Here is a 143,770-nt window from a genome sequence, read left to right as displayed (position 1 = left end):
ACTCCCTATAACTCTAGAGTATTCAAGTGGATTTACTCCACTTCCTTTATTCTTACATAATCTTATACTAGAATCATATGGGGTAGCCACAGGTTTACAATCAAATTGATTAAACCTTCTAAGAATTTTTTCTACATAATGAGACTGAGATAGAATTATTTCTTCTCGGTTTCTTTTAATTTTGATACCCAAGATTACATCTGCCTTTCCCAGATCTTTCATATCAAAATTATTCGATAAAAAATTTTTAGTGCCTTTAATTACACTAATGTTTGTTCCGATGATTAACATATCATCTACATACAGACAAACAATAACACCACTATCCCCACTAAATTTGTTGTATACACATTTATCTGATTCATTTATTATGAATCCATTTGATAGCATCACACTATCAAACTTCTCATGCCATTGTTTTGGGGCTTGTTTCAAACCATATAGAGATTTTATAAGTTTACACACCTTTTGCTCTTGGCCTTGGATTACAAAGCCTTCAGGTTGATCCATATAGATCTCCTCATCTAATTCACCATTCAAAAATGCAGTTTTGACATCCATTTGATGGATTTTCAGGTTATAGATTGCAGCTATGGCAATTAAAATTCTTATTGTAGTTATTCTGGTTACAGGTGAATAGGTGTTAAAGAAGTCCATTCCTTCTTTTTGCTTGAACCATTTAGCTACTAATCTAGCTTTATATTTATCTATAGTTCCGTCAGTTTTTAATTTCTTCCTAAAGATCCACTTGCAACCAATAGGTTTGCAACTAGGAGGCAGATCTGTCAAGATCCATGTCCCATTACTCAAAATGGAGTCTATTTCACTCTTGACAGCTTCTTTCCAGAATGAAGAATCTGGAAGGGAGATTGCCTCTTTATGTCTTTGGATCTCCTTCTAGAAGATAGGCAATGAACTCTGGACCAAAGTTTTTCTCTACTCTTGCCCTTTTACTTCTTCTAGGCTCTATTGATTCTTCAGACACTAGATGGTCTTTATTTATAGATTCAATGGGTCTTTTAAGTGTGTTCTCATTTAGACTAGTCTTATAAGGGAATAAGGTTTCAAAGAATTCAGCATCTCTGGATTCTATGATACTGTTAGGTTGCATATTAACATGATCTGACCTATAAATCAAGAACCTATATGCACTACTGTTTTGTGCATATCCAATGAATGCACAATCAACAGTCTTAGGACCTAACTTAGTACTTTTAGGATCTGGAATCCTAACTTTAGCTAAGCACCCCCACACTTTAAGGTATTTATAATGTGGTTTTCTATTCTTCCATAACTCGTAAGGAGTTTTGTCAGAATCTTTAAAAGTTATCTTGTTCAGAATATAACAAGCAGAGAGAAGAGCCTCTCCCCATAAATTTTGAGGTAATCCTGAACTTCCTAACATAGAATTTACCATGTTCATTAGAGTTCTGTTTTTACGTTCAGCAACTCCATTTTGCTGTGGAGAGTATGGTGCAGTAACTTGATGTATTATGCCTTGTTTTTCACAAAATTCACTAAAAGCATTAGAAGTGTATTCACCACCTCTGTCAGATCTTAAAATTTTGATCTTCTTTTCTAACTGATTTTCTACTTCAGTTTTATATGTAATGAATTTATCAAAAGATTCATCTTTATTTCTAATAAGATAAACAGTACAATATCTAGAGAAATCATCTATAAATGTAATAAAATACCTTTTACCTCCTCTAGTTAAAACATTGTTTAAGTCACATACATCACTGTGAATTAAATTTAATAGTTCTGTTTTTCTTTCTTCTACTTTGTGAAAAGGCTTCTTAGAGTACTTTGATTGCACACATACTTCACATTTCTCTACTACTTGATCACTTTTAGGAATTAAACCTATTGTCATCATTTTCTTTAAAGATGCATAGTTAACATAACCTAGTCTACCATGCCATAAACAAGAAAAATCAGTAATATAAGCAGAAGAAGATGAAGCTTTATTCATAATGTTCTCAGTTACATTCAGTTTGAATAAGCCCTCACTAGAGTAACCCTTTCCTACAAATTCACCACTTTTAGTGATTACAAATTTATCAGCCTCAAAAACCAGTTTAAAACCTTTCTTGATCAGAAGTGACCCAGACACCAGATTCTTTCTTATATCTGGTACATGAAGGACATCACAGAGCTTCAGAACTTTTCCAGATGTAAGCTTCAACAGCATTGTTCCTTTACCCACAACAGATGAGGACGAGTTTCCCATGAAAAGCTGCTCTCCATCCCCTACAAGCTCGTAGGAAGAAAATACACTTCTGTCACTACAGATGTGTCTGGTGGCACCAGTGTCCACCCACCAGTCCTTCACGTTACTAACCAGGTTCACTTCAGATACTACGGCCGACAGATATTGATCTTCAGCCACATTAGCCTGAGGCGCAATGTTTCCTTGAGGGTTTTTCTTCTTATCATTTTTCCGACAGTTTTTAGCATAGTGACCTGCTTTCCCACACACAAAGCAGTTACCCTTCTTTTTCTTGAAATCCTTATTATTTTTCTTGAAATGACCTTTTCCTGATCCAGATGCAGGTTTAGAAAAAGTTTTCTTTCCAGATGAAGATTCAGTGAGATTTGCCTTAGAGTTAAACTCATAGGCCTTAGATTTCAGTTTTCTGAAACGATTTTCATCTTCAGTTCTAAGATAAACAAACAAGTCTTGAAGAGAAAAATCATTTCTGTCATGCAATAATGTGTCTTGAAATTTCTCCCATGAAGGTGGTAGTTTTTCAATAATTGCACCAATTTGGATCTGTTCTTCTATTTTGATCCCTCTAGCAAGAATGTCAGAAACAATCAATTGGATCTCATTCACTTGATCCATAATGGATTTTCCATCTATCATCTGATGTCGAAAATATTTTCCAATTAGATGTTTCTTAGAACCCGCTGCTTCGACTAGGTATTTCTTCTCTAGAGTTTCCCACAACACTTTTGCAGACTCAATTCTAAAAAATACATCAAATAATTGATTACTGAGACAACTCAGTATATGACCTTTACAGAGATAGTTATCTCTTTTTCTTTTCTCAGTGAGATGAGTTCTTGCAGGTTCTTCCTCATCAGGTAATGAGTCAGGATCCTTCAAGATATAGTCTAGGTTTAGAAAAGTCAGAAAGAATCGCATATTTTCCTGCCATCTACCGAAATCCGATCCGTCAAATTTCTCCGGTCTTTCGGTTTGGGAAGCCATGATGAGTAATTCCTACTAATCGAAATCCCAAAAAATTACAGATCACAGATCGAAGATTTGCCTTAAGAATGTTAGAAAAAATTGATGTGCAAATCTGTAATTTAGGATTCGAAAAATACCTTATAAGAAATTAATCTCACAACTTGAAGACAGAGATTACTAATACTATTTTCTGCAATAATAATCTGTGAAGGAAAAAGAAATCGTTAGATCACTTATCGAGTTGAGGCACGAAGAATCTTCGCTGTCCTTAAGGCAAATCTCGCCCCCACTATGACGAATCAACGGTGCAGATGGGCGTCTCGGCGTATGCCTCCAGGATACAACAACTCTCGCTCCAGGGGTGTGCACTCACGCAGCCCGGATGCCTAAGAACTCGCTTATATTTGCCAAAAGCCTTGAGCAGAAAACCAGAGAGAAAGCCAGAGAAGAGAAAGAGCAGAAGAAGAATCCGTCAAGGATCATCTTCTGTTTTCTCTAAAACCGATTTATATAGAAAGGTAATCGATCCGTTATGATGAAACGTCTCACTCTTTTAGTGCGTGAGAGACGTTTTCCAAACGGTCACTAAACCACGATTAAGGAATCTCAAACGGTAAAAAAAGAATTAAAACAAAATAAATAAATTCTTGACCGTTAAAAGGAAAAATAAATAATAGAAAAAGAAAAGCCTTAGGTCCACGCGCCGGGCGGCGCGCGTGTGTGGTAAGATCAAAAGCCCACCGGACCCAAGTGGGCAATCCGTGCGCGTAGGATCCCCATAACCTCTTGCTCATTTACAAGGTTAAGAGAGTGAAAGTATATATATGGCCACTCTCATCCTCTCACACTTCCCATCTAGGACTAAAGTTTTCTCATGACTTTAGTCTTTTTGGAGGGAAACCCAAAAGCATACATAAAATTACTAAAAACACCCCATTGTAAGTTTGAATTACAAAAAGACTTCTTTTCACATAAAGAGTCAACAGCCCTCACAACAAATAGGAAGAGATATGAATTGTGTTTCAACTGTGTATATTCAAAGGGAGGTTGGGCCTGTAGCTCAATGGTTGAGGCCTGGTTTCTCAACCTTGAGGTCGCAGGTTTGATCCCTGATTACCAACCAAAACAAGGGCATATATTCAAAAGTTCAGATTTTACTAGCTTTCAATGTATGTATTAACAGGTGACTTGGTCAATTTTTCTAGCTAAAGGCCAAATCAAAACGTGGAGACTGCTAAGTAGTTGCTATCAACCCATATATACTATATCCCATTTATAGCCGTTCTAGCTTTATCCAGAAAAAAAGCTTGATTAAAGATGGTTGAACCAGTGATCTGTAGAAAATTGATCGGAAGTCTATGATCATCTGATTAGATATGATTTTGAAATAGGTGTGATATTTCTGTTTTGAGCAAAGAACTAGAGAAGGAAACACATACGTACGCTAGAGGTAAAACGTAAGGACTAGTATATATACGTACCTAACCAAAGAAAACTACGAAAAATATTTCGGGTTCTGTCTTCACTCATCGATTTTTCCCATTTTAATTACACCCAGCCTTAAGAAGTAAAACGTAAGCACTAATATTGTTGTTTTGGTTTTAAGGAATGTCTTAGGCGTTCCAATGTTTGTTTTCGGAAGAAAAAGAAGAGGCCATTGTGAATGGACTTTATGCATAGATAGAACACACATGTGTGGTATATATATAGACATGATCTCCCCTCCATATCTCAAAACAACTCATTGAGAAATCATTTTTCAGGAGAATTTGAAGTTGAACAAGCATGGCCTCTTTGTCCCTTGCAAGCTCACCCTTGTTCCTAATCCTTTCCTTATCAGTGTTACTCCTTCATTCATGCCATGCAGCAGACCCTGATCCTCTGCAGGACTTCTGTGTTGGACTCCCAAACGCCACAAATGTATATCTGAATGGATTCCCCTGCAAGAAGTCATCAGGAGTAATATCGAACGACTTCTACTACAGCGGCCTACAACAAGCAGGCACCCCAAACATATTTGGGGTTAGTTTTTCTATTGGCGTTGCCCAAACTTTCCCAGGGCTCAACACACTTGGGGTATCAATTAACCGAATCACCTATCTTCGCGGCGGAACCAATACCCCTCACGTGCATCCTCGTGCGACTGAGCTCTTATATGTAGTAAGGGGAAGAGTGAATGCTGCGTTTGTGACCACTAATAATGTCCTCTACTCAAAGGACTTGAAGGCTGGAGATCTTTTTGTGTTTCCTAGGGGGCTGGTACACTACAATTACAATATCGGGAAGGCAGGAGCAGAAACACTTGCATTTTTTAACAGCCAGTTTGCAGGAACATCAGTCATTTCCCTTAACCTCTTTGCTTCAATGCCTTCTATTCCTGATGAAGTTTTGGAAAAGTCTTTCCTAGTAAATGAACAAACGGTGGAAGCAATCAAAGCCAACTTGGCTTCCTAAGCTACTAATGCTCTCTATGCTTCTCTATATAGAATATCTTTTATAGTTTGGTATTTTCCCTATCTTCTCTGCTTAAGGATGGGGAATCTAAGTCACTGCCCTCTTAGTCGCTTGTAATTCCTCACTTGAGGAACTTTTTATTTTCGTCAAGAATAATGTGTCATGGTGTATTATGATGGGACCCATCATCACTAATGACAACTTGTTGTTCCATATTATTGGAGACAATATTTAATAAAAGAATAAGAAGAGTTGTGGGGGTTAGACTTTCAATGCCCACAAATTCCCTATCCTTCCTCTTTTCTACCTAGCTCCTCTCTTCCAAGTCCTGATTATTTTTCTCTCAGTATTTCTTCTTGCTTTTTCAATAACAACTTTGAGATTGTTTCACATCTGTCTTGACAAATGCATCGCTCAGAAATCAGTCTTTCACTTTTTTGTGAAGGGTTGAAATTAAAAAACTTGTTTTTTGTGAGATTAACACTCCTCCATAAGAAAGTGAAAGGCTGATTTCTGGGTGACACAGGTGAAACAACATTTTAAACTTGCAAATAAGAAAGATATTTCATGCCTAATTCAACAAATGTCAGCGATATCTCAAACATGAGGAAATGAACAAGTATATGCCACGGTTGTTGACACTGACAGGAGCTAATTATTTATCATTGTTAAACTATAAAAGAATAAATAATGCCATCTCCAACAGCTTAAGCTTTTGGTGTAATTTGTTGTTTCACATGGTATCAGAGCAATTGTGAAAATCTTTGATAGTAAAAATCCACATGTAATGGCCAATACAAAATAGCAGCCACATGTGCCATGTGTAGGCTAGCCCTAAAATTTAAAAAGAGGGGTCACACGTGAGGGGGAGTGTTAAACTATAAAAGATTAAATAATGCCATCTCCAACAGCTTAAGCTTTTGGAGTAATTGGTTGTTTCACAATCAATAATGGTGATATTGCACTCCAATCTCTCTCTCTCTCTCTCTCTCTCTCTCTCTCTCTCTCTCTCTCTCTCTCTCTCTCTCTCTCTCTCTCTCTTTATATATATATATATATATATATATATATATATATATATTTTTTTTTTTTTATTTATTTATTTATTTATTTATTTATTGCCTTGTTAGAATATGAATATGAATATGAATTTGTGAAGCAGCCTAGGATGGTAAACCGTAGGCCTATGTTGATTGTTGTCTCTCTTTTCATTTATTTCAATATGTTTCCTTGAATAGATCGTAAGATTGAGAAAATGTGCTTCGGTCAGGCGGTGGATTGAGCGAACTCTTGAGGAATGAACACTCTACCATGGCACTAAATATTTGAATTGATGTCATTTCATTGATTCATGTTTCATTGATTCCTGTGAAGATTTCATTTAAATTAGAGTTTGTTTATTCACCGTGTACAATGGTTTCTGTTAAGCATCCATGGATGAATGATCAAAGCGCTCATAAATGGCAAAATCATAGGTTCAATTCCTGTTGGATTCAATGAAAAATGATTGGAGAAGAGTGCTCTATACTCGAAGTTGAATTTTCTCCTACTTGAGGAGTATTATGCAGGCCAGGAGAGGCAATCAAGATCAAACCAGGAGGAGGTCTATTAAATGGAGTCCATGTTTTGTATCTTGGAATTTGATTCATCAATTGATAACCCGAACCATCGATCAAAGATGGCCTGACATAACAGCAACTGACCTAGACCTAGCCAAAATTTAATCCCTTTACAATCATATAACATTTCTTGATGGGAACTCCTATTTGAAAATAAAGACAAAAGTGAAAGGCTACTGATATCTGCACTGCCATGTTTTGATAATGACACCAGCTCACCTTGTCCTTTCGTTTTTAAGTGACTGCTGAGAGTTTTTGGGAATTGTAATAGCTTTTGGCAGCTGATTAAATAAGAAAATGTAAAATCTTTCGACAGCTGATTAAATAATAAAATACAAGGTGAGTTTGGTCATTTTCAAAACATGGCAAATGCAAATATCAGTAGCCAAGTGAAAATGGCTGACTATTTGGCATTTCAAAGAAAAAGAAAAAGAAATGTATGCTACTTCAGTTTTGGTGACCGAGGATCATACACAAGAAAATATCATTCAAAAAATCACAGGGTAACACCAACCTTTTTGTGTATTTTGGTGAGTAAACTGTCAACCTTATTGTGTATTTTGGTGAGTAAACTATCAACCTTATTGTGTATTTTGCACTGATTGGAAGATTGGAAACTGATCTCAAATAGTTGGTGGGGGGCAGGAAATCAAAATAAAGTGTCATACATAAAGATAACTGGAGTATGTATGGAGAAACAAATTAAAATCAAGGATTCGAAGCTTACAGAATGCAAAACAAATTATAAACAGCTCTAAATTGTCACGCCCCGACCACACTGTGTAAATATTGTCCAACCCTTGGTTTTCCCACCCTCCTCGATTTGTTTTCCAGCAACACTAACCATACCCGACCCACTCTGCGGGGCCCAACTCTTGGAGATTCTGAAAATGCTTTTACACAAGGAGAAGGAGAGTTCACATATATTGCCCAGGAACTTTCTCTCCTTTTCCGGTATGGGATCTTACAATCCACCCGTTAGAGCTTAGCGTCCTCACTGGCACACCGTACTGCGGGAGGTACGGCTCTAATACCACTTTAACTGTCACACCCCGACTTGGGATCCGCCGTCCGGAGCATGCAACAGCCACGAACATGCAAGGCATCTACTCCACTCATTGCATACATAGAAACAAGGCTCCTAATAAATTGCAGAAATAAAACTAAATCAAAGATTAAACCAGTAATAATATGAGGGTTCTACTCATCCCTCTACCACCACACTTAACATTATTACATTCACCTCGAAATAAGAAGTCCAAGTAAATGAAGCTACAAATAAAGCTGGAATATAAACTTTTCGTGAATGGCCACCCCTTCAATGGGATCCCCCAAGCCAACGATTTACTGCTCCCAAGTATATGAAAATGTTTATCCACCTAATGAGCTAACAGCCCAGCCAGTTTACCCAATCCAAGTTATTAATCCTAAGCTTGATAACGACACTTCGACATGATAAGGACACCCATACATACATACATACATACATACATAATATTTTTACATGCGTCCGGGTAATGCATGAATAACTTTGATAAGTTGGATAGGAAGGATAGTTGTATTGGACTCATAGCAACACGGCCAAAAGCATCACACCAATGGGTTTCAAGGGCATCACACTAAAGTAGATCAATGCATCATGCTAAGAATTGTAGATATCACATCCACGAAAATTGCAAGGTTGTAAAACTTTAATTTTTTTTAATTATATTATTGTAGTAGATGGCCATGAGGCATGAGGCATGAGGCATGAGGCTTACAATATATAGAGAGATCTGGGGGACTCCTAAAGCAACTTAGCAAGTTGAATCCTCTTCAAGCACTAGTAATGATCGACAATGGTTTTTTTTTCTCTTCTTAAAATTCAACTGTTAAATAAGGGTATATATTTTGTCATTTGGGCATCATTTTGTTCACCCAAATGGAGTTCCGTTTTAGAAATATTTTCTATAAGGCTCCTATTCCTCGGAGTTTGTTTCTTTCGACCTAAAATGGGTTTAAAACAAATTCTACGCCCATTTTCGACGTAAAAATGGCTGTAAAATTTATTTTATGCTCATTTTACATTGACAGAATCAATGTGAAATGGGCGTGAAATAAATTTTGCGCCCATTATTTTTTTAAATATGGGCATGAAATTTGTTTTAGGGTCCATTTTAAGTAGAAAGATGCAAAACTAAAGATAAAAACAAATAGAAAAGGATATGAATTGTGTTTCAACAGTAAATATTCAGTCAAAGGTTCTGGTAGAACAAACCGCGTCATTTGACTAGCTTTCAAAGTATGTATTGACAACTGACTTGTGCAATTTTTCTAGCTAAAGACCAAATCAAAGCATGGAGACTGCTAACTTGCTAAGCAGTTGCTTTCTGTTGGGGTTTCACGCAAAAGCAAATAGTCCCATATTGGATGAGTGAAATGGATGGGGATGGGTTATAAGCAAGGTTTTAAATTTCGGTCCTCACCGAAACCGAAATTTTAGCTGAAATCCCGTAATTTCGGCCGAAATTTGGTAGAAGTTCTCGAAATGTCATTTTTTTCTGCCCAAATTTCGGTAATTCATGTTGAAATTTGGTAAAGGAATTATAAAAAAAATTATTTTATCAATAATTTGCCAAAATTTCCGAAATTTCGCTTGTTTCGGTTTCGGAACGTTTTGGTGCCAGCCCCAACCGAAACCCAAAATTTCAATCCGAAATTTCAGATTTCGATTGAAATTTAAAACCATGGTTATAAGGGAATGGGCACCCTCCCTCTAACAGCTAGCCTTTAAGGGTGAGTTCTAACCGGTTAAATCCCTTACAAATGGTATTAGAGCTCAGGGCGTGGTAACCCATATTTACCTTTGAGAGCGGAAATGTCTCTCAGGGAAGATCTCGGAAACCCCGGTGTAGTATCTCGTATTTCACGCAAAAGCAAATAGCCCCACATCGGATGAGTGAAATGGATGGGGATGGGTTATCTGGGAATGGGCCTCCCTCTAACAGCTAGCTTTTAGGGGTGAGTTCTACCCGGTTAAATTTCCTACACTTTCTACCAAACCCATGTGGATTGTATCTCTGTTGTATTCGAAACTTAAAGAAAGAGTAATTTATAAGGCCATTTAAAATTTTTATAGAAAAAAGATTCTTCTATTGAATGAATATGGTCGAACCATGGGCCAAAAATTGCATTGATTGGGCGAATCCCGCTTGAAATAGGTGTCATGTAGAAAAGGAAACAGAGATGCTAGAGGTAAAGCGTGAGGACTAGTGTACGTAACCGAAGAAAATTAATTCGGGTTCTGTCTTCACACTCATCATGTTTTTCCAATTTTAATTACACCCAACCTTAAGAGGTAAAAAATATTTTAATTAGACCCAATCTTAAGAGGTAAAGCGTAAGGACTGATTTTGTCTGGCTTTTTCCTACTCTTTCGTAAAAACCAACGAGGAGACATCTGACCATTTTCTTTTCCTTTTCCTGTTGCCACGTCATTCCGTCAAAATTTAATCTATTTATTGGGATTTGTTAGGCAATTTCTGGCAAAGCCACATACCCTCTCTTTTTAGCAGATTTTGTCTTATTCATTTAATTCATCTGAGATGGCTGTTGTCTCCTGCAAAAATGACGTGCGAAATTGCGTAGCAAAACCCTTATTTATAATTTCATATAGGGATTTGCTACGGGTCCATCGCAAAAGGCCTTTCTCAGATGGTCTGTCACATGTCAGAGCATCCACCTCATGAATGAAGACAAAATCTGCTGAAAATTGAGCCTGTGTGGCTGCTCTGACATGCGACTGACCATCTGAGCAATGCCTTTTGTGATGGACATGGACGCTAGCAAATCTCTTTCTTATAATATTTATTGATTATTATGGTAATAATATAACTGGGTCTACAAATTGTGCATGGACTTTGTGCCTAGATAGACACATACATGTGGTATATATATAGACATGATCTCCCCTCCATAATTTCAAAACAAAAAGCATGGCCTCTTTGTCCCTTGCAAGTTCGCCCTTGTTCCTAATCCTCTCCTTATTAGTGTTACTCCTTCATTCATGTCATGCAGCAGACTCTGATCCTCTGCAGGACTTCTGTGTTGCAGACTTGAAAGCTCAAAAAATATCTGTTAATGGATTCCCCTGCAAGCCCCCATCTAAAGTAAAATCGAACGATTTCTTCTTCGATGGCCTAGCCAAAGAAGGAAATACAACAAACATCTTTGGGTTTGGTCTGACTAGTGGCAGTGTCCTAGAATACCCAGGGCTCAACACACTTGGGGTATCAATGAACCGCATTGACTTGGCCCCCGGTGGGAGTGTTCCCCCTAACTTACATCCTCGTGCAAATCAGATGGTGTTTGTACTAGAGGGAATAGTGAGATTTGGGTTTGTGACTACTGCTAATGTTCTGTACACAAAGGTCTTGAAAGTTGGAGAGATTATTGTGGTCCCTAGGGGACTGATACGCTTCGCTTACAATGCGGGGAAGGGGAAGGCAGTTTATCTCGCAATTTTTAATAGCCAGTTGCCAGGGGTAGTGTTCATTCCCCTTGCCCTCTTTGCTTCAAATCCTTCTATTCCTAATCAAGTTTTGGCCAAGGCTTTCCAAGTAGATGAACACATTGTGAAAGAAATGAAATCCAAACTAGGTTCATAAGCTATTATAGGTCCTTTTACGTCTCCATGTACTATATCTTCTTGTTTGGTTTTTCTGCTTAATTTTCACCTTGAGGAGAATGTAAGTTACTAACCTCTTCGTCACTTGTAAGTCCTCACTTGAGGAACCCCTTTTTTTGTTAAGAATAATGTGTTATGGTGTATTATGATGGGATCTATCATCACAAATGACAACCTGTACTTTAATATTGTTGGAGACAATACCTAATAAAATAAAGGGAGTTGAGGGTTAGACTTTCATCCCCCACAAATTTCCTACACTCCCTTCCCTTCTTCCTCTGTTTCTCCCCTCCCACTGTCTTGATTGTTTGCATCAGTAATTCTTCTTTCTTTTTCATTAACAACTTTGAGATTGTTTCACCTGTCATGACTAAGTGCATCGCTCAGAAATCAGTGTTTCACTTTTTTTTTAACTGAAAAGATCAAAATGATCATTAGCTTAAGCTTTTCATTTGTTGCAGGGAATCAAAAGCAAGAATTGTGAGTGTTGAATACATGATTGTGATAATTGTGAACTGGGCCATTGATTTCATGGCCTGAATTAGCTTGGACAAGTTGCGCGTCTACAAATCCTTCGTCTGAAAGAGAAGAGAGATGACCTGAAAATCCTGTAAGGGGAGAGGGATGGATGCCAAAAGACAGAGACTATTTTTCATGATTATCGTACATAAGAAAGGTATGCTAGCTACTTCAGGATCTAGGATCTAGCCCCTCTTAGAAAACCTTCTAGGACAAGATCCTCATGATGAACCACAACCGTCAGATGTGGATTATAGATCAATGTGCCCTTTGTGCGAGAGATGATGAGACATAAATCACTTGTTTGTTCATTGTCTCTTCTTCTTCTTCTTTTCTTTGATAGGTAAGCTGGGGTTTGGCAGGGACCCCTACCGGTTTATTAAAATTAGAAAGATGAAACAATTAGCACACAAACTCTAACCCTATTCCAAGAATAGGGATACAAACCAAAAGAAGTAAAACAACAAGACCTATCCTTAAAAGCAGAGACTAAGGAAAGGTGAACAAAAGAACCTAACTCCTAATAAACAAGAGCCTCTATCATCTTCTGACTGAACTTCCTAGCTCTCTGGCTCTTCTGCAAATCCTAATGATTCCAGGCAGAACTGCCTATCATGAGCAGAGGAATGGTCATTGTCTCTTCGCTAGGGAGGTTTGGTTTCATTTAAAATTTTGGGATGTCTTGGATTTTTCCTCATCGATTGGCTGATTTTTTTGGAAAGTTGGTTTCTAGTGCCCTAGCCTTCTAAAGGAAGGATTCTATGGAGAGTGGAGATGCTACCCACCATCTGGATCCTTTGGAAGGAGAGGAATGCTAGGCTCTTCAAAAATCTATCTAAGGGCCCCTTATACACTTTCACAGGTCCTTTCCATCACAAGATCATGGGTGAGGATCCTCCCTCCTTTCAAATTCTATACAAGCCTATTCACTTAATAGTTGTTGGAAGGAGATATGCTTTGGATCAGACAGGGTGGAGCCCGCTTCTCCTAGATGGACTTCGCCTTATCCTGGTTGGCTAAAGTTAGATTTTAATAGCTCAAGTTTTGGCAATCCCAGGCCTGCAGGGGTTGGATGATTGCTTAAAGTCGAGGACGGAGATTTTTCAGGCCCCTTTGGTTCATTGATTCTAATGAGGTAGAGGCGACATCGGTTATTCTGGGCATCGAGAATACTGATAATAGTCTCTTGGACAGGCTAATTGGGGAGGTAGATTCCTTAAACACCATTAGATGGTTGGACGGTAGCAAGTCTCAACCATGGTGATTCACGGAGTTGGTTGATGAGATCCTAGATCGGGTGCAGTGGCATTTTTTCCGATTTCAGCATGTTGTCGCTCGACCAATAGTGTAGTGAGGCAGACCAGATTGTGAGAGCTAGGGTGAACGGAGGAAGCTTGGGAAAATTTTGATTATCTTCCCCGTGAAGATTGGTTTCATATTTGTTGTTGTACTTCTTTTTTTTACTTTGTTTTTGTTGACCTCCTCTGTCTTAGGGTTTTCCCCTCCTTAATAATAATATTATCCTCATTTCAAAAAAGAAGTAATGTTTGCTACTTCACTTTTGGTGATCGAGAATCATAAGGAAAAACCAACCTTATTGCGTATTTTGGTGAATAAACCATGAAGCATGTGGATACAGATTGTTTGTCCTCTAATTTTGTAGTTCCAAACTAAAGACACTGATGTAGTATGATATGAAAGGGATTTTATAATTGGAGAATTCTAGTATAAGAACCTTTGAGAAAACCGGTCGTGTGCAATATTTTGAGCAGTAAACTAAGTTCAATTCTAATAGGGGTGCAAGAATGATTCAACCTTGATTAGTTTGGTTTAGTAAGATCCCTTTTAGAACTTTAGAGGCACCCATGGATGACAGTTCTAAAATCTAAAATTTTCAAAACAGTATCAAGGCTTGCATGGGATTATCAGTATGAAAGAGAAAAGAAAACATAGTTTTTGAAGTAATCGAAAGGTTGGAAACTGATCTCAAATAGTTCGTGGGGCTGTAAATGAAAATAAAGTGTCATAGGTAAGCAGTTGCTATGGACCAAACCGATGTAGAATATATCTATGTTGTATTCAAAAATTAAAGAAAGAGTCATTTATAGCCATTTTAGCTTTCTCAAGAAAAAAACGTCTTCTCTTGATTAAAGATGGTTGAACCATGGGCCAAAAAATGCACTGATAAAACAAATCTACCATATTGTCATTAGGCTTTGGCCTTGTTAGTGTTAACCAGTCATATCTAGACAATTGATCGGATGGCTCAGATCACCTGATAGATGAGTTCTTGGATAACATGTGGTTGCAAGTTGCAACAACAAGCGACCCAACCCTCTTTAAATAGGTGTTGTATAGAAAAGGAAACAGAGCCGCTAGAGGTAAAGCGTAAGGACTTGTATACGTAACCTAAGAAACTGAAGAAAAGTATTCAGGGTTATGTCTTTACACTAATCAAATTTTTCCATTTTAATTACACCCATTCATAAGGGGTAAAACGTAAGAACTGATATTGTTGTTTTTGTTTTAAGGAATATCATAGACGGGTCCTTGTCTGGCTTTTACCTCCTCTTTACACATACCAGAATCGGAAAATAAATAGGGAGACATCTTACCCTTTTCTTTGCCTAGTCTAAATTTAATCATGACTTATAGGGATTTGCTAGGCAATTTCTGCCAAAGCCAAATCATGGCTTACTATTGCAGGAGACAATAGCCACGCAGGCTCACCTTTCAGCAAATTTTGTCTTATTCATTTAATGCATCCGAAGTGGCTATTCTCTCAAGCAAAAGTCAGCCAGCAAATGCCTTTCCGCAAAATTCCCTAGCATATACCTGTTGATTATTATGGTAACAATATAATTTGGTCTACAAATTGATGGTGCATGGACTTTATGCATATATAGACACATGTGTTGTATATATATAGACATGATCTCCCCTCCATATCTCAAACAACTCATTGAGAAATCATTTTACAGGAGAATTTAAAGTAGACCAAGCATGGCCTCTCTGTCCCTTGGAAGTTCACCCTTGTTCCTAATCCTCTCCTTATCTGTGTTACTCCTTCATTCATGCAATGCAGCAGACCCTGATCCTCTGCAGGACATCTGTGTTGGACAACCAAACGCCACAAATATATTTCTGAATGGATTCCCCTGCAAGAATCTGTCTACAGTAACGTCGGACGACTTCTTCTCCGAACTCGTAGCCGAAGAAGCCAACACAACAAATATCTTTGGGGTTGGTTTAACTCCTGCCGATGCCACGACTTACCCAGGGCTCAACACTCAAGGGTGTTCAATCCTCCGTATCGACTATAATCGCGGAGGGATCGTTCCCCCTCACATGCATCCTCGCGCGACTGAGCTCTTATATATATTAAGGGGAAGAGTGAATGCTGCGTTTGTGACCACTGATAATGTTCTCTACTCAAAGGACTTGAAGACTGGAGATCTTTTTGTGTTTCCTAGGGGGCTGATACACTACAATTACAATCTGGGGAAGGGGAAAGCAGTAGCACTTGCATTTTTTAATAGCCAGTTGCCAGGAGCACAGTTCATTCCCCTCTCCCTCTTTGCTTCAAATCCTACTATTCCTGATGAAGTTTTGGAAAAGTCTTTCCTAGTAGCCAAACAAACTGTGGAAGCCATCAAAGCCAAATTTACTTCCTAAGCTACTAATACTCCTTATGCTTCTCCGTATAGAATATCTTTCAGGGAGGAGAATATATGTCACTACTATCTTTGTCGCTTGTAATTCCTCACTAGAGGAGCTTTTTTTTTTTTTTTTTGTTAAGAATAATGTGTTATGGTGTATTATGATGGGACCCATCATCACAAATGTAAGGGCATGTTTGGATAAATTTGAGTTATTAGGGAGATTATGAGGGATCCGGGTACCACTAGTCAACTAGCCCTCAAAAGCTAGCCATTAAGGAGAGGGTGCCAAATCCTTATAAGCCCATCCACATGTTTCAACCTTTTCGATGTGGGATCTTTTGGTTTCTCGTGGTACCCCAACAATCACCCCCTCCACGTGGTAGGAACATGGGAACTACAAGATCTTCCCCGAGGGATTTTTCCATCCTCAGAAGCATACCGGGGTTATCGAGATTCTTCCCCAAGGGATTATTCCGTCCTCGGACGTACACCGGGGTTACCACGCCCCGGTTCTGATAGCACTTAAGGGATTCGGGTAGAACTCACCCTTAAAAGCTAGCCGTTAATGGGAGGGTGGCCAAATCCTTATAAGCCCATCCACATCTTTCAACCTTTCCGATGTGGGATCTTTTGGTTTCACGTGGAACCCCCAACATATTATGATGTTATGTAGATTTTAGGCTTTGCCTAGGCGAGTTCATACTCTATTTTGAGTGAAAATTAAGTTCATCTTCATAATTTTGCCTATTCTTCTTATCGATGTATCTTGAAAGCTTGAATTTTAATCCTCCAAATTGGTAAATTTTGCTTCTGCACTACATCAAGAAATCACACTAATTAGATGATTCTTACAAAAATTGGCAACATGTTTTTTTGAATGGCAATGAATTAAAAGAAAAAGAAACAACAGGAAGACCGCGACGATAGAGAAGATCAAGACAAAACAAACCACAAGAAAAAAAAACACAAAAGAACCAACAACATATTAAGAGGGGAGGATCAAAAACTGCAACTCCGCCCTAGACGCACCCTCCCTTGCTAGCCTGTCGGCCTCACTATTAGCCAATTTCCTCACGTGATGAAATGAGAATGAAGATCCCCACCAAATCTGAGATCTTATCAATCCATCTTGCAAACCTCCAAGGGCGAGACATGCTTCCCTTCAACCATCTTATGGCGTTTAAGGAATCACCTTCCATTATCACCTTATCTCACAAATATTGTGATCCATCATCAACCTTAATCCTTGAAGCACCGCTCTAATCTCCGATTCGTTGGAGTCCGCGATCCCAATCGGTCCCGAGCACACCTCTAACCATCCTTGCCATAGATTGTGCGCTGAAGCAAAATGGAAGCTAGGCAATGCTCAGACCCAAGCAATGGTTAGAGCTAGAATCTTGATGTATAGGAAATGAGGAGATTTCACTTGTCCTCTAAACACCCTGCAGTTTCACTCCTTACACAATACCCATAATGTGGTTAATAGAACTATATGCCATAAGGTTTTACCTTCTCTACAAAAATTGGCAACATTATCATAGTTAGGATGACATCCGATGGACCGTTATTGAGACCAGCTTGGCAACTATAATTTATAGCAAACTTTGAAAGAAAAACATTAGACAAGTAAATAAGAAGTGGAGAGTTGAGTATCATTATCAAAACAAGAGTGCTCATATCAATTCCATTAGAAAAGTGTAAAGTGCAGAGGGTTCCTTTTGCTGATTGAAGAGGAAGATGTTCAAAAGCAAAAATAATATTTCCTCCCCTCTGACGGATAAAATCACTCCCCCAACTCCCCCCCCCCCCCCCACCCCCCCCCCAACGTTATTCTTTAAGTTTTAAAGGCAAATAAAAACGTCGAAGGGGGTGAATTTATCCTCCGGCAGTGAACCATTCTCACAGAAATTGTTAGGGGGGAGGGTGTAAATATCATTCCCCAAATTGTTATTTTCTTATTAATAAAATTTAAAAGGCTGCCCCTCTTAAATTTGAGCTCACTTCCTTGTGTTCTTGTGCATGGGTCACAAAATAGGGTTTCCTCTTTATTTTCCAAGCGACATCGCTTTTTGCTAGCAGCCCTCACAACAAATAGGAAGAGATATGAATTGTGTTTCAACTGTGTATATTCAAAGGGAGGTTGGGCCTGTAGCTCAATGGTTGAGGCTTGGTTTCTCAACCTTGAGGTCGCAGGTTTGATCCCTGATTACCAACCAAAACAAGGGCATATATTCAAAAGTTCAGGTTTTACTAGCTTTCAATGTATGTATTAACAGGTGACTTGGTCAATTTTTCTAGCTAAAGGCCAAATCAAAACATGGAGACTGCTAAGTAGTTGCTATCTACCAACCCATATATACTATATCCCATTTATAGCCGTTCTAGCTTTATCCAGAAAAAAGCTTGTTATCTTGATTAAAGATGGTTGAACCAGTGATCTGTAGAAAATTGATCGGAAGTCTATGATCATCTGATTAGATGTGATTTTGAAATAGGTGTGATATTTCTGTTTTGAGCAAAGAACTAGAGAAGGAAACACATACGCTAGAGGTAAAACGTAAGGACTAGTATATATACGTACGTAACCAAAGAAAACTACGAAAAGTATTTCGGGTTCTGTCTTCACTCATCGATTTTCCCATTTTAATTACACCCAGCCTTAAGAGGTAAAACGTAAGCACTAATATTGTTTTTTTTTTTTTTTTTTTAAACCCGGAAAGGAATGCGACCCTGGGGCGGGCCTCTGCATATTATTTATTGAAGGCACAATACAAGAGGAGGGCAAACAACCAGCCCTCTAGACCGTGACAAACAAAGGGGTACCAAAGACCCTACACAACACCACCTCCTTCGATCATTTGCTTGGGCGAATATTTGGAAAACCTTTAGTGTCGCATCTTGCAGCCCCCCGGGCTATGCGAGGCATTTCTGACCATCCATGGAAAATTTGATGAGATCTAGATTTGCAAGCTTCATTTGCAAGAGCATCTGCCACTTGGTTACCTTCTCTAAACTGGTGCTGATGATGAGGGCCCATGAAGTCCATGAGGTCTATAATTTCGGGCCACAAGAAAGAGATGGACCAGGGGTGGCTTCCTTTCTTAGAGATGAAATCCATGAGAACTTTGCTGTCTGACTCTACTACGAAATTCTTGAACCCAAAGGCTTTGCATAGCCTAAGGCCGTCCAATAGAGCTCTCGCTTCAGCCACCATGTTGGTAGATGTCCCGTAGAAGAACGCAAAAGCAAAAATAACTTTTGCTTTGGCATCTCGCATAACTCCACCGCCTCCCGACACTCCTAGGTTTCCCTTGGCTGTTCCATCAATGTTCAATTTGAGCGAACCAATCATCGGACGTTCCCACCAAATCCAATTATCCCTGCTGATCTTTTGCCTCTGCGGTTCAATCTGGATTTGCTCCAAAGCTAAACACTCCACCATATTGTTTTCTTTGGTGAATTTTTTGCTAGAGCTCACAGTTTTTAACTTATTCAATATTTGCTGAATCACCCAATTTGTACTTCTCTCTTTACCTTCCATTCTTCTATTACAACGTTCCTTCCAGATTTCCCAAGGGATAATCAAAGCTGACATGCCAAGGAGAAATCCAGCTTGCGTGCTCCTTTTCCTGCCATATGATATCCAAGCAAGCATCCTGCTCCTTACTGGTTGCAATGGAAGAAGTTTCATGGCCCAGAGGTCTGCGAAGAACTCCCAGATTCCCCTTGCTAGGCCACTGTTACCTAACAGATGATCAACTGATTCTTCTTTACTGTGCTTACAACATTCACATTTGGATGCCATCTGGATTTTGAGATCTTTGATTCTGCTGTCCACTGGAATGGCATTGAGGAAAAGTTTCCAAGAGAAACAACCCATCTTAGGTGGGATGGAATCCCAAATACCTTGCGCCCAACTCACTTTAGGGCCACTCCTTCTACATACTTCCCAAGCCGATTTAGAGCTGAAATTACCTGACGATGTTTTTGCCCAAATGAGCTTGTCAGGCGATCGGTTGATGACGATCTTAACCTTGTCCATAATTGCATCCCAACCACCAGGAAGAAAAGGCAATATATGACTCTTCTTCCACTCTCCATTCTCATTGATCATGTCTTTGATTTTTCCCTTAAGATCGTTTCCTTGGAATCCTGTTGCATATTCCACCAATGGCTTATTCCCTATCCAAATATCTGTCCAGAAAAACACCTCTCCTTTTCCAACAGTCCACCTCGCATTTTCTTGCCACAAGGGTTTTGTAGCAATAATATTTTTCCATTGTTTTGATGAGACTGCATTTGGCTCCACTAAATTTAAGTGTTTACCCCTGCTGTAGGTAGATTTCAAGAATGAGGCCCATAGCCCATGGGATTGGTGAAGCCTATGAAGAGCCTTCATTCGGAATGCAATACATAGGTCCTCCATAGCTTTTATGCCTAATCCCCCTTCGTCTGTTGGCTTGCAAATTTTCTTCCAAGCAACCCAATGGTTTCTAGCCCCAAAGTCTGAAATCCCCCACCAAAAGTTGGCCATTATACTGTCAATGCGCCGGAGAACCTTTTTTGGAGGGGTTAATGTTGACAGGATGAAGATGGGAAGGCTTGATAGAACATGGTTGATTAATATAAGTTTTCCTCTAGAGGATAACATTTTCCCTTTCCATCCTTCAATCTTTTTCCGAACTTTATCTATTAGCCCATCAAAGAAACACGCTTTAAGACGACCCGTGAATAGGGGAGCTCCTAGATACATTATAGGGGACTTCTTTTGCATGTACCCTGTACTTTTGCCAATAGCTCTTTGCCTACTGAGCGTCATCTTGTCTGATGTGGTAAAGCTGCTTTTGTTAGCGTTAACTAGCTGGCCTGACATAGCTTCATACCGCTTTAGGAATCTCATAATCTGGTTCAAGCTTGCTTTCCCTCCATTTGAAAAGATCACGGTGTTATCTGCAAACAGACAATGAGATATTGGGGTGCTATCTTTACTTCTCAAGAAATACTTAGCCTTACCCTCACGGAACAGTTTAGATATTCCTCTGCTTAGAACTTCTTCGGCAATAATAAAGAGACAAGGAGACAAAGGATCGCCTTGTCTGAGACCCCTCGAAGATTTAAAAAATCCATTTGGTTCCCCATTCAAAACCACTGAGAACCAGCACTTCTGGGTTGCTTCTTCGATGAGCTTTCGCCAAGACTCCGAGAATCCAAATCGCGCCAACACTTTTTGCATGAAATCCCAATTTAATCTATCATACACCTTGGCCATATCAATTTTGAGCATTACATTACCTCCTCGCACTTTCCTACCTACTCCCACCATCATTTCCTGGGCAATTGATATATTGTCTGAAATGCATCTTCCTTTAACAAATGCTCCCTGTTCTGGAGAAATCAGGTTAGGCAAAACTTTGGCAAGTCTTGTTACAATAATCTTGGCAAAGATTTTATAACAGAAGTTACACAAACTGATTGGTCTATATTCAGAAAAGTCCTTTGGGTCTTCCACTTTCGGAATTAACGTAATTAGAGTGGAGGTATAGTGTTGTTTTGGTTTTAAGGAATATCTTAGGCGTTCCAATGTTTGTTTTCGGAAGAAAAAGAAGAGGCCATTGTGAATGGACTTTATGCATAGATAGAAGACACATGTGTGGTATATATATAGACATGATCTCCCCTCCATATCTCAAAACAACTCATTGAGAAATCATTTTCCAGGAGAATTTGAAGTTGAACAAGCATGGCCTCTTTGTCCCTTGCAAGCTCACCCTTGTTCCTAATCCTTTCCTTATCAGTGTTACTCCTTCATTCATGCCATGCAGCAGACCCTGATCCTCTGCAGGACTTCTGTGTTGGACTCCCAAACGACACAAATGTATACATGAATGGATTCCCCTGCAAGAAGCCATCAAGAGTAATATCGAACGACTTCTACTACAGCGGCCTACAACAAGCAGGCACCCCAACAATATTTGGGATTAGTTTTTCTATTGGCGATGCCCAAACTTACCCAGGGCTCAACTCACTTGGGGTATCACTTAACCGAATCACCTATCTTCGCGGCGGAACCAATCCCCCTCACGTGCATCCTCGTGCGAGTGAGCTCTTATATGTAGTAAGGGGAAGAGTGAATGCTGCGTTTGTGACCACTAATAATGTTCTCTACTCAAAGGACTTGAAGGCTGGAGATCTTTTTGTGTTTCCTAGGGGGCTGGTACACTACAATTACAATATCGGGAAGGGAGGAGCAGAAACACTTGCATTTTTTAATAGCCAGTTGCCAGGAACATCAGCCATTTCCCTTAACCTCTTTGCTTCAATGCCTTCTATTCCTGATGAAGTTTTGGAAAAGTCTTTCCTAGTAAATGAACAAACGGTGGAAGCAATCAAAGCCAACTTGGCTTCCTAAGCTACTAATGCTCTCTATGCTTCTCTATATAGAATATCTTTTATAGTTTGGTATTTTTCCTACCTTCTCTGCTTGAGGGTGGGGAATCTAAGTCACTGCCCTCTTAGTCGCTTGTAATTCCTCACATGAGGAACTTTTTATTTTCGTCAAGAATAATGTGTCATGGTGTATTATGATGGGACCCATCATCACTAATGACAACTTGTTGTTCCATATTATTGGAGACAATATTTAATAAAAGAATAAGAAGAGTTGTGGGGGTTAGACTTTCAATGCCCACAAATTCCCTATCCTTCCTCTTTTCTTCCTCGCTCCTCTCTTCGAAGTCCTGATTATTCTTCTCTCAGTATTTCTTCTTGCTTTTTCAATAACAACTTTGAGATTGTTTCACATCTGTCTTGACAAATGCATCGCTCAGAAATCAGTCTTTCACTTTTTTGTGAAGGGTTGAAACTAAAAAACTTGTTTTTTGTGAGATTAATCTCACTCCTCCATAAGAAAGTGAAAGGCTGATTTCTGGGTGACACAGGTGAAACAACATTTTAAACTTGCAAATAAGAAAGATATTTCATGCCTAATTCAACAAATGTCAGCTATATCTCAAACATGAGGAAATGAACAAGTATATGCCATGTTTGTTGACACTGACAGGAGCTAATTATTTATCAATGTTAAACTATAAAAGAATAAATAATGCCATCTCCAACAGCTTAAGCTTTTGGTGTAATTTGTAGTTTCACATGGTATCAGAGCAATTGTGAAAATCTTTGATAGTAAAAATCCACATGTAATGGCCAACACAAAAGAGCAGCCACATGTGCCATGTGTAGGCCAGCCCTAAAATTAAAAAAGAGGGGCCACACGTGAGGGGGAGTGTTAAACTATAAAAGATTAAATAATGCCATCTCCAACAGCTTAAGCTTTTGGAGTAATCAATAATGGTGATATTGCACTCCAATCTCAATGGTCCTCAATCTCTCTCTCTCTCTCTCTCTCTCTCTCTCTCTCTCTCTCTCTCTCTCTCTCTCTCCATATATATATATATATATATATATATATTTATTTATTTATTTATTTATTTATTTATTTATTACCTTGTTAGAATTTGAATATGAATTTGTGAAGCAGCCTAGGATGGTAAACCGTAGGCCTATGTTGATTGTTGTCTCTCTTTTCATTTATTTCAATATGTTTCCTTTGATTAGAGCGTAAGATTGAGAAAATGTGCTTAGGTCAGGCGGTGGATTGAGCAAACTCTTGAGGAATGAACACTCTACCATGGCACTAAATATTTGAATTGATGTCATTTCATTGATTCATGTTTCATTGATTCCTGTGAAGATTTCATTTAAATTGGAGTTTGTTTATTCACCGTGTACAATGGTTTCTGTTAAGCATCCATGGATGAATGATCAAAGCGCTCATAAATGGCAAAATCGTAGGTTCAATTCCTGTTGGATTCAATGAAAAATGATTGGAGAAGAGTGCTCTATACTCGAAGTTGAATTTTCTCCTACTTGAGGAGTATTATGCAGGCCAGGAGAGGCAATCAAGATCAAACCAGGAGGAGGTCTATTAAATGGAGTCCATGTTTTGTATCTTGGAATTTGATTCATCAATTGATAACCCGAACCATCGATCAAAGATGGCCTGACGTAACAGCAACTGACCTAGACCTAGCCAAAATTTAATCCCTTTACAATCATATAACATTTCTTGATGGGAACTCCTATTTGAAAATAAAGACAAAAGTGAAAGGCTACTGATATCTGCACTGCCTTGATAATGACACAAGCTCACCTTGTGTAACACCAACCTTTTTGTGTATTTTGGTGAGTAAACTGTCAACCTTATTGTGTATTTTGGTGAGTAAACTATCAACCTTATTGTGTATTTTGCACTGATTGGAAGATTGGAAACTGATCTCAAATAGTTGGTGGGGGGCAGGAAATCAAAATAAAGTGTCATACATAAAGATAACTGGAGTATGTATGGAGAAACAAATTAAAATCAAGGATTCGAAGCTTACAGAATGCAAAACAAATTATAAACAGCTCTAAATTGTCACGCCCCGACCACACTGTGTAAATATTGTCCAACCCTTGGTTTTTCCACCCTCCTCGATTTGTTTTCCCGCATCACTAACCATACCCGACCCACTCTGCGGGGCCCAACTCTTGGAGATTCTGAAAATGCTTCTACACAAGGAGAAGGAGAGTTCAGATATATTGCCCAGGAACTTTCTCTCCTTTTCCGGTATGGGATCTTACAATCCACCTGTTAGAGCTTAGCGTTCTCACTGGCACACCGTACTGCGGGAGGTACGGCTCTGATACCACTTTAACTGTCACACCCCGACTTGGGATCCGCCGTCCGGAGCGTGCAACAGCCACGAACATGCAAGGCATCTACTCCACTCATTGCATACATAGAAACAAGGCTCCTAATAAATTGCAGAAATAAAACTAAATCAAAGATTAAACCAGTAATAATATGAGGGTTCTACTCATCCCTCTACCACCACACTTAACATTATTACATTCACCTCGAAATAAGAAGTCCAAGTAAATGAAGCTACAAATAAAGCTGGAATATAAACTTTTCACAAATGGCCACCCCTTCAATGGGATCCCCCAAGCCAACGATTTACTGCTCCCGAGTATATGAAAATGTTAATCCACATAATGAGCTAATAGCCCAGCCAGTTTACCCAATCCAAGTTATTAATCCTAAGCTTGATAACGACACTTTAACATGATAAGGACACCCATACATACATACATACATACATACATAATTTTTTTACATGAGTCCGGGTATTGCATGAATAACTTTGATAAGTTGGATAGGAAGGATAGTTTTATTGGAGTCATAGCAACAAGACCAAAAGCATCACACCAATAGGTTTTAAGGGCATCACACTAAAGTAGATCAATGCATCATGCTAAGAATTGTAGATATCACATCCACGAAAATTGCAAGGTTGTAAAACTTCAATTTTTTTAATTAAATTATTGTAGTAGATGGCCATGAGGCATGAGGCTTACAATATATAGATAGATGTGGGCGACTCCTAAAGCAACTTAGCAAGTTGAATCCTATTCAAACTCTAGTAATGACAATGGTTTTTTTTTCTTCTTAAAATTCAACTGTTAAATAAGGGTATTTTGTCATTTGGGCATCATTTTGTTCACCCAAATGGAGTTCCGTTCTAGAGATATTTTCTATTAGGCTCCTATTCCCCGGAGTTTGTTTCTTTCAACCTAAAATGGGCGTAAAACAAATTCTAGGCCCATTTTCGACGTAAAAATGGCTGTAAAATTTATTTTATGCCCATTTTACATTGACAGAATCAATGTGAAATGGGCGTGAAATAAATTTTGCGCCCATTATTTACTTAAAAATGGGCATGAAATTTGTTTTAGGGTCCATTTTAAGTAGAAAGATGCAAAACTAAAGATAAAAACAAATAGAAATGGATATGAATTGTGTTTCAACAGGAAATATTCAGTCCAAGGTTCTGGTAGAACAAATCGCGTCATTTGACTAGCTTTCAAAGTATGTATTGACAACTGACTTGTGCAATTTTTCTAGCTAAAGACCAAATCAAAGCATGGAGACTGCTAACTTGCCAAGCAGTTGCTTTCGGTTGGGGTTTCACGCAAAAGCAAATAGTCCCACATCGGATGAGTGAAATGGATAGGGATGGGTTATAAGCAAGGTTTTAAATTTCGGTCCTCATCGAAACCGAAATTTTAGCCGAAATCCCAAAATTTCGGCTGAAATTTGGTAGAAGTTCTTGAAATGTCATTTTTTCAGCCCAAATTTCGGTAATTCGGGTTGAAATTTGGTAAAGGAATTAAAAAAATATTATTTTATCAATAATTTTGCCAAAATTTATGAAATTTCAGCCAAATTTGGTAGATTTCGCTTGTTTCGGTTTCGAAAAGTTTCAGTGTCAGTCCCGACCGAAACCCAAAATTTCGGTCCGAAATTTCAGATTTCGGTTGAAATTTAAAACCATGGTTATAAGGGAATGGGCACCCTCGCACTAACAGCTAGCTTTTAAGGGTGAGTTCTACCCGGTTAAATCCCTTACAAATGGTATTAGAGCTCACGGCATGGTAGCCCATATTTACCTCTGAGAGCGGAAATGTCTCTCAGGGAAGATCTCGGAAACACCGGTGTAGTATCTCGTATTTCCCACTTTGCCGCCACGTGGAGGGGTGAGATTGTCCACATTGCTTCCACAAGGAGGGGAGATTGCTTGGGTTTCACGCAAAAACAAATAGCCTCACATCGGATGAGTGAAATGGATGGGGATGGGTTATAAGGGAATGGGCACCCTCCCTCTAACCGCTATCTTTTAGGGGTGAGTTCTACCGGTTAAATTTCCTACACTTTCTACCAGACCCTTGTGGATTGTATATCTGTTGTAATCGAAACTTAAAGAAAGAGTCATTTATAGGCCATTTAATTTTATTATAGAAAACAGATTCTTCTATTGAATGAATATGGTTGAACCATGGGCCAAAAATTGCATTGATTGGGCGAATACAGCTTGAAATAGGTGTCATGTAGAAAAGGAAACAGAGATGCTAGAGGTAAAGCGTGAGGACTAGTGTACGTAACCGAAGAAAATTAATTCAGGTTTTGTCTTCACACTCATCATGTTTTTCCAATTTTAATTACACCCAACCTTAAGAGGTAAAACATATTTTAATTAGACCCAATCTTAAGAGGTAAAACGTAAGGACTGATATTGTTGTTTTGGAAGAAAAAAATAAGAAGATTAACGGTCGTTGTCTGGCTTTTTCCTACTCTTTCGTAAAAACCAACGGGGAGACATCTGTCCATTTTCTTTTCCTTTTCCTGTTGCCACATCATTCCGTCAAAATTTAATCTATTTATTGGGATTTGTTAGGCAATTTCTGGCAAAGCCACATACCCTCTCTTTTTAGCAGATTTTGTCTTATTCATTTAATTCATCTGAGATGGCTGTTGTCTCCTGCGAAATTGCGTAGCAAATCCCTTATTTATAATTTCATATAGGGATTTGCTACGGGTCCATCGCAAAAGGCATTTCTCAGATCTTCTGTCGCATGTCAGAGCATCCACCTCATGAATGAAGACAAAATCTGCTGAAAATTGAGCCTGTGTGGCTGCTCTGACATGCGACTGACCATCTGAGCAATGCCTTTTATGATGGACATGGACGCTAGCAAATCTCTTTCTTATAATATTTATTGATTATTATGGTAAGAATATAACTGGGTCTACAAATTGTGCATGGACTTTGTATAGACATGATCTCCCCTCCATAATTTCAAAACAAAAAGCATGGCCACTTTGTCCCTTGCAAGTTCACCCTTGTTCCTAATCCTCTCCTTATTAGTGTTACTCCTTCATTCATGTCATGCAGCAGACTCTGATCCTCTGCAGGACTTCTGTGTTGCAGACTTGAAAGCTCAAAAATATCTGTTAATGGATTCGCCTGCAAGCCCCCATCTAAAGTAAAATCGAACGATTTCTTCTTCGATGGCCTAGCCAAAGAAGGAAACACAACAAACATCTTTGGGTTCGGTCTGACTAGTGGCAGTGTCCTAGAATACCCAGGGCTCAACACACTAGGGGTATCAATGAACCGCATTGACTTGGCCCCCGGTGGGAGTGTTCCCCCTAACTTACATCCTCGTGCAAATCAGATGGTGTTTGTACTAGAGGGAATAGTGAGATTTGGGTTTGTGACTACTGCTAATGTTCTGTACACAAAGGTCTTGAAAGTTGGAGAGATTATTGTGGTCCCTAGGGGACTGATACGCTTCGCTTACAATGCGGGGAAGGGGAAGGCAGTTTATCTCGCAATTTTTAATAGCCAGTTGCCAGGGGTAGTGTTCATTCCCCTTGCCCTCTTTGCTTCAAATCCTTCTATTCCTAATCAAGTTTTGGCCAAGGCTTTCCAAGTAGATGAACACATTGTGAAAGAAATGAAATCCAAACTAGGTTCATAAGCTATTATAAGTCCTTTTACTTCTCCATGTACTATATCTTCTTGTTTGGTTTTTCTGCTTAATTTTCACCTTGAGGAGAATGTGAGTTACTACCCTCTTCGTCACTTGTAAGTCCTCACTTGAGGAACCCCTTTTTTTGTTAAGAATAATGTGTTATGGTGTATTATGATGGGATCTATCATCACAAATGACAACCTGTACTTTAATATTGTTGGAGACAATACCTAATAAAATAAAGGGAGTTGAGGGTTAGACTTTCATCCCCCACAGATTCCCTACACTCCCTTCCCTTCTTCCTCTGTTTCTCCCCTCCCACTGTCTTGATTGTTTGCATCAGTAATTCTTCTTTCTTTTTCATTAACAACTTTGAGATTGTTTCACCTGTCATGACTAAGTGCATCGCTCAGAAATCAGTGTTTCACTTTTTTTTTAACTGAAAAGATCAAAATGATCATTAGCTTAAGCTTTTCATTTGTTGCAGGGAATCAAAAGCAAGAATTGTGAGTGTTGCATACATGATTGTGATAATTGTGAACTGGGCCATTGATTTCATGGCCTGAATTAGCTTGGACAAGTTGTGCGTCTACAAATCCTTCGTCTGAAAGAGAAGAGAGGTGACCTGAAAATCCTGTAAGGGGAGAGGGATGGATGCCAAAAGACAGAGACTATTTTTCATGAGTATCGTACATAAGAAAGGTATGCTAGCTACTTCAGGATCTAGGATCTAGCCCCTCTTAGAAAACCTTCTAGGACAAGATCCTCATGATGAACCACAACCGTCAGATGTGGATTATTGATCAATGTGCCCTTTGTGCGGGAGATGGTGAGACATAAATCACTTGTTTGTTCATTGTTTCTTCTTCTTCTTCTTCTTTTGATAGGTAAGCTGGGGATTGGCAGGGACCCCTACCGGTTTATTAAAATTAGAAAGATGAAACAATTAGCTCACAAACTCTAACCCTATTCCAAGAATTGGGATACAAACCAAAAGAAGTAAAACAACAAGACCTATCCTTAAAAGCAGAGACTAAGGAAAGGTGAACAAAAGAACCTAACTCCTAATAAACAAGAGCCTCTATCATCTTCTCACTGAACTTCCTAGCTCTCTGGCTCTTCTGCAAATCCTAATGATTCCAAGCAGAACTGCCTATCATGAGCAGAGGAATGGTCATTGTCTCTTCGTTAGGGAGGTTTGGTTTCATTTAAAATTTTGGGATGTCTTGGGTTTTTCCTCATCGATTGGCTGATTTTTTTGGAAAGTTGGTTTCTAGTGCCCTAGCCTTATAAAGGAAGTGTTATGCCTAAAATCGGTAACAGATACGGCAGTGACGTAAGAGCTGAGCTAGAGGACCCGAAGAGCCGAAGTGAAGGAGCTGAGTCATGCACAAGAGCACACGAGGTCAGAAGACCAACCCGGAGTCGTTACTCCGGACATGCCCTTCGACACTCAAGTCAGTACAAGCAGGAGTGCAGAGCGAGTTTTTAAGAATGGTAGTTCAGAAGTTATTACCCTTTACTCTGAGCCTTGAGAGGCTTTTTATAGTGGGAGACCTGGGGTGGTTGGATTACCTACCCCAGGACAGGTGTCGGGCCATCTGGGGCCACGTGTCGACATCTAATTAGCTGCTGTTTTTCGTACCCTATCAAGAAGGATTCTATGGAGAGTGGAGATGCTACCCACCATTTGGATCCTTTGGAAGGAGAGGAATGCTAGGCTCTTCAAAAATCTATCTAAGGGCCCCTTATTCACTTTCACAGGTCCTTTCCATCACAAGATCATGGGTGAGGATCCTCCCTCCCTTCAAATTCTATTCAAGCTCTAATCTTAATAGCTGTTGGAAGGAGATATGCTTTTGATCAGACAGGGTGGAGCCCGCTTCTCTTAGATGGACTTCGCCTTATCCTGGTTGGCTAAACTTAGATTTTGATAGCTCAAGTTTTGGCAATCCTAGGCCAGCAGGGGTTGGATGATCGATTGCTTAAGGTCGAGGACAGAGATTTTTCATGCCCCTTTGGTTCATTGATTCTAATGAGGTAGAGGCGACATTGGTTATTCTGGGCATCGAGAATACTGATAATAGTCTCTTGGGCAGGCTAATTGGGGAGGTAGATTCCTTAAACACCATTAGATGGTTGAACGGTAGCAAGTCTCAACCATAGTGATTCACGGAGTTGGTTGATGAGATCCTAGATCAAGTGCAGTGGCATTTGGTCCGATTTCAGCATGTTGTCGCTCGACCAATAGTGCAGTGAGGCAGACCGGATTGTGAGAGCTAGGGTGAATCGAGTAAGCTTAATTGGGAAAATTTTGATTATCTTCCCCTTAAATATTGGCTTCATATTTGTTGTTGTACTTTTTTTTTTACTTTGTTTTTGTTGACCTCCTCGGTCTTAGGGTTTCCCCCTCCTTAATAATAATATGTGCCTCATTTCAAAAAAGAAGTAATGTTTGCTACTTCACTTTTGGTGATCGAGAATCCTACATAAAAAATAATACCATTAACAAATCATAAGGAAACACCAACCTTATTGCGTATTTTGGTGAATAAACCATGAAGCATGTGGACACTAGGTTCCAAACTAAAGACACTGATGTAAAATGATATGAGAGGGATTTTTTAATTGGAGAATTGTAGTATAAGAACCTTTGAGAAAACCGGTCGTGTGCAATATTTTGAGCAGTAAACTAGGTTCAATTCTAATAGGGGTGCAAGAATGATTCAACCTTGATTAGTTTGGTTTAGTAAGATCCCTTTTAGAACTTTAAGGAACCCATGGATGACAGTTCTAAGATCTTAAATTTTCAAAACAGTATCACGGCTTGCATGGGATTATCAATATGAAAGAGAAAAGAAAACATAGTTTTTGAAGTAATCGGAAGGTTGGAAACTGATCTCAAATAGTTCGTGGGGCTGGTAATGAAAATAAAGTGTCATAGGTAAAGAAAGATGAAAACCAAAACTGTAATTGGAGTATGTACTGAGAAACAAATTAAAATTAAGGATTGGAATCTCAAGGAATGCAAAAACTAATTATAAACAGCTCTAAATAATTAGGTGAATGGGATATAAAGGTTAGTTGTGTTGGACTCAATAACAAGACCAAAAGCATCACTCCAATGGGTTCTAAAGGCAATAACATGTCTTCTTAATCATGCCGATGACTCTGAAGTGTATTTGAACTCTGAAGCCTTTGTACATGAACTCTGAAATCTCCGACTTTGATCCGAACTTAGACTTTGAATTGCATTATTGCACCTTTGATTCAGAACCTTATTTGACATACACTACACTACTTTGTGCTTACTGTTCAGTAGTGAATTCAATTTTGGCTCTGTTACTTGACCCCATTGAATCTTGTCTTGTTAGACTGTGCTTAGAGTAGTGCGTAATTATGTACTGAGCTTTTCAGCTGACTGTGGTTATATATCGTTTTTAAGTTTTGATCCTCGTGAGGTTAACGGTGAGCAGGATGCTTATTTCTGGAATTTGACTTTGACTCGGAAATTAGTTTATTTGTTTCCGTTCATTAGGAAGTGAGTACTTTGAATAAAATGTAAAGACTTTATTATTTATTTGTTTGACTCTTGGGGAGAGATGAGATTTGACTTGACTCTGATGGGTCCGCTTAGATTGAATTTGATGTACATTTTAATTATGAATGCCAGGTTATTTTTGTTATCTGCTTTGTAGCCTTGTACATTTGTGGGACTTGTCTCGCAGGTGTATGGCGATGTCATGTCCTACGCCCAGGGTGGGGTTTGGGGCGTGACACATTGATTTTTATCTTTCACTTTCTTTTGTTTATTTTTTTCATTGTTTCTAGAGAGAAAAAAATATCCCTCTTTATGCATTATCTATTGTGCACATTGGAACAACGAAAATTAATTCAAGGATAAACCAAAGGAGGGTGATCTAATTAAGCTGTAATGTTTTACCTCTTAGAAATCCGCATGTTGTGAAATAGAAATTCATCATCTAGTTGCAAAGTTTTAAACTTCGTCCGAAATCCGAAATTGGCGAAACGTACCAAATTTTTTTCGGCCGAAATTTTGAAAATTTCGTCAATTTCGGCGAAATTTGAAAAAAAAATATTAATTTTTTATTCCTTTCCCACAAAAAAAATCCACGTTTTGTGCGTCTTTACCAAATTTCGGTTTCGGCTGTCTCCAAAATTACCCCCGAAACCGAAATTTAAAACCTTGTCGAGTTGTCTAAATTATGTTGGCTTGAGTCAATGGCTCAGGTAATCCATTTATAATTTCATACAATATTTATTGATGGAAAATTCAACTCCTTTTTTAAAATAAAGACTAAAGTAAAAATGACTGATAATTTGGTCATTTTCAATATTTTTGGCATTTGGTGGGAATTTGAGCTCTCTTCTTCCTTTTTTGCCACGTGTCACGGTATAAGATTTCTTTTCTCGGTACAGAACAGGTTTCCATTTTGCTAGTACTCTTGATGGAAAACACTTTCCAAAACAGAACTCCGGTTTGAAAATAAAGTCTAAAGTGAAAATGACCAACGATTTGGCCATTTTCACATTGTTTTGGGCACTTGGTTAAGGGTGTCAATGGACTTAGATGGTCGACGGACCATCTGGATCCAACTTAAATGGACAGTATCTAAACACGATTTATGGACATATTTGATCCGAAATTATTTCTGATCGGACCCAATCAACTAACAAACACCCATTGGAAATCCTAAATCCCAATTTATTTTATTAGTCCATTTTTTTTTATAACTTTGAGTATTATTTCAAGGGTATTTTCATAAAAATAATCCATACGAATCTTATTTTAAGTATTTTTGTCATTCATCTCTCTCAAGTCTCTAGTAATCCTCCTCTTCCTTCTCTAACCATTGACCCCAAGTCCTTAACCCACCGTGCCCCGGTGCACCCTCACCCTCGTCTGAGAATTCTATTCAATTAACGCTGGATGCACGCCAATGGGAACAGCCTCCTACCTTGAATATGTCCTTGAGTCCAAAAAATCAAATGCTATTAAACAATGAAAAGTGATGGAAGAAAACACCTTCACGTACAGTATAGTCAATACATGTAGAGTTTTCATCTTCCCTTTCTGTCTGACTTTTTAACCAACTCAAAACTCCACTTCCTACCTACTCCTTCTAAGGCTAAACTACTAAACACTAATTGTAATTCCTTCTAAGACTTATAACTCCTTACACCTCCCACTAACAAACTTCTAATTCAACTAGGACTCTAACTTACATAACTTAAGGAAATAAGATTCTAGATTTCTTTGACTAGCTCAGACCCTACTAACTAAGAAGTCATCCTACATCTAATAAGGACATCAATTTATCTCCAACGATCAGTAATTCTGAGTTTTAAAAGCATCAAAATGGGTGTGCATACATGATTGTGATGTTTGTGATTTTGTGTTCTACTGATTTCATGGCCTGAATTATCTTGGACTGGTATTGCGTCTTCAAGGACTATTTTTTAATTTACGGAAATTTACTATATTAAAAGCAAAAAGAGATTACAAATCCTTACATTTGATCCCTAAATAAGCTCATACCATACTGTAGTGAAGAGCACGAACCTCCGCTTGAAGTTGAGTCCATCATTCCAACCAGCCTAGATAGAAGACGCATTGGTCCATGGACCAATGCGTCTGCAAAGACAAAGGAGATATATACTAGAAGAGAAGAGAGGGGGCCTGAAATAAAATCCTAGAGGGGGAGAGGTAAGGATGCCAAAGGCCACATGCTACGGTTTACATTTTCATGAGTATCATACATAAGAAAACTTTTGGTGGATATTATTTTGTCTAGCATCACTGGACAGGTGAGCTGACATAAAGCCAACTGATCGAGACCTTGTCAAATTTTAATCCAAATAGATTTTCATATAATATTTATTGATGGAAAATTGATCTCCTTTTTTGAAAATAAGGAAGAAATTGAAAATTACAAACGATTTGGTCATTTTCACAAAGTTTGGTGGGGATTCAAGGTCTCTTATTTATGTTTTTTTGTTGCACGTATCATGATATATATGAGATTCCCCTTTTTTTACACAAAACGGATTTCCATTTTGCCAGCAGTCCTCTTGATGGCAAACACTTCCAAAAAGAGAACTGTTATTTGAAAATAAAGGTAGAGTCGAAAATGACCGATGATTTGGTCATTTAACAGTATTTTTTTTATGGGTAAGCTAGGGTTTTGCAGGGACCCCTACCGATTTATTTCAAAATAGAGAAGATACAAAGAAAGCACAAAGCATACCCTAACTTGGAAAATGCAAGGAAGGGATGAACCAAGGCTCAACACACATATGAGTGAGCAGACACTAAGCCTAAGAGATCAAGATGCTCATTACTTCTGACTTACATAATCGGCTAATTTGGATGGGATATGTTAGGCTCTTTGAGAGCGTTTTGGCTAACTTTTCTTACGAACTTCTTGCCATGTTTCATTTGGTTCAACTTCTAGGATCACTTGGGCGGCCTCTTTATCTTTTTTCTCAATGGAAAATTTTTCCTTTTCAGGATTTGAAGTTATCCCCTTGGCAGGACGTGCTTTCGTCGTGAGTAGCTCTTGCTAACTCCTCCTCGACTCCTCGTAAAATGCTTACGTATGAGTGAGCATTTTTCAGTAATTTGGAGAAGCCCTTGTGTCCGGTTTCTCTAAGGGCTCCTGTGAGTTTAGCATCCATTTTACGTGTAAAGAAACATGCCAATGTAAAACCAATTTTGTGCCCATATTTTAACTTATTAAAAATGCATGTAAAATTTATTTTAGAACCCATTTTAAGTAGAAAGAAGCAAAACAAACGATGATAAGGAATGGAAAACACTTACAAAAACAAAGCATGAAGACTGCTAAGCAGTTGCTATGGACCAAACCGATGTAGAATATATCTATGTTATATCGATCAAAAATTAAAGAAAGAGTCATTTATAGCCATTTTAGCTTTCTCAAGAAAAAACGTCTTCTCTTGATTAAAGATGGTTGAACCATGGGCCAAAAAATGCACTGATAAGACAAATCTACCATATTGTCATTAGGCTTTTTCCTTTTTAGTATTAACCAGTCGTCTCTAGACAATTGATCGGATGGCTCAGATCACCTGATAGATGAGTTCTTGGATAACATGTTGTTGCAACACCAAGCGACCCAACCCTCTTTAAATAGGTGTTGTATAGAAAAGGAAACAGAGACGCTAGAGGTAAAGCGTAAGGACTTGTATACGTAACCTAAGAAACTGAAGAAAAGTATTCAGGGTTATGTCTTTACACTAATCAAAATTTTCCATTTTAATTACACCCATTCTTATGGGGTAAAACGTAAGAACTGATATTGTTGTTTTTGTTTTAAGGAATATCATAGACGGTCCTTGTCTGGCTTTTACCTCCTCTTTACACATACCAGAATCGGAAAATAAATAGGGAGACATCTTACCCTTTTCTTTGCCTAGTCTAAATTTAATCATGACTTATAGGGATTTGCTAGGCAATTTCTGCCAAAGCCAAATCATGGCTTACTATTGCAGGAGACAATAGCCACGCAGGCTCACCTTTCAGCAAATTTTGTCTTATTAATTTAATGCATCCGAAGTGGCTATTCTCTCAAGCAAAAGTCAGCCAGCAAATGCCTTTCTGCAAAATTCCCTAGCATATCCCTATTGATTATTATGGTAACAATATAATTGGGTCTACAAATTGATGGTGCATGGACTTTATGCATATATAGACACATGTATTGTATATATATAGACATGATCTCCCCTCCAAATCTCCAAACAAGTCATTGAGAAATCATTTTTCAGAAGAAATTAAAGTAGAACAAGCATGGCCTCTTTGTCCCTTGGAAGTTCACCCTTGTTCCTAATCCTCTCCTTATCAGTGTTACTCCTTCATTCATGCTATGCAGCAGACCCTGATCCTCTGCAGGACATCTGTGTTGGACAACCAAACGCCACAAATATATTTCTGAATGGATTCCCCTGCAAGAATCCGTCTACAGTAATGTCGGACGACTTCTTCTCTGAACTCATAGCCAAAGAAGCCAGCACAACAGACATCTTTGGGGTTGGTTTAACTCCTGCCGATGCCACGACTTACCCTGGGCTCAACACTCAAGGGTGTTCAATCCTCCGTATCGACTATAATCGAGGAGGGATCGTTCCCCCTCACACGCATCCTCGAGCGACTGAGCTCTTTTATATATTAAGTGGAAGAGTGAATGCTGCGTTTGTGACCACTGATAATGTTCTCTACTCAAAGGACATGAAGGCTGGAGATCTTTTTGTGTTTCCTAGGGGGCTGATACACTTCAATTACAATCTGGGGAAGGGGAAAGCAGTAGCACTTGCATTTTTTAATAGCCAGTTGCCAGGAGGACAGTTCATTCCACTCTCCCTCTTTGCTTCAAATCCTACTATTCCTGATGAAGTTTTGGAAAAGTCTTTCCTAGTAGCCAAACAAACTGTGGAAGCCATCAAAGCCAACTTTACTTCCTAAGCTACTAATACTCCTTATGCTTTCAAGGAGGAGAATATAAGTCACTACTATCTTTGTCGCTTGTAATTCCTCACTAGAGGAGCATTTTTTTTTTTTTTTTTTTGTTAAGAATAATGTGTTATGGTGTATTATGATGGGACTCATCATCACCAATGACATCTTGTCATTCCATATTTATAGGAGACAATATCTAATAAAAGAACAATGAGAGTTGTGGGGTTAGACATTCGGCCCCCACAAATTCCCTATATATCCTCCTTTGTTTTCTTCCTCTCTCTTCTCTCTGTTAGAGAATAAAATCAAATTGTAGATTGATTGGGGTGGATTTTAGATTGATTTGATTAGATGGTAGATTGGGGAAGAAAACTAGATTAAGTAACAAGATTAGATTAGGATTATCTCTCCAAATCATGTCATATCTCTTTCTATGTTTATCTTCTTGAGTGTTCTCTATATAAACACTCATTGGGCTTGATTGTAATGCATCCAAGAATAATAGAAAATCTTCTCTTCAAAATTTAACATGGTATCAGAGCCAACGACCTTGGCTTGACCTCTCCACAAGTGCTTCCGTTCTCAGGTGGACGGCCGATCGTCCGTCCGTCCGTCCTGACCAACATTGATCCCCTTAGCCTATGAGTATCGGTACTTGCCGACCTATGATGTCTTGCCCATCGAGGCCCATTCTTGCCCATCGAGGCATCCTTTTGCCTATCGAGGCATTGGTCCATTGTGACCCATTTTCAGAAGGTTCGGTATTCAAAACCGACCTAAAGACTCGCCCATTCCGGCTCGAGTCCAATTCAGTTCTTTGAGACTCTGTGCGCCTCATCTTTCATGCGACACATTCTTCAACAACATGCGGCAATTCATATTCAGCAATACCAACAACAGGCGGACATCAATCGTAACAGTGTGCATAAAAAAAATTTACATTTCTTTTTGGGGATATCTATTGTAATCAAACGTATATCGATTTCCAATCCATATACGTTTGAGGGGGCATATTAGAGAATAGAATCAAATCGTAGATTGATTGGGGTGGAGTTTAGATTGATTTGATTAGGTGGTAGATTAAGGAAGTAGGCTAGATTAAGTAACAAGATTAGATTAGGATTATCTCCCCAAATCATGTCATATCTCTTTCTATGTTTATCTTCTTGAGTGTTCTCTATACAAACACTCATTGGGCTTGATTGTAATGCATCCAAGAATAATAGAAAAAATTTTCTTCAAAATTTAACACTCTCTTCGACGTCTTGATTGTTTGCTGTCAATATTTCTTGCTTTTTCATTAACAACTTTTAGATTGTTTCACATCCGCCAATCGCCATGACAAATGCATCACACGGAAATCAGTCCTTCACTTTTTTGTGTAAGGGTTGAAATTATAAAACATGACACACTTAGGCATGAAAGAGGTGAAACAACCTCAACGGCTTTTAACCTCGCAAATAAGAAAGATCTTTCATGCTCAATTCAACAAATGTCAGCTATATCTCAAATATTAGAAAATGAACAAGTATATTCCATGGACAAACAGCGAGGAGATAATTATATATATCAATAATGGTGATATTTCACTCCAATCTCAATGGTCCTCAATCTATATTGCCTTGTTAGAGCAGTTTATTCCCTGTCTGATTTTCAACATGCTTCCTTGAATCCAGCGTAAGATTGAGGAAAATGTGTTTAGGTTAGGCAGCACATTGGATTGAGCATACCCTTAAGGAGTGAATACTCAACCATGGCACTGCACATTTGAATTGATGTCGTTTCATTGATTCACGTTTCATTGATTCACCTAAAGATTTAATTTAAAATTGGAGTCTGGTTATTCACGGTATTCAATGATTTCTGTTAAGCATACATGACCGAATGATCAAAGCGTCCAACTCATAAATGGCAAATTCATAGGTTCAATTCCTGCAGGATTCAATGAAAAAAAAATTGGAGAAGAGTGCTTTATACTCAAAGTTGAATTTCCTCCTTGAGGAGTATGATGCAGGCCTGGAGAGGAATAAAGAGCAAGCCTTGAGGAGGCCTATTAAGAGGAGCCCATGTTTTATCAAATCTTGGAACTTGATTCATCGATTGATAAGATGGACCATCGATCGAAGGACCGGTTCATTGATTGAAAGGTCTACTCATCAATCGAAAGATCTTACCACCAATTGATGGGGGGTACGAAATAGCAAATGAATTTATTTTTTAGAATATTTTCTTTGTATTTTTCATTTTTTGGATAAATTTGTATTTGTATAGGGTTTTGCTTAAAAATATCTAAGTGCTTCTACTTTAAAAGCAAGCACAAGTTGAGTTATTAGGGAGATCATGAGGGATCCGGGTAATACTAGTCAACTAGCCCTTAAAAGCTAGCCGTTAAGGGGAGGATGCCAAATCCTTATAAGCACATCCACATGTTTCAACCTTTCCGATGTCGAATCTTTTGCTTTCACGTCGAACCCCAACAATCTTCCCCTCCACCTGGTAGGAACATGGGAATTACGAGATCTTCCCTGAGGGATTTTTCCATCCTCATAGGCATACCGGGGTTATCGAGATTCTTCCCCGAGGGATTATTCCGTCCTCGGAGGTACACCAGGGTTACCACGCCCCGGTTCTAATAGCACTTGGGGGATTCGGGTAGAACTCACCCTTAAAAGCTAGCCGTTAAGGGGAGGGTGGCCAAATCCTTATAAGCCCATCCACATCTTTCAACCTTTCCGATGTGGGATCTTTTGGTTTCACGTGGAACCCCCAACAGATTATGATGTTCTGTTGATTTTAGGCTTTGCCTAGGCGAGTTCATACTCTATTTTGAGTGAAAATAGTGGTTCCAATGTATAAATAGTGGTTCCAGAGTAGAAATATTGCTTCACACAATCTAATAGTACTTCATTGGGTGTCAATGTTTCAATGAATTTATGAACAATGGGTTAAATAGTTTTCTAAACACTCGGACGTTATGGTGGTTCATAGTTTAGATGGCCTAATACTTGTGAGAATGACTGTATTTATAGGGTTTTAAACACTCATAAGCACTCATTATACTTAGGAACCACTAATTATACGTAAGAACCACTAATTATACCTAGGAACCATTATTTACCATTATGTAGTGGTTCCAAGTTATAAATAGTGGTTCTAAGGTATAAATAGTGGTTCCAGAGTAGAAATATTGCTTCACACAATCTAATAGTACTTCATTGGGTGTCAATGTTGCAATGAATTTATGAATAATGGGTTAAATGGTTATCTAAACACTCAGATCTTATGGTGGTTCATAGTTTAGATGGCCTAATACTTGTTTAGAGAGTTTAAATTGTGATTACAAAAAGTTATGCACTCAAAAACACTATAAAAAGTGAGAATGACTTTATTTATAGGGTTTTAAACTCTCGGAACCACTAATTATACCTAGGAACCATTATTGACCAATATGTAGTGGTTCCAAGGTGTAAATAGTGGTTCCAAGGTAGGGTTTTGTGGAGGGTGGAGAGTGGAAGGATTTAGGAGGGTTTTAGAAGGGTTTTAGGGTTTTAGATGTAATTGATCTTAAGGTTATGGTGGAGGGAGGGGAGTGGAGGGATTTAGGGTTTGGGGAGGAAACGCACAGTTGTAATGGGGGGACGTGTGTTAGAGGTCTTTATGGGGAGTGGTTTCTGCAAACGACGTTTGGTTTTTTAAAAAAATCGCAAAAAAACTGGTCGACCTTTTCATATGTTTTTAACCTATCTGACGGGATGGTGGAAAGGTCGACCTGCAGGTTGACCCATAAATGCTTTTCCTACCTGTTTGGTCATATGGTGAAAAGGTCGACCTGCAGATCAACCCATTAAGGCAAATTCACACATGTTTGTGAATAAGGTAAAAAGGTGGACTTTCAGGTCGACCCATTAAGGCAAATTCGCACCTGTTTTTTGAAGAAGGTAAAAAGATCGAATTAAGCCTTTGGTAAAACTCCATTGTATAGCCCCCTTCTAAAATGAATTCAGCCCATTTTTTTCAAAAAAGACTATACAGCCCATACCATAGGATGATCCAAACCGCCCAATTGATGAGCCACAACGTACATAGGTTGTGCCCCAAAAATCATTTTCATAGGATGATTCTAACTATCCGATCTAAAAAGGGACTTAGATCATGGAAACTTCTATAGATTGGACGATTGGGATCATACATGGAAAAATAATTTGGGGCAGAACCTATTTATGTTGTGGCTAGGGTTGGCAACGGGGCGGGGCGGGGTCGGATGTTGCATTCCCCGTCCCCGTCCCCGCCCCCAGGGGCAAATCTAATCCCCATCCCCGCCAAGGAAAAAATCCCCATACAATTCCCGCCCAATGAAATAAGAAATGTGAGAACTACTTACATATAGAATATAAGACAAACTTAAATCATATGCATATTTTTATGGAAAATGCATATTTATATATTTCTTCATTAATTTGCTCGTGAAAGCCTTTGGGAAATGAAATGATCATTTGATAGATCTTCAAATTTTAAATAAGTTTTTTTTTTTATGACGCAAGGTACTAGTAATGAATCGGGGCGGGGCTAAGGTCCTCCCCGTCCCCGCACCGGGGAATTTTTAAAATCCCCGTCCCCGCTCAGGAAATCCCCGCCCCGAACGGAACGAGGCGGATCCTCGGATTTCCAGGTTAAATTGCCAGCCCTAGTTGTGGCCCATAAATTGGGCGGTTTGGATCATCCTATGGTGTGTGGGCTGTACAGTCCATTTTGAAAAATATGAGGTGAATTTATCCATTTTGAAGTTTCCATAATCTAAACCCGTCTTTAGATCGGATGGTTAGAACCATCCTATGGAAATGAATTTTGGGGCATAACCTACTTATGTTGTGGCCCATCAATTGGGCAGTTTGGATCATCCTATGGTATGGGATGTATAGTCCATTTTGAAAAAAATGGGCTGAATTCATTCTAGAAGGGAGCTCTACAATGGGGTTTTACCAAAGGCAATGAACTTTCAACACTTGGCGTTGAAAAGAAGAAGCTAAAAAAGTTAAAGAATAGTGTTTGTGAAATGCATTGGGATCCGTTTCTCAAAAAGGTGGGGGGAAAAGCAACTCAAGGGCATTCTTGTCTTAAAACATGCCTTGGGATGTGTTTCACTCCTTTCTAAGAATTTAGCCAACTCAACCCTTTTTTTTGAGATTTTCAATTAAAAATCCCTTTTTTTGAGAATTTTCCCATGGAAAATTGAACTCCTTTTTTGAAAATAAGAATGAAATTGAAAATTGCAGACGATTTGGTCATTTTCACAGAGTTTAGTGGGGATTCGAGCTTTCTTTTCCTTTTTCATGCACATCATCATGATATGAGATTCCCCTTTTTTTAACAAAACGGATTTCCATTTTGCCAGCAGTCCTCTTGATGGCAAACACTTCCAAAAGCAGAACTGTTATTTGAAAATAGAGGCAAAATCGAAAATGACCGATGATTTGGTCATTTTACAGTAATTTGGTGGGGAGTCGAGCTCTCTTTCTTGTTTTTTGCCCTTGTGTCACGATATAAGATGCCCCTTTTTTTTTCTTTTCTTTTTTTCAAAACAGGTTTCCATTTTGCTAGCAGTCCTCTTGATGGAAAACACTTCTAAAACAGAACTCCTTTTTGAAAATAAAGAGGAAAGCGAAAATGGCAGACGGATTTCATCATTTTCAAAGTGTTTTTGCTATTTGGTAAAGGGTATGAATGGATCCAGACGGTCTGATTGACATCTAAAGTACCAGTGGACGGTCAGATTTGTAATGGATCATGACCAAGACAACCCTCTTGATAAAAAACAATTCCAAAACAGATTCGGTCATTTTCATACTATTTTTGGAGTTTGGCGGGGATTCGAGCTTTCTTCCTTGCTTTTTTTTCCCACATGTCACCATATAAGCTCCTGTTTTAAATATATGCATATATAGATTGTGCATGGACTTCATGCAGTCCTCTACATTGATTATTATGGTGATAATACAAATTGTGCATGGACTTCATGCATAGATAGAGGCGTATATGCATATATGTGGTACATATATATAGACATGATCTCCCCTTCATATCTCAAAACAACTCCTTAGGAAGTCATTTTTTATAGGAAGTAGAACAAGCATGGCCTCTGTCTCTTGCAATTTCACCCTTCTTCCTATTCCTCTCCTTAGCAGTGTTTCTCCTCTAATGTTGTAGCTCCAAACTAAAGACAGGAGGGAGTTTTTAATTGCAAAATTGCAGTAAAAGAGCCTAATGGAAAACTGGTCGTGTGCAATATTTTGAGCAGTAAACTAGGTTCAATTCTATTAGGGGTCAAGAACGGTTCAACCTGGCTTAGTTTGGTTTAGTAAGATCACTTTAAAACTTTGGATACATCCAGGAATGGACAACAAATCTAACATTCCAGATTTGATCTAAAATTTTCAGAACAGTACCAAGTCATACCAAGGCTTGCACAGAGTTATCATTAAGAAATAAAACAGAAAACTCAGGTTTTGAACTGATCGTAAGGTTGGAAACTGATGTCAAACAGTTTGTGGGGTTTGAATTGAAAATAAAGTGGCATGTGTGAAGAAAACATGAAAATTAAAACTCTAATTGAGCACGATAGAGAAGAAAGGTAAAACCAAGGATTGGAAGCACACATAATGCAGAAACAAAGTATCAACAGCTCTAAATAACTTAGATAAATAGTATAGAAGGGATAGTTGTGTTGAACTCACACCAACAAGACAAAAAGCATCACATCAATGGATTCTTAGGGCATCACATTGAAGGAGATCCGAGGCATGACCAAGGACATCACACCCACAAAAATTTTAAGGTTGTAATATTGTATTTTTTCCATCGAGTCATTATATTCTATGGCCATGAGGCTTACAGTATATAGAGAGATGCCCAGTACTTCTAAAGCAACTTAGAAACTTGAATCCTATTCAAACTCAGTAAAATCCAAATGTTATATAAGAGTCTTAATTAACAAAATCTTTTAAAAGGGCAAAAAGTAGAAACTATCTCAGCATGCATACAGATCAGCCCATAGAGAGATCCAAGCTCTCCTAGACTCACTAATCGTGGATGAAATTCACTCAATGTGATCCATCAGGTTAGAGATATGACATCTCTTATCCCCAGAGAGGCTAGGTAGGACTATTGAGAAGATTTTGGACACGGATGAAAAGCACACCAATGTTTTTTTGGGCATATGTATAGGTCAACCGATAGTGAAACGGATCATCTTTGCTTGCTTCGGAGTTTCGATATTTGTCTTTGGAGATGTTTGATCATCTACCTCCTTGAGGGTGTTGTTTCTTTTGTTTGGTTGTCTTTATCCTTATTTCTTGTTTTGTTTCCCTTTTCTCCCTTCTTTTGTTTGTTGTTTTTTTTACTATCTAGGTCTTGGGAGTTTTCATCCTTTCTTAATATATGATCATCATTCAAAAAATAAATAAAGACATCTTGACAAAAAAGCAAAATGCAATAGACCCAAAACAGAAACAAACACTTAGAAACTAATAAACTTACCTAAATATTCAGATCAAATGCTGTTAAAGCGTTTTCAGCCCAAATCTACAGAAATTATAATACAAATGAATGCACATTTTTGGGTCAGTTGGATCGTAAAGATTTAATGCAACATTAATAACAGCATCGATAAAAATGAGTAGAAATAAAGTGAAGAACAAAATAAAGTGAGACCAGAAGGATATGGCACAGATAACTTTACACAATCAGGGGTTAATGTAAAAAATGTACATGTTTTAACTCAGTTTTTTTCTGGGTGTTCTCTGTCGCGACCTCATACTGGCTCTACGAGCTACATCCCATGCTCTCTGTAGGGTTAAAACACCTGCCTGTGATGCAAAAAATGACTCGTAACCTGGCGAGTCAAAAGCAAATCCGGTGTGCTTTGATGTTTCTCTTGGAAGCTGAGCAATCGCGTAGCTTCTTTCCTCGTCTGGTGTGAGCTGGTTCTCAATCTCCAGCAGTTCCGGCCTGCTGCTCACGTCAGGATCGTGTCTGTGAATTTCCTGAATAATCTGATAGTTGTAGGGGAAATATCGTCTTTGAATCAGGAGACCAGACAAAAAAAAATTAAAAACATTAAGTGCATGAGAATCATCTACTTGTATTACCATTCAAAAAATATCTACTTGTATTAGGATAATGGAAAACAGATGGAGGGAGTTAATTTCAGTATGGATTCCGTGATCATAACAAACTGAATGACATGCAATGGATATGATTTCAGTATAGTTTTCTAAACATTAAAGGACTGTTGTAAATTATTGGTTACAAATTGTAAGGGTTACATCAATGGTTTTAAATTTCCACTAAAACCAACACGAAACGACCGAAATGTTTCCATTTCCATCCTCACCAAAAACGAAACCGAAATAACCAAAATGCGTAAACCAAAATTGTAAGTGTAATAGTGGTATACGATATCAGTATGTATTACATAATTATATTTATATGAATTGCATGTGAAATGTGGTGCATGTACGATATTCTAGCATTTCCTAAAGTTTCATCTTTAGATTCCATCATTTGCATAACTTTCCATATGTTTCCGTGATTTTACAGGATTTCCAACCGAAACCAAAAAAATTCCGTTTCCGTGGCAATCAAAACCGAAAGAAGCTGAAATTTAAAACCTTGGTTACATCTGTACGGTTGATGCAAATTCCACGATAGATCATTATTATTGATACAAATCTTCTGTATAAGAACTAAATGAGGATACAGATACAGACATAGACATAGGAACAAAGATATGAATTTGCATTTTCCAAATGTAGGGGACAGATAGAATTACGCTACTAATATCCGCACGACCGTGGTTTGATAATGGGGTGAGCTCCCATTTGTTTTACATTTTTTAACAAGCTGTCAAAGGCTATCACAATTCCCAAAAAGGAAATTACATAGACAGAATAGTAGGAATTCCCAATACATTACACCTTAAAGCACCCTTGCAGGGCTATGGAGATCTTTCCATTCCCAAAAGACTTGTATTACATTTCATATCAAAAGTGAAATTAGCAAGCTCCCTTTGCAAATATGCGACACTGAAGCTAAGTCTATGATAGTCAGTTCGCAATTTCTTTTAAACGAAATAACAAAGATACATTAGAAAGAAAAAAGGGTAACTCAGAGGTATAAAATAGCCACAAAGAGAAGAAAGCAAATAAGATGAAAATCAAGGAAAAAGAAAAACTTAGACATTGATGGCCAACTTACATAAAAGAATAACGCATATTTCCTACATAGGTTGGCTTTAGTGCCAGGGTCTCTATGCACATTGATATCAAAATTTTGGTTCTCTAACAGGCCACTGTTAGTTTTGTCTCTACCATGATTGAGAACTCCCCTCCCCACAAGAGTCTGTGACCATCAGCAGCTAATATAGGAATGTCGGGGAATCCATATCAAACAATAGTTACAGTCATCACCGAAATCTAATATTATTGGTTCTCTTTTCAGAAAGAGAGATGGATATCAAAAAAAAAAAAAAATGTTTTTCTGAATGTTGCGATTGACTGGTCGGTCGAGGGGCCTCCTTACATTTTCTTTTTCATTAAAAATACACCATTAAAAAAAGCACCAAAATTAGATCTTTGATCAAAGTATTTTGTTATCATATCCAAGAAAAATACCATTGATCATAAAGTTTGAGTTCTTCAAGGGCATTCCTTTTTTTTTTCTTCAAGGGCATACCCGTAATTCTGTCATCTCACTTATTAGCTTTTCTTCCCTCTTCAGAAAACAATAGAAAATTGTATAGAAATGAAAGAGAAAAATGCAGTAGGCAGAGACTGCCTGATACATAAAGAAGGTTTATTTGCACCCTCTCTTGCACCCATAAACACTACTTCGTTAACCTGAGAAAAAAAACATTGACCCAATAATTGTTAATTTCATTAACCAGATGCAAAAGCCTACAGGGACCTAGGTGGTTTTATGCCCAAATAATCATGTTAGATGTGCATTCTTCCACCAAAAGCTTCTTATCTAATCCTTTTTACCATCAAAGTAGCATCCTTCCACAAAAAGTGCAGCCCTTGTCTCTAAAAAGAGAATGCAAAGAACCGTACAAAGAGCAAACACTTCCATGTCAATTGCATGTTTGATTCTAATGGGCACCACCAAAAACACCTTTAAAATATTCCCCTTGTCATTTATAAATACACTCTCCACCCATGCGGGCCCGGGCTCCAAAAAATTTGCAGCCATTTATTGTTTCAGATAAATATTCCCCAAAACTACTTACATTTTATAAATGATTAATCATCGAATAGTGATTGCATGCCTAGGATTTATCATTTCTATCATAGATTGTAATGATCTAAGAAAACACTTTAACAGATTGAAACATAATAGAATAAGCTCATGGAAAAATATCAGGAAAAGAAACATTACTAAATCTCACCCTTGGTATACAAAGTCCCCAAGAAGTGCAACAACTGGAACAAGCAGAAGCATGAGGTAGAAATAGTATGTCCTCATCAACACATAAATAACAAAGAATATGTTCTCCTGCAATATAATAAGCATAACAGTCAAACAAGATACTATATAATTTAGGTCAGTCAGAAAAAAATAACAAATCATGCTCAAGAGACTTACTTGTCTATCATACGGGGTCATAACTCCAGAATATACAAATATAAATATGAACCATGCTACAATGCTCCCTGCAATACTTATGTGGTGCCACCTTGTAATTGAATTGCACGCCATAAGAAGGCGCACATTGACAGTTATTACAATGCAAGTGAATGCCATGGTGCTAACATCCCAAAGCCCAAAGATCTTGCCCGATGAATTATGAGCTTTATGACTGGACGCAATTGTGAAATGGTAAAGAATTAATGACTGGTATATGGAAAAAAAAGCCCAGACTGCCACAACTCTCCATTTGAAGAACGCATTTCGTATTCCCTCCTTGTATAGCTCTGCGTATTTCTTTGAAAGAGAAGCACTGACATCCTGGCAAATAGGAACGTTGAAATAAGTGTATGCTCTCCGTTTAAACCGTTAATGTCTACAACCTAAATGAATGGTAAAGATAGTGGTAATGCTGAATCTTAAAAGATATGAGATAATGTGTAGGATTGAATAACCTTAAAAGGAAGCAATTCTTTGGATCCAGGGCATTTTACGAGAATGAATGGCTTACCTTGTCAAATAATCCAACAATGATTACAGGTAAAGCTGTAAAAATGACATTAAATAATGATTGGAACCAATCATCGTAGAATCTCTGACCAGAAAACCCAGTCTGGAAGGTGAACCAAAACTGGATCAGAGTGAAAGTAAGATTCTTGTAGAAAAAATATGTTACAACCTGCAATGCAAGAGAACAGCTGAGTGAGAAACTTGCCAAAAAAAATTAACGAGGGTCGGTAGTTCTGAAGAGAAAAATAAAAGAAGTTTAACCTTGCATATTCTGAGATATGACCACCGGCCATGCACAAGAAGTAAATTGGTAAGGAAGCGAAACTGAGCAATCGCAAAATCACTAGCCATGACGGCTTGCATTCCTTCGAGCCCACTTATACCAACACCAACATGAGCAGCTTGAATCATGCTCACATCATTGGCCCCATCACCAATACTAAGTGTGATCTTCCGAGCACCTTTCTTGACCAGGCTAGTCACCTGGCATGCACAATTTATAACTTCAGAATTAATTACCCACAAAGTTGCATGTAATGGTCCATAATTGATGTACTTCTCTCCTCAAATATATTTCTCATTATTGCATGATAAAGGAGGAGGCAATATAAATAGTATACCACCATGGAACACATAATTAATGAAAGAGAACACAATGCATTCAGATATACACTTAATAGAGCATCATGACATACACATACAGAATTTTCAGAGATATTTCGCAAAATGGAAAATTACTTTTTCTTTTGTGTAACTTCTCTACGTTATTTGTCTAGTCCATGTTATGGATTTTACCAGAGCACTTTAATAAAATTCTGATAAAAAGGAATATAACCATTGAAAACTACCATTCAAAAAAAAAAAAAAAAAACCATTGAAAACTACACCTGTGCTTTCTGTAGTGGAGAAACTCGACAGCAAACTACAGAACTACAGTTCAAGCTTAAGTTGAGCAGAATGACTCGTAGATTTGGGTCCAATGCATACGTCAAACACTTTCCATCAATTATAAGTGCCAGTTTTCGTCCAGATGAAGTATGCAGGTAGTGCTGGGCTTCCTCGAGGTATCTCTTCAGCTCTTGTTTCACTGAATCTCCGATAAAACGCTCGGTCTCCACATGGTCACCCTAATCATAAATGTAAAGAAAGCTTAGCAGAAAAAGGAAAGAAATAAACAGCATGTATAAAACAAGAGGAATTCTAAAGTCACAGGCACCCTTGCAGAAAAGGGGTGAAAGGGCACCCCAATTGGTCAATAGCCATTTATGATGGCACAAAAAATTATGATCATAACTGTTGTCATAAATGACAGTTGACCAATGGGGGCGCCCTTTCACCCCTTTCTGTGCAAGGGCGCCTATGAGTCTAGCATCCCTCATATAAAACAATTTTCCTTTCATGTAAACGTTAATAAATTTAGTTTTTGAGAAATGTATATTACCCTACTCTCAACCTCTCTAATTGCATCAGTTTCTGAACTGATGGTAAACTGTTTCATGTCATTGTTGATCAAGCTACAGGCTACATCAGAGAAACAGAAAAATGGGTTATAAAGTTGTGCAAAGATGGCTGAGAAAACAAGATTAAGTAGACTTAAAAGTTAAAAATGACTCAGCAAAATACAAATGCATTCACTTAACATTGACCTTGCCATAGGCTATATTTATTGCAGTTTCCATCTTGTCCCCTGTCAGAACCCAAATCTTTATTCCAGCTCTCGAAAGAGTCTCTATACAAGATGGCACCCCATCTTGAAGTTTGTCTTCTATGGCAGTGGATCCAATCAGAATAAGATCCTTTTCTATCAGGTCTGCCACCTGTAAAAATTTAAGAAGTCACAAAGAAGATAAAGTTAGTAAGACTTAGCACAAAAGATAGAACTAACAGTATTTTGAAAATAAAACTTATGACACATCTTCAAAAAAAAAAAATTTATGACACATGCTCAAAATTATAATTGCAAATATCTGACAAGTAAAAAAGCATCACAGTTAATTAAAAAAGAATGCAATGTTTCAAATACTATAGTTTTGACCGACAGAAGTATCTACGAAGTATTTGACCACGAGTATCGATATTGTATCATGTCAGACATGGTCCATCTGCCCAGACAAATATTAGAGTATAATAGATATGCACACATTGCATGTTAACACTCCTGCTGAATAACTAGGGACAGTGATGTTTCTGAGAACTTGAGCAGGAGACATATCTCCAGAGGAAATTCTTCCTTTGGGATCGGACCGAGATTCTACACGTACCAGTTGTGGAGTAGTTAGAGATAGAAGCAACTTTCAGGATAAGGCATCATACAGAAAGTTAAATGGACACAACACGTCAACACACTAACACACAACGCACAATGATACAAGCCCACACATTTTATTTTTTTAATGGTAAGGATTTCATTAAAAAAAAGACCGAGATGGTCAATTACAAGAGAATAAAAGACAAGTGACAATAAAGGAAGATTACAAAGGAGAAGAAGTCGCGAAACTCAAGGAGGGAGGAAATCAAACTGCTCAATATTCAACAAAATCACCCCCTCCCTAGCTAGCCTATCCACAACCCCATTCGTTGATCTCCTAATATGTTTAAAAGAGATGGAAGATGAGCCAAGAATGTCCTTGATCTCCTCAAAATACTCCGCAAATCTCCAAGGGAAGACATGGGAGCCACACAACCATCGAATAACATTAAGGGAGTCACCTTCAACCATGACTCTATTCAGATCAACACGCCCCAAAAACTTGATACCCTGATGCACAGCGCGAACCTCCGCCTCATTAGAGTCAGCCACACCAATTGGACCAGCAAAAGCCCACCTCATTGATCCTCCCTCATCTCGAAGAACCCCCCACCCCACCCCATCCCGGCTGGACCCGGGTTTCCAATACTCGATCCATCAAAATTTAACTTTATGCGGCCAGGAGGAGGCGGCTCCCAAACTTGCAAAACCGATGATCTTGATTTAGGAACAAAGCAAATCTCCCTCCATCCATTCCACAATTCGAATGCCGATACGAATCTAAATGATGGGCTAGATTTCGCCCAAAAGATGGTAAGAGCAATAGCCTTGTTCAGAAGAAAAGGAACTCTCTGGGATCGGCCTTTGAAAATCCTTGCATTCCACTCCACTCCTTCCATATAACCCATAAAACTGCCAAAAAAGAGATACAAGCCCACACATATACATACTTGAACACAATTACGGGCATAATATATACATCCAAACCATATGACATGAACCATTTGTTATGCAACACTATTTGAAAAGGTATTTCTTCAAATGCGTGCAAGATAAAGTAACATTTGCCAGAACAATCACAATGTACTAGCCATCCCTGAGTAGAACAATATTTGGCCCTTAAGAAAATTTGTACAAGTTTTTGACATTGCAGTCTGATGTCAAATGGGTGTTTGTTTAGTCAGTTCTAAAGAGTCAACCCGAAAGTCATTTCTAACTATCTAAGAATGGTGCACTAGTTTCTACTATCGATGTGGTATGGTATGTAAGAACATTCAGCATTCTACAAAGGGTGCTCTGGAAAATCGCAAGGGCGGGCTCAAAGCGTGGGTGCGATATAGAAACTTAGAGCTATGGCTTCTAACCGAGATATTTTAACAAGGGGATGATTTATGGGTGCTGTCCAGAAACTTAATGTTATTCAGTTATACATGATTAGTAAGTATAAAGTAGCAGTCCAAGTAGGCATAGTCTTTTATTTTAGGTTGAATCTGAATTTAAAATCAGTGTAGGAAAAGGGTTTTAGCAACAAGTCTATAATTAAGTGCTGCCAGTCCATTGTATGATACGAAGTATTCAAGCTATAGTTTGCTAATGGAATTTCCAGCATCAAAAATTTCAAAAGTGATGTTAATCCTAGTGTTCTGAGAAGTTCTAAATCGAAGAGCTTCAACAGTATATGAAGACTTCGAAGAAAATGATCCTGAAATTCAGGGTGTTCATGAGAAAAATTCTGAACACTGAATCTCAATTGAATAGAAGTCTCAGTCACTGTATGGCTGAGATGATGTCGTGAAAGTCCATAGAAAAGCAACACAGAAAATTGCAGGGGTTGGAATTTTAGGAACACAATTTTGCAGAACCTGGAAATTTCCTGCAAATAAAGTTCTAGCCCAATAGAATTGGCGGCTTGTATGTATCTAGAATGAAAAGTCTAGGTACTGAAATTGTATGTTCTGAATCTATGAGAAACAGTTATTGTACTGTTTCTAGAGTTTCCGAAAACATTAAAAAGGCTCAGAATTCTGAGGCTTCAAACAGAATCCTTTCCAAAAAAAATCAATGAGGATTCCAGCAAGGTGCTATAAATTTCCCTGAGTTTTATTAGCTGGTCTTTTACTGCAAACTCAATATACGGCCCTTTACTTGCATTACTATCAACCATTTGGGAGAAAACGAGAAGCACAAAAATCATTTTGAATCAATGGCTTCATACAAAATCTGGTAGAGTTGCATTGTTGAGAAAGCCCCATCAATATTTAGGCCTCTTTGATGCACAAGATTCTCCACAGCAACCTTTCACCGTATCAATACTGATGTATCCTTCTAGCTCACATCTTGAAAGACTGGAACATTGAGATATTTAATGTTTGACGCAAACACATACTTGGCATTGTCCCCCTCAAGAATAACCAGAAAAATCTAATAACATTTAATATCATTCATTCTACTCGAGGGTTGGTACTGTTCATGGGATTAAAGTTTAAAGGGTTATTCACATGAGCCACTCTCAAAGGTAATGAAGGGAATGAACAAAAATTGCTATAATATATAATCAAACTTCAGGAATGTGACATACTAATATCATGCAGATAATAAATTTTCCATAAATATTATATCATATAGGGAAATGGTAACCGCACTCCCTCATCTCAGCAATGGAATAATCTGGAGGACGGAGGTTCAATCCCATCTTACCTACCAAAAAAAAAAAACGCAATGGCACAACTCTTTTTATTTACACTTTTCTAATCAGCTGTCAAAGTCTCTTACAGTTTTCAAAAAAGTTACCCTACTAGAAAAGTGTTTACCAAAGTAAAAGTTCCATTATAAAAACAAGGGAGTCCCGATTATCACTTCCAAGTAAATAAATAAACACATGCAAAATCTATTGTAAAAATTAATTATATATCAAATAATTATCATGATACTGAAGTTTAAAAAGTAGAGGCATGTCTTAAAGTCCATCTACCTCATCCAACTTCTTCTCACGCTCTCGTAGAGAAGACTTGGCTTGGATAAATCTGTCATTCCAGCTTTCATACAATTCACTACTTAAATCCCTGTAGGCAAGGCAAAGAGTACGTAAACCAGCAGATCCAAACTCTTCCAAATTCTCCCGAGTGGATTTCTTTATGTTATGGTTTCCATCAGCCAAATCTTTCATAGATGACAGTATCAGCACCCTGTAAAAGAAATTTTCTCTTTTTGAGTGCCGTATGGCTTGCTAGAAGTAAAGCAAACCCTAAGTTTTAAACACATTTTATCACCTTGCAATACAGAACGAGCCTTCCATTTGAGTAACGACAGATGACAGACTGGTGCTTCCTTGTACTATTTGTACAAAAAAAGTTGACCATCAATGCTACTAGTATGATAGGAAAGCATAAAGTCAAGAATAAATAATAGTATTAATAATAATAATAAGCACCCACCTATTGAACTCCAAAACATTTAGAATCTCATACGAGACATCTTCAATTTTACCCATCTTTTCGACATGTGACTCACGGACCATGATCATAGTTGGTGTACACCTGAAAAAGTAAACAGATAGTGAAGGGATTTAATTAGATAAGAATTCATTGCAGTCTCAACCCAACCAAAATAACTTAGGATATTTGATTAGTGATCTTCGTATCCAATCAAGAATTTGTAGTGCAGTACATAACCTCTGCCTTAGTAAATAAATCACTTTCCACATATGATTCACCCAAACAAACAAGGGAAATTCTTACAATGACTATGCATGCCACAGTGCACCCAATGAGGCAAGGGAAATTCTCCCAAAGATCCTTTCCTTCATATGTTACACGCTTACAGGTAAACTAGGAAGCAATGACTTCCAAGAAAGGATTACAGTTCAGATGGAGGAAGTTGATATAATGTAGCTTAATCGATTGATAAAACTGTCTTATCATTACATCACAGAGGCGGGCCGATCTATGCTGTTTCACTCTGAGGCATCGCCGCATCTATTAACTAAGGCATTCCGATCACTTGTATATGTCATTAACATGCATCCATCCACCATACTAGATCAGGACTCTCCCACTCAAGTACTCACTAGGAAGACCTTGATTATTCTTCCCTTTTATCGTGGGGTACTGGGGTTGTATGTATTATGCCCATGTTCCTCCATCAAATCGCAAAAAATTCTCTCCCAACATGGTCACGTGCATTTTTTGTGGGATATAGTGATGATAATCATAAGGGTTACAGTAGAAATCCTGTGATATGAACATTATAGCTTTGTTCAGATATACAGACACCACAGGATTATCTCATACTCTATTCAAGCTACCACATATCACGTTGTAGAGCCCTAAAAAAGCACTATATTCGTTAGAAGCACAAGAAGTGTAAGTAGACTAACAAAAGTCCTCAAGCCACTAGATGAGCCATTGACATTGTGATGCAACCCTTAGTGACAAGTGCGTATAAGTCGCAAAATAAGAAACCAGGGCAAGGGTAAAACACACATCACAAAAGGCCGGGGAAAACACACCATAAATGCTGTATCAGCGCATGATGATGGGTGAAATAATGACGCACATTCTTGGAAATCTGAACTTTTCATGGTGAAGATGGCCAAAGGTCAAGATCTTGTAGGTAGTCAAAAGCTTCCGCCCTAGATGGAATTGGGATGGCCCACACCTATTACAAAGTTGTCAAGTTCTCTACAACTAAGGTTTATCTGCATGTCATTATTCTTGAATAGAATCAATATCAGAAATAATAAATAAATAAACCAACAATTTAAACATACATCTACTAAAACCAATACTAAGAATCTCCATTAAGAAACAAGAAACAATGACCTACACACTTACAGCAAAAATGTCACCCAAAAATGAAGAACTACTGCCAAAAAACTATTTCTGGAAGCCCTTGAATCTTACAATTATTTAAACCTAATCAATTGCAAACAATAAGCAGATAACTATATACCCAATTATAAAGTTACCAAGTATTTCGCTACACCATATAACTACCAAAAATTATCACAATATCTCACTTAAGAAATCAAATAAGAAAACATCAAAATTAGGAAATTCACTAAAAAAAGAGATTATTGGGGACACGCGTGAAGACATATTAATTTAAGAAAAGGTTCCAACAGCAACTCCCCACCAAAGTGCTAAAAACAAGTAACAACAGAAATACGTGTATACCTATAAAAGAAGAATCCAAAGTTCTTCGCAGCCGTAACTAAAGCAGCCTCATCTGGAGATGCAGCTTGATATGTGATCTTCTCCGGGGATTCATCACCTTCAGGAAGCACCGTATTACATATCGCTAGGCATCTGAAGAATTCCTACTCAGAGAACAAAGACTTTTACTAACAATGCCATACTGTCATAGAAACAATGTTTCCAAACTAGAATATGATGAATCAAATATAAAAATAAATGATAGGTGAGCATTTCCAGTTTAAATTTTATATGAAATACACAAAAAATGTTAGAAAATAGAAGCATCTCTATTTTTTTTCAATAGTAAAGCATCTCCATATTTGTCTCACATTGTTTTCTTCTCGTGTCTTATTTGATTGGTCTACATTTAGGACAACGGAAATGTCACTTCTTGTCACTTCAACTGTGTATAGATCAAGAATTGTTTGAGCCATCTATCTCTACAGTGTTTGTTTCTAGCATTAGATGGTCAGTTCAAACAGAATGGCTTTGACTTTTATAATTCATTTGCGCTTTGCCATAATCTTCAAAGGGTAATTAATGTAGGACAGATCCTAGTATGGATGCTTTGATACCAAATGACGTGAAAACAGCTTCTAATAACGATGCCTCAATGACTAATTAACGATGATACCTAATAACCAGCAGTATTTAAAAAAAAAAAAAAACAGAACGATTTACAACTGCAATTCCCAAATTCCTCCAAATTCAGGAATCCAAAAAACAGTCGTATTATGCGCGATTAAAATGAGATTACTGTGTTATTTAAAAAAAAAAAACAGACTGATTTACAACAGATGGATTTTGGCACTTCAATTCGATTTAGTTGACGCTCTTGGTTTTATTTCTTTGGCTATTGAGGCAAGGTGGCATGTCGTCTTGCATTTTTTCTCTAAGATCAATAAAATTTAAGGTGTTGGTCCGTGTTCCTAGATAATAAAACATGTGAAGTTAAGTAGGTACTAAAAATAGTTTTAAATTTCGGACGAAATCCAAAATCTCGCCCGAAATATTTCGGTGTCGGTTTGGACTGACACTGAAAGAGCATGGAATCAGAAAAGTACAAGATTTAGGCGGAATTTCGCTGAAATTTCTTTTACAAAATTCTACCGAATTTTGTACAAATTTCCACCAAAATCAAAAATTTCGGTGGAAAAATTTTAAAATTGAAATTTTATAGAATTTTTACATGATTTCAGCTGAAATTTCGGCCGAAACCGAAAAATTTCTGTTTCAGCCGTGGCCGAAACTGACACCATAACTGACATTTAAATCCTTGGTACTAAATGCACACATGCCAGTGCACACACCTACACCCACCACCCCACCACCACAACCATGGGACATGTTCAGGGGGAGGGAGATAGTGTTCCCTCACATCCCTAGGACTGCCAATGAACCTTGCCGACAAGCTTGGTAAGATGTGAGTGTCTAGATCTCTTATGCATGTTGAGCCTTTGTTGCCCAATGATATTCCTTGGTGATTTCCTTTTTAATTTGTACATTCAAAAAAAAAAATCTCATGCACGGACCAATTTCCTAAGACAGATTGAGTACAAACAGAATATTATCACCTTATATATAAAAATATACTTTGTTATAACAAATCCTGCAAGTCTAGACACATCTAGTAATCACCTTGCAAGAATCAGGATCACGTTCATTTCTCCAAGCACCATGCATCAACCTAGGATCATCAAAATTGAAACCTTTCTCATGCACCGTTGTATCTGGTTTCTTCACCTATAATAAACTAGATGAAATGAAGATAATATATACAGTAAAAACACGATATAATATTCTGACTGAATGAATTGTGGAAGCATACCTCATCAATTCTCAAACCATTCCGCTGAGCTCCTCCTTTTTCTATTTCGGTGATCCCAGTTCCATACACCTCTCCACCAATTGAACACTTAAAGAACTCCATTAGATTTCTTGTTAAGGTTCCGGTCTTATCAGAAAATATATACTCAACCTGTCCTAAGAAAAGAAGTGACTGTCTAAGCATAATGCCTAGAAAGATTGATACAATGTGCAAAATAGCAAATATAACCCTTAATAACAATTAACAATGGGACTGTGAGTTTGCCAATGAGGGTGCAACTGAGATTGAACTTTGGCAACTTGGCTTGAGTTTTCATCTTGAAAACGGGTTGGTTCAGGACCTTCAGGTTGAATCCAATTTATTTTTGAGCAAAATCACAACAAGATCCAACCCAAATTGCAACCCAGCTTGCCAATCTAACATAGAAACCAGATAATAGTGACAAATTGCTAAAATTAGTAAAGTTGCACCAATGAGGAAAAAAGATTATGGCATCAAGATACCTGCCCAAGCTCCTCGTTCAGATTGGATGTCCGTGCCAATGCAGGGGTGTTGCTTTCAACATGATACATATGTAAATCCTTACTAATAAACTGAGTGGACTGAATAAATTTGATCATCTAAAAAGTTACAACAAAACAAAATACCACTCAACAACGATTATATGCAAAGTTTGAATAGAGAATTAAAGGCCTCACTCAAGACAACTTCAACTAAATTGCCCACCTCGATAGAAACATAGAGAGAAATAGGGATAATTGTTGAGTACAACGTAATTAACGTAAACATGGTCAGAATAGCAACCTGTAAAAAATTAAAAAAAAACAAGAAATGAAGGGTGTTCAGAGCTGCCAATGAAATTAAACTGGGTCACAAGGATATATCTTATTGGAAAGAGAATTAGTACCACAAATCTGTTGTTAGGGTTGAACTGATCCTCCACACCTTCATCAAGACCTAAGTAGTAATACTTGCGGCTGATGAACACGCCACTGGCAAATTTCAAACAAACATGAAATAATATTTAATCCCCAAATTAAAAAAAAAAACTTTTATTTCAGAGGAACAGACAAAGAAATGACCCAAAAGATACTGTAAATCAAAATTAATTATTCGTGGAAGAAGATGTTTCAACCGTGTAAAAACACATTGTTTGTAATAAATGCAGCTCACTTGTCAATGTGTGCTATTTGTATAACCATAACTAAGGATTCCTACCAAAAAAATGAACTGATGCCAGAAGAAATCTGAAGAGGTTAGCAATTCCTCAAAGCAAATGTTTGACTGAACCTCATGTGGAAGAAACAAGTAAAGAAAATTTTGCCGTAAAAACAACTTGCAATGGAGCACTAACTGGATAGTGATTAGACCTGGCAATGGCTCCAATGAGACACATAAGGAAGAGAACACCAAAAAGAGTGAGTATAAGTTTGTCCATTTTCCTCTCCAATGTACTTCTTTTTGAAGGCACATTCATGGAATTCATCATAACCTGCAGTTTATTTAGTGAAACCCATAAAATAATGCATGGTAGTACAAATCCCAATTGCGGATGAGGCAAGGGTAGCTATTAAAGAAAAAAATAGAAGCAATTGATTATTTTGTGCCGTATGCACACTGCAGCTCAACGAGGGAAAAATAAATATAAAAAAAGCAAGTAAAAAGAAAGAAGAAACTGGAACATGTAAATAAAGTAACTGCAATTATACCATGTACAAAGGCAACACACCTTTGTTTCATGCCCGGTAAATACAACGGCCCCAACTATGTATTCTGTATTCCGGAGGCTACATCCCTACATTAAAACATAAGTCAGTAGATAGATGTGCAATAGAACTGATGCTGAAAGATGGAAGCTTCTCATATGAATGTTTAAGTTAAATATGATGGTCCTTACCTGTAACGACCCGATTCCCGTGACCGGATCGCTACAAGCAAACACCTGTCAAAATACTCACAATAATTTTTTTTTTCTTAACAAACCATCTATGAAACTTAAACGACTGTCATTCTTATTCCATAACTAAAATGTTCCTTACAATAACATCAACATTGCAATAACGTGTTCTACTAAATAAAATCCAAACTAGAAATTTCTTAAATAAAACCGAAACGTCGACGAAGGTATCGTCATTTCAATTATTTCTCCCATCGCTCTATGCTCCTAAACGTCCTCGTGCGCAAACGCACCCTCGTGGGCATCCTCTAATCCTGGGGAGAAAACAACGTCAAGCAGAGTGATAGTAACCTGGCAGGTATGATAGTTCAATCTAAACAACAGATCAAGATCCATTTTTTATTTATCAATTCAAATAAACTGAACAAATACTTTTCCAACATGATAATTTATAGAGATTTTCTAAACCAGAATAAGAGAATTCATTTTAAAGAGATATAACTACTTGCAAATTTAAATATAAGAAGATCATTTTTTTAAAGTGAACAACTTACTGAGAACTGAACGAGAATAATTAACTAACAACCAGAATAATTACAAATCCGTTACGTTCTCATTATAACGATTTAATTTAATTCCCAGGGCACTCCAGCTCCCACTAGCTTGTTGCCCTTGCCAACACGGTCGATTCCGCGGGGACTTATTACGATAGATCATACCGCCTAGGGACTCTTGGTCTCCGTAGGATTCCGACATCAACTTGGAGTTGCGCGGTTCTCCCAAGTTGTATACCTTTGTTTACGGGATAGCTCAATGGCTTCCCATCACCCTTTCCCATTTCTTCTTTGGGTATTTCTTAAGTGTACATACGGCTTCCTCATTATTTCATATGATTAAAAGAAATACAATTTAAACTGAATATTTTTATCAGAATTCAGAATCCATTTCAACATATAATATAAAAGACATAATTTCATTTATTTATAGAATAACTTAGAATCAATATAAATCAAATACTTCACCATTCTTGTTGGATAAATTGAAAGCCATACGAGCAAAGTTAGGTATCACCTGCCTTGTAAAGACCTCGGATGTATATATTGGGACGGCCTCTAAGTGAGAGAGTGAGGGGATTCAGCCTGAAGATAAAATCATATCCATGTTCTTTTAAGTCGATGTAAAGAATTGATAAGGGGTTGAAAAGTCTCAACGCACACAAGGGTTTTGAATTGATGAAATAATTTAACTTTGTGTGACGCTCCAAGATAAAACAGCCAAAGTTGGCTCCAGTCCACGTGCACTCGCTGACTGGTCCACCCAGAATCACCGTAGAACTGTGCTCAGATCAGAACGGAGGAAAGGAAGAAGACAAGCAGAAACTTTGATGTTTTCTGTAAAAACTATATCTCCAATGGTGCTGTTCTCTTCTTTTTATAGATGAGAATTTGACTGTTGGAGGATAATTAATCACCATTAAAAGAAAAAAAACGTTTCTCTCTTAATTACCATTAAAAGACAAAAACGTTTCTCTCTTAATTACCATTAAAAGACATAAACGTTTCTCTCTTAATTACCATTAAAAGACAAAAACGTTTCTCTCTTAATTACCATTAAAAGACAAAAACGTTTCTCTTTTAATCACCATTAAAAGACATAAACGTTTCTCTCTTAATTACCATTAAAAGACAAAAATGTTTCTCTCTTAATTACCATTAAAAGACATAAACGTTTCTCTCTTAATTACCATTAAAAGACAAAAACGTTTCTCTCTTAATTACCATTAAAAGACATAAACGTTTTTTGTTTTGAAAACACACCACAAGCACATTCACCAAGGTCTTGGGTTCAAGTCCCCACATATGCAAGTCTTTTGCTTTAAAACAAGAGAGGGAAACATAATTTGAATCTTCCCTCCAAAATCTTTTCAAATCTTTTTATTATTTTGTTTAAAAATTCTAACAATTCAGTCTTGAAATTTAGATCCATCGATCCAAAGCCTAAATCTTAGGGTTATTAAAGAAAAGTTAATCGCAGTCATTACATTACCAGAAAGGTAAAGTAATAGCATTGAATACTCGGCTATCATCTCCCCCCCGCCCCCCAACCAACCCACCCCCCCAAACCCCCCACGCCGCCCACCCCCAAACAAAAAACAAACATTGTATACTCAGTTGCAATCTGCATTTGTTACACGTGCAAATCAAGATGGTAAAACTCAAATTAGCTTACTGAGAAGGAAAGGAGCAAGTTTAGGATCACAGCTATGATGCAGGACTCATATCCAAAGACATTAAGACAGAAAACGATACTAAGTTCAGCTGAAAGAGCAGATTAGCATCCAACAAGTAAATAAAAGTAGGTATGTCAACAATAAAATAAAACATCAATTCTATATCAACAGAACTCAAATCTATCCATCTGAATTGCAGCAATGCCAATCCGTCGTAGCATTTATGACCTTCGTAGTTCAAAAGATGCTCACACATCTCAGATCTATTTTCCAAAGCTTCTCTCTATTATATTAGAGAAAAGTTTGATGATGCTATGTTTTTTTCTGGCACAAAAAATTCCTCTTATTTCGCCTGAAACTTCAGATGGAGATTACTCTAAAGAATGCTTGGAACCCCATAAAGGTAGAATATCCTAATTTTGAACGGTATCATCTTATTTGGTTCAACAGGTCACATTGCAAGACATGCTTTCAAGGTATCGCAAGGTATACAAGGGGCACTAATTACAAAACATGCCATCTTAGTTGGGGTACAAAAATTGATCCTTTTTGTCCTCTTTGAGATGCTTCATTAGAATCTATCAACCATTTAGTTTTTGGTTGTGGTTTTTCTTTTGGATTTAGTGATCCATCTTATAGAGATTTCATCATAGAAGGAAACTTTATAAATCCTTAGATGAAGAGAAATGGATATTATCGGCATTCCATTGAAAAAGCAAGTTGCAATGGCCTTGAAGAATGGATTAGATTCTCTTCCATATGTAGATTGAAAGAATAACCAAACTTCTGTGAAAAAGAATATGCACAAATGGTTAAGGCCTTGGTTTTCAACCTTGAGGTCGGAGGTTCGATCCCAGCTTACCTATCAAAAAATAAAGTACGCACAAATTTATGGTTCACAAAAGCATTCTTATTGGTAATCCAATGTAGACTCACACATTAGACTTCATTAACATTACAATGAGAAGAATGTAAACACTCTTTGAAACATTGGATGCACAATCAATGCCATCAAGATAGTAGAGAAGAAGTGCAGATGGACTAAGCCTCCTAGAATATTTTCATGATCAACTCTGATGCTTCATTGGATGCTTGTGGAATTATTAGAAACAAAAAGGGCAGGTGCAACTCTCTTTGGATATTGGATTTGCTTCATCCATCTTCCATGGATTGAAAGAAATAAAAAAGCTTGATTGGGTGAAGGAATAGGGCATATTCGTGGCATTATTACAAACGAAAAATGGTAACTACATCTCAGATTTCTGGTACATGACATCAATAAAGATATTGGAATACTTGAGTTGCATGTGATCTAAATGGGCCTCCAACGTGCTTCGCTCTTGACTGTAGTCGAATATGGATAGAATCCAATTCACTATTGGCTGTTACTATATTTGCTTAGCTCTTGACTTTAGAGAACTAAGTGTTCAGTTAAATGTCTCCATCCATCTTCCTGCCATCATTATCACTAAGTTGACGAACCTAAAAAAAATTATACAACTCTATCTTCCTTGCAGCAAATGCTAGCATCATCATCGGGGAGCTCAGGAATCAGAGAAAATTTTCCACCCATCTGGTCCCAATCTTCCATGCAGCTCGTGTATCGAGATTCAAGAGTTCAAGCTCAACCTAGAAATGTTCATCTAACAGGCTCCCCGTCTAATTTTTCTTCCTTTGTCAGCCAGCTGATATTCCCTATCCATCCAGCTCTATCCATTTTAGTCGCAAAAATTTAAGCTCGTCAAAATAGAACACATTGTAACCTTGATCAGTTTTCTCCAGCTCCAAAATACTTCCACCAAGCAATCCAACAAATTAGAAGAATCACTCTAGTAACCATGCCAATATGAAGCACTTCCTAGACTCACTGAAACAATATTAGTTTCTAATACAATCAAATAAAAACTTGAAAAGAAATCTTGCTTACATCAAAAACCTACCAAAAGCACCAAACTCGAGCATCTTTAACTGATACACACCAAAGGTCGAAATCCTCGAGCTGCCTTCTTCGCCACTTATAAGTACTAGAATGTGGCTAACCAATCAGATCCATCCAATACAAATGTCAAAAATTACCTCACAAATCTATAAATAACATCTGACCCAAAAAGATATGTCTACATTAGATTTGTACCCACACAGCAAAGTCCACCCACCTTCTAAAGCCTAGGAAACATGGTACAAAACCTAGATGTGGAAAGAAAGCAAAAAACAGTTTATCAAGGGGGTGAGAGAGATTATTCAATCAAATAAAAAGCATAAACATATGGGGATTATGAAAAATAATTTCACACTAATTTAAACAATGAACTATAAATCTAATGACTGACCATGTAAAGAAATCACATAGTTGATTACTTGATATGAATAACCTACACATAAAAGACACCATGTGCCAGGCAAGAGAGCTACAGTCCAACAGAGAGAACAAAACCAGAGACATAAATCTCCAACTTTTATTCTCTAGATCGCCTGACAGAGATCAGAAATAAACTCTTCCCACGGTAACAGACCTCAAGCAAAATCATAGAAGATAATTTTACTGAATTCCAACAAAATTTTGGAGTGTAAAAAGAACACAATTACATAAAAAGGAAAACAGATGGTTTTTTTATCTATGAGCTATGATTTGTGGACATGGACACGAGTGTCGCGTGTCGACATGGACACAGAGTGTTGAACACGGCGAACTCTCAAATTTAGAAACGGAGACATGGCTAAAATAGAAAGTAGATATAGTCATGATTTGTGGATACAAATTCGTGTGCCGAGTTTTGACGCGGATATGAGGTATCTGACATGGAAACCCTTAAAAATCTAGAAATAGTGGCACACTCATACACGTACATACATATAATGTTAATAACACTTACACAATACGTTTAAAAGTGTCTAAAGGAGTGTCGACACGTGTGGACACGGGTGTCATGTCGGACACGACACGACACGTGTGGACACGGGTGTCATGTCGGACACGACACGACACGTGTGTCCACAAGAATTTCAAAGTGTCAGCCAAATCATAGATAACAAGCATAACAAAAGAAAAAAAAACAAGCATACATGCATGAATTAGTAAATGATTTCAGTGTCCAGATACATTGAAATTATAGAAAATTAAAAAAAAAATATCCTTAGGACAACGAGCATACTCGCAAAAGAATTTGGTTTGGAGAAAGAGGAAGTGTCTGCTTCTGGATGATAAGATTGCCAGTGAAAGTGTACAAGGAATTGTTTGGTTGTTCACATTGTATTTCTCCAGCAAACATAACAAATATCCATAAGAAAAACAATATATGCAAAATAGGAGAGAAAAAAAGATGTTTCATGAGGATGGGCCCTAAATCAACCAATTTGAACTCTACTTCTGCAGAAGTGATATAATGTGTGGTGAAATGGGTACATGCATAGAATATGGCTCAGATAGTAAATATTAGCTTTCCAAATGAAGATTTTCCCTTATAAGAATGGTGAGATTTTGGAGTTGTCAAAAAGGTCCAACTCATCCAAATGGGAGGGAGCAGTGGCACTCAAACCATGTATTCTAGTATAAAGCTCAATGATGTCAAGTGATGCTTTCCCATGGGTGTTTCTATGAGAGAATGGCAGCGACTTTAAGTAACATAAGGGAGGCAGCGTAGATATCTTTAGTTGCATGGCTTGAATGACAAAAAGAAATAAAACAATGGCAAACGAAAGCCACTTTTACCTCTTCAATTGAAAGCAAGGGTGATCCCATAGTTAAAGGTTATGTCAAAATTGTTTAGATCCCTCCACAACCACATCATACTGGCAATTTTAGAGAGATTATTTTTTTGAAAAATTATATTCATACCATGGAATATACATGCGGACCAATAGTCCCACCAGAATTACATAGTATGAGGGTCCGGGAGCATATTCTAGGAGCAAAAAGTAAAAAGCGTAAGAGACTGTAAAAAGGCTTCCACCATCATCTAAACTTCCTCCTGCATCGACCCTTCCCAGCAACCTTCTACAATACCTTTCAAGACATCCAACGACAGAAACACCGTAGAGCCCAACAATCATCCACATAATAGAAGAAAACCAAGGAATTTATATGCCTCGAAATGCATAAAGGATCTAAGTCATTTTTTCACCCACCTTGGTAACTAAGAAAACAATCATCATGGAAAGGAATGGTTATCCAGGGGTGAAAATCTCCCCCGAGCAGTGAAGGATAGTGTCCCTCAAGAAAACAACCATCATGGGGAGGAATGGTTATCCGAGGGAGAAAATCTCCCCCGAGTAGCGAAGGACAGTGTCCGTCAAGCACGCTCAGATAGACCAAAGTAACCTCCCATAATTCTTCATAGGAAAAAACTTTTAACATGGGCTTCCAGCCCCACACAACATTCCCAGCCCTTGCAACATCCAGGGACTACCGTAGCCTACCACAAACCACCAAAAATGCCGAAAACTCCCTACCATCCCAAAAAAAAAAACATTCGACGAGCATATTTACACAAAAAGTGCCCCCCTTCATTTCCTGAGAGCTTTAAGCTCTCGGCTCCCGCGACCAAGGGTCTTACCTTTCTTCTCTTCCACATCCCTTTTCTCGATGTCAAATTTGTCTCCCCGTCAAGATTTGCAGTCTGATCCAAAGTTAAAGTCTTAATTTAAGCTAAAGCATAAACCAAGGCCTTCCATTTCATGTTAAAGCAGCAAACAAAAATGAAGGAACATTTAAAAAACGAAAATCAAGGAATCATGATCGTCCAAGGAACATGAGAATATGCGAGAAAACCTCAATGTAGCAGACACCATCTGGATTTGAACTAGCAAGGAAGAGCACATCTGCAGGAAAAAAACCATCCTGCTTTACCTGCACCAAATGCAATAATCAGAACTGCCACAGAAGCACTAAAATCATAAAGTCCAGGGTGAACATCCTCAAAATCCATTTAATCTGTAGTTGGAAACGTGAAGCTCATATGTGCGATTGTTTATTTTTCAGTTTTGATTATTTTGAGAAGGCCTCAACATTGAGGTTGTAGGTTCAATCCAGATGGCATTTTAAAGCGGTAAAAAACTATAACCTTCTACGGCTGCAAATGTGGGCTCATTATGTAACATTCAATACCAATTATAATACAAGTAAAGGCCTCTTAATTGTCTTCCATTAAGCTATGCATTCCACTTTATTAAAAATTCAAAAGCCACTTAATTGCCATCCATTAACCTATACATTCCACTTTAATAAGAATTACAAAACAAGTACCATTGAATAATATATTTTCAAAAAGTATAAACTGTAGAGAGTTGTAGCTTCATCTGTTGCAAACCATCTAGCACAATCATTACATCGAAAAAAAAAAAAAAAACAATAGAGAATCAAAAAAAAATCGTAGCATGGTCTTTATTTGATCAGTACAAAAGAATTAAATCAGAAACAAACACCATAGAATGAATTCAGCAGCCACAGATGAAAGGAGACTCCACAATCCACAGATGTTAAACCAGAAAACAATTTTTGAAGCACTCAGCACCCAAGGTTTTTGCGGGAAGGGCTCTACATATAAAAGAGAAAAGACATTTTTAAAACAAGAAATGCTACATGAGACAGAAAATCAGGCCCCAAATCTTGAGGCCCACAAGATAGGCAACCAAGTTCATAAAGCCGGTAGCAATTAAGTTTTCTTCCCCAAGAACATGAATAAACAGGATACTTCTAAACCTTTTTTCTATCAATGGGAGAAAATAATTACAAGTAGGTCTGCCTCTCATTCTATCCCATTCTCTTAAGTCAACTTGATAGATTATTATCCACAACAAATGCAATACATTATGATGGGATTTTTTTTTTATGAATGGAAAAATAAGATGGGATAAAGTTTTGATGGGGAAATCGACGAGAAAACTAAAAAATGGGAAAGTTTTCATTGGAAAGACGCTCTTTCTTCACTATGTCGTCTTCGTTTTGTACTTCTCATCTTCACTCGTGAAGATCAAACAGAGATACGAAAACAGACTGTTTTACGAATTAAAATTGGTAGCCTACGCTCCCTTCTCTTAGCCTTCAATAACCACCAATATGTAGAGCCATCATACAAACTTAAAGCACCCAAAGCAATAGGAATATGAGAAAAGGAGCTTTTAAGTAAAAACAGAAAAGAAAGAGGTGCTCATATTCTATGGGTGTAAAAGGGTCTGTCATGCCATGGCTATAGCAGTCAGAAAAAGGAATTTTTTATAATCATAGCACCAAAAATCAAAATCTGTTTATATAAACAGATAAAGGCAGAATGGCTCAGACACGCACAAATAAAGTCATCATAAACAGATATATGCAGATTAAAAAACAAAAACAATGTGCTTATCTGCTTGGTCTCTAACCAGAAAAAATTATCAGAATCAAGAAACGATTTGTCATCATAGCCAAAATCTCACAAAAAATGAAAAAAGGGGAAGAGAAAAATTGAAGAAACCAAATAAATTTAGAGGCTGGCGTAACTCAAATCTCGTTCTTTTGTTGGCAGATTAGAGCTTTAAAAGCCTCAGATTTCTGTTTGGAGCAGCGAAAACATGCATATTGAAGAATTGATAGCATAGAAATTAATTTCTACTCCAGAAAAAATAAATTAAAAGACTCAGATTTCTATTTGGAGTAGCGAAAACATGCATATCGAAGAATTGATGGCATGGAAATTAAGTTCTACTCCATAAAGAAAAATTAGATATTTGATCGTAGAAATAGAGGAAAGAAAAGTAGCCATTGAGAAATTCTTACAGAAATATAGACTTGTGTATATTTGCTACCAAATACATAAATTCTTTTTGTATTGGTGGGGTGGACTTGCTCGGTCTTCCCTGTTTTTTTTAATGAAACTTGCTACCATTCAAAAAAAAAAGACTTGTGTAAAAAAAAACTGTAGATGGCTTATGGCATAACCATCTGGAAAAAAAAAAAGATGGCTTGCAAACCGTCGATCTAAACACGTGAAAACAAGATCGCCGAACGAAACAGAGAAAATATGTCACAATGGCAGCAGAAAAGGGCTGTTAAAATATGAAGATTCAGTTCCAAGAGGGGAAGAAAAAGGAGAATACCTGAACGATGTGGATATTACCATCGATAGAGAAAAAGAGAGAGGACTTCCTCTCAAATTGACGGGAAAAATAAAGGAAGTGAAATCAGCTGCCACATCAACTAACAAGGAGTTGACAGAGCTTTCTCAAAATTTTGAAAAAGCACTTTCCATAAAAACCAGAAGCACTGTCAACAGTGTTTGATGGGAAAGAATGGTTCTTTCCATAATTCCATCTACTTTCTTGCTTTTAGTGGCATCCAAACGAAGGCTGAGGAAAGTGCCTTTTTCCTCACATTCATTCCGTCCATCCTAAGTATCCATTTCCTGCTTTAGTAACCGCATCACATGCCTAGTATACGATACTAGGCCCCGTACAGCTATCAACATCACATGCCCAGTATATGGTACTATGCCCCATACATCTATATCTATTTACCTTTTTTATCTTGTCTCAATTTTCTGAAAAATTCAAGAAATAGTATCGAAGAAAAACATTGCAACGGATTCAAGAAGATGATCAAGTTGATGAGAGAGAGAGAGAGAGAGAGAGAGAAGGCAAAGGGCGGGGTTGTAATGTGAACTAGTATCAAAGAAGAAAGAAGAAAAAGTGAAAAACACAGCAATGGATTCAAGAAGAAGGTCAAGTTGACGAGAGAGAGAGTGTGTAAACCCAAAAAGACCTGATAAAAAAGAAAACAAAATCAAAGAAAGTCCCCTTTTATCCCTCTCTCTGATATATGAAACACTAGATTTGATTCCCCCACGTTAGTAAATTGAAGTTAGGCCATATTTAGCAACGCACACAAATCAGACCTTTGTTTCTTCTTACCTTGATCATTGTTCTTATATCCCTACATCTTCAAAAGGGCGAGGTTGTAATGTGAAGTAGTATCAAAGAACGAAGAAGAAAATTGTAGCAATGGATTCAAGAAGAAGATCAAGCTGACGAGAGAGAGAAGGTGAACCCTAAAAGTCCCAATAAACAAGTGTGCTCAAAGGATTTCTAACCTTCACCATAAACAAGTCGTCTTGTTTAATATCTGTCGACGATGATGAATATTTGCTTTGGCCCTATACATTGCATACATGTCTTCAATGTTTTTACGAACTTGCTCATGCAATTCTTTCTTGTCTTCAGCCATTTTTCCCACTTACTCGACTGCATTCTCAGAATTAGGCAAAAGAATCAAGTCATAATAATAACTTGGCTGCCCTCCATAAACCTCAAATGGCCTCTTCCGGCAGTGAAACCTCTTGAATAGTTGTATACGAATTCAGCTTGTGGTAGAATTGTGTCACGTTTTGGCTTCCCATGAACAAGGCTTCTTAAAAGACTCCCTAAATTCTGGATTGCCACTTTCAATGTCGAACTGTACCATATTGAAGTCAGTTTTCAAATTGATTCCAAAAAGTCCTCCAAAAGTGTGGGAGAAGCTTTTAATCACGAACAGAAGAAATGGTTTTTGACACTCCATGTAAAAGCACGACCTCATCACTCTCTTCTCTATCACCATCTATGGTGAAATAAGTCTTGCATTCTTTAGCATTTCCACAACACGACAGACTAATGTCCTGATGTTTCCACAACAGGAACAATTAAATTGTCATCGGATGAAACTGGATGAAATCACATCACAAACAGTGATAGTGTTAGTCAACCCTTCTTAACCTCTCCCACAATTTTGTTAGTTTCACCAATGGGTTTGGGCTACACCTCCAAGATCATGTGGTGCTACATCGCCTTTCCACAACCTATGATGCTTCCTGTATCACTTGCAGAGAGTCTAGAGTTATTTAGGACGGACTATTATGCCTCGACCGTGTCCGCAAGAACCATTGCTTGAGAAACAGTCCAGAACTGATGTAATTATTGTGAATGAGAACGTGCAAACCTATGATGTAGCTGTCCAAATAGTTGGTTTTCTATCGTTTGAAGTTGAACATGAGACTTGAGACGAATCATTGGAAAAAAAAACATGGGACTTCAAGTCATTGGTGTATTCTCTAACTGCCCTACATTCTTGTTGAAGTTGTTAAAATGTTGATAAATAATACCTTCAAGGTTGGTTGGGAATAAAAACACCATCAAAGTTGGTTGGAAAGCATAAGGACGAGGATTAACTTCAGTAATCTCCTCCCATGATTTAGTCCTTATCCATTTGAACCCTAGATAATTGGACTATTTGTCAGTGTTAAGAGAAATTAAGAGAGAAGAAAATGTGAGTTAGGGCTAGCTCCCCCTCACTGATTTATTTATATACTAAGAGACAAAGTACAATGACGAGAATGCCCATACTAGGCTTCTTCTAACAGTCAGCATAAGTATACGAGTGCATAGCCGCTGAGTCAGATAACCACAAGCTTCACCATTTTGGCTTCATCTCCAAATATTCATTTATTCATTTATTTATTTGGAAATGAGGTGCGTCCACTTTAATGGGGAAGTTCTACTAACTTCCATCAGGCATGTGTTTTGGAATTGTGCTCTTCCATGCACAAAACCTGCATAATTTCCATCATAAAGCGCATCACATGGAGCATGCTGATTGATTGATGGTCTAGGGGTTCTTGGGTTATCTCAGTGACATCATTGGTGTCATTCCAGCTTGTTCCAATTATTAGCAAAGTTGCACAATAAATTGTTACAAAGCTTGAAACACCTCTCGACTTGCATAGTCTTGCAGTGTGGTGACTTATTTCCTCCTCCTGTCTTGACATGCTAAAACCGCCGACATCAAGTAATGCATAGTATCAAAGCAAAAGAAAAAAAATACAACAAATAATGGATTCAAGAAAAAAACAAGTTAAAAGGACGAAAAATGGGTGTAAACCTTAACAATCTAAATACAAAAGAAAACAATAGCAAAGAATGACAAAAACAATAGCAAAGAAAGCCGTGTTTTCTCTCTCTTCCTTTCTCTTACATATGGAAAACTAGATAATATAAGACTTCCCTAGGCTAGAAGAGGCACCACCTAAGGCCTTGAAAAATCAACAAATGGTTTCCACTTTGGCATTGAATCATATAATATACCATGAAAAGGGTTCGAGAAAACTTACTCTAACAAGATCCCCAACTTGAAGCTTCTTCCAGGGAATACTTTCCCACTGCTGATCTTGCAAAACATCAATATGACTGCTATTTATCACCATATCATTCTGCAAGCGTTTCTGCATAAAGAATTGGCAAATAACACAACCATGAACGTCAATAAAACAAAAAAGTACACACTCTGAAATGCGAAAAAAAATCCAAAAGATCCAAATAACTTTGGAATCCAAATGAAACCAAACACTTCTGCTAAGCTGTAAAAATAATAAATAGATATTTTCTCATAATCACATTCACGCGTAAAGATATCAATATATCATCGTAAAGATCATAAGCGTTGCTTAAGCACAGAGAAGAAGCTCATATTACTCACCCAATCCTCAAATGCCTCCTTAACAAGAGACACGAGAAGAACAAGACTCAATGGAACCACATTTGTTACAGGATGAACAGGGCTGCATACAAAATCAAAATAAAATAATGATTAATACAAAATGCTTCATGTTATAACAACATCCAGAACAAGTGATAAGCCACATATGCTTGGATTTCAGTGGCGTTACGAGCATCGAATTCTCTAGACTAAAAGAAGTCGCCGTTCAGACAACATAAGATAAGTAGTATTTGATAAGAAATTTAAATTTAAAAGAAGAAAAAAAACCAATTTGGTTGCGACAACTCGCCTTATTGGTGTCGTAGATAATATTGAAATCATGAGAAAGTACAAGTTTGCCACCCGCCTGAACTGTCAGTGTATGCACAATTACACTTTTCAGAAGAGTATAATGAATGAAACGAAAATCCAACGGTAACATCAAATATGTAAAATTTGAGAGAATTTCTATTAATCTTAGATGAATTACAATGGATCTCAAGGTGTGCTTATATAGGCAAGAGATAATTCTAGAAATCCTACTTACAAAGATTAGCCTAATTGCTAATTTAAGCTAGCTACCCAATCTAGGCAGGTTACCTCATTCGACCCACTTGCCTAATCTAACACCATGATAATCCAACCGTGTGAATTCAACATAATCTGACTGTGAGATCTCACATATTCCAACAAAATATTATTTATTTTTTGTTGTTCGACATGGACGGTGAAAAGCCATACATAGCCAGAGTCCCACAGTCAACGACACTGATAAGTCTTCGTTTCTCTTACCCATGACCCATGACCCAAAAATCAAACCAATGATCAACTGTAACATCAACTAATATGTATGTTTTTTTTTTTTTTTTTCAGCGTGGAAGGTCAAAAGCTATATTTCACAACCAGGTATGCCAGAATTTATATGGGGAAGGCATGCATCCCAAAAACACAGTGGGCCCACATTCTTTTGGTGATCCAAACCGTTCATTTGTCGGGCCCTTTACGCAGATAGGGTGTGCCTAGGAAATCTTCTCCATATGATGATCCTAACCGTATGATGTGTGAAGGTTTAAAATTGACGGATAGGATGATCCTGACCCTCTTATGTGTGAAGGTTTAAAATTGACAGCAGATATGGATAAGATTTCCTAGGCACGCCCTATCTACGTAAGGGCCCAACAAATGAACAGTGTGGATCACCCAAATAACGTGGGCCCTGCTGTATTTTTGGGTTGCACGTGCATGCACGACCTTTCTACCATATCATTTCTCTAACTATACAGTACGACCAATACTCAGTATTAAAAACTGTATAGATGTTAGGTTCATCATATGGTTCGTATAATGTGTTGTCCGTCTACTGATTGGAGGGTTAGAATCATCCTATGAAGATAATTTTATGGGCAACCTATTTATGTTGGGGCCCATAAATGAGCGGTTTGGAACTTTTAACAAAGCGGGATCAATGTATATATAGAGAGAGAGTATCAGGCGAGGGAAGATTTTATGGGCCCCCAGCAATAGCAGAGTACCTATATAAAAAGTGCTCTGAGAAAGAGGGGTCAATTTTAGCAAAACACCCCCTCCGACTGCGAGGCAATGGTAGCAATCTCTCTCTACAGAGGAACCTCCACAGGGTCCTGACCTCGCACGGTGATGGCTAATGCTAAACCCTCATATCACCCTCCGAGATTTTAGGCGGCTCATTGGCAAGCGAGCCAATGCACTATCTCGACTCTACACTATCACCATCCCCATCACAGAGCAAGAGGACGGCGTGGGAGATAACTCCTCCAAACCCGAAATCACCGCCGTTCAGTTGATGGGCCTCAATGTGACTACTGACTAGGCTGTGCATAAAAAATAATCTCCATTGGATGATGATCATAACCTTCCAATCAGTTATGATCATCCATTGGAAATGATTTTTCTTGGTACGACATATTTATGTTGGACCTAACAACATAACATAATGGTTTAGATCATTGAACAAGTGGGCCCTACTCCATTTTCAAAAAAAAGGTTTTTGACCTAGTTACAAACATGATATACGGGCTTCTTCAAAGATCTAAATCATTCATCTCATAAAAAGGTTCCTAGCTAGAGAGAGGTACGGGGTATGTCTTATGCAGGACAACCAATTAGGGGGGTGAATTTATTTTTGAAGGGGGCGATTTATCAGCCTCCTAATTTTACTGGAAAGGCTTATTAATGTTGTGGGCCAACAAATGAACGATTTATCAGATTCCGCAGGTGTATGTATTTTCTTCACAAAATACAGTATCGCCCATGGCCCACCTTGTTCAAAGATCTAAACCATTCAATTGTAGGGGTTCACAAAGGGTTAAGGTTCCGGGAGAGAGATCGAACGGTTTTTCAGCTTCGCAGCCGTTACAAAGGTTACAAGGGACCCAAGAGAAGCTTATATAAAAAAAGAGGTGCCAATTTTAGCGAAAACACCCCCGTCTACCTGCAATAGTGCAATGGTGGCGATTTCCCTCTACAGGGGGAACCTCCACAGGGTTCCCGACCTCCCAAGACGATGGCTAATGCCAAACCCTGGTATAACCCTTCGAGATTTTAGACGTCTCGTTGGCAAGCGAGCCAAAGCCCTATCTCTCCTTTCCACCACCATCACAAAGCAAGAAGAAGAAGGCGTGGGAGATAACGAATCCTCCAAACCCCAAATCACCTCCAATAAAGACAATGAAAATGTCCTAGAGGAGAATCTCCCTCAGAAAATAACTGAAGATGAATCGGAGGACCGGCTCAGAACCAATGATAATGATGCCCTAGAGGATCCCAAAGTGAACGATGTTTCTCCCTCGAAGCCCGCCGAACCGGATACTGGGAACGATCGGGAAGACCGAGGTGCGACCGCCACGAATGCTCAGGAGGAGAAGGTGGGGAGCACGGATGAGGCCAAATTGGTGGTGAGGATTCTTTAATTTGTTCCCAATTCCTTTCTTGTAGTTTCAATTTCTTTTTTTTTCTTTTTCTTTTTATTGTAGTTGTGAGGAGTTCTGAATTTGCTATAAAATTGTTCATCTTCACAAAACTATGTACTTCTAGAAAAATATAAAGAATGCCCTAGGATATTGCTGTTCTTGAAAATTTTCGGCAACGTAATTACCATTTTTGTAAGAGAATTAAGGAAAAGACTGGAAAACTGGCATTTTCATGGTCTCGATTGACATATGCATTGTTACGTGCCTAATTGGCCGTAACACAGATAAACAAAATAAACGATAGAAAAAGAGGGGGAGAGAGGTTGATTCTAGGCAACGCGACCTCTTAACGGTTCAATTCGAGAGGAACCATGATCTTCTGAAACATAAGTTTCTGTTTTGGTTGCAATTTCTCTACATTTTCATTATGATACAACTCTTTTACCCATAAAAAAAGATACAACTCCTTACATACAAACACAAAGATTGCCTTATCGCTACCTTGTTAACCTACTTCAGCGACACATAATCAATCACTAACACCCACAACCCTAAAACACATTCCCACAACTACATAATAACTATGTTACAACTACCCCCACAAACACCATAATTATATGCACATATTATGCATTTTTCTACTTGTAAGAATTTTGGCACTTTCTTTTAATTTCCATTTTTTCCAATATAGTTGTGAGTTCTGAATTTGGTGGGAAATTGTTCATCATCACTAGCTATTTATTTCTAGAATATGATGGTGGGAATTTAGTAATTTAATTAAGCAGAATTGAATATTTGGATTTCATGATCTTAGTGGACCGATAAGTCATGATTAATTGGTCTGATGGAGTTTTTTTTTTTTTTGGCTATGTTGTTTGGGTTTCTGTTAGTGGTTTGTTCGTGGTTTGTTATCTTGTTGTTGCTATGTCCACTGTCGTGCTCTTTGGAATATGAATTCTAGTTCTTTGACTACTTCAGAAAAAGTCTATTCAATTGTTCTTGTTGTACTACTTTATTATTCCTCCGATGGATACATGGAATTTATTCCTCCGATGAATTGACAAGTCTGTAGCTGGTAAGCCTACTCATATTATTTTTTTTTAAAGATACCAATTTTATTAATACTGTTAAACCTATTACATCAAAGGGACAAGGTGTCCCACTGTTGTAAGTTGTAACAGCCTTTACATCAACCCTAAATACAAGATTATATCCGGCAACCACGGAGAAAGACTTCGAAGCCCCTTGGTCACCCCTCAGTTCCAAAGCCTACTCATAGTTGAGACTCGGACATTGAATTAATGTGTTTCCACTACTTCAGACTTAGGGGGCGTTTGGATACACGGATTTTAGAATCTAGGTTTTAGTTTGAAAACAGTGTACAAGAGGGTTCATGATCAAGCTGTTGTACTCTGTCCTGACAGCTCACAGCGTTTCTTGGATTTTAACTGAGAAATCCAGGTTTTAGAAATCTCTCCCCCATGCTGAGATTTCTAAAACCTGGAAACATGGGATGATCTCCTGCTCTCTTGTTGTCAGAAAAAGGGCGAGAAATCAGAAAACGATGGCTGGTCTCTTTTTTCTCTCGTCTCCCATCTATAATTGTGAGGAAATCCAAGATTCTAAAATCTGCGTATCCAGACGGCCCCCCCTTAATGTTTCCATTTTACGGAACTGATATAGCTATCTTGTTATGTTTTAGGATACCAGTTCTAGATTCAGTTGAAATGTTTTCAAATTTTTTAGCCTGAATAACGTATCGGTCGTCAACTGTGCTTCTTTGTCTTTACCATATAAGGAATATGATTTGTTGTATTTTCCAGGAAAACAATAGCTTGGATGCTCTCAATGACAAAGCCAAGAGAAAAAAGGAAGTGGAGAAGAAGTTGGAGTTTCTAAATGAAAGAAAACATCAACTAGTACAAATGCTGAAGCAGGTATCTTCTTACTTTCTTTCTCTAGATTTCTGATGAAGCTGATTCGTCAATGTTAATTGCTCATTCTGCTTTTCCATGGAGTATGTTCTGTTCATTTTTCACTCCTATATCTTTGCATTCTATTTTTTTCCAAAGAATATCTTAAGCTCGGCAAGCTCCAGAACGTTTTTATTAACTAATTTGAAGATGCATATCTATTTCATTTGTGGTGCTCTTTGTAACCATAGATTTAAATTTTGGTTTTGGCCAAGGCTGAAACCGAAATTTCGGCCGAAATCTGGTACCCAAAAAAAAGCCAATATTTTTTCATTTACCAAATTTCTTCGGTAATTTCAGCTGAAATTTTTGATAAAATACTACATTTAAAAAAAAAAAAATCAATTTCACAAAATTTCGGCAGAAATTTGGTAAGTCCTAAATTTTGGATTTCAAAATTTTGTCAGAAATTTGATAAGTCATAATTTTCGGATTTCAGAAAATTTCGGTCTCGGTCCGAACTCCGAACCGAAATCCAAAATTTCGGATTTCAGACAAAATTTAAAATAATGCTTGCGACTACCTCATAACTTCACGGTGCCCAGGATGGTTCTTGCATGAGTAGTTGTACTGTTGTACATAGGGTAGACACTAAACCTCTTCTGATCTGTGGTTTGACAAAAATAGGAGTCTGAATAACCACATGCCACCTGACATTTGTTTTTTGTCTTAATGTTTAACCACGATAGCCTTCAATTAATAATGATGTACACCACTACAATATGTGTAATTATGGATTTCCTTCTTCATAGGAAATAAGATATTATATAACTTATTGTTCTGATAAGTTTGTTTGATTTCCAACAGATTTTAAATGCCGAGGAGGAAATGAAAAAACGAAATAGCATCCAGGCATCAAGTGTTCGTGGTGCTGTTCCTCTACCAGTGGAAGCAACACTTGAGACCATGGGGTCTATTACAAGGCATGCTATTCCCAAAACGAGTTCAGAGATGAATTCTGGTGGCGATCTAGGTGGAGAATCAGAAGATGTTTCTAATCATAATACACATGCACGCAGTTTGTACCTCATGCACAATACATCTCCGTCTGCTGCTTCTCCACTTAGAAGGCCTGCATTTGGTTCTATTCAACATAATACGGTAATTTCAATAAATTCACGCCCTAAAATATTCACATATTGTCATGTTGCTTTTATTATCGTAAGACTTTGGGGCATATCAACTAAACACTCCTTGCATGTCTATAGCTGTTAGTGACTGTTTATACATTTTCATCCTTCATCTATTCTTGATCTTTGGCTATTGCTGATGTCGTGGATTTGCAGCAAATTGTGTATGATTTATGTTAACTGATTAGATAATGATGATGGATAATTGGCTAAAGCTCTTAGCTGGGTAGATGATTTCTCTTACCTAGTCATCTGGAATGGTTGCTGAGAGGAAATTCAATCCCCCCTCCCCCCTTTTTTTTGAATGGTTGCAATTTTATACAAATATAAAGGAAGACTGAGGAGGTCAACCAAACAGTACAAAGGAAATTCAATCCCATTCATAGCTTAAAAGTTAACAGCATCAAGCTGGAACATCCAGGGATTATTATTATTATTATTGTTATTATTATTATTTATTATTATTTTGTTGTTGTTGTTGTTTCCTGCCAGCAGGTGACAATGACGTGTCTGGGCTCTCGCCGAACATATAAATCATTCAAAAAAAGCTATAACCAGCAGAAAATATGCAGCGATGACATAATAATGCTGTTTTCATTGTTTAGTTCTTTTATAGGTCATTTGTGATGTGGTCTAATTTGTGTATGCCTACTTCTAATCATTCTAAAAAAAGTGTATGCGTACTTATATACTTTGTTCTTTTCCAGGTCCTCCTAGAGTTATTACTTTTTGTTGGATTGTGGACTTGAAATTTTAACGGTGGAACATGTTAATCATCATAGAAGGTGCATTCCAAATTGATGCAACATGGGCTGAGCCTCATATGAATCAATGGATCACCTTCCTATCCATTGCTTATTCGCTTCCAGCTGCCGACATTTCATTGTCTCACTTTTAGGCATCTACTAGTAATTTTTTAACTGAATGCGAAGCTCCGATGTCCTGCTGGGGAATGAAATTCTTCCTAAATTTCTATGGGCTCCAATCATAAAACAAAGTGAGAGGAAGTTGGCAGGGTGGAAAAAATAATCTTTCTTTATGTTGGTGAATTATTTTGATCAAATTGGATCTTGAGAACCTTCCAACATACTAATGTCCATGTTTAAAATTCCAAGGGAAGTGGCTGGAAGAATCGAAAGATTAGTACGGAACATCCTTTTGGAATGTCAAAGGTAGGTTAAAAACATCAAACATATAGTCATTTGAGAATTGGTTTGCAAAGACAATAATGATTGTGGGCTTGGCCTTGGCAAGTTTACCCTTGGGAATAATGCGCTCTTTGGCAAATGGTGGTGGAGGTTCAATAACAAGAAAGAAGCTCTTTGGATAAAAATGATTGTGAGCAAATATGGGGATGAGAGGGGGTGGGAAGTCATGGAGCTACGTAGAGGTCGAGGCTCAAGGGCATGGAGATTGGTGTGCCAAATTAAAGATGACTTTGGCTGGGTGTCCATTTGTTGGGGGGATGTTTGGCTAGGTAGAGTCAATCTCTGTCATAGATTCTTGAGAAAAAATGTTAGGGTTTTTTAGTGTTTCGAGAGAATTGGGGAGTGTGGTGTGGCATTGAGTGTTCTTTAGGAACTTGGAGGAGGAGGAAATCAATAGTACCACTAACCTGATTTTTGTTTTGGAACAATCATATGTCTAACAAGCGGAGAAGGATAAACTCATTTGGGCCCCGGACCCTAGGGATACTTACTCGGTCAAAATCTTTCTTCAAGGTCCTTGACAATGCCACTTATTTTTTATCAAAGATTTTGCATCAATTTATGCAATGCTTTTGTGCTCCTCCTATCATTGCATTCACTTAGACTGCATGTTTTGAAATGATAAGCACTCATGATTGTCTAAAGTAGAGGAAGTTCATACTTTCTAATAGATGCCCGATGTGCCATGGTGAAGAGGAGAAAATCAACCATCTTATTTATTGCAAGGTCAGCACATGGATATGGCAAATAATAATCACTTGATTTGAAGTTAGTTGGGTCTTCCCTAGATTGTTAAAAGATTTACTTTGATGTTGGAATCTTAGAGGGTTGGGTCCTCTTGGTAAGATCACGTGGAAGTCTGCACCTTTAGCCATAATATGGTCTATCCAGATCGAGTGTAATGCCATCATTTTTAACGGGGAAAAAACTATTAAGTTCAGGCTTTTGCCGAAAATAAAACTAATGATTATCGGTTGGGCCACAGTAGAAAGGGCGTTGGGGTTTAGCGTTTTCTGAACCGATCTAAGGATTATTGGGAGGTCTTCACGGGCTTCTCATACTTATCTCATGAAAGCAAGACTGAATCACCACATAACCGTGTTGATCTTCGATGGAACTAGTTGGTTGTATATCACCCTCGTCTGATATGTAGGAAACCTGATTAGCCCAAGCAAGCTTGACAAACTTGTCCCAACGATTATTTGGATTTTGATTACTATGGACACAATGAGTACACAATGTTTAGTCATTGTTATGCTATGCTTTCCTGGACCTAGCATCCAATAGTGTGTGACTATTTGGAAAGGAAGGTGGGTGGGGAGGCGGTGTGGAATATTAAACTTAGGAGGAACCTCAAGGATATTGAGATTACTAGTATTTCATCACTCGTGGACCTTCTTGCATCCTACTACTGTTACTAGTCTTTCATCACTTGTGGGCCTTCTTGCATCCTATTACTTTTAACTTTTCTCCCTCTCACTTTGATCAGAGAGTTTGGGTCCCTATTCTATGCGCTCTTTCTTCTACAAGTTGTCTTTCAAACATTTGGTGATATTCGGCCCCTCAACGGGTGGTTGCTTTTGCATGGATGGTGGTAGAAGAAAGAATCAACACTTGTGATCACTTAAAAAGAAGGAAATTTCACCGAGCACGGTGGTGCATCTTGTGTAAAATGGAAGAGAAATCCTATGATCACATTCTTTTGCATTGTTCATTTGCGCAGAGGATATGGGGAGCCATATTAAGAAGCTTTGGATTGCTATGTGTTTTTTCACAGTTCTAATAAAAGCACCATTCTCCACTGGAATGGCTGCCATAATGGAGAAACAGGTCGCTTTTTTTGGAGACCTACTCCCTTCGTAGTCACGTGGTACTTGTGGAAAGAAAGGAACTCTAGGATCTTTGAAGACAAATTAAGGTGTGAGAGAAGGATCATATCGGATATAAGAGCTGATATTATCTTGGTCCAGGAGCAAATCCCTCGTGCCCATAATAGCACAAGAGGAATAATAGTAAGGAATTGGTGAACAGTGATCTTTGAAAAAAGATCAAAAAAGATTGTTGCTCCAAGGTGGAATCCACCCCCACTAGGATAGCACGGGAGAGTTCCAAAAGGGAATTTGGGTCATGCAGGGATTGGTTGTCTTTTTAGAGACTGAAGGTCAAATCATCCAATATTTTTCTGGACCAGTTGGGTTTTGTGGCTCTAATGAAGCGGAAGTTCGAGAGCTGTTGTGGGGATTAAAGATGGCTTGTGATGTCAATGGCTGGTCCTCTTATTATAAAAGGAGATTCCTCTAATGCTTTAGCATGGGCGATGAACAAAGCCCAGTTCTTTGGCAGCTAGCTGATGTAATATTGGAGATTCACAATTTAATAATTTATGCTCGGTCACTTGTCCCATTTTTAACCACATGAAGCGGTAGGCAAATTTTCATGCAGATAAGCTGGTGAACGAGTGGAAAAGGAGGCAATCATGGTTTCAGGCCTGATAGTGGAGTAGTGCAGTTTGTTTTGGGTGTAAGAGCGCCATTGCAGGCCTGAGGACGTTCAGTGGCTGTGTGTGTATTTGTGGGACATCTTGTCCCTGCTTATGTTTCGCTTATGCTTCAACACAGGCCCCTCAAGTTGAGGGGACACAAGTTCAGTTCAATAACAAATATGCAGCAAGAAAGAAAGACGTATATGGTATCTCTTTGTTTTCAGGCCTCTATAGCCCCTGTAGAAACAGTAGACTAGAAGAGTAATGCAAGTCCAACCCCATGAACCCTGTATCACCATGGAAACATTTACCAATACCTCACATCCACCTTCACTACCGCCATCATGTTTTACTTCAAAGTTCAATGAGGTACAGAGGGATGCTTATATTTTATATCTATTGGAAAATTGCTGCCTCTGCTTTTTTCTTTTTCTTATCCTTTGCTTTTGGTCTCAACTCTCAACACTATATAGTATATAGAAGTTGAAGCTCTTTCAGATACTTTGATGCCCATCATACTTAGTCTACCATTCAGTTTCAAGGATTGTTGAAATTAGGATGCATTATACTGCACCAATCATAGGCATATTCTAAGTTGTGCATATAGGTATGATGTACATTTGGAAGGATTAGCCTCATGCTGTGGCTTCGCTTATATTTTTAATGCCCATGTGACTGCATACCCAAAGCATATAGGAGTTCTTTTCTCAACTTTCTGTAGTTTAGAAGGTACTCAGTCATTCACATTGTGTATATGCAGGTCCCTCTCACCAGTCAAACCAGTCTAGTAGCTAGTGGACATGGCCAGATCACATCCAATATGTTGACAGGTGTTACAGCAAGCCCATCTCGCTTTGCTCCCCCTGGGCATCAAGGCCATGCTCCGAATGTGCCGTCGGTATCTGTTTCTGGAACCCCTTTTATTGCCTCCTCACCATCGCCTGCAGCCTCTGGGGGGACTTCAGTCTTTAGAGATTCCCGTCTGACTAGTCCTACGTGGAACTAGAGACTGTTCCGTTTTACTTCGTCTTCATTTCAAGGTAACTTGTAGCAGTACTTTAGGCAAATTTTATTTTTTTTTGATGACATAGAGTATCCCAACCCCATTTTAGGGCGGGACTAATGCCTATGGATGCACGCAATTGTAACCATTGAATTGCGATGCATGATGGAATTCGAGGCAATCCTGCTCAGTGTCTTTCATTGTATTCTAATCTTTTTCTTTTATTGTAGTTTAGGGCTTACGTTACATTTCTGCATTGGGACCTTGCCACAATTCAGTGACCATGTTGTACTAGGTTAGTGTATCCGTTCAAATCAAACCTGTAAATCCATTGTAAGAACTCAGAAAAGAGAGATATATACAATTCAGTCTCTACTTGGTAATTATTGGTGGAAAGCTGTTGGTGTTCTTGAATTAGAAGGCTTACGTGATCATAAATTAGAACGCAAAAACAGTGAGTCGTACTCAGCTTCATAGTTGTACATGTAGTCACAACTCACGAGTACTATCTCTGATATTTTCGAAAATATCATGATGTTTTGCACTTTTTTGATAGAACAAGAAAGGGAAGTGATAAAACGCCCCCGTGTTTTTTCTTGGGACAGCCAGCTCCAATGTATCTATAACTGCAGAGGGGCTTATGTGCTTCACATGAGAAGGATTCATTGGGCCAGATTGCGACGTACACTGGAGCTGGCTGTCCCATGCATGGTTTTAAATTTCGGTTTCGGCTAAAATTTCAGACTTATCCAAAACCAAACTTTCGGCTGAAATTTGGTACCAGCGCACGAAATGCCTTTTTTAGGGCAAAATTTCGGTAATTTTGGTCGAAATTCTGCAACGGAATAAAAAAAATAATATTTTATGACAAATTTTGATGAAATTTCCGGAAGTAACGAAATTTTGAATGAAATTAACAAAATTTTGGTTTCGGAACGTTTCGGTTTGGTCCGATTTCGGTCCAAAATTTTGGATTTTGGTTGAAATTTCAAACCATGGTCCCATGCAAAGAAAAGGGGTGAATTTAACATTTCCCAACGAAAAAATCCTGAATTTTTACTGAGATTCTGAAAATTCAGTTATCTTCATATTGTATTTTTATCACAAGAATATCCTGGTAGATTCACGGCACTATTTGTTGTTCTAATTTTGTTCTTAAATTTTATATATTTAAATATTTTACTTTCTATAAACCCAAAATATCCTGGTCTTTTTTCTTTTTAAAATTTTAAATTTCCGCTGTTAGGATCTCTAATCTGGATCATGTGGCAGTTGTCTAGATGATTTCGACTGTTCATGAACAGGCGAAGGCCCAAAGTAGGGGTGCAATTTGGGTCTGGGTCGGGTTGAGCTTTTGCTTAGAAATGAATTGGAATCAACCCCAAACCTGACCCGATCTTATTGTAAAAGCTCAACCGAAATTCTAAAAAATGCCTTTTTTGCTATTGTTTTTCTTTTCTATAATAGTTTTGCATCGATCTTGCTTAATAGCTTCCAAAGTAGACTCAATGTCTTAATTACAAATAAAATTAACTTAAAATAATTTAGGGAAATGATATCAGCACAACCATATTTTGATATTGTTACTAACCCATCTTGTCTTTTAGTATTTAAAGAGCTGTCAAAAACGGATATTACATTCCCCAAAGGGAAGTGATATATCCGCCCCTTTTAATTACTTGGGACACCCAGCAACAGTGTATCAATGACTCTAGAGGAAAGGATATTACATTCCCCAAAGGGAAGTGATATATCCGCCCCTTTTAATTACTTGGGACACCCAGCAACAATGTATCAATGACTGCAGAGGGGCTGATGTACTTCTCGTCAAAAGGATTCAATGGGGCTGATTGCCACGTACACTGCTGCTGAGTGTCCCAAGTAGGGGTGTCAATTTTGGCTCGGGCTCGGAAGCTCGCTCGAGCTCGGCTCGAATCCTTAACGAGCCGAGCCGAGCCGGCTCGTTAAGCTTAACGAGCCGAGCCCGAGCTAGGCCAGGCTCGGCTCGGCTCGGCTCGTTAAGGCTCGTGTGAAAAAATAAATACTGAAATACGTAATGATATACGATGGTACGTATCACGCAAAAATGAACGGCTGTGAAAAATCGAAAACCGTAATTGTCATAACTTTGAAATTTTTTTGGTAATTTTTTATTAATTGTCATAAATTAGTACATTTTATTCGTAATTTTCCATTTCAAACTTTATAAAACCAGCTGTTTACTTTTTGACTGTAATCATTACGTTTTTTTCTTTTATTTGGTTTTGCTAGTGAGAGGTGCGAAACTTTATAAAATCAGCTTATTTTACTTTTTATTCGTAATCATTACTTTGTTTTGAAATTTGCTTTTGCTAGTGACAGAGGCAAAACTTTATAACCGGCTCGTTAAAGCTCACGAGCGGCTCGCGAGCCTAGCCGAGCCTGACCGAGCCGAGCCGAGCCCGAGCCTGGTTCGAGCCCGAGCCGAGCCCGAGCCAAGCTTTTGAACTTAACGAGCCGAGCCGAGCCTGGCCAAGCTCGGCTCGGCTCGTTTACACCCCTAGTCCCAAGTAATCAAAAGGGGCGGATACACTACCCTTCCCAAAAAGCTCTCACAATCTAATAAAAGTAGAAAAGACAGCTGGGTTTGTGCAAATATCAAAATACGGTCGTGCTGATAACATTTCCCATAATTTATTTGTAAATAGTGACCTAGTTTTTGTGGTATCCAAAGAGGTCCCAATGTTAGAAGGAATACCAATATTTAGATTCAAAAATAGGCAAAGAACCCTAATTATAGTGGTTCGCCAATTAGTAATCTGATTTTGTTTGCTCAAACATAGTAAATTTTGAATAAAAAAATACCGAGCATTAAGGAGCCCAAGCATCTAATGGTAGAGATCTTGCTACAGCATTTGTTCTAGTCGATGTCAGAAATGCATAACTACCATCCAAGTGGGTAGGACCAAAATGCAGCATAATAGAGACCATGCCTTCAATTTCAGCTTACTAAGAGAAAAAAGTATTGACTTGACATAATGTAAAGTACATGGTTTATTAATAGGGTGGCTATCTCTAATCCACCAGTCTATGCCGTGTAACCCACTTTAAAAAGGGCCCCTCAGAAAGATCAAATAAAGGAGTAAAATGAAGAAAGAAATCTCTCCCACGCTTACTTGAGCAAATATACAAGGGAGGGTAGACTGCTTTTGAAGGTTCTTTTGGCTTTTGTTGGCTTTCAAGACAGTTTCTTCAATTTAGAGACATGGAATGTTCCTTCACTCAGCCTTCTGTACAGTAGTCTTGAACAAGAGGATATACAATTTATCCATGGAAAAGTAAACAAATCCTCCTACTGAATGTGTCACAAAAGACCCAAAACTGGTCCCTACAATACAATGCCATGCAGGGCCATACACCCCATCAAATTCCTGCACAAAGCCAAAACACATCCTATGTTCATACCTTCAAGGCTTCAACTAACAAACAAAAATAACAAACCACATCTTGTATTCAAAGTTCTACTGATAAAACACTCAATAAGGAAATCAATTTTTCTAGAGCACACATAAGATAGATAGACAAACAGATATATCATGAATTTCAGCCTGCTGTGGCGGTGGCTAGCAAACATACTATGGTGGGTCTCCATAGGCAAATCCCTTTCTATAATTGCAACACACTCATAGGTTCATTAGAAGCCAGCCTCTGCGGCAGTGCATGTCGATGTACTGGAAAACATGCTTTAATGGATCTTATTGATGTTTATGATGGCAAATGTTCGAGACTTCTTAGTCAGCAGTATGAGTTTTACTCTTGCTATAATGGCATCCAAAATCTACAATCATGGGGTGATCATCACCACAAGCACGTACGCACCATAAAGTCAAATCATAGACTTCAGCACTGATTTTGGGTAGCTGAGAAGCTGGTTCATGTGAACTAAAACCTATACATGATAATCCAATGGGACTTTATCCACGCAAGGTTTCAGGTTTCGGTTTTGGAATGCTTTTCAGCCGTGATAAAAATGGAAACATGTCGGTTTTGGATGACAAATGCATACTAAAAAAAATATCACATAAGCAAAAAAAATAAAAAAAATAAAAATTCCCATAATAGTTTAAAAATAACGAACACCTAGTGAATACTGACATTCGCTGTCTGAGAATTCAGCTACTACATTTCACATGCTATTCATTAAAATGTTTATACAATGAATCAGCTGACGCATTGGCTAAACTGGGATTGGACTTGGTGGGAATGCGAATTACAGTAAACGATTTATCTGCGGTATAAAGCTTCTTCATCAGGCGGTGGTCCTCTCGATGTGGTGTATCTCTATTTAATGGTATGGTGTATGGGGGGTACCATGAAATTACTATTTTCTGGACATATGGTCTAACGAGTACTATGTTGGTGGGACGCCTTGTCCCCCATGATGTATTTGTTTTGGGGAATTTTAATAAAGCTTCTGTTACTTTAAAAAAAAATGTTTATACATAATGCTTAACATTTCATATGTTATTCATAAAAATATTTATACATAATACATATGTCACATTTCACATCCAATTCATATAAATATAATTATGTAAAGTAAAAGACATTGATATAGCAAACTATCAACACACTTATTGTTTGGGTATGTGTTTCAGTGAGATGGAAACAAAAACAATTCAGTCGTTTCATGTTGTTTTGGTGAAAATTTTAAACTATTGATCAGTGATACCTCTTCACTATAAGGTTTGCTTTACAAAGTGATCATTTCCACCTGGCTAGTAAGGGAAATGGGAAAAAATTTAAGTGGAAAGGGAAACATTTGAAGTGGAAATCAATAACACCATGTGCAATAGACTTTAAACCTAGGCCAGTCTTTCAACTACACAGACTTCATCAACTCTGGTAGAATGAGTTATTGATGTCATTACAGAGATAATTGCAAAATCAGATGAAAAGACGAGAGAGAAGAACTTTTCTTCTAGTAAGAAAACCTGAATCAGGCTACAGTGGCAGGAGGTTATATCCACCGGATGGGGATTTTCTCTTGTTGCTATTATCTCTTTTTACAGTTACAGTTGTGAATTAAGACTTGACTTCATATGAATTAAGACTTGCTAAAATGAATTCTAAAGTCAGGACAGTGGAGTGAGGGTGATTAATAACATCATAGACTCATAATCAAACCCCCACAGTTAAAAATGCTTCAACAATGGCAATGAGAACCCATATAAGAAAATGAAGGCACTAAACACAATTTCAACACAAACTATAAAAAAGCAAGCAACCCACCTAAATACACATGAACCATGAGAAAGCCTAAATAAATATTGGATGTTGGAAATTGGAATCAGTCAAAAAAAAGAAACAGATAGATTGGAAAGGGATGTTTTACCTTCTTGAGAGTAAAAGCAAAGGTCTTAGAGCTAAATTTTTCAAGCCCATCATAAGTCTTCCTAGCACAAGTCACAGCATGGATCAGCATAAAAGGAGGCATATCCTTAGCCATAACCTTTGCACCAAGATTAGAAAAATAACAACCCACTTCAATTTCTGGCTCACAAAAAGACCTCCTCCTAACCCCACCAACATCATTCAACAAAACCAATCTCTTCTCATCTTCATCTGCCTTTTCAATAACCTTAGGACCCTTTTTCTCCATCTCTTTGTTTTTTGTGTTTGTGGGTTTGTTGGGTTGTTGATGCTTTTTAATAAGGAGGGATTTGGAAGGACCATTGTTGATGGAGATTGCCATGGCTTTAGCCTGCAAGTGGGCATCAACCCTAGGTGGATCTGCACCTTTTATGGGTAAAGGGGTCTTGTGATCTGTGTTACTTTTTGGGGTTTTGGTGCTGATTTTGTTGAGTGAAGAGGAAGAAAAGGGATCTGATGGGGAAGGCTTGATTGGGTTCCTTTTGCGAGTGGGATCCATGGCTTTGTTGCTCCCCTCAGAGGCTGCACAGTGGCCTACTTTGTCATGGGGGTGTGTGTGGATAAAAAAGGAGAGGCAGGGAGATTAATGGCGATTCCAGAGCAAAGGTCGGCGCATTTTAGTCGTTTAATAGGGTGCTTATGTTAATGTACGCTGGGGCATCGAAAAAACCATATCATCTTGGTCAAAGGCTGCTTTTCGGAAGATGATAATAATACTACTACTTTGGATGGCTATATATTTTAGGGAAAATGAAGAAGAAATAGTATTCCCACAGGACCACTTCAGTTTGTGCTTTGACTAGTCTCCATTCATAGAATGATAAGTCATTGATGGGAACAAAAATGGCAAATGCTTCACATTCATGATTCAATGGCATAGATCCGATGAATAAGAACATAAGATGAGTTTTATCGAACCATAAGCCCTCCATATTAGATCTGACGGTTCAATGGCCAACGACTCGCCCCCACATGTCCTGAATGTACAATAATCGCGTCTTGTTAGCAAATTAGGCCCGTTTGTTTGAGATTATGACAACCGATTGTGAGCCCCAAGCCTATTATTGGGCTCAAAATTACATTTAAATTTGGGAAATGATATATGCACGTTTCATTACCTGGGACACCCGGCTATAGCGTATCTATGACTTCAAAGGGGCTGATATACTTGTACTTCACATTTGAAGGAATGAAGTGACCTGATTGCCATAGCGTATCTATGACTTCAAAGGGGCTGATATACTTGTACTTCACATTTGAAGGAATGAAGTGACATGATTGCCACGTACAATGCATATGGGTGTCCCAAGTGGTAAAAAGGGGTGAATTTATCATTTCCCTTAAATTTGAATCTAATAATAGGCTCAGGGCTGATAACTGATTGTCATAATCTGAAACGAACACGGCCTTAGAATTTATAGAACCCCCTCTCTCTAATTAAAATATGAGGGCTGCTAGCAAAATCAGATTTTATTTGTAAAATAAAGACAAAATTCCATGTTGTGTCACATGTCGAAATGACCACATAGTTGGTTGATTTCACTTTCATCTTAAGTTTCCAAACCTTCCTGTTTTGGAAGTATTTTAATGCACTGTTATTATTGTTAATGAAAAAACAAGAAGAATTTCTGAGGCAGACAATCAAGACATGGAAGACAGGAAGAGAGGAGTTAGAGGAAGAAAAGAAGGGAGTGATGTAGGGAATTTGCGGGTTGAGAAAGTGTGACCCCCCAACTCTCATCAGTTTCTATATTATTTATTCTCCAACAGTATAAAACTACAAGATGTCATTAGTGATGATGGGTCCCAACATAATACTCCATAACACGTTCTTCTAAACAGAAATTAAGAAGAAAAATAAGAGGTTCCTCAAGTGAGGAATTACTAGGGACAAAGAGGGTAGTGACTAAGATTCTCCCTCCCTCATGGATAAAAGGAGAAAACTCAAACAAGAAGATATACCATATGGAGAAGTAAAGGGACTTTTAGTAGCTTAGGAACCAAGATTGGATTTAATTTCATTCACAACGGATTCATCTACTTGGAAAGCTTTGGCCAAAACTTGATTAGGAATAGAAGGATTGGAAGCAAAGAGGGCGAGGGGAATGACGTCTACGCCTGGCAATTGGCTATTAAAAGCTGTGATTGCAAGTGCCTTCCCCTTCCCCACATTGTAATCGAAGTGTATCATCCCCCTAGGAAACACAAATATATCTCCAGCCTTCAAGACCTTTGAGTATAGAACATTACCAGTAGTCACAAACCCAACAAGCAATCTTCCCTTCACTACAAACACAATCTCACTCGCACGAGGATGTGTGTGAGGGGGATTGACCCCACCGGGAGCGAAGTCGACACGGTTCATTGATAACCCAAGTGTGTTAAGTCCTGGGAAACTTAGGACATAGCCAAAAAAGCACACTAAACCCAAATATGTTTGTTGTGTTGCCTTCTTGTTCTAGGCCGTTGTAGAAGAAGTCGTCCGATGTTACTGTAGATGGACCCTTGCAGATGAATCCATTCAGAAATATATTTGTGGCGTTTGGGAGTCCAACACAGAAGTCTTGCAGAGGATCAGGGTCTGCTGCATGGCATGAATGAAGGAGTAACATTGCTAAGGAGAGGATTAGGAACAAGGGTGAAGTTGCAAGGGACAAAGAGGCCATGCTTGTTCTACTTTAAATTCTCCTGAAAAATGACTTCTCGAGGAGTTGTTTTGAGATATGGAGGGGAGATCATGTCAATATATACACAACATATTACTCTCAGTCTATGCATAACGTCCATGCATAGACCACTTATATTATTACCATAATAATCAATGTAGAGGACTGCTAGCGAAACAGAAATCCATTAAAAACGGGATCTTGTATTGTGACAAGTGCACAAAAAGAAAACAGCGAAGAGAGTTTGAATCCACGCCCAACTCGAAAATAGTGTGAAAATGACTGAAAGGGGATCTTACAAAAGGGGACCTTATATCGTGACATGGTATAAAAAACAAGTAGAGAGCTCAACTTCCCACCTAATGTAAGCGTGCAAATGGATCCACTTTGGATCAGATCCACCTATTTCTTAGAGTGTTTTTTTAGATCCTATTTCCCGTGTCTCAGTCATGATCCATTTCAAATCGGACCGTTCATCAGAGTATCGTAGTAGGTCCTATTTATATTGTACACAGTTAAAATTCTCAGAAGAGGGTGAGGGCGAGTTGCAGTGGATCCGATTAGAAATAATTTCGGATCCTACGATAGGGATTCAAAATGTGTCCATGGATCCTGGTATTGTGTTTAGATCATGTCCATTTAAGCTTGGACTAAGATGGTTCATCAGAGCGTCTGGGTCCATTTACACCCGTAACCAAATCTCAAAAACATTGTGAAAATTACCAAATCATTGGTCATTTTCACTTTCGTCTTTATTTTTAAACTGGAGTTCCATTTTGGAAGTGTTTTCCATCAAGAGGACTGCTACCAAAATGGAAACCTGTTTTGTGAAAAAAAAAGAGAATCTTATATCATTACACATGGCAAAAAAACTAGAGAGGTTAATCCCCACCAAACGCCACTGAAAATGACCAAATCGTTAGTCATTTTCACTTTGGTCCTTATTTTCAAATGGGAGTTCCGTTTCCCACGACCGACTTGTTAGTCACCCCCTTTACTTTCTTTGCCTTTAAAACTTAATGAATAACGTTGAAGGGGGGGCTTTTATCCGTCAGGGAGGGGGGGGGGGTATCATTTCCCTAATTATAAATGAATTAAATTTTGACTAGGCCTAGGTCAGCTGGTTGTTAGTTGTTCCAATGTGCACAGTCGATAAGGCATAAAAGAGGGATATTTGTTTTGTTTTGTTTTCTCCTAACCCCAGCTTATTAATCAAAAATGAAAACTATGAAAAAAAAAAAAAAAAAAAAACACCAAAAGAAAGTGAAGGAAATAAGCAGAGAAAATAAGAAATAAGGAAACAAACTACCAAACAAAAGAAACTATACCCTCGAGGAGGGTGATGTCTCCAAAGACAATCTCCGAACTTGGAAGCAAGAAAGATAATCTACTAAACTATTGGTTGATCTATACACATGTTGAATGCCACATCTAACCCAACGGATCACATTGAGTGAATTCCCTCCAAGATGATCTAGCGCATCTAAAATCATCTTACCCACTAATCTGATCCCATGGAGTTAGCTATCCTCATTGAGTTGATCTATCCACATGCTAAGATAGTTTCTATTTTTTTGGCTTATTTTTAGAAGGTTTGTTAATTAAGACTGTTATTGTAATTTACTAAAGTTTGAATAGGATTCAAGTTTCTAAGCCGCTTTAGGAGCTCTCTCTCCACATCTCTGTATATTGTAAGCTTCATGGCCATCTACTATAATGATTTAATGAAAAAAATTAAAGTTTTACAACCTTGCAATTTTCATGGATGTGATGTCTACAAATCTGATCTTGTTACCTAATTATCATTAAATGCCAATAATAGAATCCACTCTCTTTAATTAAAATATGAGGGCTGCTAGCAAAAGGGGATTTCAGTTGGAAAATAAAGACAGAATCCCATGTTGTGACACATGCGCAAGAAGACAAGGAAGTGAGCTCAAATCCCCACGAAATGCAAAAAACACCAGGAGTTATCACATCGTTGATCAACTTCACTTTCTTCTTTATTTTCCAAAGAACTCCTGTTTTGGAATTGTTTACCTTGATGTATTGTTATTATTATTAATGAAAAAGCAAGAAGAATTACTGAGGCAAACAATCAAGACATGGAAGAGAAAAGATAGAGGAAGAACAGAAGGGAGTGTAGGGAATTTGTGGGGCAGAAAGTGTGACCCCACAGCTTTCATTGGTTTATTAGTGATGATGGGTCCCATCATAATACACCTTAACACACTATTCTTAACAGAAATTAAAAAGAAAAATAAAAGGCTCCTCAAGTGTGGAATTACAAGGAGAAAAACCACACAAGAAGAACTTTATTTGTAGCTTAGGAACCAAGGTTGGATTTGATTTCTTTCAGAGTGGGTTCATCTACTTGGAAAGCCTTGGCCAAAACTTGATTAGGAATAGAAGGATTTGAAAAAAAGAGGGCGAGTGGAATGAACTCTAGCCCTGGCAATTGGCTATTAAAAGCTGAGATATAAACTGCCTTCCCGTTCCCCACATTGTAACTGAAGCATACCAGCCCCCTAGGAATCACAAAATTCTCTCCAGCTTTCAAGTCTATTGTGTACAGAACATTAGCAGTAGTCACAAACCCAAAACGCACTCTTCCCTCTATTACAAACACCATCTGAGTTGCACGAGGACATATGTTAGGGGGAACGACCCCTCCATGTGCAAGATCAATGCGGTCCATTGATAACCCAAGTGTGTTAACCCTGGCATAGTCAGGACATTGGCATTAGTAAAACTAAACCCGAAGATTGTTGTGTTGCCTTCTTTGGTTAGGCTGTCGGAGAAGAAGTCGTTCGATGTTACTGTAGATGGATTCTTGCAGGGGAATCCATTCAGAAATATATTTGTGGCGTTTGGGAGTCCAACACAGGAGTCCTGCAGAGGGTCAGGGTCTGCTGCATGGCTTGAATGAAGGAGTAAAACAACAATATCAGTCCTTACGTTTTACCCCTTAAGAATGGGTGTAATTAAAATGGGAAATTTTAATGAGTGTAAAGACAGAACCCGAAAAAAATTCCTTCGGTTTTTTAGGTGTTGAGTATACTAGTCCTTACGCTTTACCTCTATCTATGTTATGCAAAAACTCATCTATCAGATGATCGTAGCCATCCAATAAATTGTCTACAGATGACTGGTTCTTTAAGTAAGTGCAATTTTTGGTACATGGTTCAACCATGCATCTTTAATCAAGAGAACATGCTTTTTCTAGAGAAAGCTGAAATGGCTATAAATGACTCGTTCTTTGATTAGGCCTTTAGCTAGAAAAATTTCCATAGTAAGTTGAAAGCTAGTAAAATGACGTAGTGTGTTTCTACCCTGAAAACTAGTAAAATGGTACCATAAATCTGTCCATTTTAAACCTTCACAAATTGGGATGATCTTATGGAGATGACTTTTTGGACACACCCTATCTATGTCAGGGCCCATCAGATGCATAGTTTAGATCACCCAAACAATGTGGGCCGACCCCATTCCTGATCAACGGACCAGAAAATGTGAGCCCATATCTATCTATCTATCAATATAATAATATATCCTGAGCTCGTAGGATTCCAAAATGTCATTCGTCTTTTCCAGGAAGAGTTTTTCTAAGAAATTTTTTTCTCCGTAAGAAATCAAGTTTGCCGCCTATCAAATTGAATTTTCCGCTTTGGATTTTGATTTGCCGGCTGCTATTATTATTAACTTTAAATTTTTTGGTATCTCCAAAATCGAATTTCACCTCCAAAATAGATTTTCCAGCACCCTCCTCCTGATTTGGGTGCGCCAATTACGTCGCATTGCTTTCATAGTAACTGCTGTAAAATCTATTAAAATGATTTTTTTCCTGTTGTATTTTCTACTTCTATTGCCTTTAAATCAGATGCATATGACATGAGATAAAATAGTCATCTGCGTGCATTCCATTATAACTATGGGTTCTTTCCAACATGCCTTTCCAATGTCAGAATAGTCAACTCAATTTGTAATATGGGGAAGTTAGGAAATTTGTTTTCAATGCATAAACTATGAGTTGTTTTACTTTTGGGTAATCATATGATCACTGTGTGAATGTATGACTGTATTTGCTCTTGCAGTTTTTGCTCTCACTTCATGGAAATGATAGCGGAAATGATATATTTCCACTGCTTCTTGCACCCCAGTTTCGGTGGAGTGGGGTACAGCATTTTACACCCATGCATAGCATGGGCCCAGAATACTAGTATGATTATATAGATAGGGATATGATATCACCACTACCGGTTTGGATCATCCTATGGTGCGGGCCATACAGTACCTTTTAATTAAGTGAGGAGTGCGATCATCAAAATAATGTAGTGGTGATATCATTTCTCTCTATATATATATATATATATATATATATATATATATATATATATATATATATATATATATATGTGCGAAAAGCGTTGCAAACAACTTGTAGGCAAATATCATTGAAAAAGAATATTACAAGAACATGATGCTCTATATTTAGCAACTGAATAATCAAAGAAAAACAGAAAATGTTGTGATACTAGAAACAAAAATCACATCAAATGATGATTCCTCAAACAAATCTGTTTTCTTATTTCATCTTGTATTACTGCCAGACAGGGCATCTGAAAAACCAAAGAATCAAGCCTGTTAAATACATGTCACGGGCAAAATCATTCTAAAATGGTTCATCCGATACTAAATAACATTTTTTATAAACCTGATCGTTCGGCATCAGTTGTTGAACTCTCAGAATCTAACTGTTGTACACATGAAGTGCAGTTACTAGGCTATACAATGTATAACGTATTTGCTTAGTCATGTATATGTTGTAGATAATTGTAGACACCCCATTTTGACAGGCCCCAAAAGTCCCAAAGTTGAGTCGAAGCTTTGAAGTTAAATAAATTCCCGAGGAAGCGGACCCCAAGCGAGGAGAGAACCTGAATTTTACTAGCTTATTGTGTATATTTATAGGTACAAATCTCCCAAAAGATTGTCATAACCCCAGGGAATGCGCCCGCAAAATTTCGCGGAAATCGAGTGAGAAATGGCAGACAAGACGAGCCAAATTCGTGCGCTCATCAAGAGTGGGTTTTGGTGCGCTTATAGGATATGGGTGTGCCAATATCATTCCCCCAAAACCTACCTATATATATCAAAGAGAGGGGAGAGAAGCCCTAATTTTCTCACCACCATTAGCTGCAACCAGAGGGAGAGAAAAAAAGAAAAAGAAAAAAAAAAGAAAAAAGAAATCCACAGCCATCACCTTCTTCCACCTCCGGCCACTCCTCCGGCCAAGCCTCCTCCACAACCCACGGCCATCATCATCCAACCCCAAAATCCAACACTAAACCCACCACCATCGGCCAGCAAAACCGATTCTAAAAAAAAAAAAAAAGGGGGCAGCCAACACCATTTTCTCCGGCAAGCCTACCGTCGGCCCCCACCTTCCTCTTCTTACCCTCTTCTCAACACCTAAAAAAACAAAAAAAACCACAGCCAACACCATCTTCTCCGGTAAGCTTGCCGGAATCCGGCAAGCCTACCGTCGGCACCCACCTTTTTCTTTCTCCTCCCTACTCCGGCCTCTCTCCACCTCCTCCCTACTCCGGCCACCCTCCACCTCCTCCCTACCCCGGCCTCTCTCCACCTCCTCCTCCCTCTCTCCACCTCCACCAGCCACCATCTGCTGCCACCACCTTCCCACCGGCCGGCCACCTCCTCTGCCATTTTTTATATTTTAAAAACCCACCTCCATCCACCACAGACCACCACCCCTTCCAACTCCGGCCAACCCCCACCAATCCCCAACCACAAAACCCATTTTCCAAAAACCATCGACCCAAACCCATTTCGAAAAAAACTCGACAACCGCCACCACCCACACCACCAGCAGCCACCAAAACCCTCCGAAAATCCTCCACCATCCTCCACCTCCTCCTTCCACAACCCCCAAATCCGAACCCACTCTCTACACCTCCCAAAAACCGAAACCCATAGCCACCAGCCGCAACCCCATCCCATTAAAACCCACCTCACAGCCACCCTCTCCAAACCCAAACCGCCTCCTCTACACCACCCACCTCCATCGGCAACAACCTCCACCACATCATTTCGAAAAACCACCACCACCGCTAGCCACCCTTCTCCACCATTAAACCCAAAACCTCCGGCCATCTCCCTTGCCACCGGCACGCACCAAGCCCCTCACTCCGGCCAGCTACCATCCACCCTCACCGACCACATCCAAACCCCCATCCCCAACCTCCATTTTCCCCATCTTCTCCTCCACTCGTCTGCCATTTTCCCCCAAAACCCACTTTCGAAAATCATTTTTCTCCACCAACCCTTTCTCAAAAACCCATCTCAAAATCCCATTCTTACCTCCGATCCAACCCCCCCATACCTCCATCATCTCCACCTCCTTTCATCAGCCCTTTTCCATCAAAGGGGTGTGTAGAGAAAGTTAGAATTAGAAGAGGGTTTTGGTCTTTTATTTCTAAGAGTCCCACCATCAGCAGCCCGTCCGCCACCATTGCCGCCCTTACCTCCGACACAAAATCCGGCGATCGCTATCCCTTGATCTTTAATTGCTGGGTCCGTCTCATCTTGGCCTTCGGATATCAACTCAGGTAATTGCTATCATTTGATCTTAATCCCTGTGTCTAATAATTTGATGGTTTCCCTCTCTTGCCGATGCTTGCTGCCATGTTGATTGTGTTTTATTGGACCACTAGCTGTCTGATTACAAAATCAATAAGGTCAGACCTCACTCTTGATCTTTGCCCTTAATTTTTAGTGATGATCCCTGCTAGCAACCCCCATTTCTAATGTTTTCTTCAGGCCTACTGTCGGTATGATCATATTTTAATGAACAAATGCACCGCCATGTTTGCTATTGTATTCACTTAGCTTATCTCTTCAGATGCCATTAAACCCATTTTGGAATGTGTAACAACTCTTCGTCTCTTCTTCGGATGTTTATGCAGTGCTCGGGACCCCTGTATGCTCAGGGTCTCTGTAGGGTTTCTATGATCCTCATGTGTTCGCGATTCTTCTAGGAATTTTTAGGATTCTGTGTCTTTCAAGATTTATTTCTATTTCCGAGATTGTCTCTAATGCGTTTCAAGACTCTCCTCGAGTCTAAGGATTCCTCTGATTTCGGAATGCTCCGTTGGAGGTAGGCTATGACGGAACGTATCTTGAGCCAACCCCTTCCCTTCCTGCCTTAGAGTTTTCGCAGGTTAAGAGATTTCTTCCTCTTTAGAGTCAGTCCTAGAGAGTTTAGGAGTCAGTCTTACCATCCTAGGGTCTAGGAGTCTGTCCTACCCCTGTAGAGTTTAGGATTCTGTCCTATCCCTTCATAAGATTTAGGATTCTGTCCTTCCATCTTTCAGAGTCAGTCTTCAGCATAGGAGTCAGTCCTTTAGTCTCTCAGGAGTCAGTCCTGTCATCATAGGGGTTAGGATTCTGTCCATCCCCTCATCAAGTCATGTGATTTTTATCCGCTCCTGCAAGGTATAGGATGTTGTCCAACCCTTGCAGAGTTGTTATTCTGTTCATTCCCCCCGCAAAGCATAGGATGCTGTCCAACCTTTGCGGGATATCAGGAGTCTGTCCTCCCCTTGTGATGATAGGATTCTGTCCTCTTGTGTCGAAAAAAATCAAAAACATCTGAAAAATAAAAAATCCCAAAAATCTCGAGTCATTAGGAGTAGTTAGGAAATCCTAGTCCGAACTACGGATGGCTTGATCCCTAGCTGAGGGGTACGTAGGCAGCTCAGGCGTGCTGCTGGCATCCTGAGTCCAGTCATCATCTTTTTACACCCTTTCTTTTTACACTATTGTCACACACCATTTTTGCACCCTTTCACTTTTTTTTTAAATCACCATTTTACAAATATTTCTCACATTTTCGTCCACCCGAGTTCAGTTAAATCTTTTTTAATAAATATTTTCAAACATTTCAAAACAAAAGCAAAAATGGGCAAGGATGGTGATTGCCAGGTCACTCGGAGCCTTCTTTTCATTCAATTTCCGGTTTTCATCGTGATTTTTCGGTTTCCATCGGTTTTCTGACGTTTTATCGGGTTTTGGGACGGGCGATGACGTAGCGTGGCCCCTTTACAGGGATTGTCCTCGCTGAGCCCAACGATAGGTCATGACGATCGCGAGACTTGTTCGATCTTCAGCAGATTAGGACCGCTGGGCTTGATTCCTTTTGAATCGCCCTCTGAGCCTATCGTGTGTTCCATCTTCTTTCCCCTGGCATTTTTTTGGTTCTCGTACGCCGTTGATTTTCCGATTTCTTTCTTTTCTTACACCTTTTAGATTGCTGTGCACTTATCTTAGATTTCTTATGCATTCTAGTTTGTTTGTTCTTCTAGCGTGCGATCGATTGTCATTTTCTTAGTCTTATCTCTTGCATAGGCTCGCATGCTAGTGTGTTTACCTTACTGCTTTGATTGCTTAGCTATAGCGTTTATCCATTCGTCTTAGTTTGATTATCTGTCTAAACTTAGATATTTGCTTTCCTTATCTCATTATATCTGTCATTATCTGTTTAGCTGTAGCTATGCATGCGATTGTTTATTGCTTTCTTAGATGTGATGAGTTAGGATTAGATGCGATGAGTTAGGATTTGGATGTTCACTTTCTTTGCCCATCCCCGGGTCATGCATGCTTAGATAGACGTTATCTCGGGGATGATGGTTCTCATTTCACATGATTTTTGCCCAAAACTCTTCAAAGTTAATAATAAATGGCATAAGAGACCAGGTGCTTACACTTGGGCGAATTGGGGGCGCCTAACCCCTTCCCCATTCGTCATCAGGCACGGACCCTTTGTATCTCTGGTTATCTGTTGCGACAGAGCACAGCATGGGATCCAGGGCCCACTTCCTTGGATGGCGACTCTTTCTTTGTTTAAGGTGCGTCTCGAATCCGGGCTAGTCCCCGAATCGAGAGGTATCTCACTTCACATCGCCGCTCATGCTGTGAGGGGCACTCTTTCGAGAGTTCCTTGGCGGAGCTCTCCTTCACGTGGATGATCCTGAGACTCGCGTGGGGGCACGTCCCCCCCGCCTCTCTCGGATCGGGGTCCACAATAATGATAAGAATAGAATGTAGAAACAGAACAGTAGAATTTGTTGGGCAAGGCACTTCTAGGAAGCTATCTTTAAGATAGTAATTTCCCACGTATAGATGCAGATGGACTCTTGAAATTCTATCTCCAGGATACAATGCCCAACACCGAGAATTTTAACAGGACTGCACTACCTGTATTCTCACGAACCAGAACCCACTCAGAAAATACGTTTAAAACTAGTATGAAAGTTAAAAGAGAAAAGACTATAGAAATTCTGGAACAAGAAGTGTTATAACAAACTCGGATCGAGTCCCTTTTAAGGACTTCGAATAGGTGCAAATACACCCTTCTGAAGAGACTCAGAATCGGTGTAAAGACACCCTCTCATGAAGAGATTAGCACCCTTCTAAAGAAGGGGCGTAACTCTTCAAATATAGCCGTTAAACAAAAACTGGTTCGGCTATTAAAAAAATTTTTTGTTTAAATGACAGTTATAGCCGTTAGGCCTTAACCGTCTTTTTATTACTTGAAGTTCTTTCATGGTGCTCTCTCAAAGAGAAAGAGCTCCAAGGAACTTGAATGAGATGAGAGAAACTATCTCTTATTTATAGATGAATGAGTGAAGGGGTTTGAAACCCAAATCTCCATTTGGGATTCACCAAATTTCAAATACTTCCCACCAAAGCATTTGAAAAGATTCCAAATGAAAAAGATGGAAGGAACTTTGCACAACTTTCAAGACTTTGATTTTTCCCTTCAAATTAATGGAGGGAACTTGCACAAGTCTCAAAAACTTTGATTTTTCCCTTCAAAGTATATTATTGTAATATAATATAATTAATAACACCAATTACATTATTAGTAATATAATAATTTATAATATATAACAGTATAGAGATTAGTGAGTGAGGATGCCCTGGATGCTCTAATCAAAGAGGCAAAAACATAAGGAAATCTAAATTGTACAGCATTCAAATATGTGTAAAATGAAAATGTTGACATTCACAATACCTTCTTTCCATAAGTAGAGATTTTCATGACATTAGCAGTTGACATAGGATTTGAGCAAGTTGATTGTGGGTGTGAGCAAACAAACTGCTACATAGTATTACAAAAGCAAAGTTATGTTAAAAGTCTTCCACTGCGGGAATAAATAGTTTACAATACAATTTCCAGTGGCTGATCGAGTTCCCACACGAAAGCAAGTATCCCACATGGGAAAAGTGAAAGAGATGTGGATAGGCTTATAAGGGCTTCAGCACCCTCCCCTTAACGGCTAGCTTTTAAGGCTGAGTTCTACCTGGGCCGCAACAAGTAGATTCGATGGCCAACGACTTGCCCACATGTACTGCACCTACAATATTCTAGTCTTATTACCTAATTAGCATTAAATGCCAATAATAGAATCCCCTCTCTCTAATTAAAATATGATGGCTGCAACCAAAATAGGATTTCGTTTGGAAAATAAAGATGAAATCCCATGTTGTGACGCATGTGAAAGAAGACAAGGAAGTGAGCTCGAATCCCCGAAGAAATGCAAATAACAGTGTGGAAATGACCGCGTCGTTGGTAAATTTTGCTTCCATCATTATTTTCCAAACGAAATCCCGCTTTGGAAATGTCTTCCTTAATGTTTTGTTATTATTGTTAAGGAAAAATCAAGAAGAATTGAGGAGGCAAACAGTTCAAGACATGGAAGAAAGAAGATAGAGGAAGAAAAGAAGGGAGTGTAGGGAATTTATGGGGTTAAAAAGTGTGACCCCAACACTCTCATTAATTTATTATTTATTGTCTCCAACAGTAAGGAACTACAAGATGGCATTAGTGATGATGGGTCCCATCATAATACACCACAACACATTATTCTTAACAGAAATTAAGAAGAAAAATAAAAGGTTCCTCAAGTGAGGAATTACAAGGGACAATGAGCGTAGTGACTTATATTCTCCTGCCTCAAGGAGAGAAGTAGAAAGACCATACGAGAAGATATTCTATATAGAGAAGCATTTGGAGTATTATTAGCTTAGGAAGCAAAGTTGGCTTTGATGGCTTCCACAGTTTGTTTGGCTACTAGGAAAGACTTTTCCAAAACTTCATCAGGAATAGAAGGAATTGCACTAAAGAGCTCAAGGGGAATGACTGCTACCCCTGGAAACTGGCTATTAAAAGCATTGACTGCAGTTGCCTTCCCCTTCCCCACATTGTAATTGAAGTGTATCATCCCCCTAGGAAAGACAAAAAGATCTCCAGCCTTCAAGACCTTTGAGTACAGAACATTACCAGTAGTCACAAACCCAACAAGCAATCTCCCCCTCAGTACATACACTAGCTCAGTCGCACGAGGATGCACGTGAGGGGGATTGATCCCACCAGGAGCAAAGTCAATACGGTTCATTGATATCCCAAGTGTGTTAAGCCCTGGGAAAGTGATGGCATTGCCAAAAATCACACCGAACCTAAAGAAGTTTGATGTGTTGGCTTCTTTGGCTAGGCCGTCGGAGAAGAAGTCGCACGTGTTACTGTAGATGGATTCTTGCAGGGAAATCGATTCAGAAATATATTTGTGGCGTTTGGGAGTCCAACACAGAAGTCCTGCAGAGGATCGGGGTCTGCTGCATGGCATGAATGAAGGAGTAACACTGCTAAGGAGAGGATTAGGAACAAGGGTGAACTTCCAAGGGACAAAGGCCATGCTTGTTCTACTTTAAATTCTCCTGAAAAATGATTTCTCAATGAGTTGTTTTGAGATATGGGAGGGAAGATAATGTCTATATATATATATAGGACACATGTGTCTATATTTGCATAGAGTCCATACACAATCAAATTGTAGACCCAATTATATTGTTACCATAACAATCATTAGGGATATGCCAGGGAATTTTGAGAAAGGCATTTCCCAACTGACTTTTGCTTCAGAGAACAGCCACCTCAGATGTATTAAATGAATAAGACAAAATCTGCTGAAAAGTGATCCTGCGTGGCTGTTCTCTCATGCAAAAATCAGCCACTAAATGCCTTTCCGCAAAATTCCCAAGCAAATCCCCAATCAATAAATATTACATGAAATTATAAAAAAGGGATTTGCTAGGCAATTTCGCGGCACAGGTCGCTTTTGCATGACACAACAGCCACCGCCATGAATTAAATGAACAAGACAAAATCTGCTAAAAGGTGAGCCTGCGTGGCTATTGTCTCCTGCAATAGTAGGCCATGAAATGACAATAAGTTGATTAAATTTAGACTAGGCAAAGAAAAGGGTAAGATGTCTCCCTAATTATTTTCCGATTCTGGTATGTGTAAAGAGGGGTAAAAGCCAGAGAACGACCGTTAATCTTCTTTTTTCTTCCCAAAACTCCGTTGGATTGCCTATGATATTCCTTAGAACCAAAACAACAATATCAGTCCTTATGTTTTACCTCTTAAGAATGGGTGTAATTAAAATGGAAAATTTTGTTGAGTATAAAGACAACCCCAAATACTTTTCTTCAGTTTCTTAGGTTACGTATACTAAGTCCTTACGCTTTACCTCTAGTATCTCTGTTTCCTTTTCTATATGACACCTATTTCAAAAACTCATCTATCAGATGAACTCAGCCATCCAATAGATAGTCTACAGATGACTGGTTAACACAACATTGACCAGATTTTGTAGATTTGTCCAGTTAGTGCAATTTTTGGTACATGGTTCGACCATCTTTAACCAAGAGAACATGCTTTTTCTAGAGAAAGCTTAAATGGCTACAAATGACTAGTTCTTTAAGTTTTGAATACAACATAGATATATTCTACATGGGTTTGGTCGATACCAACTGCTCAGCAGTCTCCATGCTTTGATTTGGCCTTTAGGTAGAAAAATTTCTCAACTCAGTTGCCAATACATACATTAAAGCTAGTAAAATGACGTAGTGTGTTCTACACTGAAAGTCTGTCCATTTTAAACTTCCAAAAATTGAAGGGTTAGGATGATCCTATGGAGATGATTTTTTTGGCACACTCTATCTATGTCAGGGCCCATCAGATGAATGGTTTGGATCACCCAAACAATGTGGGCCCACCCTATTTCTGGTTGACAGACCAGATAACTTATCAGGTCCGATGGATCAGAAAATGTGAGCCCATATATATCGGAAAAGTGTTGCAAACAACTTGTAGGCAGATATCATTGAAAAAGAATATGATGCTCTGATATTTAGCAAGGGAGCAATCAAAGAAAAACAGAAAATGTTGTGATACTAGAAACAAAAATCACATCAAATGACGATTCCTCAAACAAATCTGTCATCTTATTCCATCTTGTATTATTGCCAGACAATCTCCAAGAACACCATCATACTTGGGCATCTGAAAAATCAAAGAATCAAGCCTGTTAATTACATGTCACGGGCAAAAGCATTCTAAAATGGTACGTCTGATAATAAATAACAATTTTTCTACACCTGATCGTTCAGCTTCAATTGTAGAGCTCTCAGAATCTAACTGTTGTACACATGAAGTGCAGCTAGTACCCTATACAATGTATAAAGTATCTGCTTAGTCATGTATAGAGATTAGAGAGTGAGGATGCCCTGGATGCACTAATCAAAGAGGCAAAAACAGAAGGAAATGTAAAATGTACAGCATTCAAATATGTGTAAAGTGAAAATGTTGACATTTACGATACCTTCTTTCCATCTGTAGAGATTTTCATGACATTAGCAGTTGACATAGGATTTGAGCAAGTTGATTGTGGGGGTGAGCAAATAAACTGCTACATAGTATTAAAAAACCCAGTTATGTTAATTGTCTTCCACTGCAGGAACAAATAGTTGCTAATGTGACTATCTACAATAAAAAAGCATAAGATATTTGCTTGCCTCTGATACATATGCCTCGACATTCTGCTTCTGACAAGAGGGGTTGCTTACCAAACTGTACTCCTGATATAGTGGCAAAGCTGCATATAAATTGTTGTTTCAGGAAGGCAGAGAGCAGAGAGCAGAGAGACAGATTTTGCATGTGACAGATATTGCAAAGGAAAGGTATTAGAGCTTGCAACTAACAAAGTGAGTATAGAGAATATGTGTGTAATATAATCTTACAGGTATTTTGCATGTCGTTTATTTCATTTACAAACCAATACTAACCAAGTGGGTACAAAAGAATGTAATATAATATTACAGGTATTTTGCATTTCATTTATTTCATTCACAATTCTTTATACATTAAAACTAACAAAGTGAGTATACAGAATACGTGTGTAATATAATATTACAAGTATTTTGCATTTCTGTTATTTCATTCACAATCCTTTATACACCAAAAAAAAAAGGCTTACATGTTGGCCAAGCATATTGTGTTGGATCAAGCACCTTCCTGACACTTGAATGCAGTTCTCATGCATAAAGGAATTAGGAAGAAAGTGAACCTTGACTGCAGTGTGGAGTGTCTCACCAATGCAATCGCACGTTTGCATAAGGAATTGAGAAGCAAGAATTTGGAAGAACTGAATGGAAGAGGTATTGATTTTTTGGGGTACGTAAGATGTATTGATATTAAGACATGAAACTAGTAAGGCAAACCGAAAAGGCGTTGTCTGATGCCAAAGGACAAGAATAGTGTTTGTGGGAATTTCTAAAATATAGAAATATGTAGAGTTGCTTCAAGGCGCGTAATCGCTTTCCTTAGACAAATTTCGCCCCCACTAGTTGTGTGCAAAGGGGATCCGCAAATTGCCTCCAAGATACAATGAAACCTTGTAGGAATGTCCTACAAATGTTTGATGACACTTTGCACAAGCGGAATCAAACCCAAAATGCCTTTCAAGAACTTCAAGCCTTCGAGAAAAACACAAAAACTGTTTCTGCAGAAAACAGTTTTAGTGCACTGTTTAATGAATAAAATAACTTGAAAATCAAGGGTGTAGGAAATTGCTAGAGAGAGAAAGAAAAGTACAGCAATAACTGATTTTCAGTATATTAAAAAGACAGATTTCTGCTCTTTTTATAGAGCATTAGATGTCTATTCATCAGGGGAAACATCCCTTCAAAACATCTCTTGGATTGGTTTGAATAATGACCATTCGATCACAACCATTTGTGATTAAGTGGTTTGGATCATCCACAAGATGTCTCTTGTGTTTGAAAAACATCCATGATTGTTGGGGACCAAAAGACATGAAGAATAGTTGAAAAATGGAAGTGAATAGCCATGTCGATTTCTTCCCGACGGATAGTTTTTCAAACATCCGCGGTCGACCGGGCTACCGCGGTTGCCCGCCGGCACACTTCTGTCCATTTTATTTTCTATGATCCAAAGAACCGCGGTAGACCGGGATACCCGCGGTCGCCCGCCCACACCTTTCTGGAAATTGTTTAAATTTCCAGTAACCAATCCGCGGTCGCCCGGGATACCCCGGTCGACCGGACCTGTCTGAAAATTGTTTTTCTAATTTAAATAAAACTTAGTAAAATTCTTTTAATTTTCTCAATATCATTTTGCAAAATTCTCTAACAAATAGTCCCTTAGACAAGAGGCATCACCGATTGACTCAAGCTAGTATTCAAAGTAGCCATACTGGATAAGCTTCCTACTCAGTAATGGTGGAACATCATTTGGGTCATTGCATCATGAAGGGTCAAGGACCTTATGATACAATAATGTATGTCATGCATCTCAAAGCTTATACGCTACAAGCAATAGCAATCTAACTTGTGCATTCTATTATTTTCTGTTTTCTTTTGTTCCTGTTGTCTATCACTGGCTTATTGCAATCTGTAATAGCATAGGCACCATTTTCTGATGTTTGGATGCATCCCATGTTCTTAATATGATAGTAGAATAAGTTTAGTATAATTTGGTTTAGTATTGTTTGTGCGTACATCTCTTTTTCCTTAAATTTTTTATCAAGTTTTTCAGCATACAGTGCTTCTGGAATTCCTAGCAAGCTTGCCCTAGAGAAAAAAAAGATTGGATTTATTTGTAGCATCAAATTGAAAAAGCAAATGACATGGATTCAAATCTATCTGTAATTGGTATATCTATGGTTTCATCTTAGAGAAAGAAGGCAAAATAAACCTGTATCTCCCACAGCTCCTTGCCCAAGATTCTTGAATGGTGAAGCTTCTCTATCTACTTGAACCATATCTTCTAATCTTTAAAAACAAATGTAAAATACAATATATAAATGATAATGCATGGGCACAATATGTATATAGATTTGCATTAAGATAGACTTGTGTTTAGTGAAGCTCAGTTATTAATATTAGGTATTAGGTAAGAAGCATCCACTGTACCTATTATTTTCTTCTCTGCTATTCCTTGCACATGCTTCACAACCACGCTCTTTTTCTCTGACTTCTGTGTTCAAATTAGTAATAACAGTATCCTGAAATTTTTGTAAGATAACTCCCAAGCTCTGGATCTCAAAACGCAATACCTGAAACTTCAATGCTTTTAGGAAATTTATCACTAAGTAAACATTATCAGAGAGAGGTTAAGGCCAAATTGAAATTTAGAAAGAAACCTGGTTCTCTGCAGTTAAATTCTGTATAATCTCTTCCTTCATTGATAAGGATTTCTGAAGGTAATGGCCATAAGGATAAAACACTGGATTCGAAACATTAACAGGATAGTAGAAGTCATCACTTTGGAAATAAATACCGCAAGTATCTTCTCATTTCTCAGCAAAGTTTAAATGGATATCTCGTCTATTTGTGGCTCAAGGTTGCAGCTAACTTTTGCTTCCTTAAGCTGTTCTTTCAGTTCCCAAACAATGCCATCCTTTCTGCGAAGCTCATCCTGGTTATTTCTCAGCATATTTTCCAGGAATGAAATCTTTTCTGCAGCAAAAAGGTTAAGTAATTGCAGGCAGGACCTTATAACAAACAGCATATCAAGTCTGATTAAATCTAGTCTAGCTCAACAATAAAAAGTGCTTGAGGTTTTAATATTAACGTAAGAAAACTTCTTGAACTTCCCATCAAGCAACTATGCTTTCCACCTCCACCAATTACTATCTACCTAGTGCCCATTAATATAACAGATAAAGTGACAAGAGTTACTTTTTATTTGCAGAACATGCCAAAAGAACTACTTAATTAAAATTTTCAGACTAATTTTGGTTCAAGTTAAAACATGTTAAGTGCAATATAAATAATAAGGGTATGATATTTCATAAGTTTTTGGTAGAATAGAACTCTACCGTATACACCTCGCTTTTGCAGAGGCTCCTACAACTACAGGTTCTTTGGCAAATAATTTAACAGGGATCAGAATCCGGCAAAGGTATTTCAAACACAGGCCCAGTTAGCCCACTTGGTGTATCGCATAAGCATGAAACAACATTTTGATGCCTCATTTAAGAGTCTCAATTCTGGTACAGAATTGTCACTAGGGAAAGTTGCAAGGGATTGCCAAATGGAGAAATATTTCCAAAGTTCAATCCTAAGTTTCAAATGGAAAAATGCTTTTTAAAAGCCAACACACTAACTTAGTCAAATCAGTTTAAACAACTGTTGAGCTAGAGTTTAAACACAAATCTAAAGTTTCTTGGCCCTTTAGGGCCATTTTGTAATTTATATTCTGATTGATATAATGAGGGGAAAAGACAAGTCGCGAAGAAAGACTTGAACTCCCATACCCAAGCATTCTTGTGGTTTGTTTGTGTGCCCTATTCTCTCTTCTTCTCCAATTCAAGGAAAGTTGACATGATTGTGTTGGGAGTTGGGACACAGAACTCACTGGTTTAGCAAAATGGAGTTGAAAGAACAGCAGTACATGAGCTGAAAATTTGTATGACAACTTCATGTTTGGGATTCTTTTCTTCACGAAAGGGTTTTGTATAACAGCTAGCTGATCAAAGAAGTGGTTGCACCTATTTAGGGATTCTTTTCTTCAATTGAAGTTCATGTACGATGACGAACACTCCATACTTGTGTCGTAGTTCGGTCAACTACTCCTGCTAGGGCCTCCCAAGATAATACAGAGTAGATATATTCCTTAATGAGTGGATCTGTATGGGTCCAAAAGAGGAGATCAAAATTGTATAATTATCTTTTGTGATTTCTTTCCTTCAGGGCAGAAGTTGCAGTAGAAACATATTAACTCATTTTTAGAGGACTTCAAGGAAGGAAAATTCCAAATAATTAACTGCTATGAATCTTTCACTTCATCATATAGAGGTAGTTAATTCAATTCCTATAGTGAGATCACCAATGCGCGTAAGATTGATGAATTATTACAATGCAGAGATTATCATCTTCATAGTGATCTGTAGTCCTAAGTGAAATCATAATTAGCTAATAACGAGGATTTTTATTTTATTTTTAAATTGACAAATATTAATAACGAGGATTTGAACTTACCAAAAAAATCCTTTTCAAATGTCGAAATCTTGTCCATTTTCTTCTTCAATCCAGCCACTGGAAAGTGTATGTAGAGTTAAGGAAGAAAATGATGCCATAATTTTCATCAAAAGATCATGACAGATGTAAGATCCAAGCGGGCCAATGCCACAGGAGCTTCACTAATTATAAATTGAACATAGACATGTAAATAGTAGTAGTTTCGTAAATTACGTGCCTACTTTCTCTTTTTCATTCACAAGACATTGCACACTGTCCACAACTTGCTTCACAGCAACAGCTTCCTTTTCTATCGAGTCAAATAATAAAAAATGTGTTTGTAACTTCTCTGAAAGAACAGCAAGCTTTCTATCTCTTGTCTCAATGGAATGTTTAAGCTCACAAGTAGAATCCTGCATATAAATGTGCATCAAAAAATATGGAATGGTTTCTAATCCAGAGTGGAACACATGATAAATTAAAGCATTCGCATGGCATGAAGATTCAACTGTGTAAAATACAGTGATTTCTGCTAGCAGAGGACTTATCAAATGAAAGGATGATGCATACTTGGCACAGGTTAGATTTGATAAGGGAATATTCATCAACATGATATATCCTTTAAACTGTAGGAAAGCAGAATGATATGCATAGATTGAAGATGAAGAAAAAACATCTTAAAGAACATGGGAAAAACTTAAAAACAGAATACAGACAAAACACTAACAGATTGCAGCATATCCCATGACTCATCATGTCAACACCTCAACCAGAAAACTGCACTTTTGAGTATGAAGTAGGTGCCCAAACATGTAACAGCTATCTGTGAAACTTAGGGAATTTTTTCACTCAAGAATTCGAGGTAATGCATGATGTTCGGAACTAATAGCATCATGAAGAACATAAGCAACTTTGTATTTGACAACATTATCTTGACCGCAAATCAAGGTGACATAATGAACCTTTCACTACTTTCAATTTATATGTAATTAAATTTGCACCTTATATAGCTAATTTCATATGGAGCAATTTATTATTTATGATTATGATAGAAAAGAAAAGAAAAAAAAACCACCATAGAGATTCCAAACAAAGGAAATTGCAAACCTCGTAACGGCTTACAAAAGTCTCTCTTGATTGAAGTAGGCTATCTATAGTTCCCTTTAACTCCTTTTGCTTCTTTTCTTGCAATGCGTTGTCATTCTCAAGGTATTTCACCTGCAAATGATGAAATGCACTGTCACCCATGGCTTAACACTACAGGGGATACTGATCACCAATGTTTTGAATAAGGAAGCAAAGACTGAAGCAGTAAAGTGGTGCCTTAGGTCAAATTTGTTCCATAGAAGGTCTGTATTCTGTAATATGACGTCATAAATTGAACTAAAAACGTCTGGTCTAGACCAATCATACCGCCAAGTGGTCCTATGTTTTCTGGGGTTTTGATAATCCATGACCAATTTTGTTCCAGTCTGGATGGAAAGGTAAATTCGGTCCAGCTCTTAAACACATCATGACATTGCACCTATTTGCTGCTTCTACAATAGTCTTAATTTCTAATTCTATGCTAGATCATGTTATGTGCAACAGCATGGTTCATTACATAAACTTAGGTTGGTAATATATGATGTAAATTAGCACTTTATCACTTCTTCCTGATTATCTCATATACAATCTAGCAAGAATGGAGCTGCATGTAAAAAAAAAAATAGTGGGCCAAACCTTTCCATCAACGCTTTTTCCCTAAGCATTCTAGAAAACTTTGATTGAGGACCACCAAAACGAAAAGAAAATTATAATAGGCGATATTATAGTAGGCTTCCTTTAAGCTTATTCAGGTTAGCCGTTCAAGTCTACACGTGATGAACATATGCTTTTCACCAACTCATGTATATACAAAGTGAACCATAAATATTACTGACAATGTCAAATTAGAGAAAATCCTCAGATTCGAGAGCTGACATCAGACTGAAATGTCATGTTGCAAATCAATTGTAAGCCATTAAAGTTCCCCTCCAATTCTCATGCTCATGGACTAAATATTAAAAATTCGAAACAATACACACAACATCCTCTCTTCTAAAGTTTCCTTTTATCATTACAAAGATTCTAGATTTCTAACTCACGCTGTCACGCATACGTAGATACAATTTCAATTTCAACTAAATTCATATTTTGGATTGAAATTTGAACACTAAAAAACACAACTCCAAGTATACAAATCAGTCGAAAAATCATTCCAAAAGAAGAAAATCACCATAAATATAATACTCATACCAATAACTCCACAGATCGCACCTTATAATCAAATTGAATTCAAAATGACATTCACTGACCTTGTTTTCGAGATTATGTTGCATCTCATGGCACAAAGCTAACTCCGCTTGCATTTCCTGAAACTTTCGACCTAATTCCACTTCATTTTGCTTTTGTTTCTAAATCAACCATCAGAAATAGTAAGATCTAGGAACAGGTAGGAAAAATACAAAAGCAGAATCAGATTACTCAAAAGAAAATGAAAATTACACAAAAAAAAAAAGGAAAAATCAAATAAATCGCTTCAAAGCAACCTGGATTAGAAGGTGGAGTTCTTCTCTGGCACGCTGCTCTTTTTCCTGAGATTTGGAGAGATCAAAGAGATGATGAGAAAGGAAAAGAGACAAAGAAAGAAGAGATTAGAGCAATTAGGGCAAGAAAAGAGTATTACCTTGAGATCTCTGGCTTCGAAGATTAGGGCAAAAAGCTGGAGCTTGAACTTGGATAGGCTCAGAAGCTCCATTTTCTCTCTGGGTTTTCAAACTTCCTAAATACCCGCGCTCTACGGATTTTATATAGGACGAGTATTTCCGATACGGAGGAATCGGCCGGTACGATATGGCTACTCGTTTAGGTCCTCCCCGAGGACGGGCCGGACCGTTCATCAGGTGGGCCCGAGTCTAAAATCTAGCTGTCTGATTCAAAGATATTTATGTATTGAATCTGGACCGTGGATCAACTTCTTTATAATAGCACATTTGAAATGTTAGACATACTTCCTATTGGATGGTTCATACAGTTAGGGTATAAATTAAAACAATTTGTGATGGGTCCTACTTGATGAGTGGCTAGGATCAAGTAGATAAGCAGGGGTTTGGCGAGACCCCTAACAGTGTATCAAGATAAATGATCGTTTCGGTTTTGGGTGATTTCGGTGTCGGTCTCCACCGAAATCCGAAATTTCGGATTTCAGTCGAAATTTAAAACCATGATTATAACACATAAGACGGGTTCTGGTCTCCGCCAAACCCCAGCTTTCCTATCCCGAAAGGAAATAAAAAAAAAAAAAAACTCAAAATAGGTGACCTAACCGCACATAAGACGGGTTCTGGTCTCCGCCAAACCCCAGCTTTCCTATCCCGAAAGGAAACAAAAAAAAAAAAAACTCAAAATAGGTGACCTATCCGCCGCGGGAATAGACATACCCTACTCACCTTATTCATATGGGCTACTAGGGGACTAACAATGGTCTTCATTCTTGGCAATACTCAAGGCACGAAAGTGGTGAAAGAAGAAAAAAATTTCCAAGTTCTACAATATTTCATTGTTTGGTTGCTTCGTCTACCTCGCTCTCGCTCTCTAAATCCTTCATATGGTATTTGGACGATTGATGATTCATTGTTCATTATTTTTATCTGGCTGATCCTAATAAATCAATGGCTATAAAAGAATAGTACGATCTAGTGATCAAGATTTAATGGCTAAAGAAGCCACTGAGTACTGATGGGGTGTGAAAACACCAGCCTCTCACAGGCTGCCACCTGTCCCAGAGTAGGTGAGACTCAGCCTCTCACAGGCTGCCACCTGTTCAGAGTAGGTGAGATCCAGCCTCTCACAGGCTGCCACCTGTCCCAAAGTAGGTGAGACCCAGCCTCTCACAGGCTGCCACCTGTCCCAGAGTAGGTGAGACTCAGCCTCTCACAGGCTGCCACCTGTTCAGAGTAGGTGAGATCCAGCCTCTCACAGGCCGCCACCTGTCCTGGACACCTGTCCAGGACACCTCAACAGATTTTCCCTATAAATAGGGGACTAAAGCTCAGACTGATGGGTAATGCGAAAATCCCTTCTCTCCCTAAACTCTTAAGACATCTCCCCTTCACTCCTGCTCATACTGACTTGAGTGTCGAATGGCCTGTCCGGAGTAAAACCCGGTCTGGTCTTCTGACCTCGCTTGCCTTGTGCAGGACTAAGCACTCACCGCAGGACTCATACTCAACCTCCCTCGTCGCTCGCTCTCAGCTCTTACGCCACTGCTGTACCTGTTACCGATTTTTGGTCTAACAGATTGGCGCCATCCGTGGGACCAAGAACTAAAAGCTGTTCTTACATCTCACTTACAAAATGGCAGGGCGCAAGAGTGCGCGATTAGCTTCTGCGCAGAACGACCAAGCCGCGCTACCTCGCAGGACCCGGAGTGGTCGAATCGCCTCGATGGTAGTGGCAGCTTCTGCCGACCAAAGCCTTTCTCGCTCGGAGCATCACAATCCCGTGCCCACCTCGGAGCAAGTCCAAGCCCTCTTCCAGCAGATGACGGCCCTTGTTGGTCAGTACCAACAACTACTTCAAGCACCCCCTCCACCTCCTCCAGAGGCCCCGCGATCTGCCCAAGGAGTCCACAGGGGAGAGTCATCACGTCACGGGGAGGGCAGAACTCATCACTCCGCTAGACAAGTTTATCGCCCCATAGTGAGGCACGCCCAGACAGAACCTCATCACCGCGAAAGATCGCGGTCTCGCTCCACGCAGAGGCGCCGGCCTCACGAAGATCGTTTGCCACCGGCAAAATCTCGACCTCGTCGTAGGAGTCCGGAAAGTCAGTCCGGTTCTGCGGCAAGCCCATTTGTGGGAAGAATCAGGTCCCCAGACCGCAGAACGGATCCGCTGCTACAGAGAATGGAGGAGATGAACCACCGGATAGAGGAATTGGCGAAGGATCAGAGCCGGCCCGCCTCTAGAGCGTTCTCAAGCAGAACGCCATTCACTAAGGATGTCCTGAGTGCTCCAGCACCCAGAGGATTTAAGATGCCTGCCGTCCCTCAGTACGACGGCACTACCGATCCCGTGGATCATCTGGAAACATTTAGAACAATGATGCTCCTCCACGGCGCCTCCGACGGCTTCATCTGCAGAGCCTTCCCAACGACGCTCACTGGCGCGGCAAGAGACTGGTACTCCAGGATCAAACCAAACTCCATCAACAATTTCGACGATTTTGGAGAGGACCTCGTCCGCCACTTCATGAGCAGCCGCAGGCCAAAGAAAACAACAGCTTCCCTGATGGCCTTGCGACAGGAAGACAATGAGCCCCTGAAGGTGTTCGTCCGCCGCTTCAACAGGGAGGCACTACAGGTGCCCAATTTAGATCCCTCAGCGGCTATGAACGCACTCCTCACCGGTGCAAGATCTGATGATTTCCGTCGAGCGGTGGCTCGGCAAAATCCGCACTCACTGGCGGATCTCATGGCCGGGGCAGAAGAGTACATAACAGTGGAAGAAACACTGGCAGCTCTTAATTCAAACCGGAGGATAACCTCTGAAGAGAAGAATCTGCCTAAACAGCGTAGGGAGGATAAACCTCCCAGGAAAGAGAAGTCTCCACCCCCTCAGAGAAGAGAAGAGAACTTCACACCTCTCAATACCTCTAGAAAGCACATACTGGCAGCGATCAGTGAGGAGGAGTTTGTGAAGTGGCCGCCCAGAATGATCTCCAAAGGAAACAGAAGAGATCCTTCAAAGTACTGTCGGTTCCACAAGGACCACGGCCATGACACAGAGGATTGCTGGCAGCTCAAGGGAGAAATTGAGCAGCTGATCAGCCGGGGTTATTTGAAAAAATACATCCAGAATGACGGCCGCACCCAAGGGCGCAAAGGAAAGAGTCCCCAGGGCCGTAGCCCTCGAAGATCACCGCAGCCCCCTCCTCAGGATAAGACTTCTCAGGTCACCGACGCGCAGCCTGAGGCACCCCGATCTCAACCAAGGGGGGTTATCAATACAATCATGGGCGGACCAGCCGCCGGGGGCACCTCCTCTGCTGCTCGAAAAGCATATGCACGGCAAGTTAACGCCGTTCACACAACCAGCAAAAAGTCAAGAACGGAGAATGAGATCTCCTTCTCAGACGCAGATCTGGACAGCCTTATTTTGCCCCACGACGATGCATTGGTGTTAACCATGCTCGTTGCCAACTGGGAGGTAAAGAAAATTCTTGTGGACAACGGGAGCTCAGCGGATATTCTATACTACCATGCCTTCGAGAAAATGATGATAGGCGACGACCGTCTAAGGCCGGCGAACTCAGATTTGTTCGGCTTCTCCGGAGAGGTCGTAAAAGTGGTAGGGCAGATTGAGCTCCCCGTTCTTGTCGGAGACCCACCTCGTCAAGCATTCGCCATGGTTAACTTCCTGGTAGTGAAGGCCACCTCGGTCTATAATGCTATCTTGGGACGGCCAGGCCAGAATCTGATCCGAGCAGTCGCCTCAGCCTACCACCAAAAAATGAAATTCATAACCCCTAATGGTGTGGGGGAAGTTCGCGGAGATCAGCCTCAATCAAGGGAGTGCTATGCAATGGCACTGAAAGGAAAAAACGCAGTGGAATCACTGCCAATCGAACTGCTTGATGTAAGGGACGAACTCAGGGGTACTCAACCCGCTGAGGACCTACTCTCCATCCCACTGTGCCCGGAGGACGGTGAGAAAGTCGCTCTGATCGGTTCCTCCCTTAGTAGTAGCATTCAACATCAACTCACCGAGTTTCTCCAGGGCAATGCAGATGTCTTTGCATGGGTTCCTGCCGATATGCCCGGCATCGATCCAGAGATCAGCACTCATAGGCTTGGTGTCGATTCAACCTGCAGACCGGTGAAACAGAAAAGGAGACACTTTGCTTTTGAAAGGCGACAGGCAATAAAAGAAGAAGTGGAGAGGCTTCTGAAGGCTGACTTCATTCGCGAGATTCGATATCCGGACTGGCTAGCAAATGTAGTCCTAGTCAAGAAGACTAATGGAAAGTGGAGAACCTGCGTCGATTTTACTGATCTGAATAAGGCTTGTCCCAAGGACAGTTACCCGCTCCCGAAGATCGATCAGCTCATCGACGCCACAGCGGGTCATGAACTGTTGAGCTTCATGGACGCCTTCTCCGGATATAACCAGATCAGGATGTACGAATCGGATATACCAAAGACCTCATTCGTCACAGATCAAGGGACTTATTGCTACCGAGTCATGCCCTTCGGCCTCAAAAACGCCGGAGCTACTTATCAAAGGCTGGTGAACAGACTTTTTCAGAACCAGATCGGCCGAAATATGCTGGTCAAAAGTCGAAGCGCACAGGACCACGTGTCTGATCTCAGAGAAACATTTCAGGTCCTCAAGAAGCACAACATGAAACTCAACCCCACCAAGTGCACCTTTGGTGTCAGTTCGGGGAAGTTCTTGGGATTCATGGTGAGTCAGCGAGGGATAGAAGCAAATCCCGAGAAGATCAGAGCTGTGGTAGAGCTTACCGCCCCAAGAACCATCAGAGAAGTTCAGTGGCTCACGGGAATGATAGCGGCGCTGGGTCGCTTCATCTCCAAATCGGCGGAGAGATGCCTGCCTTTTTTCAGTGCGGTTAAGGGCCTCAAAACTGCGCCCTGGACGGAAGAATGCCAGATTGCCTTCGACGAGCTGAAAAGGTATCTGTCCTCCCCGCCATTATTAACAAAGCCGGAGCCAGGTGAGGAATTATTTCTATATCTCTCCGTTAGCTCCACGGCACTGGCAGCTGTCCTCGTCCGCGAGGAGCACCGCCAGCAAAAACCAATCTATTATGTCAGCAAGGTTCTTCACGACGCAGAAACAAGGTACCAGCGGGTCGAGAAATTGGCTTACGCGCTGGTAATGGCTGCAAGAAAATTAAGACCGTACTTTCAAGCTCATACTGTAAAGGTCTTGACTGACCAGCCGCTCCGGCAAGTACTCCATCGACCAGATATCTCCGGACGACTTGTGAAATGGGCCGTAGAGCTGAGCGAGTTCGACATCCAGTACGCTCCAAGGCCAGCCATCAAGGCCCAAGTACTGGCAGATTTCGTAGCAGAGTGCACCATCCCCCAGCAAGTCGCCGACCCTGAAACGGTACAACTCCCAGTTGCAGAGAAAGCGGTTCCTGACGAATGCATAGCAGAAACTCAGACAGAAATCTTGCAACCCCTGGCAGAGCAGGACTCCATGACCAGCACACCAACTTGGGAAGTATATGTCGACGGTTCTTCAAATAAAAACGGCTGTGGAGCAGGCCTCATCCTCACTGGGCCTGAGGAGTTCACTGCGGATTATGCTCTGAGATTCGGATTCCGTGCGTCCAACAATGAGGCAGAATATGAAGCCCTCCTTGCCGGAATGAACCTAGCAATTCAGACCGGCGCCCGGAAATTAAAAGCATACTGCGACTCACAGCTGGTAGCAAATCAGATCCAAGGGGTCTACGAAGCCCGAGATGAGCGTATGGTTAAGTATCTTGCTAAGGTTCATCAACTCTCCAGCCGGTTTGCCAGTTTCGAGGTCATCCGAATACCGCGGACAGAAAATGCCAAAGCAGATGTACTGTCGAAGCTGGCTGCTTCTGGATACACCACTCTTGGAAGCATACGTATGGAATTTCTACAAAGATCTAGCATCGAAAGGGAAGCCGCAGATATAATGCAGGTGGAGAACGAGCCGTGCTGGATGGATGAGATCATTCATTACTTACGGGACGCGAAACTTCCCGAAGATAAGAAGGAAGCCCGTAAGGTGATACAGAGAGCCGCCCGATTCTCCCTCAGCGGTGACATTTTGTATAAAAGGTCCTACACTCTCCCGTACCTGAAGTGTCTGGGACCAAGTAACGCCGCGTACGCATTGCAAGAGACTCATGAAGGAATCTGTGGAGAACATCTGGGGGGCAAAGCCCTGGCGATCAAGGTACTCCTCAGAGGATTGTATTGGCCCACCATACGACAAGACGCGCTGAATCTGGTTAAAAAGTGCGAGAGGTGCCAGAAATTCTCCCCCACCATCCACCAGCCTGCTGTGGCGATGGCCCCAATTATCAGTCCACTCCCTTTTGCAGTATGGGGGATGGACATTCTTGGTCCTTTTCCACCGGCTTCCGGAAAGCGCATATTCGTAGTAGTGGCAATCGACTACTTCACCAAGTGGGTGGAGGCAGAACCTCTAGCCCAGATCACTGAGCAGAATATACAGAATTTCTTCTGGAAGGCAGTGGTCTGCAGATTTGGGATTCCCCGTGCCTTAATCACAGATAACGGCAAACAGTTCGACTGCCGGAACTTTCGGAAGTTCTGCTCTGACCTAAAGATTGAACAGAGATTCACTTCGGTTGCTCACCCCCAGACCAATGGGCAAACGGAAGTAACCAATAGGATCTTGCTTCAAGGGATAAAGAAAAGGCTGGATGAAAAGGCTGGCCGATGGGCAGATGAGCTCTACCATGTTCTGTGGGCTTACCGCACCACTCCTCGCACGACGACTGGTGAATCGCCATTCAACCTCTCTTTTGGAACTGAAGCCGTGATACCTGTTGATATAGGCACCCCATCTCCCAGAGTCATCAGTTTCCATGAGCAACTGAACAGCGACGGACTCCGCGCCAACCTCGACTTATTAGAAGAAATCCGGGAGGAATCTCGAATCCGGGTCGCCGCTTATAAGCAGAAGGTGTCGAATTATCACGACTCCAAAATCCGCCCCAGAGAATTCAGGACAGGGGATCTGGTCCTGAGAAAGGCAGCCGTCTCCCAGCCGACGAAAGTAGGGAAACTTTCCCCAACTTGGGAGGGACCCTATCGAGTGAAGGAAGTTATCCGGCCAGGAAGCTACAGGCTAGAGACACTGGAGGAGCACCTATTACCTCATGCATGGAACTCCAAAAACCTCAGGAAATATTATCAGTAGTCGAATTATCCGGCGTGAAAAGGTGATCTTGTAAATTTGTATATTTGTTGTTATGAATAAATAATCTTCTTGCAAATTCAGTGTCATTTTTATATCTGGAAACCCAGTTCACAAAACTTGGGTACTCACTGGAAACCCAGTTCTTAAACTTGGGTACGCACTGGAAACCCAGTTCACAAAACTTGGGTACTCACTGGAAACCCAGTTCTTAAACTTGGGTACGCACTGGAAACCCAGTTCACAAAACTTGGGTACTCATTGGAAACCCAGTTCTTAAACTTGGGTACGCACTGGAAACCCAGTTCACAAAACTTGGGTACTCACTGGAAACCCAGTTCTTAAACTTGGGTACGCACTGGAAACCCAGTTCACAAAACTTGGGTACTCATTGGAAACCCAGTTCTTAAACTTGGGTACGCACTGGAAACCCAGTTCTTAAACTTGGGTACGCACTGGAAACCCAGTTCTTAAACTTGGGTACTCACTGGAAACCCAGTTCTTAAACTTGGGTACGCACTGGAAACCCAGTTCACAAAACTTGGGTACTCACTGGAAACCCAGTTCTTAAACTTGGGTACGCACTGGAAACCCAGTTCACAAAACTTGGGTACTCACTGGAAACCCAGTTCACAAAACTTGCGTACTTGTTAAAAGACCAGTTCGTCGCAATTCGACCATCAACGGCCTCACTCACAGGTTATCAAAATAAAAGGACAAAGTCAAGCAAATCACTCAGCTGAGAAGTATCAGAGACAGACAAATTTCATTGATCAGAATGTGGGGCCTCGAGGGCCATTACAAAATTCACTTTAAACATGCTGGTAAAAGCTGTAGGGTCTCAAGGACCATTACAAAAAGAGGTCAAAACAAAGACAAAACAAAAAAAAAAAAAATCTCTAAGCATCTGGAAGAGAGGTGATGTCAGCAGGAGTATCAGCAGGAGTATCTGGCTCCTCATCAGTAATCTTCGGCCTGGCAGGGAGAGTCATGTTCTGCATCAATAGATTTGGATTGCAGGCCTGGAGCTCCTGGAGGCAGTCGTAGTATCCAAGACTGTAAGCCTCGCTCGACAGGCTGAAAAGTTCAGCCTCCTTTGCCTCTGTGGCCTCTTTTACTGCCTTCTCCTGCCTGTCAGTGGCCCTTCCTCTTTGAGCCTCCATGGCTTCAGCAGCCTTGGCCAGTTTCCTCTTCTCTGCGGCCAGATCTTCTTTTAACAACTTCTTCTCCTCCTCTATTCGCCCAATGCTCGTTTGAAGCTCCTGCACCTCAGCGGCCAACTTTCCGTTCACCTCTTCAGATGAAGTAATGGCTTGGGAGAAGCTCTTACTCTTCTCCTTGAGGTCATTATAGTATAGCAAGATCTGAAGAAAGAACAGAAAGAAACAGGCATCAGTATGGTGAAAGGAAGAAATGGGCAGAAAGTTAGCAAATCAAAGCACTACTTCCTTACCTGGTAAGCGGAGGACAACACAGCCTCCTCTCCTGTAGCTGGCGGCTCGTAAAGGACCTGTTGCTTGTCCTTCTGCAGCAAACACTTGCTCATAAGCTCTGCTGCTACCCGGCTCTCGCCTAAGGCAGTGTCATCCTTCAGAACGGCCCAATTGGGTCGAAAGACTTGCTCACTAATCCCCGCAGGAGGGCGAGCCCCAGAACCGGCTCCGGTAGAAGCACCACCGGACTTAGAAGAGCCACCGCCCTGAGCAAAGGGGCCTACTAGCTTCACCTTAGTCTTGGGCCTCTGGGATGGGGGAGGAATGCCCTGTGACGGGGCCGGACTCCCCAGCACAGTCGCTTTTCTCTTCTGACGCTCCTGCTGCGCCTGTTGAGCACCTTCTTGTGCCCGCGGTTGAGCTCCCTGCCTGATTTTCTCGACGGTTGATTGTTTCTTCATCTCTGCAAGACAAATGAGCAGCCAACGGTCAGAAGCAAGTATATAAAAAAATAAACAGATTGCATAGACAAGTCTAGCTACATACGTTCTGGAGTCGCGGCACTCACGCCCAGCCCGACCAGAATCGCCTCTTCAGAAAACTCCTTACAACGGATGAGGCCCGATTGCTCAATCTCCTTCCGCATCAAGGCGAATGTTATACTGTCCTCACCTTCGAGGAGCGGCTTTCGACTCAGTTTTGAGGTATCTGGAGTGTCCCACACTAGAGGGACGGACCAGGGCTCACTGGCCTCCTGATCCACAACATAGAAGAATCTGTTCTTCCACGAGTGAATCGACGAAGGAATGCCAGTGATTATCTTCCGTTCAGGGCGCTGGCTAATGTAGATCCAGCCCCCTTCTTTATGCTTCTTCAGGTGTGCACAAGCACGGAACAGTGACAAAGTCACGCTCCTCTCTAACCGACCGTGGACGAGGTATAAAAACCCAACTAATAATCTCCATGAGTTCGGAGCTACCTGGGCCGGGGCTAGTCCGTAGTATCGCAGCACCGCTGAGAAAAAGGGGTGCAACGGAAATCGGAGTCCTGCCCTCAGTGACTCCTCATAAATACAGAGATCCTGGCTCTCGTTGCAGGCTCTGTCTCCCTCTATAGCTGCCCTCAGCTCAAATCTCGGGGGCACACAGTATTTATCCCTGATATCTCCCAGCATAGACCTGGTGAGGTAGTTCTCCTCGACTAGAGCTCGCAAGTTGTATTTTGGATCGGCATCCATCCGCGCTCTAGCGATCACCTCCACGGCCCGGCCAGGAAGGAATGTTGTGGACGCTTCAGCAACGTCGCTCTCAACACTCCCTCCTGCTCGCGGGAGACTGCCAGTCAAGGGTGGAGTGGCATTCAGATCTAAGATCACTTCATCCCTATCCCCTCCGTCGTCACTATCTACAAGGTCTATCCTATCAGACGGACTAGCCAAAAAAGGCTCCTGAGGCATCCTAAACTCCGAAATACTGCTAGTGGAGGACCCCGTACCGGACTCGGAATCGGAAGTACTATCAGACATAGTAAAAGGAAGGGCTGAGAGGAATACCGGTGAGTGGAGCTCTTAAAAGATCTTGGAACGCGACTGCGAGCTACGGGCTGCGAACTGCGATCTGCGGACTGCGAGCTGCGAACTGAGAAGTGGAAACTCCCAGAGCAAGAAGAGAAAAAAGATGAAAGGTAAAAAGTAAAAAGTGAAGGGGGGTAAACCTCCTTATATAGTTTTTCGGAGGCGGTGGGGTAATAAATGCGATGCACGCATCTCGAGGCCATCCGGATTGCGCCACGTGTCCCCTATTTATGACGGACACATTCTCCCACCATCAATACGATCAAGCACGCGCGTAAACATTCACGTCCCAAAGGTGGATCTCCGCACTCCGCACTCCGCACTCCGCACTCCGCACTCGGCATTCAGTCCGGAAAAAACCGTACTGGATATAACGCGTTCTCACAAGACGACAAAAAACAGTCCGGTCCGCACCGGACTGGCCGCTAGAAGACAAAATTCAGTCCGGAAAAAACCGTACTGGATATAACGCGTTCTCACAAGACGACAAAAATCAGTCCGGTCCGCACCGGACTGGCCGCTAGAAGACAAAATTCAGTCCGGAAAAAACCGTACTGGATATAACGCGTTCTCACAAGACGACAAAAATCAGTCCGGTCCGCACCGGACTGGCCGCTAGAAGACAAAATTCAGTCCGGAAAAAACCGTACTGGATATAACGCGTTCTCACAAGACGACAAAAATCAGTCCGGTCCGCACCGGACTGGCCGCTAGAAGACAAAATTCAGTCCGGAAAAAACCGTACTGGATATAACGCGTTCTCACAAGACGACAAAAATCAGTCCAGTCCGCACCGGACTGGCCGCTAGAAGACAAAATTCAGTCCGGAAAAAACCGTACTGGATATAACGCGTTCTGTGAAGCATTAGGAGCCAGTCCGGTTGAAGCCGTACTCCGGACTGCGAACTCCCAACTCCGGACTCCGGACTGCGAACTCCGGACTGGATATTTGACTCTGTGAAGCATTAGGAGCCAGTCCGGTTGAAGCCGTACTCCGGACTGCGAACTCCCAACTCCGGACTCCGGACTGCGAACTCCGGACTGGATATTTGACTCTGTGAAGCATTAGGAGCCAGTCCGGTTGAAGCCGTACTCCGGACTGCGAACTCCCAACTCCGGACTCCGGACTGCGAACTCCGGACTGGATATTTGACTCTGTGATGCGCCAGAAGCCAGTCCGGTTGAAGCCGTACTCCGGACGCCGGACTGCGAACTCCGAACTCCGAAATCCGGACTGCGAACTCCGGACTCCGTGCTAAATTCTTCGATTCACCCCCGAACAACGTCTCCCCATCCAGAAAAACGAGTGATCACACTTTCCCAAGTCCTTCAATGACTTGGAAAACTGGGGGGCAACTGATGGGGTGTGAAAACACCAGCCTCTCACAGGCTGCCACCTGTCCCAGAGTAGGTGAGACTCAGCCTCTCACAGGCTGCCACCTGTCCCAGAGTAGGTGAGACTCAGCCTCTCACAGGCTGCCACCTGTTCAGAGTAGGTGAGATCCAGCCTCTCACAGGCTGCCACCTGTCCCAAAGTAGGTGAGACCCAGCCTCTCACAGGCTGCCACCTGTCCCAGAGTAGGTGAGACTCAGCCTCTCACAGGCTGCCACCTGTTCAGAGTAGGTGAGATCCAGCCTCTCACAGGCCGCCACCTGTCCTGGACACCTGTCCAGGACACCTCAACAGATTTTCCCTATAAATAGGGGACTAAAGCTCAGACTGATGGGTAATGCGAAAATCCCTTCTCTCCCTAAACTCTTAAGACATCTCCCCTTCACTCCTGCTCATACTGACTTGAGTGTCGAAGGGCCTGTCCGGAGTAAAACCCGGTCTGGTCTTCTGACCTCGCTTGCCTTGTGCAGGACTAAGCACTCACCGCAGGACTCATACTCAACCTCCCTCGTCGCTCGCTCTCAGCTCTTACGCCACTGCTGTACCTGTTACCGATTTTTGGTCTAACAAGTACCATAATTTTAAAATAAAGCTATTTCACAATATTGAAGCTTTAAATTTTCGTGATACATTACCCAATATATTACAACATTTCAAAACATTGTCAAAATATTATGAGATATTAGCCAACGCATCGATATCGAAGGTATATGTTGACATCAATCTATATCAGAATATTGGCCGATATTTCCCGCTATTTAAAAATATGTGATATATTATACAATATATCAAAACTATCGCGGAGATGCACCATAGATATAGTTTCAGTGGGCGATAGTTTCCTCAACGACAATAAATTCAAACTCAAAGATCTTATTTCTTCATCTTGTAGTGAACTAGTGATGCGGTGAATAATTGCGATGACCAATGATGGTGGGCCCATTTATTATCATATTGCCGTACTTTGATAGCGGGAAGAAAGATAAATGTCGAATGTGTAAAATTTGAGAGAATTTCTATTATTCTTGGATGATATACAATAGAGCTCAAGGTGTGCTTATATTGAGCACATATATGATAAACATAGAAAGAGATCAAGCAAACTATGGAAAGATATAATGATGGAATATTCTAATGTAATCTACTTACTAATTATATCTAGCTGCCTATTTTAGTGGGTTGCCTCATTAACCAACTTGCCTAATCTCCCACAAGAAGATCTAACGGTGAGATCTACACCTAATCCAACTGTGGATCTCACATATTCTAACAGAATGCGAAACTAGAGCGCCCATAAAAATGACAGAAAGTATAATAAAGAACCCACCTATACTTTCGTATAGCCTCCACAAGTAGGCCACATTCATACTCTCATATAAACCCATAACTCCACTCAGTACTCTCATGTGGGCCGACAAAGTAGCTAGGCACCATTCATTCTCACGGGGGCTAACAAGTAGGCCCCTCTATTTCTTCACTCTATCGTTTGGGCTAGTTTCCACTTCTCGAGATAAACATATCTTGATATAATCCACACGCAGGTAAGTCCCAAACAATCATAAAGGCAAGTGCAAGGGTATGCTTAACAAATTGTGATCTTGTATTCTTGTGATCATTTACATGAGTGAAACGAGTGAGTACTCCCAGGATTCAAACAATGCAGACTCGAGCTAATCTCAAATTTTAGTTTGCACTGCTAGTGAGCTAAGTTGTGATTTAGTTTGCAACATTCCTTGAAGTTGCAATTCGAGTTAGAGCGTGACTATTATTTCAATGTGACCTAAAACTAACATCCACAACATTACTTAGCACCTCATGCTTAATATAAAAATATCGTGATACTAATCTACAAGCTTGCAAGTCCCTATCAATCACAAAGGTGGATACAGGGTTACCCTTAACGCCTTATATACTTATGTGATCAAATCCACACGAGAGAAATGAGTGAGTAGGCCCTGGACCTGAATTACCCCATTCGAGACCCAATTAAATTGACACATGACCCAACCGACAAGCCATTGGCCCCCATCCATTGCACCGGTGGGAGCATAGTTTCAAAACTCCCCATTGTCATCATCAACTCTCTCGAGTCACCTCCTTTTTACTTCGGCCACATTCGTGTTTGAGTTTGCTGTCCAAAGTAATGATAGAGTCAACCAAGGACTCAGTTGCACTGTGCCAAGTTGACTAGGATTTGCTTTGGCTGCATTTTAACCCGCATCCTCGCTTTGAAACAATGGGTGAGAGTGAAAAGACTATGAATTTGCAAACTCCTGAGGACTACTGAACCAATTATCTCCCCCAATCTCTGAAGATAGGACCAAGGCATGGGGACCTTGGGGTGCTTTAATGGTGATTGGATGTGTCTTGTCAAATTGGATCTCCCCAAATGAGTTTGGCTTGAAACATACTTCAATTAGCGAGTTGAACAATGTGTTGTATCCCACCAAAATGCGTGTTCTTTTGAACAAACCTTTGTCTATCGTCTCATCTTATCTAGGTAGGTTCAAGCACTAAAAGACTTGGACATTTTGAGGAGGAAGCCAAGGTACCTTCCTACATAAAATGCTCATTGTGGTTAGAGAATGGGATGTATCATTTTCTACACGATTGAAGATTTGAACATCATGTCTACACGTCACTTCTCATACCTACCAAATAAAAATCATTTCGCTTATCCACGTGAAGTTATCGACAAACTCAATTCGCGGATATCGATGCGTCGTGTTTGGTGATAACGATATTACGAAATACTCTTCTCCCTGCTCTCACCAAATTTGTGAAAGTTACTTTAAAATCAGGCGTTTTGGCTAAAGAGGCAAAGGGTGGGCCCCATGATATTCATGGTGGGTCCACCATGCTCTCCCATGTTTTGATAATGACGCTTTACTTTCTTTAGGGGCTGTTTGGAAATCTATGGAATAGCAAAACTCAACTCAACAAAGCCTTTTTCCCAAACTAGTTGGTGTCGGCTAAATGAATCCTTTAGAAAAATTTCATGAAGAAAGTGAAATGAATCTACCCGACACTAATCCTAGCTATAGTCTGGTTGGAAATCTATGGAAAAGCACAACTCAACTCAACTCAACAAAGCCTTTTTCCCAAACTAGTTGGGGTCAGCTAAATGAATCATTTAGAAAAATTTCATGAAGAAGGTGAAAGGAATCTACCCGACTCTAATCCTAGCTGTAGTTGGGTTGGAAATCTGTGGAAAAAATTTCATGGAAAATGAATTTTCCAGTTATGGTATAACTTATTTTTGTATGGAAAATTTTCCAAAATTTTTTTTTCCTTACTTTCAAGGAAAGTTGCAGACCATGAATTTTTTCCCCCATAGAATATTATTTATCTCAAAGAATTTGTTTTACATAATTTTTTCCTAGAAAAGCATAAATTGAAGAGAGGAATGTTATTAATCAAATATGGGAGTCCAAATATCATTTCACTCTATATATAGATGATTCTTAAATATTTTTTCTCTATGGATGATTTGATAACTCAAAAAACTTTTTTCTAATAAAAATTTCATGTGACCTTTTTTTCTCGGAAAAATTGCCAATGGGGAACACCAAAATACAAGAATTGCCAATGGGGGACACTCTTTTGAAAATTTATAAAGGGGGTCAAAAACAGATTATCAAGTCTAAAAAGGGGTTATTAAGTACATAAACAGTGAAAACTTGACCAAAATGCCCCTAGTGGTTATCAAGTGTAAAAAGGGGTAATCAAGTATGTAAACAGGGATTATCAAGTTCATAAAGAGTTTATAACCCCTATTTAGAGTTGATAACCCCTTATGAGACTCAACAACCCTATTGAGAACTTGATACCCCCGGGAGAGATTTGATAACCTTGTTTAGGTTAGAGTTGTTAAATCATATGTAGACTTGTTAACAAGTTGATAACCCCCTTTTAGACTTGATAGCCCTTTCTTAGACTTGATAACCCCGAGAATTCCGTTTTCGACCCCAATTTATAATTTTTCAAAAGATTGTCCCACATTGGCAATTCTCCAATTTTGGTGTCCCCCATTTGCAATTTTTCCTTTTTTTCTAATATTTTTTCCTAATATTTATTTATTTCTGATATTTTTGAGAAATATTCGCTAGCTATTTTGTCTATTCTCTTCTCAAGTGAAAATCCCCATTTAGATTTTCTTATTGTTTAAATTTGGGAACAACACAATGATTCAATTCTCATTGTCAAACTTTATATGGGAAATTTTCTTTTTGAAAAATTTCAACAAGAAATTATGAGCAACTAATATCTTTTCAACTTTGAGGTCATGAGGTTTCAATAGAAAAAAAAATTCATGAAACGACATCCATACCCCTTTGTTTTACACTTATCTAATGACATCTTTGAGAACAATTCTCCAAAATCATTCATGGAGAGGAATTGTGGAATCACAAAATCAATGCAATGGAGTACGAATTCCTGTAACTCCTTTGTGCTCCATGAAAACCTTCTTGAAATAGGCATTTCGTACGGAAATATGGGCCCACATTTTTTTTACCAAACACCATTCTCATTCTCTAGGGCTCTGTTCACTTGCCTTCTTGAGAAAGGAAAGGAGAAGAAAGTAAGCCAAATTTTCCCGTGATTGGACATGATTTGACATTTTCCGCTGTTCACTTGTTTTCTCGGAAAAGCATAATTACACAGGTGGAAAATTTAAATAATGACGTGGAAAACCAACTTTCTTGCACTTTCCCTCTAAATTTTCTCACCAAAAGGGTGAGAAAATCACTTTCCTGAGAAAACCACTTTGCCTGCATACTTTCTTTTCTTTTCTCGGCCAAGTGAACAACGGAATTTTCTCACAAAAGGAATTTTCTCACAGATTCTTTTCCTTTCTTTTCCAGTTTTCCACGTCAGATTCTTTTCCTGCAGCTAGAAAACAAGTGAACAGAGCCTAGAGGGAAATTGCTCGAAAGAATGGTTACCAGAATGGATCATAAGCTGTTAGAATATGCTATAATAATAATTCTGAAGAGCTATCAAAGATGTGTCATTATCAACATTAGGGGGATTAAATATCATTTTTAATTTTTAATTTTTAGTATATGAGGGAATTTCCTTCTTTGAATAACTTTTAAATAACTTTCTTTGAATATCTTATTTAAGACATTATAGGCTAATTATTCCATTCTTCTCATGAGATTTCCTGCCAATTGTCGGCAGTCGGCTACCAATTTTTGCTCCCATGAATTCACTAAAATGACGGAATTTCCTTATTTTACAATTTGAATTACATTAAAGTTTTTCTTTGTTTAAGATTATGAGTCCAGAACCAATTATTGGACTCAAAATTAAACATAATTCTAAGTACAATAATTGGTTCATGACTCACAATCGGTTGTCATAATCTTAAACGAAACAGAGGCTAAATCTAAATCATACACGTTGAACGGTTCTTGCACTTTTGTGGATTAAATATGGGCCGTGGCTTTAACACTTAATTTACAACCACCCAATCCAAGGGGTATTTTATTTTTCTAGACTTCGGGACATCAACGGCTGATATAGGTCTCGACTTATCAATGATCCAGATGATCCAATGTGAACATTCCGAATTTTTTAGTATTTCGGATCATATCATCTGATCTTGACACACCTAATAACATATCAATCACTTCACAGCCGTCCGATTAATTTCGTGTTTTGGTCCACAAACACGCGTAAAATAGTACTTGGAACTCGTGATTTCTAGCAAACGCCGCACACAACGGAAACCCCCCATATTATGTTCCCTCTCTGCTCACGAGGTGGGCATGGGGGCGCAATGCGCACTCCTTTTCCGATCCGAAAAATCTCAGGTCCGCTAGCTAAAATGCGCACCCTTCTCGGCCTTTATATTTTTCTTAAAGACCCCTTTACCCTTCCAGTTCTGCTTTCAACGGTTCTCCGAAATTCCTTTCCCTTCCAAAAAAAAAAAAAAACAAGCTTTTGCTCAATTTCAAATGCAGACGAACTGGGAAAACCAGTTCATACACTCCATATATTTTTTCTAGGGTTTCAAAACAATGCATCACTGTGAGAATTCGAAGGAATGTGAAGAAGCTGGATGAGAGAAATTGGGGTTTTTGAAGTCTAGTGTGGTTTTTTCTTGCCAATTTAGGGTTTTAGAGATGGATCCCCCTTCTATGATACACGAGAGCTCATTCCATTCTTCTAACGCGGCGTCTTCGTACGGATTCTCGGATATTTGGCAGTTCCAGCTTGATTCCGGTGGTGATTCCGGCGGCATTCTCGGGATTCAGTCTAGACCGAGGAGGGCGAATTTAGGGCAGAATGTAGGGTTTACAGAGCCGAGGACGGGACGGGATCTTTTGGTCGAGGAATCAACGGTAACGGAGCGGAGTGGGAGTAGAAAGCGGAGAGGCTCAGCGTCCGGGGACGAGTCTTCGAAGCTTGTTTCTACCAGTAGTGACAATGATATGGTCAGTATTCGATTGATTTCTAGGGTTTTTGTTTTTGGGTAATTTAGTATTTGGGAGCTGCGTTTGCTTTCTTTAGTGTATTACTAAGAAGAGTGACTAGGTTTCTTTACAGACAGATTTTTGTGTGATTACTAGGTTTTTGTCTGTAATTCAGTATTTGGGAACTTCTTCTGCTCTCTTAGGCCCTGTTTGGATTGCAGGAATTTTCTGGAAAAGTTTGGAAAGGGAAATTATTTCTGAAAATTCTACCTCTTTTTACACTCAAAAAATGATCTTTGAACCCACCCTAGTCAATTTTTGGTTAGAGAGACCTTCAATTTATGATAATATCCTTGTTAATCAACTATAATTATATCATTTCCCTATAAATCGTGGAAAGAAGAAAAAATTTCCATTAGAAATGATTTTCTTGTAATTCAAACAGGGCCTTAGGGTATTACTAAGAAGAGTGACAGGACAGACATATTTTAGATAAGTAGAGATGAAATACTGACCTTATTTCTTTTCAGAATTTTAAATGCTTTTGATATTACGATGTGTTTTAACATCAGGTTATTCGGGTGTTACTATGTGTATTTTTTATGCTTAGAAGCTGAATTTGTTGTGAATTGGGATGTAAGAGATTGGTTACTTTTATGATTCTCTTAGGAGTGTCTGGTACTGGGTATGTAGACATGGATATTAGTCGGTTTTGTGTTCTTACTATGGTGCTTTTGGTTCTGAATTTGTTGTGAATTGGGATGTAAAAGATTGGCTTATTTTATGATTCTTTTAGGAGTGCCCGGAACTGGGTATCTAGACTCGGATATTAGTTGGTTTTGTGTTCTTACTGTGGTGTTTTTGGTTTCCTTTATGAACAGACTGATTGCAATGGGAAACGTCTCAAAGTCGTGGGATCTAGGGATGAAAATGAGGGTTTGAAAGCTGAGGTGGAAGCGAGTTTGGGCAATGGTGACGAGCTGGCTGAACAGAGTGCGCAACCCTCTGAGGCACCAAAGCAAGACTATATCCATGTGAGAGCAAGAAGAGGTCAAGCTACTGACAGTCACAGCCTAGCAGAGAGGGTAAGGGTTTTTTCTGCTTATTATTATTTTGTTTATTTTTATGTTAGTGATTCATAGTCAGGCCTTTTCTTAAATAACCAGTAATGATTTTTGGAAATGATTGAGTTTGCCTAAAAAGAATGGGATTTAGATCCAAAATGGATATACTACTACCATTTTTGCTACTCATCACTTGGAACTGTTCCTCACACAGATATGCAAACCGTAAAAGATTTAATAAAAAGGAAAAAACTATGATCCACACAATCTGAATGTCTGTTGTCGACTGAAATTTTCATCTATTGAACAGGCTAGGCGAGAAAAAATCAGCGAGCGCATGAAGATTCTCCAAGATCTGGTCCCTGGATGTAATAAGGTGCAGTAAATTGTTTCTATGTTTTTATTGTATGTTCTTTTTTACCAGGGTCTGTGATGGGTAGGCCTTAACTGTTAACTGTACGAAAAACTAACAAGCCTTTGAGAAATATTGCAAACCCCTCCTATTTTGGCCATTTTAGTAAGTGTACAACATTTGACGTCTCCAAGTAACATGAGTGCTAGTTTTTTTTTTTCTGAACAATGTTCTGACAAGGCTTATTCTGATCAGGTCATTGGTAAAGCATTAGTTCTAGATGAAATAATTAATTATATCCAATCACTACAACGTCAGGTTGAGGTATGCATTGTCAAGTGTTTTGCTAGTTGCTAATTTGTGTTGTAATTCTTTTCTCTATTGATTCTGAGTCATAATTACTGCTTTTTGTAGTTTTTGTCAATGAAGCTTGAAGCAGTTAATTCAAGAATGAACCCCAGCATTGAAGGCTTTCCAGCTAAAGATGTAAGTTGAAGAACACTGAGGTGTCTTTAATTACCTGGTTGATTGTTCAAAAAATGAGGAAGCATCTTTTGAAAACAATTTTGAAGCTAACATTTGTAATGTATTTCCTTTTTCTTGTTGATCTAGTGAAGAGAAGTTATATTCAAAATAGAAGTGGAACAAAAAGGAATACATTAGAGTGAAACGAAAACTGAAATAAGATTTAGGCATATAATGCCAAGGTTTCAAATATTTACATTTAGCTCCATAATTTTACTGGCTTATCAACCAGTATGTTTCCTTCTCGATATGAGAGTCCATTAAGTTCGAATGATCAAATGGTCCACACTAAAGAGTGAGACTTCTGTTGCCCTATCTAGTCCCAAGAAATTTCCCCATTCCATCCCCAAATAGGCTACTTGAAGTAGAAGCCCTATCAAGAATGATGCCTTTAATCTTCCCTCAAATCCAATTTATGTCAAATGTTGCGTAGGGTAGAAGGGGGAAGTATGCACAATAGAAATTCAATTCTCTTACATTCAATTGGATGACGCCCCTACCAACAAAGCAAGTGAATTATTTCAGTTTATACTGTTACGGATCTAAGTAATCTTGGAAAGAAAGTCATACTTGTCTCTCCTAGAGATACAAAATAAAGAGTTGGTCGAAGTTCTTTTGGTTCATCAGGAATGAAATTAATACTAGATGGAATATATTGTGTTTGATTAATTGATCACCAATAAGGCTCTTGTCATCCAGATCTAGTAATGTAAAATCCAAGGCTCTTAGTGTGGATTTGGGCTTCCAATGCTTAGTAGTTGCTAAAGGTATAGAAATATAATTGAAGGCACTTCCAAAAAAAAAAACACTGGATTCCATGTTCCATTTTTCTTGACCTATAAGACAAGTCCTCCAACTTGTTGGGTTCAAAAAGTCCTCCAACTTGTTAGGTTCAAAAAGTCCTCTGGGGTGCATCCCCAACTACCATCATGTTAGAAAAGTGACCATGTCTGTGATTTCCAGAATATCTAGTTAGCCACTATCTTGCAACTTAAGGTCCATACCCCTCCTAAATATGTTAGAGAAGTAAGGGGCATAATTCGTCTCCACACCATCCATCTGTCTAGAAAGACATTATCCTCATTACTAACTCTAAATCCTAGTAGTTCCTTGGGATTCTTAAAGGTGGGTTTCTATCTATTCCACATTGCAGTCCATATGAATTACGGTCGGTACAAACATTGGCCCCTTTTTCTCATTGTTGCTTCTCTAGCTCTCAACCAAAGCCAGACCGGGCACTGGAGATATGCCACCTCCATCTTTTGAGGACGGAAGATCAAATCTCTTGTGTTTCTTAAGCGGATAGCGCTCACATTTTCATTGGCAAACAAGCTCTTAATTGACAAGGTGAATATTCTTAATTTAAGAGTTGTGTCTTCAAAGAAAGTCATGCTACAACTTTTCAAGATTTTTACTTGCTAAGACTAGAATCCTATTATTGTTTGAACTTTAAAGTGTCGAAAATCCGGTCTGTATCGGGCACCCTAGATCTCATATAGATTTTATTATATCTTCCAATATATCTCATTGAGGGCGAGCCTTGGCGCAACGGTAAGGTTGCTCCATTGTGACCTGGTGGTCACGGGTTTGAGTCACGGAAGCAGCCTCTCTGCAAAGCAAGGGTAAGGCTGCGTACATCTAGCCCTCCCCAAACCCTGCAATGGCAGGAGCCTCGTGCACTGGGTCACCCTTCCAATATAGCTCATACCTCAAAGGAGACCATCATTTTAAGGTGAATACTTTATGTATTAGACGATGCATTCACATTTCAATGTGTATCATCCAACTAAAATCCAAGGCATGCTCTGATACGTCTCGTATCAGATGGTACTTTAAACCATGGTTCCAATGAATGGACATGTAATTGATACGCCTCATATCAGATTATACTTTAACCATGGTTCCAATGAATGGACATGTAATAAGTTAGTGATTTTGACAAAGTAGACCATATTTGTGTTATTTTACTTGGGTGTGATGGACAATGTCCATTTATGTATCCCATCCCATCCCTCTCTAGACCCTACTTCAAGGAAATGGCTTCCTTGTCCTGCGTCATCACATTTGGCCATAAGGAGCATTTTTGCTCTTCACAGGGTTTATGTGTTTGGTTGGACTGCCTTCCCTGATAAAGATCCTTATGGTGGATCACTTTTAACCACATTATGTTTATTATCCACCACTGCGCTCTATATGTGGAGGTCGGGGAGTCAGTTGATCATATCTTTCTTCATTGCAGGATAGCCAGAGACGTGTGGAGCCCATCGCCAGGAGATTCAGGGCGTCCTAGGTCTTCATTTTACTACTTGTTGATCTATTAGTGTTGGTTCTTTGCCTCCTGAAGCCACATCCTCAAGAGACCTTACCGCTCCCGAGAAGATATGTCTGAACTGCCATCCTCCACGATGAGTAATTTGCCCTATCAAGTTTTATGGAGGTCAACGGAAAAGGAGCCTCCGCGGGAGAATAACTAGATGACCGAGTAGAGGGTGAAGGGGTGATCTCATCAACCTTGAGAGAGGCCATTTGATGAGCAGATGACTCCACGGGATCCATAATGGAGAACAAACACCAAGCAACAAGAACAGGCAACCGACCACAACCTCCAATGGAAAACGCACCAATAATGGCAACTGGCACAGTCACAGATCCAATAGCCATCACCAACAACAACCAATAATGGCAAACACAACTAGCAATCAACAACAACCTCCAATAAAATAACCAACAACTACCAACACCATCAAGGAGCCAACAACAATGCTCCAACAAGAATGCCGATGAGTCAACACCAACCAAACACTACAATGGCACCAACAACAACCAACAACAATGAGGTCGCTAACCACATAGTGAACCATCCACCAACAGAACACCACCACCGGTATCAATGAGAAGCCAACAAATAATGTCGCTAACAACCAAAAACCACCAATAACAGCTACTGAAACTAGCACACAATCACCACCGCCAACAGCACACCATAAACATACAAAGAGTTCACCAACAAAAAGCTCACTACCAACATACACTGTCAAAAGGCATCAAGAAGCGGTTCCGGGACCAACTAAGGATCAATAACACCACACAAACGTAGCATGAAGTAGGGGAGCCCACAAACCGATGTCCCGAAACCAATAACGGGGTGAAACGAGAAAGAATAGAAGTTTAGATCATAAATAAAATGGGGATTAAAGATTGATGTGAAAAGTTTTCGAGTTTAAGGATAGTGTTTGAAGTCAAAGATGTGAAAATTTTCTGTAATTTCGGCCGAAATTTCGGGAGAAAAATATGGGATTTCGATATCTTCTACTGAATTTCGGCAGAAAATTCGGTTTTGGTGAGGACCGAAATTATAGTCGAAACCGAAATTTAAAACCTTGTTGGGAAGATGGTTTCTTCCTCAAATGGGATGTTGGTGAGAAAGTATGGATTTTTTTTCTTTTTTTTAATGGATAAAGTATGGATTTGAGAATGGTGATTTGGGGTTTTGGATGGAGATGTGGATAGAAAAGGGTGAGGGATTAGGGGATTTGGACGGAGAATATGGTAGAATAGGTGGTGGAAGAATGAGGGATTGAGGATTTGGATGGACAAGGGTGGGGGATTGTGCAATGCGCAAATGGGTTATGGGGAAGGAGGATCACGGCAAGAGGGTTTTGCGCAATTGGGTTTTGAGAGAGAGGGTTTTGTGCAAGAGGGGGGAGGGCATGGGAAGAGTGTGTGGGTTAGGGTTAGGGGTGCGAGTGGTTGGGGGGCTAGAGAAAAAAAGAGAGAAATTTTAGGGTTAGTGTTAGGGTTAGAAAGATGGAGGAAAGAAGAAGAAAGGTTCAAGGGTTTAGAAAAAAAAAAAAAAAATCCTAGGGTTGAGGGAGATTGGTACAATACCTCAAGGAGGAAAAATTGTATCTTCAACCTTGAGCTCTGATACCATGTTGGATTCCTACATGGTGATAGGTAGAGAAAGGAAGAGAAGAAGAGAAGAGATGGAGAAATACGTAAGAGAGAGAGCTGGTTACTCTCCCACACGAAAATCATATACATATAAGAGATTATATTTATTTTTTTGAAGATGACAATATATTAATAAAGCCAATAATGGCAATCAGTACATGGGGACAAGACGTCCCCCAAATATATCAGACCTTACATGAGATCCCATTACAGATCAAGGGGGCCTTGAACTGAAACAATGACAGACTCCCGGTCCACCCCTTCCCGCACAAGTTTGTCCGCCATCTCGTTAGCCGATCGGCGCCGGTGTTGTAATTTAGGACGAATCAGAGTAACCAAGTCCCTGATCTCGTCAATTTTGTTCGTAAATTGCCACGGACCACCAGAATTATTGGAAGCCCATGCTATGGTATTGGAGGAATCACCTTCAACAATCACGGGATTAGTTCGGTGCTTCGCATACCATTGAAAACCGAATAGGAGGGTCGATACCTCTGCTTCGTTCGCGTCGCAAATCCCAGCCGGACCGGAGAAGGACATGAGTGTAGTCCCCAAATGATTGCGTAATAATCCACCAATGCCCGCCCTCCCTGGATTCCCACGAGAGCTTCCGTCAAAATTTAATTTCAGCCAATCTTCAGAAGGTGGTTGCCATAGAGGAGATATGGTATTTTTAGGTTTCCTTTCCTCCACAACAGAAGTCCAATGCTGAAGAATGTCACCCACTGGCTAATGGATACCACTTTTAGCTTTGGCCCATTTAATGATAGATAATTTAATTTCCAGGGTCACCTTTGCCGGGTATCTTTCTTTTCCAACAAAAATCCGATTGTTGCGTTCCGCCCATATATGCCATACAATAGCATATGGAATTGACGACCACATATCTTGGCCGGTACAACCAACATAAGCACCTCTCCAATTCATGATTAATTTGAGTATGCTTCGAGGAATAACCCAAGAGAAGCCAAAGGCTTTAAATATCGCCATCCATACCTCGAAGGAGAAAGGGCATAAAAGAAACATGTGATTGAGGGTCTCACCTGAGTTCTTGCATAAGACACATCGGTTGACTAAAACTAATCCTCGCCTCATTAATCTGTCCACAGTGTTGATACCTTTGTGGAGAAGAGTCCACGAGAATGCCACAACGCGAGGTGGGGCAATCGGATTCCATATTTTGGCGAGTCTAGAGGGATTGGCCTGATCGTCATTTAGCTTACGGAAAAAAGACTTGACTGAGAATCCACCTTGGGAATCCGGAGTCCAAATCCATCGATCCTCCTTGTTCACAGACAAGTAAATGGGAGATAATTGGCCCAAGAGATTTCCGAAGAGAACGATCTCCGAATCTTTTAGATGTCGCCTCATTCGGATATCCCAAACTATTTGGCAATTTCCACTGCTCCTGTTAGCGTAGTTGGCCATGGTTGCTTCCGGTACTAATGCAATTCGGTAAATCTCCGGGAAAGCTTCTGCCAGTGATAAATCCCCAAGCCAAACATCGGTCCAGAAACGAACCAGATTTCTGCATCCGGGTCTAAATCGCACCAACGGCAAGAACGCGTTCCTTGATGAGGCAATGGATTTCCAAACGCCGGACCCTTTTGGGTGTAAGGGGCCATTGCATGTCCAATCCCCTCAGCCCCTTCCGTATTTTGACCCAATCACAGAGTGCCATAGAGCCTCTTTCTCGGTTCCGAATCTCCAAAACCATTTCCCTAAGAGGGCCTTGTTCTGGAGACTTATCTTACCAATACCCAAACCCCCATTTCTTTTTTATTTACAAACCTTCTGCCATGCTAGAAGATGACAAAGTCGTTTTCCCCTCTCTTTCCCTTCCCATAAAAAATCCTTCTGCAACTTCTCGATTCGCTTTACAATGCTTGCTGGAGCTTTGAACAGGGACAAGTAGTACACGGGCATGTTTGCAAGTGCGGACTTAATCAGTGTTATATGCCCCCCAAAAGACAGATAAGTCTTTTTCCAGGTAGCGAGCTTCCTTTCAATTCTCTCGATCACCGGGTCCCATTGAGCGGCTTTAGGAATCCCATAAGCTAGTGGCAGTCCAAGATACTTGATGGGTAAGGAAGCATCCTGACACCCAAATAGGCTTGCATAAGATGCTGCCACAGCGAATCGAGGTTAACGCCAACCAGAACACTTTTAGACAGATTAATCTTTAAACCCGAGATGATTTCCAACCACCAAAATAATCTCTTCGCATTCATGATCTGAGAGACATTATCGTGAAGAAAGAGTACCTATCGTCCACAAACTGCAGGTGGGAGATGGTGGATGGCGATTGGCAGCTAGGTTTTAAATCATTGATGAAGCCACAAAGTTCAGCCTTGGTAATGAGTGAGCTTAGACATTCTGCCACTATAATAAACAGGTATGGAGCTAAGGGGGATCTCCTTGCCGGAGACCTCGAGAACACCCAAAATATCCTTCAGGTCATCTGTTAATTAAAATGGAGAACCTTGCTGTCTTTAAACATGCCGAAATCCATGATCTCCACTTTTCCCCAAATCCCATACGTGAAAGTATGTAGTCCAATACCCCCCAATCCACGTGATCTTACGCTTTCTCGAAATCTACTTTTATCATCACCCCCCCGGTCCCCGCCCCGCTTCATGGTGTCGAGGATCTCGTTGACGATTAGGATACCATCTAATATCTGACGATCACGAACAAAGGCCCCTTGGTATTTTGAGATGATGTCCCCCATCACTCCACTGATGCGCATGTCAAGAATTTTCGAGAGCAGTTTATACATGCCGTGAATCAGGCTAATTGGCCGGAAGTCTTGGATCACAAAAGCACCCTCCTTTTTCGGGATGAGAGTAACGAAGGTAGAGTTCATTTCTTTGCTGATGACGCACCTCTCATGGAATTCCTTCATGGACGCGAATACATCACCTTTAATAAGCTCCCAATTCCTCTGATAGAAAGCCATCGGGAAGCCGTCTGGCCCCGGCGCCTTATCTTTCTGCATGGCTGACAGGGCCCCCTCAATCTCTTCCAATGTGAAAGGCCTTTCCAGCCCTATAGCACTTTGAGCAGAAATGCGTTTGAAAATACTTTTGTAAGAACCTAATGTGAGGACCGATGGATTTGAACACAAAAAACTAATGGAGAATTTTCAGTTAGATTTATGTACAAGGCACCGGTAGGCAAAGGAGAAGAAGGGGCAATGATTGCGTCATTGTGGTCGATTCCAACTCTGCCACTAGTGTTAGTATTCAGAATTCAGATGGACAACAGGCCATGACAGAATTCTAACTATCGACCGCCTTATTAAAATGAATAGGAGCATTCAATATTCATGTTGTATGTGCCTGAATGCAGAAGATTCATTAAATCATCTTCTTATCCATGCCCAATTGCTGCTGAAATACGGAATTTTGTTTTTTCTATCAGTTGGCTCATTTATTGCTGCCTGGAGACATCAGATTGGTTGACAAGAGCGAGCTGCTTTTATTAGCTTCAATGTGGAATAGATGGTTGGAGAGGAATGAGAGAAATTTTAGAAGGAAACGTACAAATATTAAGATCTTAAAGAAGAAGCTAATTGGGAAAGTGGTAGAGTGGGCTGTAATGACTAATGACAATCTGTTTTAAAGGAGTGCAGGTTTCAAAGGTGTGAAGTGAAACTTTAATTTAACAAGTGTCATTCCAAAGTTCAAGATATTACTCAGGTGGAAACCACCCCCGTTGGGGTGTATAAAGATGAACTTTGACGTTGCACCTAGAGGTAATCCAAGTTGTGCAGGAATAGGAGGAATTATTGGAGACAGGAGTGGTGAGACAAGACTCGCCTATGCTGGTCTAGCGGGAGAAAAGAACTTCATTGAGGTGTAAGCTCTGGGTCTTAGGCAAGGTGTTAGGCTTTTGTTTCTGTTTTTAGGTGAGGAAGCTTATATTGAAGGGGATTCTCTTAACATTATCAGATTGTGCAAAGAGAGGCAAGGGTATTCATGAAAGTTGGTGGATATCTTTGAAAGTTGATGGATATCTTTGAAAGAGAGGCAAGGCAAGGGTAGCCACCCATGTTGGGTGTATTGGTGGATATCTTCCTAAATTTTTGTAAAAACTAGAGAGCTGCCAAATTTAGTTATGCCATGTGGAAATAGAAGCTAACAGCGAGGCTAATAGATTAGCCAATGAAGGTGTATCATGCACTGATTTGATTATTAGAGACTTTATGCTCGTATATTAATGGCACTTTCAGTTAGGACATAGTCTGTCCATGAGAAAAAGGATGGGCAGCATGGGATATTCCAGATCTTCCTCTTGGCTAACTCCTCTTTCTCATTATCTCCCTAAATGATGGCAACTTAAAGAAGATTTTGCTGAGAGACAAAGCCCAAGGCTCTCCTCCTCTTCCCTCTCCCGCTTCGACTTAAAAAGACCAGGGTAACTCGATTTGGAATAAAGTTGATGGATGAACTTCACCCCCACCATTGGAGTTCCCAGGAAAATCGACTCACCATAGCTGTGTTGCTGCTCAGTGGATCTTACATTTCTAACTAATCTATCAGTTCCACCTCGCTGAGTGATCCATGTCATGTTTCTCACAGGAGGCTACCCAAGTTCACTACTACGTTGTGATTTCACCTCCTTTTTCCTGCCTTTGTAAATGATTGTGGTATCCTTGAAAGGAAGTGTGCCCAAGTTCACTACTCCATTGTGATTTCACCTCCTTTTTCCTGCCTTTGTAAATGATTGTGGTATCCTTACATACATACATACATACATACATACACGCACATGTGCACACTCATATGCGCACACACGCACATATATAATGATAGGGAAATAATATCTACACACTCCTTTTGAGGGTGCATTTTCAGTGGGATGTTTCCTCGTTTGATGTTTTACCAAAACTGTCTTGATTTTCATCAGCAAACAAGTGTTGGATAGATTGGACTCTTCTTTCATTGTATGATAACTACATACATACATACGTGCGCACGCGAGCACACACACACACACACACGCACGCATGCACACTCATGGTCACACACACACGAACACACACATAATGATAGGGAAATAATATCCACACATTCCTCCTCGAGGGTGCATTGTCAGCGGGGGTGTTCCTCTTTTGATGTTTTCCCTTCTTCCTTTCTCTGTTCTTTGCTTTGTATATCTCTTGTTTGACCATCTCGGTCGTTGGGCTCCTGCCGCTTTTCTTTAATAAAATTTTAGCTATGAAAAAGAGGGAGTTGGGATATCATTTCCCATTTATAATAAGTTATTTTGATGTTTTAGTTTGGTGTGCAGACATTTGATACCTCTGGTATGGCATTCGGCTCACAAGCGATGAGGGAATATGGTCAGGGATCACCACAAGAATGGCTGCATATGCAGGTTGGTGGTGGCTTTGAAAGAGCAACATAATTCTTAAAATCCCACTATTTATCAATAAGGGCATCAACCAGAATCCTCAGTCAAAGGTAGTGGAAAGATACTTTTCCATTAGCTCGGTTCAGAGAAGATCTGTTCTTAATATTGTTTTCTTCATCCAGTCTGGAGCCATGTTTCTGTTAATATGGTCAAGCTCAGATTGCACATTTGAATTGTCTCCATCTCAATTGATGTTAGAGAATCATTCCTTTATCTTCATATGTCATGTAACAGGATGTCCTGTTCTTCACTGTACTAGTAAACCTCAACAGAGGGTTTTATTAACAATGTTAATCATGTACTCTATATATGAGTGAAATAGGGAATGCTACTTTTCAAAATTTCTGTTCTCCTCATCTTGTAGAAATCTTGTTTTCTAAACTAGGTTTATAGTTTATAGTAATAAGCTCAGGCCAAAGAACTTTTTTGGTTATATATTGATGATATTAACAAAAAAATATGGGAAGTGATATATTCGCCTCCTTTTCTTAATTGGGACAGCCCTTTCTAGTGTATTCATGACCTGGTTTAAAATTTCGACCGAAATCCGGAATTTCGGTTACCGGTGGGGACCGAAACTGGAATTTTCTGAAACTCCATTTTTTGTCCTTTTCGGATTTCGGTTTAATGACATTATTTATTAAAAAAAAAAGTGTTACAAAATTTCAGCCGAAATTTCGGTCCGGAATTTGGAACCAAATTACCAAATTTCGGACCGAAATTTCGGTTTTTGGTGGGGTCCGAAACGGTTACCGAAACCGAAAATTTAAACCTTGTTTATGACTACTCTTCAACACTAGAGGGGGCTTTACCAAGTAAGAAAAAGGGGCCATATCATTTCCCATAAAAAAATTAAAATATCCCGAGATACACACCCTTCCTGAGAAATTACCGAGACAAATATTTATGACAATTATCAGAATCCCTTCATTTAGTTCATGTCCATACTTCATTCATTTATTAATTGTCACTTTAAAATTCTGAGAATTGCTTTGTATTTTTCAACTTAGGTTTCTGCATCTCTTCGAGTTGAATGATATTTTGTTTTCTAGCAGGCGTCCATATCCTTTAAAGGCCATGTTTGGATTGCCAGAAAAGCATTTCTGGCAGGATTTATTTTTATTTTTTCACAATTTAGAGGCAATGATCTGATTATGACTTCTTTAAAGGATGCCCTTATAAATTGAAGGTCTTTCCAGATAAAACTTGAAAGTTGGTGGTTCAGCTTACTTTTTTAAGGTGTAATCAAACAATAGAAAAGCAAGAAACTCTAAAATAGTTTTTCTTTTCCAAATGTTCCAAAAAAAATAAAAAAATTCATGAAGCATCCAACCAAGGCCTTGAGGGAACTGGAGTCCTATGGTGTAGTAGTTGTAAGTTGTAACAAAGCCAACAGGTACTGAAAACAAAACAAAACAACAAACAAGTAAAACCAAGAGTCCTAATCAAACAAAAGGAAGGAAATAACAAGCATATGCCGACGCGCATGGTGCCGACCTGCAATTCCCACGCATTGCATGTGGGCAATTGCATATGTATTGCATGTGAAGGCATCATAATCTTTGGGCTAAAACTACGGTATAGTGGGTCCCACCTTTGATAGGCTATGGTAGAAAATCATGCGAATCACCCAATTCTAACTTCTATTAGTATGTATGTACTGGTTCTTGTTGGGCATGGACGGTTAAAAACCTAGTACATATCTAGGCAACCATTCACCAATCAAATCTATGTTAACCTCTCAACTCACACTTCCTAGAATAAATTTCTTCATTGATATGAAAAAAGACCATTAACATGTTAAATAAAAAATGCGGCTCACCATTTCCTCTAAAACACCTACTAAAACCAATCTTGATACCGTAATCCTTATCTCTAAGACTCCTACTCATACCAATCAGCTAGATAACAAGCTCACAAGCTACACAAATCTAAACTAATTTATTCCACCCAAGTGGGACCCATCCGAAGCTGAGACCCACTATGCTGCAGTCGACATGAGCTCTAATGAAGGCATTCCTGCATATGATATATAGGTTTACTATTCATTTGTTGGGCTCGGACGTAGATAGGCCATGGCCAAAAAAATCATCTCCACAGGATGATCATAACACTTCCTCTGTGGAGGTTTCTATACTGTCCATCCATTTTAAACATCCAAAGATCAGAGGGTTAGGCTCATCCTATGGAGAAGAGTTTTGAAGCATGGCCTGTAAGCATTAGGGCCCAACAAATGAACAGTTTAGATGACCCAAATACACGGCCCACACCATTTTCTTCCTTCCTTATTTCTCACGCGACCCTATTAATATAATAAACACTGGTGTGAC

The 143,770-nt window shown here is 39.4% G+C and overlaps 8 protein-coding genes, 1 non-coding gene and 8 pseudogenes across 15 annotated transcripts; 9 read left to right on the top strand and 8 right to left on the bottom strand.

Moving 5' to 3' along the window:
* Positions 1-4,984: 4,984 nt before the first annotated feature.
* LOC143859271 (germin-like protein subfamily 2 member 2) lies at positions 4,985-5,653 on the top strand. Its single transcript, XM_077369982.1, has one exon. The coding sequence runs from the start codon at positions 4,985-4,987 to the stop codon at positions 5,651-5,653; it is 669 nt and encodes a 222-aa protein (XP_077226097.1).
* Positions 5,654-11,246: 5,593 nt separating this feature from the next.
* LOC143859261 (germin-like protein subfamily T member 1) lies at positions 11,247-11,918 on the top strand. Its single transcript, XM_077369974.1, has one exon. The coding sequence runs from the start codon at positions 11,247-11,249 to the stop codon at positions 11,916-11,918; it is 672 nt and encodes a 223-aa protein (XP_077226089.1).
* A 3,542-nt stretch (positions 11,919-15,460) lies between these two features.
* Positions 15,461-16,132, top strand: LOC143859251 (germin-like protein subfamily 2 member 1 pseudogene; annotated as a pseudogene).
* Positions 16,133-21,859: 5,727 nt separating this feature from the next.
* Positions 21,860-22,528, top strand: LOC143859240 (germin-like protein subfamily 2 member 2 pseudogene; annotated as a pseudogene).
* A 5,340-nt stretch (positions 22,529-27,868) lies between these two features.
* Positions 27,869-28,867, top strand: LOC143858698 (germin-like protein subfamily T member 1 pseudogene; annotated as a pseudogene).
* A 7,500-nt stretch (positions 28,868-36,367) lies between these two features.
* On the top strand, positions 36,368-37,039 carry LOC143859233 (germin-like protein subfamily 2 member 1 pseudogene; annotated as a pseudogene).
* Positions 37,040-47,463: 10,424 nt separating this feature from the next.
* LOC143848003 (phospholipid-transporting ATPase 3-like) lies at positions 47,464-68,887 on the bottom strand (annotated as a pseudogene). The gene is made up of 20 exons (XR_013235268.1): positions 68,693-68,887; positions 66,390-66,467; positions 59,224-59,289; positions 58,865-58,986; positions 58,402-58,486; positions 58,221-58,298; positions 57,998-58,114; positions 57,495-57,644; positions 57,305-57,409; positions 55,646-55,788; positions 53,906-54,007; positions 53,741-53,804; positions 53,443-53,656; positions 49,875-50,040; positions 49,665-49,744; positions 49,111-49,350; positions 48,485-48,706; positions 48,225-48,392; positions 47,672-48,034; positions 47,464-47,581 (listed from the first exon to the last, which is right to left on the bottom strand). The product of XR_013235268.1 is annotated as a phospholipid-transporting ATPase 3-like (transcript).
* On the bottom strand, positions 67,762-67,851 carry LOC143870196 (small nucleolar RNA snoR8a). Its single transcript, XR_013244986.1, has one exon. It is a non-coding gene; the product is annotated as a small nucleolar RNA snoR8a (small nucleolar RNA).
* A 5,599-nt stretch (positions 68,888-74,486) lies between the features above and the next one.
* Positions 74,487-83,228, top strand: LOC143847992 (uncharacterized). 2 transcript variants are annotated; one of them, XM_077356768.1, is made up of 4 exons: positions 74,487-75,031; positions 76,870-76,983; positions 77,827-78,120; positions 78,645-78,851. In XM_077356768.1, the coding sequence occupies exons 1-4, from the start codon at positions 74,582-74,584 to the stop codon at positions 78,774-78,776; spliced, it is 990 nt and encodes a 329-aa protein (XP_077212883.1). In that variant the 5' UTR covers positions 74,487-74,581; the 3' UTR covers positions 78,777-78,851. The 2 variants fall into 2 exon arrangements, with proteins under 2 accessions (XP_077212883.1, XP_077212877.1); XM_077356762.1 differs by lacking the exon at positions 78,645-78,851 and adding an exon at positions 82,600-83,228 and having other exon boundaries at positions 74,498-75,031.
* A 2,564-nt stretch (positions 83,229-85,792) lies between these two features.
* On the bottom strand, positions 85,793-88,979 carry LOC143847984 (uncharacterized). Its single transcript, XM_077356756.1, has 2 exons — positions 88,217-88,979; positions 85,793-86,252 (listed from the first exon to the last, which is right to left on the bottom strand). The coding sequence occupies exons 1-2, from the start codon at positions 88,751-88,753 to the stop codon at positions 86,100-86,102; spliced, it is 690 nt and encodes a 229-aa protein (XP_077212871.1). The 5' UTR covers positions 88,754-88,979; the 3' UTR covers positions 85,793-86,099.
* Positions 88,980-89,946: 967 nt separating this feature from the next.
* Positions 89,947-90,959, bottom strand: LOC143860154 (germin-like protein subfamily T member 2; annotated as a pseudogene).
* Positions 90,960-93,246: 2,287 nt separating this feature from the next.
* LOC143859226 (germin-like protein subfamily 2 member 1 pseudogene) lies at positions 93,247-97,094 on the bottom strand (annotated as a pseudogene).
* Positions 97,095-101,712: 4,618 nt separating this feature from the next.
* Positions 101,713-104,659, bottom strand: LOC143859218 (germin-like protein subfamily 2 member 1 pseudogene; annotated as a pseudogene).
* LOC143860137 (uncharacterized) lies at positions 104,168-112,157 on the bottom strand. Of its 3 annotated transcripts, none has more exons than XM_077370682.1 (13): positions 112,036-112,157; positions 111,899-111,943; positions 111,665-111,763; positions 110,436-110,546; positions 109,567-109,741; positions 109,350-109,406; positions 107,689-107,825; positions 107,510-107,569; positions 107,280-107,422; positions 107,062-107,138; positions 104,669-104,941; positions 104,445-104,582; positions 104,168-104,349 (listed from the first exon to the last, which is right to left on the bottom strand). In XM_077370682.1, the coding sequence occupies exons 1-11, from the start codon at positions 112,105-112,107 to the stop codon at positions 104,826-104,828; spliced, it is 1,092 nt and encodes a 363-aa protein (XP_077226797.1). In that variant the 5' UTR covers positions 112,108-112,157; the 3' UTR covers positions 104,168-104,349; positions 104,445-104,582; positions 104,669-104,825. The 3 variants fall into 3 exon arrangements, with proteins under 3 accessions (XP_077226797.1, XP_077226805.1, XP_077226787.1); XM_077370690.1 differs by having other exon boundaries at positions 104,445-104,534; XM_077370672.1 differs by having other exon boundaries at positions 104,445-104,514.
* Positions 112,158-117,857: 5,700 nt separating this feature from the next.
* On the top strand, positions 117,858-118,986 carry LOC143859211 (uncharacterized). The gene is made up of 2 exons (XM_077369906.1): positions 117,858-118,145; positions 118,945-118,986. Exons 1-2 carry the CDS (start codon positions 117,858-117,860, stop codon positions 118,984-118,986), a joined length of 330 nt encoding a protein of 109 aa, XP_077226021.1.
* A 1,126-nt stretch (positions 118,987-120,112) lies between these two features.
* On the bottom strand, positions 120,113-121,200 carry LOC143859200 (uncharacterized). The gene is made up of 2 exons (XM_077369896.1): positions 120,760-121,200; positions 120,113-120,670 (listed from the first exon to the last, which is right to left on the bottom strand). Exons 1-2 carry the CDS (start codon positions 121,198-121,200, stop codon positions 120,206-120,208), a joined length of 906 nt encoding a protein of 301 aa, XP_077226011.1. The 3' UTR covers positions 120,113-120,205.
* An 8,376-nt stretch (positions 121,201-129,576) lies between these two features.
* On the top strand, positions 129,577-141,790 carry LOC143847966 (transcription factor BHLH094-like). 3 transcript variants are annotated; one of them, XM_077356745.1, is made up of 6 exons: positions 129,577-130,148; positions 131,009-131,212; positions 131,502-131,567; positions 131,799-131,867; positions 131,958-132,029; positions 141,318-141,790. In XM_077356745.1, the coding sequence occupies exons 1-6, from the start codon at positions 129,837-129,839 to the stop codon at positions 141,432-141,434; spliced, it is 840 nt and encodes a 279-aa protein (XP_077212860.1). In that variant the 5' UTR covers positions 129,577-129,836; the 3' UTR covers positions 141,435-141,790. The 3 variants fall into 3 exon arrangements, with proteins under 3 accessions (XP_077212860.1, XP_077212855.1, XP_077212864.1); XM_077356740.1 differs by having other exon boundaries at positions 141,306-141,790; XM_077356749.1 differs by lacking the exon at positions 141,318-141,790 and adding an exon at positions 134,308-135,570.
* The last annotated feature ends 1,980 nt before the right edge of the window (positions 141,791-143,770 follow it).

Source organism: Tasmannia lanceolata, unplaced genomic scaffold, assembly GCF_043159265.1.
Source record: "Tasmannia lanceolata isolate RefF3 unplaced genomic scaffold, GAP_Taslan_0.1 ptg000003l, whole genome shotgun sequence".
Taxonomy (NCBI): Eukaryota; Viridiplantae; Streptophyta; class Magnoliopsida; order Canellales; family Winteraceae; genus Tasmannia; species Tasmannia lanceolata.
This window is presented reverse-complemented; position numbering and strand designations above follow the sequence as displayed.

Coding starts and splice junctions, on each gene's coding strand:
- LOC143847966 (XM_077356740.1), top strand. CDS start 129,837: ATGGATCCCCCTTCTATGATACACGAGAGCTCATTCCATTCTTCTAAC. Junction 131,213..131,501: donor GTCACAGCCTAGCAGAGAGG/GTAAGGGTTTTT, acceptor TCTATTGAACAG/GCTAGGCGAGAAAAAATCAG. Junction 131,868..131,957: donor CACTACAACGTCAGGTTGAG/GTATGCATTGTC, acceptor TGCTTTTTGTAG/TTTTTGTCAATGAAGCTTGA.
- LOC143859271 (XM_077369982.1), top strand. CDS start 4,985: ATGGCCTCTTTGTCCCTTGCAAGCTCACCCTTGTTCCTAATCCTTTCC.
- LOC143847984 (XM_077356756.1), bottom strand. CDS start 88,753: ATGGATCCCACTCGCAAAAGGAACCCAATCAAGCCTTCCCCATCAGAT. Junction 86,253..88,216: donor TTGCTTTTACTCTCAAGAAG/GTAAAACATCCC, acceptor GGCTTTGTGCAG/GAATTTGATGGGGTGTATGG.
- LOC143859211 (XM_077369906.1), top strand. CDS start 117,858: ATGGTTAAGTATCTTGCTAAGGTTCATCAACTCTCCAGCCGGTTTGCC. Junction 118,146..118,944: donor ATAAGAAGGAAGCCCGTAAG/GTGATACAGAGA, acceptor CTGTTGATATAG/GCACCCCATCTCCCAGAGTC.
- LOC143860137 (XM_077370682.1), bottom strand. CDS start 112,107: ATGGAGCTTCTGAGCCTATCCAAGTTCAAGCTCCAGCTTTTTGCCCTA. Junction 109,407..109,566: donor GAATGAAAAAGAGAAAGTAG/GCACGTAATTTA, acceptor TACACTTTCCAG/TGGCTGGATTGAAGAAGAAA. Junction 107,570..107,688: donor TTGAGCCACAAATAGACGAG/ATATCCATTTAA, acceptor TATGGCCATTAC/CTTCAGAAATCCTTATCAAT.
- LOC143859200 (XM_077369896.1), bottom strand. CDS start 121,200: ATGAAGAAACAATCAACCGTCGAGAAAATCAGGCAGGGAGCTCAACCG. Junction 120,671..120,759: donor TGTTGTCCTCCGCTTACCAG/GTAAGGAAGTAG, acceptor TTCTTTCTTCAG/ATCTTGCTATACTATAATGA.
- LOC143847992 (XM_077356762.1), top strand. CDS start 74,582: ATGGTGGCGATTTCCCTCTACAGGGGGAACCTCCACAGGGTTCCCGAC. Junction 75,032..76,869: donor CGGATGAGGCCAAATTGGTG/GTGAGGATTCTT, acceptor TGTATTTTCCAG/GAAAACAATAGCTTGGATGC. Junction 78,121..82,599: donor GTTCTATTCAACATAATACG/GTAATTTCAATA, acceptor GTGTATATGCAG/GTCCCTCTCACCAGTCAAAC.
- LOC143859261 (XM_077369974.1), top strand. CDS start 11,247: ATGGCCTCTTTGTCCCTTGCAAGTTCGCCCTTGTTCCTAATCCTCTCC.